Source organism: Anabrus simplex, chromosome 4 (genome assembly GCF_040414725.1).
Source record: "Anabrus simplex isolate iqAnaSimp1 chromosome 4, ASM4041472v1, whole genome shotgun sequence".
NCBI classification, from domain to species: domain Eukaryota; kingdom Metazoa; phylum Arthropoda; class Insecta; order Orthoptera; family Tettigoniidae; genus Anabrus; species Anabrus simplex.
Window position 1 is genome coordinate 352234167 of NC_090268.1, and position 112806 is coordinate 352346972.

A 112806-nucleotide genomic window follows, 5' to 3' on the forward strand; every position below is an offset into this window, starting at 1 on the left:
GGTAAGTACTACTGTACGCAAGGCACGTCACTACGAGACTCAGCGGCCAAATTGACGGCCTCAAAATTTTCACCCTTTGAAATACTTAGATAAGAAATGCCGCCCCTCCATACCCCGGGCCATCATGCCGCACAAGATCATATCCTGGGATTAGAAAATTTGTTTGTTCGGAAAACCATGTTTCCTGTAAGGCAATAACATGTGCATGAGTTTCATTGATTATTAACTGAATATCACTCTTCTTATGAAGGACACTCCTAGCATTCCATTGGACGATATTGATCATATAAAGAAAAAATATCACTTAGCCGGTCACGTAATTGGTAAATAACATGCTGTAAAGAAGGGTGACCGCCTACCGCCTGCAGTAGTAGGATAAGAATTTTATGTATGTCCTGTTGTAAGTCGTCTTTTTGGCGATAAACAGGACGTTGTGGCTGGTCAGAAGATGGAAGGGGGAAATTACATTTGCTGAAGGAGCCGGGAATTGCGGCTGTGAAAGGGGTGGGGGAGGAGTATTAATGTTCATAGGCACAATAAGTGAATTAGGGGTATCCCGAAGGATAGCCATGTGTGCAGCTCGATCATAACCCTGAGCGGGTTGCGGTCTGGGTGATTGAGTAATAATATGAGTAAACTTTCGTTTTCTCAGATTTGAAATAGGAGGAGGGGAGTGTTCAGCAGCAAGATGGGGAAATTGTTGGGGGTGTTGCGCTGGGCAGTAGCTAGGTGGTGAAATCTTGGACTTGGCCCCAAGAAAAGATACATGCTCGGTGCTCATTATTTTCTTAATAAGCTGTTGTTGTTTGTGCTCGGGGCATGACTCATGTCCTGTGGGATGGTATCCATTACATTGAGCACATTTGGTATACTGCTCCATACACTTATCCGTAGCATGCGACAAGGTACATTTGCCGCATCGGAACGTTTGCGAACGACACTGTCGTACTGTATGGCCGTATCGCTGGCATTTTTTGCAAATTATGGGATTAAATATAAATGGTTCCACCTCCAGAAAAACACTATGAAGAGAGACATATCGTGACAACTGCAGGGATCGAAAAACTACTTTTACTGATCCAGTAGGAAGGTATTCGATAGCCTCATTAACAACCGCTTTTCGTTTTAATCTCTGGACAGATTTAACAATGTAGTCAGATTTGAGATGTTGGAGTATAGTTTCCTCAGTCAAATTTTTATCAACCCCTCTTATGATACCAACACGGAATATGCTTGTGCTTGGAATATATGCACGTGCACAAATAGATTCTAATAACGGGTGACTCAAAAATTTATTTGCTTGGGTAGCATGCTCAAATTGCACCTGAAGACGATTTCTGCCCTTACGTATGATGGATTTTACTGGTAAATTTCGATCATAAAATAAACGACCTAAGGTCATAGGATGCAGCTCTCCAACATTTTTGTCCGTTACAGATTCTACTAGAACAATGTAAGGACCAGAATGTTCTCGAGTATATTCGTCCGAACTAATCAAAGATGTCGACTTTTGAGTATTCTGAGTGGTTTGTTTATTAGGTATTGGATCTTGAGAACTTTGATTATTAGATTGACTATTTAGAGAAACATCGTCCATTTCCACCTCAATCTCCTTTTCAACTGGTAACTTGGAGATATCCAGAAAGGACCTCCCATCACTGGCGGCAGCCATCACACGCTAACTTCACAATACACAAAACACGAACAAACTCCTCGCGACCACCAAGTAAATACCGTGCACACTGTACAACCGAACTGATTCGAAGCACAACGTAGACTGGACTTTCAAAGTCAAGAGCAATTTATAAATGGTTGGAGAAGACGATGTTAATTCGAATATATGCAAGTAGGTTTACTTTGTAGGGAAAATATTTATTCAGCTATCCAATGGAAAATTAAAATCCACAGCCAGTTTCCAGCCATTCGGCCGGGTCAGGAATGGAGTGAATGAAGCAAGACCAACGAGTAGCTCGTTGAGCAAGACCGACTACAATATATCAGTGACTGTGAACAAATTTATAGTAAATGAATTATTGAGTTGTTTGGGGCATAAGGTAATCTATATAAAGGGGCCCATAGACGTGCAATATTATTGCGCAAAATGGATTGTACAATATATTGTTAGCTGCCAATAGACGTACAATATTACTGCACAAAAATCGAGTTTGTGCAATAAATAGAATCGTGTGGAGATAATATTGATAGTTGTGCAATATATTGTGCAAAGCGGTCATAGACGTACAATATGCGTTGCAATATATAGTCAGTCCATGCCGGTATTTTATTTGGTGATTATATTGAGTGACACTGGTCTTTGCTGCGTTTTGATCGCCGTGGGCGTAAGTGCCACAAAGAAGCAGAAACGGAAAAGAAGCACAAGGGCCAAACAGTGGTTTTTAGACAGAGAAAAGTACACTCATGAAAATTTACTTAACGAACTGAGAAAATGGGAACCAAATGATTTTCGAAACTTTCTGCGCATGAATGGTGAATTGTATGAGGAACTCCTAGCTTTGCACTTAACGTCCCACACAGCCGGAAGGCCATGGTATACTTCGATAAACTCCAAAATAAACTTTTTCTCCTCCTTTCTGCCTGCCATTACGATACCTTCTTGATATCAACTGGCGGAAGGACGGGATATTGCACAATATTGCCAACACACAGCACAGTATTTTGCGATTTGTGCAATATATTTCAAAATTTCTTGATTTCGTACAATATATTGCACAACCCTTCAGTATTAAATACACACTATCAATTTTATTGTACAAACCCCGATATTGTGCAATAATATTGCACGTCTATGGGCCCCTTAAGATATAGGCAGTAATCATTTTTTGTGAGTGAACTCAACGCCATTGTTATGCGGTGCTAACAAATATTATATTTACATAACAGACAAAGAGAGGGAATCAAAGAAACAATTGTCATGACTGGGAAAAGCAACAACAACGCCCCATGCGGCACATGCGGCAAACAAGTAACAGAAGCTAACTCAAAGATATCAGAAGAGAAATGCAGACATTACAGGAAACAATACTAGCCGGAGTCAGAGAAGAAATGAGGAAATTCGTCGAAAACCTCACGTGCAAAGAGAATCAAATCAACAAAGAGCAGACATCAAAGACATCTCCAGAGGTAGAATCAAATCAAACTCCACAAACCCCACCAGAAGAACAGAAAACGGACTCCTCTAAAGATCGTACAGCTTCAGATATACCGATCCAAAATAAGAACCCAACTACTAGACCTGGAAAAACCTCAAAAAAAGAATCCAACGACGGACATCTTGATTGGACCGGAAGAAAATTACAAAGAAAAGTGCGTGGATGGGACAGCACAATTCCGGAATTATAGACCTCCAGCTTGCTCGTATACTGACTTCGGAGACAAGGAAGAAACGGGTGATCTAAATGAATCCACCCTACCAATACTGACCGAAGACGCAGGATCCGATGAAAAAACAACCAGCCCCCTACCCCCAAGGAGATATATCTTCTCATTTTTCCACTTGATGATCACATCTGTCTTCAAGGGATTTTCTTGTCAAATTGCCACTACCACTAAAGATGTATTGAACAAACAGGTTATAATAGGAGGCATTGAATTGCTGAGAGCCTCCGTGGCTCAGGTGGCAGCGCGCCGTCCTTTCACCGCTGGGTTCCGTGGTTCAAATCCCGGTCACTCCATGTGAGATTTGTGCTGGATAAAGTGAAGGCGGGACAGGTTTTTCTCTTGGTACTCCTGTTTTCCCCGTCATATTTCATTCCAGCAACACTCTCCAATACAGTTTATCTGTCATTCATTAATCATTGTCCCAGAGGAGTGGGACAGGCTTCGGCACCCGGCACATTTCCTATCCTCGCACCGGGCGAGTTGGCCGTGCTGTCAGAGGCGCGCGGCTGTGAGCTTGCATCCGGGAGACAGTGCGTTGAACCGGTTGAACTGGCTCCACTGGCTCTGACCGTTGCCTACGAGATACACAAGGCCGGGAAATACAGCACACTAGACTCGTTCTCGAGATACTTCCGGCAAGTGACACTAGAGTTCTCTTTACTGTTTTGTCTCGCCCGCTCATTACAACACGTTCGAATATGAAAAACTATAAAAAATAATTAAAACTAGTAATTTCAGGAGGCGGCAAACAGATATGAGATCAAAGATAGACCAAGAGCAATTGTTTGACTTATTTTCTACAACGTATTTCTTACAATATGCTTAAACGAAATAAGTAATTCACGAAAGAAGCAGAGAAATCTGATAGCGAGGTTGTCACTTCTTACCGATTCCTTTAATTGTGCCTCAGAGTACCCGATAAGCGGATCGAGATTGTGGTCATAAATAACTTTGGGTTTAATCGCCCTTTATCTAATTATCAGCGATCCAATCTTTTCCTTCGCACATCTGATATTTTGACATTCGTATTGAAGCCGCTGTTTGGTGAGCGATGTTATGCCCGTTACGCAAATATTTAGCGTCGTTTAACCGTATTTCTTTTTTCTTCCCGAAAAATTAAATTTGTGTTCGCCTCTGTGGTGTAGTGCTTAGTGTGATTAGCTGTCACCCGCGGAGGTCCGGGTTCGATTCCCGGCCCTGCCACGAAATTTGAAAAGTGGTACGAGGGCTGGAACGGGGTCCACTCAGCCTCGGGAGGTCAACTGAGAGGTGGGTTCGATTCTCACCTCAGCCAACCTCGAAGTGGTTTTCCGTGATTTCCCACTTCTCCTCCAGGCAAATGCCAGGATAGTACCTAACTTAAGGCCATGGCCGCTTCCTTTCCTCTTCTCTGCATGTCCTTTCCAATCTTCCCATCCCTCCACAAGGCTCCTGTTCAGCATAGCAGGTGAGGCTGCCTGGGTGAGGTACTGGTCATCCTCCCCAGCTGTATCCCCCGACCCAAAGTCTGGTGCTCCAGGACACTACCCTTGAGTGGTAGAGGTGGGATCCCTCGTTGAGTCCGAGGGAAAAACCGACCCTGGAGGGTAAACGGATGAAGAAAGAAGAAGAAAATTAAATTCGTTCTAACAGGAATAAAGCTCCTAAATGACCAATTTTAGCATGCTTTTCAATTTGATTTGCTTTTTGGTCAAGTCCAAATACCGTAAAACTTTTTTCTGATTTTATTACCCGTATCCTACTTCTCAATTTATAGATTATTTTCTGTAATCTGGTATTTAATTTGCTCTTTTTAGATTTAACAGAGATACTGGTAGACTTTCCTTGATATAGAAACGAGACTTGTACTCCTTTTTTGTTTGTGGTTGACGTATGGTATGTTCATCGTTATCTGAATCGGAACTTTTACAAAATTTTGATGGCAATACATCATTTTTGGGAGCTCTACGCTTCCTGCTTTTGACATTTTAGTGTTTGTGAACAGGATACACAATGAAAACACAGGAACATTTGATTGATGTGTTTACACTGAAATCTGTTTTATGAGAAGAATTGCTAGGTACCTACAGAGATCCTACTATATCACTTTGCCTAGAAATAGTTTGCATCCATTTCTCCCTTAAACCGCACTCGGGACGGAAACTATGGAACGTCAATTTTCATGCTTTTTTAGTGTCATCCGAAATAGAGAGGTACACAACAGTGCACCTTCTTCTCAACCTCACAGACACTCACCGACAGAAACCATTTTCACAATAAATGGTACAAAATCAACACAGCATCACAATTACTCCGCATATCACAATGTTAAAGTCCGCCAAGAACAGAACGGAAACCTGACATCTAGCGGCCAAACCGTGAACACGGTCGTGCCGCTTTTCAGCGACAAATAATAAACTATAGTATTGTTGGGAGATCAGAAGAATGCACATGCCCGGAGAGGCCCGGGGCGAAGGGGTTTTCACCAGCAGCGCCAGTGACGCGATGGTTACTATAGCAATTCCGCTACTACCCAGGCGACTTAACATTATCTTCTACTGGAAACTCTTCGCTCTTGTCAGTTGTAATCCAGCAAACTGCAAAGTGTGAGTCAATGTTTTCGTGTAGCAGATAAGAGCCGATCTGTCTGGGCAGAACAGGAAGTTCGTGTTTGCAGCCCACATTCCTCATTCTTGCATTCTTCTCATCTCTACACAGTAGCTATGTCGTGGCCTTGTATATCTCGTAGGCAACGCTCTGACTTGGTCTTGGACCAAGACCAACTACAATTACATCAGACCCTAATCCAGAATAAACATGGCGGACATCGGTGTGCGATATGAGAGGTTGAGGGAAAGGTTATGTATATTTATTTCGAGTCAGCTAAAGAAAATATCACAAGTCGAACGTCATGAAATGCAACTCACTAACTCAAAATATGTATAATTAAAGACCAAAAGTAGCGTTATAACGTATCGTAAGTCTAAATGAAATTTCAGAGGGGAAAATAACGAAGGGAGAATTATTGTATCAACGTCAGGTTGAAACAGACACAGAGTATAAAATTATTTCACATATGAATCTCCGATCAGCAAATACGATATATAGATGTCAACAAAGAACATTATTAACCTTACATGAAATACTATGTAACACCACCATTAACCACAGCCCATTATGTAAAACACACAAACAAATTTCTCCAACAAAACTTCAACCCTCCAAAATCCACCTGTATTTTTGAGTAAGTACAAGCGATATTTGTATGACACACTTGACCATCTAAAGCACTCGTCAGCTTAAAACTCACCAGAATTGATGGTATAATTGTATTTTATATGTTAAAAAAAAACACAATCCTCATGTTCACTCCACGGTAAATGGGGTTAGGGTTAGTTTACGCATATTCATTGTAAAACGCTGAAAATTAATTACATCATTCTTGCACAACCGTTTAAGAATAATTTAGTCTCTAAATAATAAATTTTAGTCATGACTTCTGGGACTGATTTAATGTTCTGTGTAGCAAGGTACGTTGGCTGATAAGGAAAATGCTAGGATAGGCATCATTAGTTTAAACTTCGGAAGTTTGCGCGGCACTCGAATTAGATCACCACCTTCTATGAGTACCTATATAAAGTCTTCCCTGACAATACATTTGATTTCAAAAATGATAAAATGATTAATCCACACAACATTATTAGTCCTATGATTCGGTTCGAATTTTCCTCACGAATGCTCTTAACCCAATTTTGTCTTAATACTAGGTCTTTTGGAAATGAGAACACTAAAGCTCTTACTCATCCAGGCACACAGCACATTAAACTATAAATAGGTAACTAAATATGAAGAAATAAACTTTCAGAGAAGAACACGAGAATCAACATTAACCCTATCACCACCGATATTGTTGGAATAAATAAGCTCTTTGAGAACAAATAGCTTCTTACAGCACTGAAAGATGATCTGTAACCTTCTTAAGACTATAAATAAATATAATGTACGATTAAATATTTTCAAATTTCCGGAAATATTTGGTAACAACACGGCTTACACAAATCAAAACAAACACATGGTAGCACTCCAGCTGCCGCCATTATGGACAGTTTCGATAGGTCGGTTAAGGTCTGAGATATTATTGTAGTTGGTCTTGCTTGGACTTGGTCCTCGATGGCCATGGATGATCGATAGCACTTGTGTCTAGCGCCTGACAATGTGAAGCCACTCGGCTACGCTCGGGTGAGATCTGTCGGCTATACTCGGCCGTGCTCGGGGAGATCTGTCGACTATACTCGGCCGTGCTCGGGTAACATCTGTCGGCTATATTCTATTGGCGCACATTAAGATAGTAATGGAATATCAGTGTCCAAATATTAGGCAATACCCTCGTTACAATTACTAACTAGTATATTTGTTATGGACTTTGCAATATTTAACTTTCCGATAGCAATGGGACACCAGTATTCAAATATTACTACAATATGATAGAAGCTTGAGACATGTTTCGGCATGAGAGATGTCGACAGAGATGAACTGGGCGTTGAAGTCAAGCTGGCTAAGAAACTACTATGTATTCTATTCAAGGGATTGCCAACATTTTATAGAATAGTCTCCCGGTTTCGTTATATTTCACTTATTCGCTAACTGGAAAGCAGGTGGCAAAATTTACATTAGATGCCATTGAAGCAGTCAAAGAACATGGTTTTCAAGTTTTACGAGTTACTTTACTTCGCACCGACACAGATAGGTCTAATGGTGACGATGGGATAGAAAAGGGCTAGAAGTGGGAAGGAAGCGGTCGTGCACTTAATTAAGGTACAACCCCAACATTTGCTTGGTATGAAAATGGGAAAGCACGGAAAACCACCTTCAGGGCTGCCGACAGTGGGGTTCTAACCACTATCTCCCGAATACAAGCTCACTGCTGCGCGCCCTTAACCGCACGGCCAACTCACTCGGTGGTTTTCAAGTTCTTCGAATAGTAACCGATAATTAACAGGTTAATGTTTCAATGTTTGAAACATTATGTGGGGGACGTGGTACTTTTGAAGCATGAAATAACACATCCATCCGATAATGGAAGGTCACTATTTCTTTGTTATGAATCTAGTCATCTTTTGTATCGCTTCTGACAATTGTCTCTGATTTTCTTATTGCAGCTCTGCATTACCTTCCTCGAAATGAATTACTAAACTGCTCCAGTCTCATGAAAGACAAATTCACGAGAGAAATATAATGTGACACTTGTAATGATGGGCTTCCACAGTTCTTTTTAGAAATATTTTTAAAGCCATTTATAATTAACATTGTCACAAATTATTTACAGAAGTGCGAGCGATTTATAAAATTCAATAGAAACCTCTCAACAGGAAGATTTTAAAACTTAAGTGAAATCTATGAAACATACGCAGCGGTAATGTGGTAACTTTTTATTCATTTACCTACTTTCAAAAACCTTCGCATACTGGAGTTGCATGGTTGATTTAAGAAGGTAGTGTAGAAATTAAGATTTGTAAATATCGGTGTGAGCTATGATGGGATTTAAGATTAAATAATTTCTACGAACTGTGCGCATTTGAAAGTTGAGGAAGCAGGGCAATGTAGGGAGCTTAACTGCAAACGTGGTGGGTGATTGTCGAACAATATTAGCTTGTCGACACGGCTGACTTGATGCGTCGCTCTAGGGCGCAGCGAGGGTTCCAGTCGGCCGAGTTTCCGACTACCATCAGCTGCTTATCTGCCGGCCATATTGTATTTCATAGGTCACGGACCGAACTTAGCCGAGTTACTCCGAGTGGCTGCACATTGTCAGGCGCTAGACATAAGTATCGATAGCTATGCAGTGCACTTCAATTATCGATTGCTTCCTGTTTGTTTACTTCGGAATATTTGGGAACTTTAAACGAAGGTACCGAGATATTTTGGTTATAACAAATGTTATAAATCAAAGTGTTGGGTGATAAATGGATGGAGCGGCCAATTGTAAGCTCACTTTCACCAAATCATTCCACAACATCTCGATCTGTATCAGAAGACACTGGTGACAGTTTACGCCTTGAAGAGAGAAGTCATCCAGTTAAGCGTGTAGGTGAAGATAGACCTGTCTCACGGCGTGGAATTGCTTCCCGACTGGTAATTTGTAAATCTAGGTTATGTTAGATTGTGCAAAAATATCTGACAAGCTCATTTATCTCGCAATTGCAAAAAGAAAAAAAATCTAATACCGTTCACAACAGCTTTGATGATTTATTTTCACAAGCAACAAGAAATTTCCAAGTAGACCTACAGATTGAATGCTTGAACATTTTAGTTTTTAAAAATAATGACCTCTGATTTCACTCAAGTGAAGTGATTTCACTAAATGCAGATCAGTATTGATAGAACTCAAGTAAGAATTATCAGTACTGGTACATAAAGTTGTTATTATTGACCTGTACAGATATTATAAAGAAAGGAATAGAATTAAGAAATTTAGAACATATATATGCATTTCCCAGATATAGCTGGGAAGTGATGTGGATGTGGAAATTTTCTCATGGAACTGGAATGTTTATCATAGGAGGGGGAGTATTCATACTGGTGAAAGAAGAATGAACATAAAATTCCTGTTTTTTTTTTTCCTACTATTTGCTTTATGTTGCACCGACACAGATAGGTCTTATGGCGACGATGGAACAGGAAAGGCCTAGGAATGGGGAGTGGCCGTGGTGTTAATTAAGGTACAGCCCCAGCATTTGCCAGGTGTGAAAATGGGAAACCACGGAAAACCATCTTCAGGGCTGCCGACAGTGGGATTCGAACCCACTATCTCCCGGGTGCGTGTTCACAGCTATGCGCCCGTAACCACACAGCCAACTTGCCCGGTGAATTCCAGGTGTAAAGCTCACCTATAAAGGTAATAGGCGGTTTGATGTTTCTCGTAACGGTGGTGCTGACGCTCTTGCGGATTTACTTGATAATATATTAGCTGTGTGCTAAACGATACACAAAGGAGCATTATTGTAGCATGACAGGAAGCATGACCAACAAATGGTAAATAAATTAATCTGAAAAGGATACGGTAACTGAGTCAGAAAGTGATGGAACCAACTAGAAGGAAGAATAATCTGGTAAAACCAGATGAGCTCTATAGAGAAAATGAAGTGATATAGGTGGCATAAGTGATCACAAAACTCTTTTTTGTCATAGTTAACAATAAATGCAATACAAAAGAAGGCTATAAAAGTAGGAGTTTTTTTTTTTTTGCTAGTGGCTTTACGTCGCACCGACACAGGTAGATGTTATGGCGACGATGGGATAGGAAAGGCCTAGGAGTTGGAAGGAAGCGGCCGTGGCCTTAATTAAGGTACAGCCTCAGCATTTGCCTGGTGTGAAAATGGGAAACTAGGGAAAACCATCTTCAGAGCTGCCGACAGTGGGATTCGAACCCACTATCTCTCAGATGCAAACTCACAGCCACGCGCCTCTAACCGCACGGCTAACTCGCCCGGTATAGGACTGTTAGGCAGTACCATAATTGTTGATAGAAAGGCATGAGAGAGTTTTTAAAAAGTAATTACAATTGGTGGGAAATGGTATGTAGCCTAAAAATATAGGCCTAAATAGCTTATGGGATAGTAAGGTGGTAAGGAGTGGTAAAGACCCAATAAGTTATATCCGTCGTCATCATCATCATCATCATCATCACCATCATCACCATCATTTTAATTTCCCCTTTTACAACTGACACCAGGTGGGGACAAATATGGTTCCTCTCCACTGTGTTGTATCTCTCCACCATTCCCCATCCAACACTGTGTTCCAGTCCATGTTCCGTTGTCCTCTGCTGTTCTTCACAGAGTCCATCCATCGTAATCTTGCTCTTCCTCGTCCTCTCTTCCCTGTCATCTGTCTTTCCAGTGCTTGTCTTGAAAGTCTTTTCTCCGTCATCCATGCCACATCTCCAAACCATCTCAATTTGTTCTGTTCCAGTGTGTTATTTAGATTTTGCACATATAGCTCTTTCATGGTAGAAATACTGCTCGTGCTCACACCTTAGTAGCATTATTAGGAAGTAGAATTTAAGCAAATCATAAATGGAATTCCTTTCAGAGGAGAGATGTGTTCATTGCGATGTCCTGGAACTCACCATCCCGCCCCAAAAACCACATTTACTTTTATAACCTAAGAAGAGGAGTACTAACTATTGTCCATTGCTAAACTATAAACTTGCATTCCTATTGGCCAGCATAAAGTTGCATGCGACGTCATTCACGTCAATCATAATAACTAGATTGTATTACCAACCCCGGCAGAATAAAAACACAAAGAAACAGGACATATAAAAGAAACAATGCTGAATACAGGATATGAATGATTTTATATCAAATTTACCTCAATGCAGAGGAGGGTACAATGCTGCAGCGGCGGTAAGGAATTCAAGCACTTTCTGTTCTAAGCAGAAGGAGCTCTTGAACAGGGAACTAGAGGCCTAACACAGCTTTGTGGCAGCTTTGATCTGGGTGCTTACATCCCCAGACCCCTTTTGCTTATTTCCCAATCACTGGTCTTGTCCATTCCTACCCTAACCTATCCGTACCAGTTGTTTTGTATACCCCTACCCTAACCAATCCAGACCAGTGATCTTGTCCAGGCCAATCAGTCAGTCAATACTGATCTGCATTTAGGGCAGTCGCCCAGGTGGCAGATTCCCTATCTGTTGTTTTCATAGCCTTTTCTTAAATGATTTCGGTGACATTGGAAATTTATTGAATATCTCTTTTGGTAAGTTATTCCAATCCCTAACACCCCTTCCTATAAATGAATATTTGCCCCAATTTGTCCTCTTGTATTCCAACTTTATCTTCATATTGTGATCTTTCCTACTTTTAAAGACACCACTCAAACTTATTCGTCTACTAATGTCATTCCACGCCATTTCTGCACTGACAGCTCGGAACATACCACTCAGTCGAGCAACTCGTCTCCTTTCTCCCAGTTCTTCCCAGCCCAATGGTGTTTACAGGAAACTAGAGGCCTAACACCGCTTTGTGGTGGCTCTAGCCTGGGGGTTTATGCTCCCAGACTCCCTTTGTTTTAGTTCTTAACTAGAGATGTTGGCAGCCTTGTCGACTGGCCCGACCATGTCATCCGCGAGAAAGCAGCAAGAAGTAAAGAAAAGACAGTCACTGCGCGCAGAGCCAAGGCACTAATAAGTTATTGGTGAGCACATGCGGTAGTCATATATCTTAATTTTTTCAATCTATCCCTTTTTGTCTTTTGTACCACACTCCTGAGGAATTTTATTTCAGCTGCCTGTACTCCACTCTCATCTGTCTGAGTCATTGCCCAGTTTTTTGCTTCATATGTCATTGAATATAATATTTCCCAGATAATGTAATAGGAGCTGAGTCATGGCTGGGAAGTGATATTATATCTTTATAGTATATCGTTATTCCATATTAGTCTCTATACCTGGGCACTCCCCAGTTGTATCCGTCTACTAATTTCCATATCCAGTCTTCCATTTTCTGTTGGTTCACTTCCCAAGTATTTGAAGTGTTCTACTATTTCCAGCTCCTTGTTTCCAATTTTGATAATTTATTTTCTTTTTGTTTACTTCCTTTTTACTTCCTTCCTTTTAAGAAGGAAGCTGGGATTGTTGTATCATTGTTAGATCGGATCAGCCTGTCCAGACTGAGGTGGTTTGGACATTGAGGATGGAGCCAACAAGGACAGCATATGTTAACTTGGAGCGACATGTGGCAGGGAAATGGATGGTGGGAAGACCAAGAACCCACTGGATGGACATCGTTAAGATGGACATTGCAGATCGGGGAATACTGTACGGAACTGGAGGGTGTATCGTAGAGATAGGATAGGTATGGTTGGAGGGGGAGTATTCATTCTTGTGAAAGAAGAATTTGTAAGCTACGAAAAAGTTAAAGACGACAAGCACGAAATTCTAGGGTTAAGGCTCATTTCTGAAGATAATAGGCAACTAGATGTCTTTGGAGTGATGCTGATTCAGAATTATTTGATAAGATAATCAGCTATGTGGGAAACGATAAGGAAAGGAACGTGATCGTAGCGGGTGATCTCAATTTACCAAATGTCAATTGGGAGGGTAATGCGAATGACAGGAAGCATGACCAACAAATGGCAAATAAGTTAATATGGGAAGGGCACCTGATTCAGAAAGTGATGAAACCAACTAGAGGGAAGAATATTCTGGATGTGGTGCTGGTAAAACCCGATGAGCTCTATAGAGAAACCAAAGTAATAGATAGTATTAGTGATCACGTAGCTGTTTTTGTGGTAATTCAAAATAAATGTGAAAGAAAGGAAGAGATTAATATTAGGACTGTTAGGCAGTACCATATGGTTGATAAAACAGGCATGAGGGAGTTTTTAATAAGTAACTATGATCGGTGGAAAATGCTAAATAAAAATGTAAACAGACTCTGGGACGGGTTTAAAGCAATTGTTGAGGAATGTGAAAATAGGTTTGTACCTACAAAGGTGGTAAGGAATGGTAAAGATCCACTATATTATAACAGGGAAATAAAGAGACTAAGAAGGAGGTGCAGGTTGGAAATAAATAGAGTTAGACATGGCTGTGGAAGTAAGGAGAAATTGAAGGAACTTACTAGAAAATTGAATCTAGCAAAGAAGTCAGCTAAGGATAACATGATGGCAAGCATAATTGGTGGCCACACTAATTTTAGTGAAACATGGAAGAGTATGTATAGGTACTTTAAGGCAGAAACAGGTTCCAAGAAGGACATTCTAGGAATAATTAATGAACAAGGGGAGTGTGTATGCGAGGATCTTCAAAAGGCAGAAGTATTCAGTCAGCAGTATGTAAAGATTGTTGGTTACAAGGATAATGTCCAGATAGAGGAGGTGACTAATACTAAAGAAGTATTAAAATTTACCTATGACAGCAATGACATTTACAGTAAGATACAAAAGTTGAAAACTAGAAAAGCAGCTGGAATTGATAAAGTTTCGGGGGATATACTAAAGGCAATGGGTTGGGATATAGTACCATATCTGAAGTACTGTCCGCACACTTTATCTTGATGCATTTGTGTACGGGGTGAGGAGTAAGGAGCGAGCTGTCCCGGTGTCGATAGTGCTGCCTGGTGCTGCCAACTGAATGAAAATGAAATCTGAATTGAATCGAGAATATGATCTATCGATATGAAATTTCTAAACCGTTATCATCTTAAGCCAACAACTATGTCACATACACATTATATAACATTATAAAACATATCTCTCGATGCGAATCTTGTTCCTAGCATGAATTCTATACTTTGACTTTGATGTGTAAACAACAACAGTACTAGTACGTAAAGTTTACGCCAGATGTCGCACAATGATGCTTAAGCGATTCATAGTTTGTGTTGCAAAGGTTGCCAGTATGAATCTCGAAGATCGCCGAGGTCGACCGATTCAGCACTAGGATGTAAATGCACCAAGATAAAGTGTGCGCACAGTACTTGTTTGATTTTTGTTTGCATGAAGGAACTTTACCAAATGAATGGAGAGTTGCAATAGTAGCCCCTGTATATAAAGGAAAGGGTGATAGACATAAAGCTGAAAATTACAGGCCAGTCAGTGTGACATGTGTTGTATGTAAGCTTTGGGAAAGCATTCTTTCTGATTATATAAGACATGTTTGCAAAATTAATAAATGGTTTGATAGAAGGCAGTTTGGATTTAGGAAAGGTTATTCCACTGAAGCCCAACTTGTAGGATTCCAGCAAGATATAGCAGATATCCTGGATTCAGGAGGTCAATTGGACTGTATTGCGATTGACTTATCTAAGGCATTTGATAGGGTAGATCATGGGAGACTACTGGCAACAATGAGTGCAATTGGACTTGACAAAAGAGTGACTGAATGTTGGCTCTGTTTCTAGAAAGTAGAACTCAGAGAATTAGAGTTGGTGAGGCTTTATCTGTCCCTGTAAAAATTAAGAGGAGAATTCCTCAAGGCAGTATTATTGGACCTTTATGTTTTCTTATATATATCAATGATATGTGTAAATTATTTTTTTTTTTGCTAGTTGCTTTTACGTCGCACCGACACAGATAGGTCTTATGGCGACGGTGGTACAGGCAAGGGCTGGGAGTGGGAAGGAAGCGGCCGTGGCCTTAATTAAGGTACAGCCCCAGCATTTGCCTGGTGTGAAAATGGGAAACCACGGAAAACCATCTTCAGGGCTGCCGACAGTAGGGTTCGAACCTACTATCTCTCGAATACTGGATACTGGCCGCACTTAAGCGACTGCAGCTATCAAGCTCGGTGATATGTGTAAAGAAGTGGAATCAGAGATAAGGCTTTTCGCAGATGATGTTATTCTGTACAGAGTAATAAATAAATTACAAGATTGTGAGCAACTGCAAAGTGACCTCGATAATGTTGTGAGATGAACCATAGACAATGGTATGATGATAAATGGGGATAAAAGTCAGGTTGTGAGTTTCACAAATAGGAAAAGTCCTCTGTTTTAATTACTGCGTTGATGGGGTGAAAGTTCCCTTTGGGGATCATTGTAAATACCTAGGTATTAATATAAGGAAAGATCTTCATTGGGGTAATCACATAAATGGGATTGTAAATAAAGGGTACAGATCTCTGCACATGGTTATGAGTAGGGCCCGGATGTTGATGACATGTCATCTTTTTACTGAGCTGTCTAAAACAATGCTGAAGCAGATACAAACTCCGGCCGGGTTACCCCGTCTTCAAATATGCCATTTTTATTTTGCATCTTTTTGCATTTTTTTGCTATTTTTCCATTTTAAGAGCATTTTTTAAAGTTTGGTAGATTTTTTGGCACATATTTTAGAGAAATCAGCCTTTTAAGGTCATTTTTTCCCGATTTAGTCATGTCACAGCTTTATATGAGGCAGTTACGTCTCTCAGAGTTAAGAACAAGCTAGTAGTTGATACAGGATAATTTAAAATATTGAAATAAAATATTTCAGTATTGCTATTAGTAGTAAAATATATATCTTGGATGCAGAAGGTTATGGGGGGTAGGTATGCAGATACTCTTGTTTTCGTCGCAAACCAGTTATTAGCGGAATGGAATGTTACCTGTTCTGTTGACCAAGGACAGCAGTGGCGGGGTAGAAAGGGGAAGGGTTTGTTAAATTCTTGTCTCAGTTCGGCATAATTCACGACGACGGCTTTCAAAATGCCTAAAATAAAACCGAGTGTGTCAGTGCATTTAAAACAACTAGTAACTGAATTTGGTGACAATGTGTTTTCCACCGATGGAAGCATATTGTTTTGCAAATTGTGTGGAACTAAAGTAGCTGCTGAAAGAAGATTTACTGTAACGCAACATATTGGTCGCGATAAACACATTCGTGCTCTTCAGCGTGTTTCAAATAAACCTGCAACTCAGCGCTTACTGCCTTCAGTTGCTTCAAATTCCAGCAAGTCCTCACAGTTCAGTAAAGAATTGTGTGATGTATTTGTATCTGCAAACATTCCGCTGTATAAACTCAACAGCCCGAAATTACGTGGATTTTTGGAAAAACATACGAATCAAGAAATACCAGACGAATCAACTTTACGTAAGAATTATTTGCCGCAGTGTTACGAAGACACATTAAACAAAATAAGATGTGAAACTCGCGGGAAGAAAATATGGGTGTCAATCGACGAAACTTCAGATGCTATGGGGCGTTATATAGGCAACGTTGTGATCGGAACTTTAGAAGTGCATACACCAGGTGAAATATTTTTATTGACTACCGAAGTGTTAGAAAAGACCAATTATTCTACCATATCAAAACTGTTTGACAGTGCTATGTTTCTCCTGTGGACTGAGGGCATCAAACATGACGATGTACTTTTATTTTTAACTGATGCTGCACTGTATATGGTACGAGCAGCTAATTCATTGATGACACTCTATTCTAAAATGGTCCATGTTACGTGCCTTGCCCATGGACTGCACAGAGTTTGTGAAGAAGTAAGGGCTCTTTACCCCAGTGTAGACAGGCTTATAGCGAACGTTAAGAAGGTTTTCTTAAAAGCACCCTCGCGAGTCGCACGTTTCAGAGCTGAAGCTCCAGACATTGCATTACCTCCACAACCTATAATAACACGCTGGGGCATGTGGTTAAATGTGTGTATGTATTAATGTGAAAACTTCAAGTTAGTAAAGGAAATAGTGCAGAGTTTTGACAGTGAAGAAGCTGCAGCATTAAAAATTGCCCAGGACATGCTGTCTGAACCAAACATTGAAGGTAGTTTGGCATTCATAAAATCAAATTTCGCCTTATTGACAGCAACAATCACATCATTGGAGAAAACGGGCGAAGAAATGGTTGATTCCATTTCCTTAATCAACCAGGTGGAAACTAGTCTTAGCAACAATCGTGGCGAAATTGCTGCGGGTATTGCATCAAAACTGAAAAAAGTGCTGGACAAAAACACCGGGTATAAAACATTATGAAAAATCTCAGGCATTCTTTCTGGTGAAAACTACTGCATGGATGGGATTGAGGAGGATTTAGCAGCAAACGACCTTCCTCACTTCAAGTACGCTCCGATCACATCAGTTGATGTTGAACGCAGCTTTTCGAGATATAAAAACTTGTTGGCTGATAACCGCAGATCATTTACATTTGACAACATCAGAATGACATTCGTAGTGCAGTGCAACTCAGACTAAAGTGAACATAAACCTTTTGTTAAGTGCTAGAAATCTATTTTGATTTACTTTTCAGTTTGAGCTTAAAGATGTCATTTTTTAAATATTGGTGAGTTTATTATTATAGTGCATTTTTCGAATTTTTAGATCATTTATTAAAGTCATTTTTAAACATTTTAAGGCCATTTTAAAAACTTTTTTACGGCATCAACATCCGGGCCCTAGTTATGAGAGTATTTAGGGGTTGTAGTAAGGATGTAAAGGAGAAAGCATATTTGTCTCTGGTGAGACCCCAACTAGAGTATGGTTCCAGTGTATGGGACCCTTACCAGGATTACTTGATTCAGGAACTGGAAAAAATCCAAAGAAAAGCAGCTCGATTTGTTCTGGGCGATTTCCGACAAAAGAGTAGCGTTACAAAAATGTTGCAAAGTTTGGGCTGGGAAGACTAAGTGGTATGTTCCGAGCTGTCAGTGGAGAGATGGCGTGGGAGGACATCAGTAGACGAATAAGTTTGGATGGTGTCTTTAAAAGTAGGAAAGATCACAAAATGAAGATAAAGTTGGAATTCAAGAGGACAAATTGGGGCAAATATTCGTTTATAGGAAGGGGAGTTAGGGATTGGAATAACTTACCAAGGGAGATGTTCAATAAATTTCCAATTTCTTTGCAATCATTTAAGAAAAGGCTAGGAAAACAACAGATAGGGAATGTGCCACCTGGGCGACTGCCCTAAATGCAGATCAGTAGTGATTGATGGATTTGATTGATTGACACTGGAGGACATTGTTGACAATAGAACGTATCTCAATAAGACAGAATGGAAGGGGCTCGCCAACAGTACCCGGGAAACTGGAACTGTAAAATGATGATGATGATGATTACTCATCACCATTGTCTTCCTCTTCATGTTGATCCTCAATCCCCATTGTTCAATCCTGCTATTCTGTACATTCAGCTGTTGTTGTACCTCCTCCTCATCTTCTCCCCAGATCAAATCATCATCTGCGATGTTATAATCTTCCTTTGCTGCCTTTACAATGTCATCCATCATCATCATGAACAGTAAAGGTGACAGCACACTCCCATCATACAGCCGCAACAGTTATCATCTTATCATATATTGCTTTTATCATTGTTATTAATTCCTTGTCATTGCTCCTGTATGTCAGGCTTTTCAAAACTTTTGTTCTAGGGATGCTGTTGCATGCGTTTTCTCGTTATTATAAGCTATAAATTTAATTTTTGTCCCGTATTTAGGTGCAGTTATCTTATGTAATATTATTTACTTAATATATTGTATTGTATTGACCCTCTTGTCAGTTTATTTCTTATAGGTAGGCCTATGCCTTTTCTCAGTCTGTAAAAGTCATTACTATATCCCTTCCATGTTCCCAGCTCTTTTCCATGATCTGTCTCAGAATGAAAATGGGTTCCACTAGGCCTATGCCTTTTCTCAGTTTGTAAAAGTCTTTACTTTATCCTTTCCATGTTCCCAGCTCTTTTCCATGATCTGTCTCAGAATGGAAAAGGGTTCCACTCTTGACCTACTTCTGAATCAAAATTGTTCCTCTTGTAATTGACTTTCCACCTTTTCTCTAATTCTTCTTTCCAGTATTGTTTCCATTATATTGGCAACATGAGAAATGATAGTGATTCTTCTTCTTATCTCTTCTCCCAATCCTCAGGCACTTTTTTTCCCTCTCTCTCCACCGGGCGAGTTGGCCGAGTGGTTAGAGGCACGCAGCTGTGAGCTTGCATCCAGGAGTTAGTGTGTTTGAATCCCACTGTTGGCAGCCCTGAAGATGGTTTTCCGTGGTTTCTCATTTTCACACCAGGCAAATGCTGGGGCTGTACCTTAATTAAGGACACGGCTGCTTCCTTCCAACTCCTAGGCCTTTCCCATCCCATCGTCACCATAAGACCTATCTGTGTCGGTGCAACGTCAAGCCACTAGCAAAAAAAAAATGTTCTCTCTCCATACACACTTGAGTATTTTTTAAGTTTACTGGAGCCTCACTGGTCCTGCAGCCTTGATCATTTCTATGGCTGCTTCACCTGTTCCCATAGCTTTTCCCATCCTCATATAATAAATCTAGCTGTTACCTGTGGTCCATCTCCGTGGCTAAATGGTTATCAATCAGGTTTACATCCTTTTCTATAAGTGTGTTGAACTGTAAAATTACTGTACTTGTAAAAATTACAAAACTTACCTAACATCTATCTAATGTATGAGGGATTGAGATACAACAAAAAGTTATAGGACCAGAGTTGTAGAACTCTCCAAATTGTTTTGTGATATGACTTACCATTTAGCCGCCAAATACCTCAAAACGAAGGTCTGCATCGTCATTAAAATTGTAACCCCTATAAGTGAAAATAAAAGTATTGAATAGGTGGATTAAATTAAAACACCTTTATTGTTGCTGAACTGTAAAATTTCAATACGGACCAAAAATGAGATTTATAACATGTAATAATTAAAATTGCCTCCATATTTTAATATTTTTCAGGGGTAAGAAGTGAAAAATTTGAAAATCTGGGAATTTTTCCGTCGGTTACAGGCTAAAAGCTATAATTTTGCCCAATTTCAATTTTCTAGCACGTCTGGCAGATTGTGCTGGCATCTTGATGTGGAGGGAGGGGGATAAAAATTAAGACTTTCAGGAAACTTTTAAGCCCATGAATCATGTAGGTCATCATCGCTTTGGAAAAATATACCCCAGAGAGTGAAAGAAATGCCTACACATGCATTCTCATGCTGAGCCCCAAATTTGTAAACTCCCCAGCCTGGCTCCCTCGGGGACATTTTGGAATTTTCAATTTTGCTATGGATTCTGAGGTCAGCTACTCTGGTAACGAGTTTTAAGTTTCTAAGATGCCTCCAAGTGCCTCATTAATTTATGTTTATTTTCAATATGGATGACAAATAAGCTTGGGCACGTTTATAAGTGCAGACCTTCATTTTGAGATTTACTGCTTCTAAATGGTACGTGATATCGACAAATGGATTATGCCATAAGATGCCTTTTTTATTGTTCTACATGGTTGTTCCTATGACATCTCATATCTCCCATATTTATTTGTTAGATCGAGTTATAAAGTTTGAATAGGGTGAAATTTGGGTACATTTTGAACATTTTACATTATTTTTCACATACTTATGTGAAAGATAGAATTATGAAATTTAGCTTGCACATTGTCATCAGTCATGTCACTGTGCATGCTGAATTTGATGACTCTATTTTTCCTATAAGGGTGCATGATATGACTTGCCATTTAGCCACCAAATACCCGAAACAAAGGTCTGTACCGTCATTAAAATTGCCTCCATATTTCAATATATTTTGGGAATAAAATGTGAAAAATTTAAACATCTTTGAATTTTTCCATTGGTTACAGGCTAAAAGCTATAATTTTGCCAAATTTCAATTTTCTAGCTTGTTTGGCAGATTGTGTCGCCATCTTGATTTGGTGGAGAGGGGTAAAAACTAGGACTTTTAGCAAAATTTTAAGCTCATGAAACCTACAGGTCATTTCCTTAGAAAAATATTCTCCAGAGGGTAAAAATACACATGCGTTCTTATGCTGAACTACAAATTTGGAAACTAGAATTTTTTATTTTTCTAGGGATTCTGAGATCATCAGCTTCTCTGGAAGAGAGTTTTAAGTTTCTAAGATGCCTCGAAGTGCCTCATTAATTCACAGCTATTTTCAAAACCAACTTCCATTTATATGTGTAGATTAACGTAACATCGCCATGCTTGACTGCTGGGCTAAGGCTGCAGATTACTCAACTACTGCAGCTGCATGTTTTGAGGTCACCATAGATTAACATAACAACGCCCTGCTTGACTGCTGGGCTAAGGCTGCAGAGAACTCAACTACTGTGGCTGCATGTTTTGAGGTCACCATACAATTAGCATTGTGCCTACCTCACACAACTTCAAGATAGACTTCCTAGAAAAAAATACTTGTGAATTTAGAAATTGAGGAGTATCTGACACATCTGTACTTTTGTCTGTTCTGTAGTAGTAGAAAAAGTACATTTACTCACAGTTTCAGAGCACTGATCATTTACACAACTTTCTAAATATTACCGTAAGTCAATGACTGATCACACACTGGGACAAAAGATCCCAGGCGTATTAGATAATTGTGTGCATAAATGATCTTTTTTACAAGTTACTTTACGTTGCACCAACACAGATGGGTCTTATGGCAATGATGGGGCAGGAAAGGGCTAGGAATGGGTAAAAAGCAGCCGTGGCCTTAATTAAGGTACAGTCCGAGCATTTGCCTGGTTTGAAAATGGGAAACCATGGAAAACCATCTTCAGGACTGCCGACAGTGGGGTTCGAACCCGCTATCTCCCAAATACTGGATACTATCTGCACTTAAGCGACTGCAGCTATCGAGCTCGGTGCATAAATTATCTATGGTTGCTTTTCTTGTTTCACTAAACACTCTCTTATTTTATTATTGTCTCTTAGTTTCTTTGTTGTTCTAGCAGTGTAACTTATGGTTACAGCTTCCTTAGAAAGCAGGGTAATTTTGTAAAGCTTGATTGTTGTCTGAGCAAGATTCTTATTGCTTTTTTATCTCTACATTCATCTCTCTCATGCTCTGAATAGTTTATTGCCCCTGAGAGCATTTCAGAATTTTGTAGTTTTTCTTCAAGTGTACAGAATATTCTACTGGTATTAACACTATGCACCCAGCCTATTTAAAACAGCATCACTCCCCTGGGCTAGCATGATTTGAACTCTTAGGAAAATAAACAATGTTCTGCCAGCTTTTGCCATGTAATTATAAAATTTTATATACGTATTCTAGAAAATTCTGTCTATCACATGAAATATGTCAACAGTCACGTCAGAACTAGCTGAGCACACTTGTTTATGAAACATTATCCCTCGGAACCACCACCAGTTGTTAATGAAAGATAATGAAATCTATTGATGAAAATAAGAAACCAACAGTGCTCTAAGGCCTGTTAAATTTAGAATTTCACTGTAGTAGTATTACTACTAACAGTGGCGCACTGGCACGCTAAAGTTTGGTAGTATTGTTAACGGTGCCCACTATTTTGTTGTAAGACCTTGAGGAGGAACAAGATTGGTCAGCTCTGCTCTGAGAATCACCAGTGTAACTATACAGATGTGATTGCTGCTCAGCGAACCAATGAGGAACAAGCCAGCCGGTTAAGGCCAGTCCCTCTCTGTCTTCTCACAGGAGGCCTCCCGGCAGTGCATGAAAGACCTAGAAATTGAAACCGAATCATTTCAAATTGAGACGACTAGAGAATTCTTTCAGGAATTATCTCAAGTGGCTGGCCTCCCTCTACCCCCCTCCCCGCCTGGTATTTGTCAACTATTGTAAATTGTGTTAGCACTACTCCCTTCCATGGGCTCATTTGATATTTGATTGTTTATCATTCATCAAGATCTTGCTCCTATGGCTTTTAATGGAAGATACCCAACTATTTTCATAAAATGGTTGTAATTAGACAGAGCATCACATTGTGTCACATCATTCTTAGTGTAAATTTTTGTGCTTTTGTCATGTTTCTTATTGAATACGTGGCTGAGGATGTCCCGGAGAAAGGGACGAAACATGTCCCACTATATTTTAATTGTATTTTAACAAGCAAATACATGATTTATAGTATTGTAAAGGTGGAATTTCTTTCAAATATTTGAAAAACAAAATGAGTTGAGACGGTTCATGCAGCTGAGTACAGTGAGTGTTATGTCTGTGGAATTGAAGCTATCGTTCTTTCTGTCTCTCATGTCCAACTGCTGTGAATGAACGTTTGTGTCTCTAGAGCAGTGGAGAGTTTGTCTGGTGATCGACAAGGGACAATGAACGAAGAGTGTTGTGAGTGTATGGACAGTGTAGTACATACAGAATTGAGAGACTGTGTTATGTGCAAGCTGTGAACTAAGTGGCTGTGTTTGTGCACAGTGAGTATAGTTGTGGAACTGCCGTAGACCATAAGTGACAGTAGCAGAACAGTATGAATGTATATTCGGTAGTTAGCGTGATTGTGTTAGTTTGTAAGTGTGCCAGTGTGAATGAGTTAGTGAGAGTAGAGAGAGCGCAAACTGGTATACTTGTGTGTCTGTGTAGTGTGCAAGAATTCGTTAGTCAACATATTGAACATGATGCTCGGGTATCCCTTATTTACTGCCATATACAGTATCCAAGCAGCGTTCAGGCTGGTTTCCTTAACAAATTATCACATGTTGGAAATATGTCCTTGTCTCATCTTGTAAACATGAATGACAGCGTTACAGTTCTTATACTGCTGCTAGATCGGACCACTGTACCTTGCCAAATACAAAACAAACGCTTGTTTCGAAGAGTAGCAAGCATGTGTTCCACACATTTTATTTTCCCATTTTTTCTTATAAAGGCATCATGATGTCTTGATTCTCTGAGCAATAGTGCGATACAGTCTCCGATAAACTGGAATTCAGGTTCCAAACTAGATGGGATGATAGGAAAACTTAAAACGGTCCACCATTTCAATACAAAAATGTTATAGTTTATTTATAACATGTATTTGTACTTGGAACTAGTTTCAACGCTGGTTTGCGTCATCATCAGCCAAAAAGTGGGAATAGACAAACATGTAGGCATTTATATTACACAAGGCGTTACATTAAACAATACACATCTTACAAGGAGATAAAAACAGGGACGAGTATAGAAACAAATGAATCGTTGAGAAAACAAAAGTTATACATATTAAAGATAACCTTAACCACACATCTTGCAGTGCGAAAGTGTTCTTCTTGAATGATTCCTGAATATAAAACACACGTGCACACATTTCTGAAGAGCCAGCAGGCAGGACAAAGTAAAGTGAAACCTTAAGAGTTTTCATTTTCTGTGTTCTGACTAACTAATGAAGCCTCCCTTGAGTTCCTGATAAACATACAAAACAGGAAATTCTCCTTCACTCTCAACAATAGCTATAAAGACCAACTGTAAAATTTCATTTTAAATATTGTGCAGAGACGTGAAAGCATGATTTTGAACATGATATAACTCCTTCATATAACCCAGTTTTTTACACAAGGTGTTACATTAAATAATACACATCTTACGAGGAGATAAAAACAGGGACGAATGTAGAAACACATGCATCGTTGAGAAAGCAAAGTTATACATATTAAAAATAAGCTTAACCACACAACTTGCAGTGCGAAAATATTTGCCTTGAATGATTCCTGAATACAAAACGCATACGCACACACTTCTAAAGAGCCAGCAGGCGGAGAAAAAGTAAGGTGAAACCTTAAGAGTTCTTCTGAGAAGAGTTCATCATTCTTTCTATGATCTGACTAACTAATGAAGTCTCCCTTGAGTTCCTGATAAACGTACACAACAGGAAATTAAACAATACACATCTTACAAGGAGATGAAAACAGGGAAAGTTATACATATTAAAAACAACCTTAACCACACATCTTGTAGTGCGAAAATATTCGTCTTGAATGATTCCTGAATACAAAACACACGCGCACACATTTCTGAAGAGCCAGCAGGCAGGAAAAAGTAAGGTTTATCAGGTTTCACTTTACTTTTCCCTGCCTGCTGGCTCTTCAGAAATGTGTGCGCGTGTGTTTTGTATTCAGGAATCATTCAAGACGAATATTTTCGCACTACAAGATGTGTGGTTAAGGTTATTTTTAATATGTATAACTTTCCCTGTTTTCATCTCCTTGTAAGATGTGTATTGTTTAATTTCCTGTTGTGTACGTTTATCAGGAACTCAAGGGAGACTTCATTAGTTAGTCAGATCATAGAAAGAATGATGAACTCTTCTCAGAAGAACTCTTAAGGTTTCACCTTACTTTTTCTCTGCCTGCTGGCTCTTTAGAAGTGTGTGCGTGTGCGTTTTGTATTCAGGAATCATTCAAGGCAAATATTTTCGCACTGCAAGTTGTGTGGTTAAGCTTATTTTTAATATGTATAACTTTGCTTTCTCGACGATGCATGTGTTTCTACATTCGTCCCTGTTTTTATCTCCTCGTAAGATGTGTATTATTTAATGTAACACCTTGTGTAAAAAACTGGGTTATATGAAGGAGTTATATCATGTTCAAAGTCATGCTTTCACGTCTCTGCACAATATTTAAAATGAAATTTTACAGTTGGTCTTTATAGCTATTGTTGAGAGTGAAGGAGAATTTCCTGTTTTGTATGTTTATCAGGAACTCAAGGGAGGCTTCATTAGTTAGTCAGAACATAGAAAATGAGAACTCTTAAGGTTTCACTTTACTTTGTCCTGCCTGCTGGCTCTTCAGAAATGTGTGCACGTGTGTTTTATATTCAGGAATCATTCAAGAAGAACACTTTCGCACTGCAAGATGTGTGGTTAAGGTTATCTTTAATATGTATAACTTTTGTTTTCTCAACGATTCATTTGTTTCTATACTCGTCCCTGTTTTTATCTCCTTGTAAGATGTGTATTGTTTAATGTAACGCCTTGTGTAATATAAATGCCTACATGTTTGCCTATTCCCACTTTTTGGCTGATGATGACGCAAACCAGCGTTGAAACTAGTTCCAAGTACAAATACATGTTATAAATAAACTATAACATTTTTGTATTGAAAAGGTGGACCGTTTTAAGTTTTCCTATCATTCTTTCTCAGTTGAATACGGACAAAAATGAAATTCCTATGTTTAAATCCAAACTAGATGACAACGATGATGATGAATGATCTATACCTTCTGTCAGTAATTCAAATAAAATACTTTACCATACAAAGTCAAAATTTTCTTAACTGGGACTCTAGAAAAAGAATTACCTTTACCAATCATATTTCTTTTGTTTAGATAGCATATTCTTCTTCTTTCAATTTTATGGCCACATAGGATCATTTTAGTCAGTCCATTGTCCAAGTTTCTTTGAAGGGACGGTTTAGACTTTGTGGACCTCCCAGTACTTTTGCATGTATTCCGATCTTCATGCCCTTTCTTGTGTTAAAAATATTTGTATTGTGAGTTTCTTTCTTGTGAGTGTGAGCAGATGTTTATGCCCTGGATTTTTTGTTTAATTTTATCTTGTCTCCTAGTGCAAGGCCAATATACTTCAGATCCTCTCTCATTTCTCCACTCCATTTGCATCCTGTTGTAGTGTTTTTTGAGTCAAGATTATATTGTATACCAGTTGTTTCAGAAGTCTCAAATCGTGCATCGTCATTATGTTTCCAAAGAATCTCAGTCTCCTCTTACATATATTATCACTAATGGGTTCCGACTTTTTGTTCATAACTTTGTTGGGTACTCTCCGCCTCTGTCTTTCTTTTGAGGTAGGTTCTTCCAATTCTTTCGATCTTCTGGAGTCTGTCAGTCTTTAATTGTTCGTTCAGGTGAAAGAGGGTCTCTGCTGCATACTGTATTTTGTTTCCGGTTTTATAAATGTGTTGTAGTGTTTTAGTTTTGTGTGTATGTCCCAGGTTAAGTTTTGTGCTTTAGCTAGCTTGTTTGTTCTTATTGGATCAAGAGTTTTTTGTTGTTATTTCTCCTAGATATTTGAATAGGGTGATAATTTTGACTTAATTATCCATACCTCATGATAACATTGTACAAATAAAAACAGTAAAATAATAAACAAGCAAAGGAAAGATGAGCAAAATACACAAACAAGGATGACTAATATGAATAATTGGACAACAGGTGTTGTAGAAGATGCTGGACGACTCTGCTGGGAATGTAATTAGGTGGTGCTTACATTCTTGAGTAAGACTGTCAGGTTCCTTAAAATATCGTTTATTTAACACCACTTTTTAGGTTCATTTATGACGATCTTGACCCTAAAAGTTATTTTAGAAAACACATAGTTTAACCATGTTAAGAGACATTTACGCAGTGCTCATCGACACTCGCAAAATGATATGTGTCTTCCTCACTGAGCCTTCGGGTCTAGGGCTATAAAACAATAAAACAAACAATTGAAGGCAACCAAATTGACAGACATGCTTACAGGTACGGGAGATTTTCTGAATTGCATTGACAAGGCAGAACCTGGACACAATTAACTGTAATAATTAAGTCAATAGATATTGTCTTTCTGGTGTTGGCGAGACATGAGAATGACATAGCCGGGCTTGACATAGGCTGTTCCAACAGTTGTCACCATTTTATAGCATAGAACCAAGATTCCATTTTCTTTGTAACAACAACAACAACAACAACAACAACGACGACGACGACGACAACAACAACAACAACAATAACAATAATAATAATAATAATAGTCTGCAGAACAAAGATTCTCCCCCTTTACACATGCAACCTTGGGCCGATTACCTTAGATGTTAGGCCCCTTTAAACAACAAGCATCATGATCATCAACAAATGGAACTCCAAAGATAAAATTATATGCATATTATAAACTGGTACATTACCATTTATGCTTATTTCTTTTAGTGATGTTTGTTTCAGGAACATAATTTCTGTCTTTCCAAATTAGATTTGTTTTGTTTTTTGCTATTTGCTTTACGTCGCACCGACACAGATAGGTCTTGTGTCGACGATGCGACAAGAAAATCCTAAGAATGGGAAGGAAGCGGCCGTGGCCTTAATTAAGGCACAGCCCCAGCATTTGCCTGGTGTGAAAATGGGAAACCATGGAAAACCATCTTCAGGGCTGCTGACAGTGGGGTTGGAACCCACTATCTCTTGGATGCGAGCTCACAGCTGCGTGCCCCTAACTGCACGGCCAACTCGCCTGGTAAAATGATATTTTAAGACCAATTTTGGTTGGAATGTTTTGAAGTTCTGATATCTATGTTTTAACTTTGTCTGAATCAGTTGCTAGTAATGCCAAGTCATCAGCGAAACCAAGGCACTTTGTTTTGATTTTCCTGCCTATTTTTATTTTTGGTGGACATATCTTAAACCATTCCCTCATTACCATTTCTGGAGCACAGTTGAACAATAGGGGTGAGAGTCCGTCACCCTGGCGTAGACCTGTTTTGATCTCAAATGGTGCCGATAATTTAGCTCTTAAGTTCACTTTTGACTTGGTGTTTGTGAGGGTCAATTTTTTTCATAATTATTCATTTCGGGTGTAGTCTCAGAATTTTTGTTATAGATTCCCTGTGGATGCAATCGTCTATAAATGTTATCACTAGGGCCTGGATTGTTATGTAATTAGTAATTACATATTCTATTCCTTTACTTGCAGACAACTGAAAATGAAAAATGTTATTGAATTGTGGTTCTGAAATGGTTATACCTATTTCCTGTATGTGAAGCAAGAGCCTCATGCATCACGCCTTAGGGCTGAAAGTGCTTGCTGATAACCATAACAATGCAATATATAAACATTTTCTTCTTCTTTTTCTTCTTTATAAATTTTAGGCACTTAATAACTGTTATGATAAGCAATTTGTTGACAAAATAATTCATAAGCTAAAAAAATAAATTCTCCAGTTCCCTTACCAAGGCCTCCCATAAGTCCAACCCCTCGTCCACATTGTGGGAGGTGGGCAACAATATGAAGTAAGGGATTGCCTGCAGGGGTGATGTACAGCGGGGACTGTGTGTGCCCCATGACCGCTACGGTACCTGTGAAGGCCCTACAGGAACCCTGAAAAGTGATGGCTAACGGGGCTCTGGTGAAGTCCTCATCACCATAAGTAGAAAGTAGAAAGTTTAGAAGATCAATGACTAATGTTAGAAATAAAAGAGGGACAGATATTGGAAGTTGCAGAGTTTAGAATGCAAATTGTGGCAAGTGGAAGGAAATTTGAAAGGCAAAACACGAAATTTGATTTAGGTGAATTGCAAGATGAAAGTAAAAGGAAAGAATTCCAGATAGAATTAAGAAACCACTTTGAAGCTCTTGCTGTTGAACCAGAACTTATGATGGACATTAAATTATCATGGAAGAAAGTCAAGGACATGTATTTAGAAGCTAGAGAGAAGGTGCTTGGATTTCACAATTATCTCAAGAAGGAATGTATGTCTGATGATACGTGGAAAAAAATAGAGGTTAGGAAGCTAGTTAAGGCAAAGATTAATATGTGTAAAACAAGACAACAGAAAGCTGCAGCACAAAAGGAATATGTGGAAACTGAAAAGAGTGTAAAGAAAAGCCTAAGAAAAGATCATATACAGTGGGTAGATGAACAAGCACGAATGGCAGAAGAGGCATCAGCAAGGGAAGATGCTAAGGAATTGTATAGTATCACAAATAAACTGTCAAGGAGAGGATTTATCAGGAATAAATCCGCTAAAAACAAGAGAGGTGAACTACTGACCACCCGGGAAGAACAGTTACAGAGATGGAAGGAACATTTCTCAGAGTTGCTCAATAGAGATATAGAACAGAACGGTAACCAACAAACGGTACCAGTAGATAGTGACCCAAGAATAAATTTACATCCTCTAACCTGTTCAAAAATAGAGAAGGCCTTGAAACATAAGAACTGGAAAAGCACCAGGTATGGATAATTTCGCGCCAGAAATACTTAAAGCAGATATTGAGACCTCAGCAAAATTATTGCACCCCCTGTTGGAAAGGATCTGGAATGAAGAAAAGCTACCAGCTGAATGGAAGAAAGGCCTGATTGTTTAGATACCAAAGAAAGGAGATATTACTTTGATAATTGGAGGGGAATTACATTGTTGTCAGTACCAAGTAAGGTGCATTCAAGGATCATTTTAGAGCGGGTGAAGGATGTTGTGGAATTGCGCCTTAGAAGGAACAGGCTGGTTTTTGTAAATACTATAGCTGTGTTGATCTCATAAACACTCTGAGAATCATCTTGGAACAAAGTGCAGAATGGCAAAACACCCTCTACTTGACTTTCATTGATCTTGGGACGGCCTTTGACTCTGTAAATAGAAGAGTTATGTGGTAAACACTTGAAGAATATGGTATACCACAAAAGATTCTGAATATTGTAAAGGATATGTACGAGGGTTATAAATGTAGGGTTCTGCATGTGGGAGATCTTACTGAACCAATAGACATATTCGTTATAATATTACATATTTTTACATATCTTGGTGGTTGTTAAAAAAAAAATTGTCAGCTCATTTAATTTTCAGGCTATAGTAAAATAATTGATAAATTTCACCTCATATAGAAATACGCCTGTTGCCATTTCTTGCTGGATGCAGTACTTTTGCATCTGTCTCTTGGCACAGGCCAGAACAAAATGTAGCTGCCAGCGAAGTCTCAGTCTCATTCATGGCTGTGACAATATGGAAGCTGCTGGGGTATGAGTATTGATTAGTAATGAAATTCAGAGCACGATCAGTACCTGTGATTGTTATGAAAGGTGTTACACATAGGGTCCGTCATGCTGCAATAACACTTTCTGGCCCATTGAGGAAAGCAATGGCAAACTACCTCACTCCTCATCTTGCCTAATACACCTCATTTTGGTGCTGTCATTGGTTGTTGTGGTTGTGTTTTCAGTTCTTTATTTATACAGCTGAAGAGGACCACTAAGTGGTCGAAACATGTCCTGTAAGTTTTAATTTTATTCAATTTTGCCTGAGGCATTAATAAAGTATCGATTAGGTGGTTATTTATACTTACTTCTTGATTAAACATCGATACGGTCATGAAATGGACAACTTGTAATATTCAACCAGCCTCAGAGCTGATGACCTAACAGACACACAGACATGGAATATATTTTAATTGCTAAAGTTAGCTTTCAAATTGCTTTAAAGTTGGGATTTCTAACCCTTTGTCTGTGAAATATAGTAGGTCCGACTGCCTCAACTGCATACAACAGCACTAATGCTTTCTTCGAATCTGGGATGGCTAGGTGCCTTTCATTGGTCAGAGTTTTTTATAAACTCCATGCAGTGTTGAAATAAAATGTAGGTTATTCAAGCTATCTGTTTGCAAGATCATTGTTGGTGAACAAGAAGATATTTCACCCAGCTTGTTTTATCTTTTATTTCCTGCTATGATGAACGATGAACAGTCCTTCTCAGCCTACAAGAGAATTTTATTGGATCAGCACCAAAACATTACAAAGGAGAATTACTTGGTGACACACTGTGGATCACGATAAGTGCATTACTGTACTATTTGTGTTACTTAATAGGGGTTTAAATACACATTCTGTATTCACTTGAGTAACATTTATTTGTTTCATTTTTAGGGCATGAGGGTAACACGAAATTAGCTATAAAATACATTGTATAACTCTGCGATTTACAGTGCATAGCATTATTTTTAAATATTTGAAGTATTTTGAATATTGCCTTTAATTTGATTATTTAATACATCAAAATTAGAAAGCAGTAGACTGTACAAATTGTCTAAAGCAACAACGGTAACTTTGTCATAAAATATAGAGGTATTTAAAAACAATTTTATGGTCTCATATCATAACCATAAGTCATAATAAAAGGAATATACGAACTCTTTTTAAAATTTAGTGCATTGATACTATTACATACTTTATGAATATTACATATTTCATTAATATTTGCATTTTTATGTGCATATTTTGCACGTTGTTATTACATAAAAATCTGGGCCCTAGTTATCACCATATCTCTGTTTCTTCTCCTGTTGTAATCCATTACTTTAGCTTGAGACTCATGATCTGGTCAGGACAGCTCCTCCAGGGTCTGACACCCCCCACCCCCCTGCCTGGTATTCTCTTAATTCCTTCTCGAGTTGACCTGATTCTGTTCAGGATAATTCTTGAAGGGATTTTGTATGCAATATCTAGAAGTGAAATTCCTCTGTAGTAGTTAGGATCTGTTCTGTCAGCTTTTATGTGTAGTGGGTTGATGAGGCTGACGACAGTGTTGTGGTAGTTTTTCTTTAATCCACACGTTGGCAAGTTGTTGACGAAGGACAATTTTTGTTGATCTTCCTGCTTATTTTCAGATTTTTACGAAGTTCTGATCTTCTTCTGGCACTTAGTATTTTTTCATCTTATCCAGTGCTTGGTAAACTTCTTTTATTGTGGTGGGGTGGGTGGTTGATATTTTCTGCTGGTGTTATTATTGGAGTATTGGTGTCCAAGTTAATGAGTTCCGTCAGTTCCTTGCAATTTAGGAAATAAGTGAACTATTTTTGCATTGTCTTTATTGCTATGGGCCAGCTTATAATTTTCCTCGTTCATTAGTAGGGTTGGAGATTCATATTTTTGGAATTGCTTTCTTGAAGGTTTTGTAGTTATCTCTCGATTGTGTTTTATTGAATTCTTCTTCAGTTAATTGCAGTGCGTTCATGTGGTGTTTGCTCTTAATTCTCCTTAAGGTTTGGGTGGTTTCATTTCTTTGTTGTACTAGATTTTGGAAGGATAGTCCTGATTTTTATAATTGATGTAATAGCCATGCTTGTTGTCTTTTCTCCACTATTTTGTCACATTCGCTGTTCAACCATTGATGCTTTTTATCGGTTTCGTTGGGACCAGTTCTTCTGCCATTTGTTTAAGGCTGTTGACTAGGATTTCAAGATTATCCGTGATTTTATTTTTATAGCATATTACCTAATATTCATGTAACTATTTTAGATGTGAAAATGAAAAACATTTACTGCATGATTTCAAATTAATAAAAAAAGAAAAAGCTGAAAAATGTGGTAAATATATTATCCCTCTTTCATATTTCATTGTTGAAAATAAAATAACCAAATGAGGTCAGTGATGGGACAGATAATTGTCGTTTAGAATACAAAGAGAATTCATTTAGCAGAAAAAGTGTTGGAAGTTATAAAGCCTCAAAATATGGCTAAAATGCTCAGTATACAGCAGTTAAAACATTACAAATATGCCAGTGTTCAGTGTGTTGATAAATCTTAGCCTTAGAATTTTAATGCTACCAGTGTTTTATTTACCACCCCCTGCCGTGTTAAAATATTATTACCACTGTGTGCATAGTGTTAAGGCATTCTTATTGCCATTGTAGTCTGGCTCCGTAGCTAAATGGTTAGCATGCTGGCCTTTTATCCAGAGCGTCCCGGGTTCAATTCCCGGCCGGGTCGGAAATTTTAACCTTAAACGGTTAATTCCCTTGGCTGTCCCCAACATCCCTGCAACTCACACACAACACATAACACTATCCTCCACCACAATAACACGCAGTTATCTACACATGGCAGATGCCGCCCACCCTCATCGGAGTGTCTGCCTTACAACGGCTGCACCCAGCTAGAAATAGCCACACGGAATTGTTATTATTATTGTTACGGAGTTTTCCGTGGTAGTTAGAGGTGAAAGAAGGTGCGGGGGGTGAACAGGTCTCAGGCTACGAAATTAAAGTGAATTTAAAATTTAATAAGGTTATATTTTCTTAGCAAAAAACAAGAAATAACAATAATGGCAGGTACAGAGTAGCAAAACCACTAATCGAGAATGTACAATTACAGGATTTGGGCTCCGAGAGCCAGACACACAATTCTGAGCAATTAGCCCAACTTTACGATATACAGAATTCAACAAAGGGGCAGAAGACCCCAATCAAGCCCAGGAGCACTTGCTCCAAAATACACAGTAAAGCCTCCTCGAGGCATACAACACTCAATTTTCGAAAAAGAGCCACTCGCTCTCAACTTTAAGCCTATCAAAGGCCACACCAAACTCCACCTTCAAGTTGTCCTCTAAGGACATATACACAGGGGTAACATACCCAACCTACTGAGGTCTATTAAGTGAGAAAAAAGGTTAATTACCTGACCTCTAAAATAACAATTTGAGAGGAGGCGATTTGCACTCCTAATACATTTGTTTAAAACCTACTTGGCACTAGGCCGTTAATGCAAGGGCTAATCCCATACTAAAGAGGTGACTTTTAGAAGGAAACAATTTACGTTACATTAGAAGGGAAGAACGGTTGTGAAAATAAGTTCACCTCAAAGCAATATGAGTGGGAGATCGAGAGGGGTAAGCACTCTCTATCCCAATATGTAGTTTTGAAAGAGAATAGAGGCTAAGAGTCTTTACATTTTAGGGAAAGTTACATAGTAGAAACGCTTCGGACCCGCCCCGAGAGTTAAACTGCTGAGCTAGCAAGAAAAGAAGTTATTAAAAGGCCATTACCTTGGTGTTGAACTGCTCCCCGAAGAAAGAGGCTCTTCCCGCCCCCTGCTATGTACTTTACACACTGAAAGATGGTACTGAAGTGGCACCGAGACCCGAAAATCAGCAGTTTATATACTCTCGCGGAAAGTTCGAGGCGTTTTTGGAATGAGAACACCCTCCCACAAGGATTTTATTGGTTCACCAAGAAACCCCCTACACAATACAAAGAAGAAACATATTATTGGTGGAAAATTAATTCGAGAAATTCGGGATTGGCTAAATTCAAAACAAGGGGAAGAAAGGGTTAATATTGCCAACTTAAACAATGACTGAAAGAAATTTAGCAAAGAACAAACTTTTGAAATTAAATTTTCTCAAAAAAAACAGTTCTTTCACTTCGCACTAGGGTGCACCGTTGTAGCTCTTCAGTAGTGTCCTCTAGAAGAGAATGTTCACACTTCTTACTACAAGCAAAACAAAATACATCGAAAACAACACAGTTCAGAAACTTCAAAATTTCCAAGTAGTGGCATCTTCAGGGTAACTTGAAAATTAACACATAGGACAAAGTTCAGGCTTCTTCCAGTAGGGGAGTTTCAACTGGCGCAAGGTTTAAATAAGCGGCGTGGAGGTGTACCGCCCGGTACAATTATTATTGCCATAGTGTATATAAATACTGCCTTGCAATTTCTTTTTGTTAAATCAGTAAATAATCCTCATTTGTTCTTATTGTAACTTATGTACTTCTATATTTTTATTTAGAGAGAGGCAACTTACCATGCAAGCACACGTAGATAGAGTTGGTTACACATGAAGGAAACACATTGGTCCAAACGTTTTAGCTACAGCTTTCATCACTGGAGGATAGAATAAGAATGGTGATAATCATTTTTGAAAAGTAAATGCTTCTATGAGCTAAAGGAGGGTTTATAGGCAAGACAAGTGAAAGGAAAAAAAAAAAGGAGGAGAGAGTTATCTTGTGTTAAGGCCGGGTGCTTCCCTCTCCTTAAAACTAGTTGATAACTTTTTAGTTTCTAGGAGCAAGAGGTGGTGAGTGGGAGAAGATGAGGGTTAATGTTTAAGGACTTTAACTGTGAAACAATCATCAAGATGCTGTTTGATGGAGACAAGTGCGAATAGGGGTAGGAAGATGTTAATTGGGTTTTGGAGAAATTACACCGGTTTCACCTGTGACAGGTGAACCCTAAATATCCTCTCGGTGGCTGGATTACTTAATAACAACGTAACCGGCGTAAGGAAATCGAGAATGATACACGGCCCATGAAATCTGGGGGCAAGCTTGCCCGCGGGAACAAAGTTCTTGACCATCACCTGGTCACCTACCTTCAAATTGGTGGGTCTCCGTCCACGATCATATCTTTCCCTAACCTTTTCATGAGACACTTTAAGATTGGCTTTAGCCTTCTTCCAAAGATCTTTAATATTGTCCGGGTCTATTGTCTCGGGTAGAATGTCACTCAGAGACCAGAGGTTAGAGAGCGGCGTGTTGGGAACAAACTTGAACATCAAAGACGCTGGAGTAAATTTATGTGATTCATGAACCGCCGAATTCAAAGCAAAAGCTAACCAATGCAGGGACGTGTCCCATCTAGAATGATCTTCATGATGATAGGCAATAAGCGCGGACCTGAGATTACGATTAACCCGTTCAGCCAGAGATGGTTGAGGGTAATAAGCAGAAGTTGTCACATGAGATATGGACAGGTCAAAGCAGAATTTACGAAATAAATTAGATGTGAAAGCCTTAGCATTATCAGATACAATATATTGACACGGACCAAAAGAAGCAAAGATAGAATTTAGACAAGTAATGGTGGACTGAGCGGTAGCCAGCTTAGTCGGAAATAACCAGGAAAATCTTGTAAAACCATCTACGCATACAAAGATGAACTTGTTGGCATTTCCCTTCGACTGGGGGAAGGGTCCTACATAATCAATATACAGGCGTTCCATGGGGCGCGACGCTTGATGAGAAGACAAAAGGCCTACCTTGGTGGACATGGTTGGTTTACTAAGCAAACAGGATTTACAAGCCTTTACTAGTTCACGGATTTCACTGTCCATACCCTTCCAGATGAACATTTCACGAATCTTCTCACGAGTTTTAAAGATGCCTAGATGCCCTCCTAATGGGGTCTCATGATAATACTTGAAGATCATAGGTACAAGAACAGCTGGAACGACAACTTTCATCATCTTATCATGCCTCGATGGGCAACATAAAACACCATTCCTCAAAACATAAGGGACGACATGTTCCCCAGAAGAAAGGGTTTCCATTATCGGAGCCAGCGTCGGATCTTCACGTTGGTATTTCTCGATATCCCTAAAGAGCATGGGAGCATCTGTTAAGATGGCATTAACATCAGATAGCATGGACTCGAGAGGAGATGAACTATCGACCGGTTCATAGGTCTCAACGTCGTTGGAAAACATACGGCTGAGTCCATCAGCAACAACATTTTCGGTCCCTCTGATATGCCTGACATCGAATTGGAAGGCAGAAATTCGGATGGCCCAACGGGCTATACGACCAGTACGACGCGGCCTACCTAAGACCCAGCTTAAGGCTTGATTATCTGTCTCCAGGTCGAATTTGACATGTTCCAAGGCAAATAAGACTGCCAAACCTTCGAGCTCATATATGGAATACTTTGCTTCTTGAGCCGATAGAGTCCTAGATGCATAGGCGATGGGTCGCCTCCCTAGTTCAGTCTCTTGAAGAAGGACTGCAGCTACTGCTGACGACGACGCGTCAGTTTGGACGATGAATTTCTTTGAGAAATCAGGCATAGCAAGGACAGGGGCATTACAGAGAGCTAATTTAAGATCTTCAAAAGCGGCTTGTTGAGAAGGTCCCCACTCGAATTTGATGCCTTTCCTACGAAGAAGGTTTAAGGGCGCCGCTCTATTAGCGAAGTTAGGAATAAACTTCCTGAAGAAATTCACCATACCAATGAACCTGGCGATACCTTTAATGTCCTTGAGAGGTTTAAAATCACGGATGGCCTGTGTTCTAGAATGATCGACGGCAACACCATCAGGTGACACAATATGCCCTAGGAATGACATAGAGGGCTTAGCAAAGGCAACCTTGGACAACTTGACAGTTAACCCAGCTTTACGAAGGCAATTGAGAACTTCTCGCAGATGATCTAGATGTTCTTCAAAGGTCTCCGAAAATACGACGACATCCAAGTAGTGATACAAGTACTCAAATTTGATGTCGGAGAAGACCCTATCTAGCAGCCTAGTGAGTACAGCTGCTCCCGTGGGGAGCCCGAAAGGCACACGGTTGTATTCATACAAATTCCAATCCGTGGCAAATGCTGTAAGATGTTTAGACTCTTCCCCTAGGGGAATTTGATTATAGGCCTGATTCAAGTCCAAGATAGTAAAGAACTTGGCCTTACGAAACCATGAAAAACAAGAATGAAGGTCAGGAAGGGGCACAGATTGTAACACCACCTTCCGATTGAGAGCCCTATAATCAATGACAGGCCTGAAGCCCCCTTGGGGTTTCGGGACTAGAAAAATAGGCGAAGAATACGCCGACTTAGAGGGCCTAATAATACCATCCTTCAACATCTGATCGATGATTTCTTTCAGAGCCTTCATTTTAGGTGGAGATAGCCTATAAGGTGGAAAACGGACAGGAATCGAATCCGTGACCTCAATTTTGTATTCAATAAGGTCAGTAACACCAAGAGTATCAGAGAACACCTCTGGAAACGACTGACACAACTTACGAATACTATCAGCCTGCTCCTCAGGTAGATGTCTAAGGTCTAACAACATCTCATCCTGGGTAGGCGAATTAGATGAACATGAGGCAGAATTACATTTTAACAAGGGGATTTTACAATTGGAAGCAAATTTGAATGTGCACGACTTACTCTGAAGATCGAGCACAAGACCAGTGTGAGAAATGAAGTCCGCTCCCAATATGATGGGGCAAGACAAGTGCTTAGCCACAGACAGTTTAATTTTCCATGTAAATTTAAAAATACGAATTTTGACCTGTAAAGAACCTAGAATTTCTAAGGGAGATGAATTAGCCGAAACATATTGGATCGAAGAGGAACAATAGTCAGGAAGTTTACAAACAGATTTCAATTTTGCATACCATTCAGCCGAAATAATAGAACAAACACTGCCTGAATCTAATAGGGCTGTTATAGGCTCATTATTTAACTCAATTTTGAGAAAGGGGACCGGTGCGGGGGTATCCGCCGCAATCCTAAGACACTCTTTGGGGCATTCCAAAGATGGATTTGCAGATTGAACGTTCCCTGAATTTTCGATCTGTTTACCAGGGGCTGAGCCTCGGAAAGATGGATTAGTCGACTCAGCCGAAACCACTAGTCATTCTTTATTATTGGCATTGGTGGAATTTGCACCAGAAGTTGAGCAGGAGGGGATGCTATTTGAATTTGGGCAATTCTTGGCGATATGTGAGAAAGCCCCACATTTAAAACAGCCTTGTGATGAACCAGCTCCATTCCTTGTCCCACTAGACTTGATCAGTGGACACTTATTGCGAAGATGGTCAGGCGACCCGCAAGCATAACATTTACGGGGTGTGACAGGTCGGCGAGGTGGAGGCCGAAGATTACTAAAAGAAGGAGGGGGTTCTTTCGCGACACGCAAAGAATCGGCGTATCTAACTCCTTCCGCTGAGACGGCCAATGCTTCGAGTTCAGAGAAAGTTTGCGGGCACGCCGCGAAACACAAATATGACCTATACGATGGTGAAATACCTTCCACTATAGCTTGTACAATCTGATCCTCAGGGAAGTGAAGAGCAAACACCCTAGTATAGAATTTAATGTCTTGTATGAAATCAGCCAGATTTTCATCCAATCTCTGTACTCGATAATAGTACTTCTGAATCAGAGATGACCTCGCGCGAGCAGGAATAAAATTTGCAAGCAGATGAGCATGAAAATCTTCAATAGATGACTGTTCGGCAATGGCTCTTACTATTTTATCTGAGAGAATACCAATTGCATAAGGATAAATTATCTGTAAAATTTGACACGGAGAAAGAGAAAAAACAAGGGCATGATCTTGAAACTCAACTAAAAACCTTAAGAATGAAATAACGTCACTGGTGGTATTAACAGAAAACTTAGAGATACCTCTGAGCAACATAGCTAATGGATGAGGCAAGCTGCTGAACCCAGGTGACATAGTAGGTAAAGGTTTCAGTGGCAAAGAAGTTAGTTCAGAATGTACATTATTCAACGACATACGGCGTTCAGACTTGTTGTCCAATGGGGCAGAGATAGTTTGAGCTCCAACGGTTTTCCTATTGACTTCTCCCTTAGGAGGCTCTTCCTCGCTACCTACATTCACCGTAGCGGGTAGATCAGTTTTGGGAGGAACTTCCCCAGTTAACAATTGAGTGACCTTACTAGATAATTCAGAAATATTTTCAAGCACCGTACTAGCTTCCTTCCTCTGAACGTCATTCAACTTTAGAGACAACAGATCGTTAACTCTATTTGAAAAATGAAATAGCCTGGGTTGCACACGCTTAATTTGATTAGGAGAAGGATCATTTTCGTCAAAAAACTAACTACAGATGCTAGCCCAGTAATATTCTCGATGATCGTGGAAAGAGAGTCGTCAATTTCTTTCTCTCCCAAAGTGGGGATGGAAATGGGCAAATCAAGGGACTCTATAAGCTTGTTTGTGTCTACCGCAACCGTGCCTCCAGATTGCACAGTTCTGATAGTCAATTCATAGATCAACTCCTCCTTGCGCAAATAGTTAAGATAGAGAACATCGCGAGGGCCGGGCATGATGACAAAACAATTTTGAAAAAGGAAAATTTAAAAATTCCAGCAACTGAGAAAATTGTTAGAGTTCGAATCAAAACAATGTTTAGCCGTCCAAAGGGGCTAAATTGAGACCCATTCAACCACGCTCTGCTACCACTTGTTACGGAGTTTTCCGTGGTAGTTAGAGGTGAAAGAAGGTGCGGGGGGTGAACAGGTCTCAGGCTACGAAATTAAAGTGAATTTAAAATTTAACAAGGTTATATTTTCTTAGCAAAAAACAAGAAATAACAATAATGGCAGGTACAGAGTAGCAAAACCACTAATCGAGAATGTACAATTACAGGATTTGGGCTCCGAGAGCCAGACACACAATTCTGAGCAATTAGCCCAACTTTACGATATACAGAATTCAACAAAGGGGCAGAAGACCCCAATCAAGCCCAGGAGCACTTGCTCCAAAATACACAGTAAAGCCTCCTCGAGGCATACAACACTCAATTTTCGAAAAAGAGCCACTCGCTCTCAACTTTAAGCCTATCAAAGGCCACACCAAACTCCACCTTCAAGTTGTCCTCTAAGGACATATACACAGGGGTAACATACCCAACCTACTGAGGTCTATTAAGTGAGAAAAAAGGTTAATTACCTGACCTCTAAAATAACAATTTGAGAGGAGGCGATTTGCACTCCTAATACATTTGTTTAAAACCTACTTGGCACTAGGCCGTTAATGCAAGGGCTAATCCCATACTAAAGAGGTGACTTTTAGAAGGAAACAATTTACGTTACATTAGAAGGGAAGAACGGTTGTGAAAATAAGTTCACCTCAAAGCAATATGAGTGGGAGATCGAGAGGGGTAAGCACTCTCTATCCCAATATGTAGTTTTGAAAGAAAATAGAGGCTAAGAGTCTTTACATTTTAGGGAAAGTTACATAGTAGAAACGCTTCGGACCCGCCCCGAGAGTTAAACTGCTGAGCTAGCAAGAAAAGAAGTTATTAAAAGGCCATTACCTTGGTGTTGAACTGCTCCCCGAAGAAAGAGGCGCTTCCCGCCCCCTGCTATGTACTTTACACACTGAAAGATGGTACTGAAATGGCACCGAGACCCGAAAATCAGCAGTTTATATACTCTCGCGGAAAGTTCGAGGCGTTTTTGGAATGAGAACACCCTCCCACAAGGATTTTATTGGTTCACCAAGAAACCCCCTACACAATACGAAGAAGAAACATATTATTGGTGGAAAATTAATTCGAGAAATTCGGGATTGGCTAAATTCAAAACAAGGGGAAGAAAGGGTTAATATTGCCAACTTAAACAATGACTGAAAGAAATTTAGCAAAGAACAAACTTTTGAAATTAAATTTTCTCAAAAAAAAACAGTTCTTTCACTTCGCACTAGGGTGCACCGTTGTAGCTCTTCAGTAGTGTCCTCTAGAAGAAAATGTTCACACTTCTTACTACAAGCAAAACAAAATACATCGAAAACAACACAGTTCAGAAACTTCAAAATTTCCAAGTAGTGGCATCTTCAGGGTAACTTGAAAATTAACACATAGGACAAAGTTCAGGCTTCTTCCAGTAGGGGAGTTTCAACTGGCGCAAGGTTTAAATAAGCGGCGTGGAGGTGTACCGCCCGGTACAATTATTATTGCCATAGTGTATATAAATACTGCCTTGCAATTTCTTTTTGTTAAATCAGTAAATAATCCTCATTTGTTCTTATTGTAACTTATGTACTTCTATATTTTTATTTAGAGAGAGGCAACTTACCATGTAAGCACACGTAGATAGAGTTGGTTACACATGAAGGAAACACATTGGTCCAAACGTTTTAGCTACAGCTTTCATCACTGGAGGATAGAATAAGAATGGTGATAATCATTTTTGAAAAGTAAATGCTTCTATGAGCTAAAGGAGGGTTTATAGGCAAGACAAGTGAAAGGAAAAAAAAAAGGAGGAGAGAGTTATCTTGTGTTAAGGCCGGGTGCTTCCCTCTCCTTAAAACTAGTTGATAACTTTTTAGTTTCTAGGAGCAAGAGGTGGTGAGTGGGAGAAGATGAGGGTTAATGTTTAAGGACTTTAACTGTGAAACAATCATCAAGATGCTGTTTGATGGAGACAAGTGCGAATAGGGGTAGGAAGATGTTAATTGGGTTTTGGAGTTACTGCAGTGGCCATTTATTTGTTTGATATTGGTAGTTAGACCAATGTAAAGTGCTGGGCAGAGTCTACAGTGAAGTGTAGTCTGAAATTAGTTTTTTCTTAAATTTTTCTGTTCAAGGTGTCATGGTACTCTTGTCATAAGCCTTTTCTAAACAGTCGAACCTGCCCTAACGGACACCCTTATTCAGCGGACACCTCCCTATACAGACAATTTTCCTTGGAACCGATTTTATTTTACATAAGACAAGTGTTAAATTGGCCTCATTTAAGCGGACACCTCGAACTCCGGACAGCGGACATCGGCATTTGTCCCGTCCACTTGACTTAAGCGGACACTTTATACGTTGCAGGACAATTTATTACGCTGGACCACATGTCATCCTTTCTTTCAAAACCATTCTTCAGACATAAGGAAATTCCTTTTGAATCTTTGTACTATTTCAAGTGCAAGGGGAGAGAAGGTACATCGGAATGGAGTTCTACCTAGTGGTGTGTAGGCCTATTCCGAGAATTCTAATTGCCGAGAAATGCTGTCAGAGACTGTTGACTCACAAGTTACCTGGGGATTTTCTTCCCTTCTTGCATCATTGTCGCTGATAAGGTCAAGCTCAGGTAGTCAACTTGAGAAGGAGAAGACAGTACAGGCGCTAATTAGTGAGACAGAAACGCCGTAGCATGAGTAACAAGGGGCGATCGTGTTTAGATCTCGAGGCAAGAGGAAATGTGATTATAGAAAGCTTGCCGAAAAATTCAACTGCGGGAAAACTCAAATAAACACTATTGTGAAGAATAGAACTGAAATTTTAAAGAAGTGGGAGGAAAATAGGAATTGAGGAGTGAAAAGAAAGCAGGACACAGTTTTTTCAGAAGTGAACGTTGCGGTATATGAGTGGTTCAGGTGTGCTTGAGTGAAGAAACTGTGTGTGAGTGGACCAATGTTACCAGAAAAAGCTTGAGAAATCGCAAATAAGCTGCAAGTTGAGAATTTTGTAGCTAGCAATGGTTGGGTAGATTGTTTTAGAAAACGTCATAATGTTAGTTTCAAAACAGTCTGTGGAGAAGGTGGTGATGTGTCTGCGACTGAAGTAGCGGTTTGGAAAGATAGGTTACCAGACATTTTGAATAGTTATGAACTGAAAGACACCTTGAATGTTGATGAAACTGGTCTGTTCTTTAGGGCAATCTCAAAGAAGTCACTAACTTTGCCGAATGAAAGTTGCTAGGGTGGGAAAATGTCAAAAGAAAGAATCACCATCATGTTTTGTTGTAACGCACTTGGTGAAAAGGAAATTCCTCTAATAATCGGTAAATCCTTGAGAACACAGGTGCTTTAAAAACATGGACTTAAATTGTCTTGGTGTCAAATGGCATGCGGATAAAAAGGCACGGATGACGTCGGCAATAATTGAGAATTGGCTCCTAACTTTGGATTCCAAGTTGAAGGCCAGAAACCGTAACATGATCTTATTGCTAGATAATGCTACGTGTCATCCAGTAATACGGCTTTCAGATGTAAAACTCTTGTCCCCTCCACCCAATACCACTTCTCATCTTCAGCCATGGGATCAAGGAATCATTCAAGCATTCAAATTAGACCATCGTAAGAGGGTTTTTACGGTCGTTAGTGGCACACATGAATGAAGCAGACTCAGCTTTTGATATGATGAAGAAGTTCAATGTTGGCGATGCAGTTTCGTGGACAAAGGCAGCCTGGAATGCAGTCGGCGAAACCACAATCACAAAATGCTTTGCAAAATGCGACATTGCTAATTCTACAGTTGAAGAACAAGCAGAGGTAAAGGTTCAAAATGAATATGATGAACTCCAGACTTTAGCAATGACAGCTGGATTGACGTATGATATTAAAGCCCAAGAAGAGAATATTCCTTACTTTGACGATCTCGAGGACGACTGGCCGCCCTGACTCCAGGATGCACTTTATGGTAAGCTTTCTGTGTTATCAAGTTATACAGTAATTAATGGTTGCACGTATCGTAAGGCCCATGTTTGTTTGCACCTCAACTCCTCATTCATTTTCTTCTTGTGATAGACAGCTTTTTATTCTTTTAAGCTAAATTTTCAGCTTTAATTTAATTCACTGCAATTCGTAAATATTTCTAGCTATCCATAGTAGCCTTCATTAGTCGTACAAAAGGATCATTTTGAATAAAACTTGTTATCGTTTTACAGAGCCCGAATCAGGAACGAAAAGTGACGAATGACGGTGAGGCGGAAGAAGAACAAGAAGTTCTGTCAGTGAAACAGGGAGTAAATATGCTTAAGCAGATAAAGAATCTGTGTGTCACGCTGGACCACGAGTACGGCGAAACACTATGGAACCATTTAACAGACTTTATTCCGTTTTCTAGAATATCGCAGTTAAGAAAACATGTGCTAAATTTACACGGACCGAAGCTTCATGATTACTTCACGAAGATGTAATGTTTGTAAATGATGTTAAATCACTTATAATTATAAAATTCTAACACAGAAATGACTTAGAATAATAAAAATAAAGATATGTATGCTTATAATTAAGGTGGATGTTCTTTGCTGTTAAAAAGTTTGATTATTTTTACAAACTTGTTTTAGCGGACACCTCTTGTAACGGACATTTTTTCTCGGAACCTATTATGGTGTCCTGAGAAGGGAGGTTCGACTGTATCTAGAAATATCATTACCTTGTCTTTCTGTATTCCCTGTGTTTTTCCATCAGAAGGTGAATATTGGATCAAATGTGGATCTGTCTTTCCTATAACCATACTGTTGTTCTGTGATTTCCTCTTCATCCCTTCTCTCATCTTTGTATATAAAATTGTTTCTAGGATCTTAGTTGTGTGAGAAATGAGTGAAATTCCTCTGTAGTTCTTGTCTTTTTTACCATCTCCCTTCTTGAAAACTCGTATAATGACACCTTTTGTCCAGTACTTTGGTACAGTTGTGTTCTTCCATATCACTCTGAAGGTTCTGTAAAGCTGCTGTGTATACGGTTATCATTGCAGTGAAAAAAAGCTGCGTCCATGAAAGCCTTTTTCAAAATTGTTATCTGAATGGGGAGTATACATAGTTTGGAAATGGAGAAATCACCTCTTCTTTAGCAGGTTAGCAATCCCTATTTCCTAACATGGCAGGATCACACAGTTGGTCTGCCACTGCTAAGCAGAGTCTTGGAGGGGCATGTCAATCCACTTGCTGAGCCTAAATATGGCACGCCTGGGTGAAAATCTGGAAACATACATGGCCCACCCATCTGCGGCCGTGAAAGCCTATTTTGGAATTGTATCTTCAAGGAGAGCATACATAGTTTGGAAATGGAGAATTCACTTCTCCTTTAGCAGGTTAGCAATTCATATTTGCTAACACGGCGGGACCACGCAGTTGGTCTGCTACTGCTATGCGTAGTCTTGGAGGGCCCATGCCAATCCAAGTGATGAGCCCAAATGGCACATCTGGGTGAAACCATGCAAACGCACACCGCCTAACCACCCAAAAGCTGGTTCTGTTCCTGTGATTTCAAAGGTAACTTTGTTTATTTTAATGATTTAATTATTACGTTGGCTGAGTCCGAATTAGCAGTTGATAGGTTGCCTACAGACATTCAAGATGAGGTTAGATATGAAGTTAAATGAAAGTTATTTTCTTTTTTCAACCAGAAACATACTGGTAAACCCAATAAAGAACAGGTCACCAATATACGCAATCTCAAAATGAAAATTAAAGATAACGATTTGATGTTAACCAAGGCAGATAAAGGCAATGCCACTGTAGTTATGAAAAAAGTGACTACGTAAAACACACCCCTTTTTTACTAACAATAATTTTAATGTAGTCAAGAAAGATCCCACTAATAGAATACAAAGAGAACTGAAAGCTTTAATTAAGAACCTTTTATTCTTGTTTAATGACCTAGAGAAACCAAAATTGGTTATCATGAATCCCAAGTTACCTATGGCGAAAACGTTACCGAAGATTCACAAGGCTGATGTCCCCATAAGGCCCATTATTAACTTCAGAAGTAGTCCGACGTACAAAATATCTCAGTATATTAACAATTTTCTTAAAACACATTATTTTTTCCAAGCTAACACATCAATTAAAAATTCCCTAATATTCTGCAATAGAATTAAAGATCTTACTTTACCAAAACATTGCACCCTTCACTTGTTTGACATAGTCAATATGTACGAGAATGTACCTATCAATAAAACCATGAAAATAGTAAGAAACAGTCTTTCCAAATTCAGTAAATTGACTGTAGGTGAGATAGATGAGTTTGTTCAGATCCTCAAGTTTACATTAAATAATAGTTTCTTCACTTTTAATAACACCGTGTACTAACAGAAGGGTCTTCCTATGGGGTCACCGGCCTCGGGAATCCTTGCTGATATTTACATAGATTTCCTTGAATACACTCATATTATAGGCAAAATTAATGGTATCAAACATCGGACATGCTACGTTGATGACACTTTTATTATCCTAGATTCCCATACTACTGATAGCAATACAGTTCTTGAATTACTTAATAACCTTGATCCGCATATAAAGTTTACGATAGAATCCGAGAACAACAATTCCCTTGATTATCTCGATTTAACTATCACTCGCAGTCAGAATAATACCCTTTCTTTTAATATTTACAGGAAGCCCACTCACACAGTAAATGCAATTCACCAGACTTCTCTACACGCAGGAATGCAGAAGAAGACCGCTTTTAATAGTATGATTTTCAGAGCTCTTAATGTTCCTCTATCCCGTAAGAATTTCAAATAGGGGCCGATGACCTGGGATGTTAGGCCCCTTAAAACAACAAGCATCACCATCAAGAATTTCAAAAAGGAAATCAACACCATTTATACAATAGCCAAAGGTAATGGTTTCAGTAAAGCTTTCGTTGACAAAATATTTAATTTTAAAAGTAAGCACAAGACCACCTTAGAAAAAGAATCTTCCTCTAAACAGAAGTTCACCACATTTACCTTTAATAATAACAACATATTGTGACCGTATCGGCACAATTAATATTTATTTCAAATGATATGCTTGGTAAGGAAGCAGGCAGCAAGCTTTCTTTGTGTGGATGTTGGAAGAAGCATCAGATTGTGCAATAGGACGCCCGCCCGAGCGGCGTCTCACACACCCACTGGGTGGCTTAAAGAATCCCCGAACTAGGCACACGTCATAGAAGAAGCAGCAGAAGAACACTATTTTAGCGACTCCATATTGGAAACAAATGCCAGCGTACAGCGATGCCAAAGTGATCAGGCCAATTTTAATGTATTTTCGGCGTTAATAAGGCTTGGTTAACAAAAATGCATCCGTCAGAGCGGTAGAAATAATATTGGCAAAAATTTAAGATCAGGAGTTATAGTAGAAGAGATTCTCCAAGGTAAAGGCACTTGAGAACAGCTTATGTAACTGACTTAGCATGGACGAAGCCAAATGTCTTTGGGGATTCACCATTTCCCCTTCAATCTTATTAATTAATTACGGCAGATCCGCCAAACATAATCAACTCCGCATGGCATAGCGCACTTGTGCGTAACATAGTCACACAATCTAGCGTATTGCTGATGTCAACAGGCTGGTTTATCCAGGAGAGGTCAAAATAAGGGAGGGGGCAAGGCCTGCTAGCTACCCCTATTCCCGGCTTTGCTATAAGTTGTTGCAGTTCCTTGGGGGAGTCATCAGTCGAGAACGAGCTTCAGAGGTGGAACTACGGTCGGTTCGCGAGCGATATCTACCTCTTCTTTGTCTGAATAACTGACACAAAGAAACGGGAGTCTAGTTCTAAAAATGTTTTCCAGTGTGCAGTGATAGTAGGAAATGTAACTATATGACAAAGATATTTGTGCGACATCCGATCGCGAAGTAAACTTTGAATAGTTGTAATTGTGTGGGCGTGACTGTGTAAAGTTGAGTACGCCGTGGGGATCAAACACCGGACGGAGAACGCTCATCGCGAGGTTAATATCTGTAGCAGTGAGGGAACTCACTTTTCGAGGAGTATAACTGTGGAATTTGGGAAACTCTGTTTCAAAAGAAAAGCATTCGTCGTGTGAAGAAATACTAGAAATAAATCCATGTAAAATTGAGAACAGGATTTCAGGATCAAATTATCACACTAAGTATCGGGGAGTGATAAGTGCAGGATCTGAACAATCTAGACAGAAAATTAGGAGAAGGACGGTTGATTTATATCACGGAAGTAGGAGGCGATAGACTTGGGAATGAGGAGATCATGAATGTTCAACTCGCCTAATTTAAATAAAATAGACTTGCTGAGGTATCCATAATAATTAGCATCACGTAACTTGCATCGGTCATAGAACGATAGAGGGGAAGTTTGATGGTGTCGAGTGATCAACCAGTGTGCAAGATTGTGTAAATATAATTTCAGTGATCTGTTTACCAGGAAGATGGATTACGCCAGCAATGTCATCAAACTCCTAGAACTCAGGACTGCTCGAGCCAGCGACATGGAGTGAGCACCGATGGCAGGCCCCCGGAAACTCCGGATGGGGCCAGAAAACACCAAAATTGTTGAGTACCGAGCTGTTTTTCTTCCAATGTTAGTATTTCTCCTTGTAAATAGAGTCAATGTAAAGATAGGGTTAATGATGATGTAATTGAGAAGTTAATTAACCCGGAGTGGTCGGATGACCTTTGTTTAATTTGATTTATTTAAGTAGATATGGGAAGGAAGTGAACCAGGAAGGATGTATAGAGTTTGGGACCCTTTTTAGAGCCTGCATGTGCAGGCTATACTATATATATTTTTGTTATGAGTGCTGAGAAAGATTTGAGGGGGAAAATAAGTAGAAAATTGAGCAGGTTAGTGTGGTAGATCCCATCTGCGCGACTGCAAGGACGAGCAGGAATAAGCAGGTGACAGGATCATTAACATGTGCCTATACAGAAATTAATGTGGAATAGTGACAGCACTAAATTCATAAAAGTAGAGGCAGTAGTTTGTTTTGCATGCTAGCGTATAAGTTTGACTGTAACTGAAGATGTTCGAGAAGAGATGTGTGGAGGTTCGAACACGGCCCCCCCTACACATTAGTTAGGCTAATAAAGTAGAGATTTATTAGTTGAGTCTAATCATGTCTGAATATTATTATTATTATTATTATTATTATTATTATTATTATTATTATTATTATTATTATTATTTTAAAGTAATTTGATCGGTGTTGTTATACCGATACATTTCGAGCAACAGGTTAGAGGATTATTATTATTATTGTTATTTTCTTAAAGTAATTTGATTGGTGATTTTATACCGATATATCTCGAGCAATAGGGTAGCGTATGACAGGTACACAATCTCGCCTTAGAAGGCAGAGAACTGGGAACATTGCTGTGGTCAGTGGTTGACGCGTGGTGAATATTAGGAAGGAGAGGAGATATGAGTTGAACTCCAGACCTCCAGAGATACGAGAGAATGTGATGTGAGTTAACGGTTGAATTTGAGAAATGATTCTCGTGTATTAAAAGTATGTGGGCTGGCTTGAGCAATGAATAGATTGCGCCAGTTTCTAATGAATTAAATTGTATAGACACAACGTCCTAGCGTAGGCAGGTTGGTTGGTGTCTTGAGCTTCCAGACAGTGGAAGGAATGACCGCTGTAATTTACGAGCGAGGAGGAGGGGAGCGACTTGTGAGGGTAGGTCCCGGCACAAGCGAAGAAGTGAGTCGTGCTAACAGTCTGCCTTTCCTTTGAGAAATACTGACAGTAGAGTTCTGTAATTACCACATATGCCGTAAGCCATGAACCATGAAGCAATGTTGATGTTCCTGTTGTATGACAGTGTTCACATGATTAGGGTAAATTAGGGTTTGATTGCAGGATCTTTGATGGAGACGAACATAGTCTCCAGTTCAAACCTCAACTGCACATAGACAGGATGGCTGCTCGCACAAGTAGCGGGTTCTACGAGATGAAATACAGCCATTTATATTTTGTGTTGGTGTATAAATATATTTCTTTTCAGGGTGTAATCTTGTTTTGTGTTAAGTACTGTTCTGCGCGAATTTAGACTTCGTGAAATTTCACTGATAGTTGTTGTAAGTGACGAGTTCGTTGTCAAGCCTGTGTTTGTTTGATTTTTATTTCATTTTATCTTCGAATTCATGGAGACGCGTAACCTTGTTTTATTTTCCATTGTTTAAGTAAAGCATATGATTATTTCTCCGGTATACTTTTATTCATGTATAGATATTTGGTGGCGGTAGATGTAAGATAAATGACCACTCTGGGATGTAGCTGAGTTAGTGTAAGTAAATTTTAACTTAGTGATGTGGGATTCGGTCCCAGGGGATACTGGTATTTGGAGGAAAATGGTTCGTAATTGTAACTGTAAATAGGTAATATTTGTTATTTTTGTTTTTGTGTAACACTCAACAGTTTTAATGTTAAACGGGTGATAGACAAACAAAACCTGAGGTAGAAACTTGTATGTCTACGAGTATGGTCATCCCTCGGGGATGTATATTTTTGTGTATGTCAAATCAGGTATCCATCAGATTGTTGGTTCGGATGGAAGTTTTTCTGATGGATGGTAGCACGGATTTTACCATTGCTAAGTAATTGTATTCAACTTGTCAGTTTATATTAGTTTACCAAGGATGTCATAGTGTTTGTATAGATTTCAACGAGCGCCTTAGTAAATTTGGAAAACTTATTTGTGCTTATCTTTACCGAAAAACAAACATCCAAAAACCTCTTCCGTTCATTGTAGGCCTTTAAGATAGTTTAAGTTTGATAGCCTCTACATGCCGCGAATGGTCTTCGACCCTGAGGAGTCCGTGTTCAGACCTCAGGAACGGGACAGTAGCTTTGACCTGGCTGTGCTGTATGGCCGATAACTCCTCATGTGAGTGGATTCACGATACAATCCCAATGAGGGGAAATCGGCACAGGCCGAATAGGTCACTTGACTATCGACTTCCGTGGAGCATGGTCCCATGTGTTCATGACCCGAAAGGGTTGGTTTGTTGTCACATCGTCCCATGAGTCATGGGGGACAGTGGGAAAGGTCCCAATATATCCTATTTCAAACATCTTTAAAGAACACAAGTTAAAAATAGCTTTCAAGACCGTTCACACCAATGCAAAAACATTTTTTTAATTCTCATACTGTCAATGGCAACAAAAAAATTTACAAACTCTGGGATATAAAAATTAAAATGCCAAATGTCTTTTTCAATGTACGTAGGACAAACAGGCCGTAGCTTCAATATAAGATACTCCGAACACCTTAATGCCCTGAAGTTCAACCGCTACTCAGGCCATGAGTGAACATTGTAGGGAGAAAAATCACAAATACACAACAATTGACCAAGATTTAAAGATCTTGCACTATGAACAGAAATATCCCTTACTCAATATACTGGAGAATATTTATATAGATATTGACCAATATAACAATCCCGTGCACAACCTAAATGAAATCAACAAGAAGAAAAATGTATTATTGGAAACCTTTGTCCCGTTCATCTGTGAACAATTTATTAATAAAAGCGAGTTTGAGTACCGACATTCTAGAACAAGACCTGCCCTCCCCTCAACATCTCCCTCCCGTGACTCACCTTATCCCTCCCCCTTCGCCCCTATCTCTCCTCTTCCCCACCCAACCGCATCAGCACAGACAAGCTTAGTTGTCAATGTGACTTGAGACTGACAAGATGGTTCCACTCGAGACAACAACTTTTATTACAAGTAAGTCAATTGAGTTTTCTTTTTGCATAATATTTTGACTTGTTTTTCTTCCACTCATAGTTCTTTTTCTCATTACAGATGCTACACACTTTTTAATCCACGTTACTGACAGGCTCACTACACTGCCCAGCACAGTGTTTCATTTTAACAGTCAGCAAGTTTTTATTTTGTCAATCAAGAATGACCTATCAGACGAGAGGACTTTGTACCTCAATATGTTTTTTAATTCATCAATCATGATCATTGTCATTTTACTTCATCAAGATTTTTAATTTGTTTTTGTGCTATGTAATAATTGTTCTGCTACTGAAGATGGCCTTGAGAAGAGGCTGAAACATGTATAGACTTTGTTCCATCTAACAGATAATTTGATTTGTATTGATAAGGAGGATTTTATAAATACTTTTATTTGTAAAGTGAAACAATCCAAGCATCCCAGCCTGCTGCTTAGTAAGATTCAAGGCATTCAGTCTAACAGAAGGGGTTTCTTTTTAGGCTTTGGGCTATAGTTTGGTCAGAGGAAGTGGATGGTCTGGGTAATTCATGTACCTGTTTCTTGTAACTGTGAAGGTGGATAAAGGATTTTGTGCTAAACTCCCTGCATGAGACAGAAATTATTTGTGGATTTTATGCAGGAAGAGAAACTTACATATAACAAAAATCACATATACCATTTCTTAGATGCAAAGCCACATTTAAACAACCTAAAATGTGCACACCAAGCTTGATAGCTGCAGACGCTTAAGTGCGGCCAGTATTCAGTAATCGGGAGATAGTGGGTTCAAACCCCACTGTCGGCAGCCCTGAGGATGGTTTTTTTGTGGTTTCCCATTTTCATACCAGGCAAATGCCGGGGCTGTGCCTTAATTAATGCCACGGCCACTTCCTTTTCGCTCCTAGTCCTTTCCTATCCCATTGTCACAGTCAGACCTCTCTGTATCAGTGCGACGTAAAGCAACTTGTAAAATGTGCGCTGTTCACAGAGATCCCTGTCTCATAGCCATTTCCTTCTGGCCTAGTGCTTAGAGAATAAAACACTAAAATTCACTAATCCTTTACCCCTTAGCAAACTCATGCACACTGCTGAACTTGGTATGCACTTTGCTATAGATCCTTCATCATCAACATCATTACCATCATCATCATCATCATCATCATTTCCACTTATGTCTATGCAAGTACACTTCTTCTTCCTCAACTATGGATCCTTTTGAGGAAAAAAAGAAGATTGTGAAAACTGAAACTGGTATCTGGGAACTGCTGAAGCATTTTAAAAGGTCCTTGATTCTCTGGCCAAGATTTTAACTTTTTTTGTGCACATTTTTCAACATACTTTATTGATTTTATTAAAAACCTATAGGGTGATGTAATATTTTCATGCTCATATTCATGAATAACTGGGAGCCTCTGTGGCTCAGACGGCAGCGCATCGGCCTCTCACCGCTGGATACTGTGGTTCAAATCCCGGTCACTCCATGTGAGATTTGTGCAGGACAAAGCGGAGGCGGGACAGGTTTTTCTCTGGTTTTCCCTGTCATCTTTCATTCCAGCAACACTCTCCATTATCATTTCATATTATTTATCAGTCATTAATAATCACCTTGGGAGTGGTGATTCCATTGTAATAATAGCCTATATCTGGTTCATTCATTACATCCCCGAGCTGGTCAAGGACTGGAAAACAGGTTGTAGGTTTTCCTTCATTCATTAATAACTCATAAAGCTTGATTTAATAAGCTTATCTTTATCTTATGTTAACAAGTGTAAATTTTCAGAATAATCTGTAAACTTTTTGTAATGGATATTAACGTTTGTTATGTGAATTTCAGGATCAACAAATGGAGGAGAGGCCTTATACTCAACATCGGCCTCAGACTTCTGGCCGTGCCTCAGTAGCTCGTCCTCCCTCTGCATTCTCTACCAGGAATCCTGCCATGCCTGGAACAGCATCTCGTTTAACATCAGCTATGATGCAGCCACCAGGGTCAAGAGCAGGCACAGCAATGAATTTGCCTGGAGCTCAGGTCAGTATATGGACCACTTTTAATAAAATGAAACTTGCTCTCAAGTAATTTCCTGTCTGTTTTAAGTTCACATTAATGCTATTTTTAAAAATCTTTCTATTCACTGAGCTATAGGAAACATTAAAATCAATATAAAATAAATTTCTTATTTTGTTTGTATACTGCAAATATTTGTCTCATTGTTTTTTCTCAGATTAGGTGTACAGTGCTAAAGATGAAAGGAGGTTTTCTATTGTAGTCTCTTATCAGAACTTCTCAAAATTCAGTGTTTGAGTGCACTATGCTGTGTATTACAGGTATATGCAAATTTTGGTATTTTAAGTTCAGGAATGGTCATCTCTACTCTGAACTATGTATTATATTTAATAATGTGTGGCCAGACAAACCACCCTGTATTGAAGAATGCAGCAAAGCAAGTCCTGACATAATAAAAGAGGAACTATTGTATGCAGTTAAGCTTCAGAAGAAAGGTAAAGCTGTGGGTCCAGACAAGATACGTGCAGAAACTATAATCTATTAGTTTCATTGTCCGTATTGATAGTTCAAGTGCAAGTATGAAGGATGAGTTCTCCACCTAATCAATACTTTATTTTACATAGTGTCAATATTATTTACATAAAAAACAGTACTAGTTTCGACCTGTAAATAGGTCATCTTCAGCTGCTAGAGAACCTACTTAATAGCGACTGTACAGAATAAATACTACTAAAATTAAAATTAAACAAGGATGTCATTAAATAAACATGAATGCCACTTTTCTAAAATTACTTAATGTTAAGATATATACATATGGTACAGTTTTGGGGTTAAGGGGCTATTTTCAAAAGTTACATTTACTGAGGTTGGAATTGGATACCGTTCTTAGATTTTATCAAGAATCACTGACATTCAGGTGTCAAGTTGTCTGTGTTAAATGCCACTATTATGTCCAACAGTTTGAGATGTTTAAAGTGCATTGTTGTGCCGAAAATATGCGGGGGCCTCGTGTTCCTTAGAATAAGAGGTTCAGCAACCAGTTCATGGACACATAGCTTATACTCAGTCTATATCACTACTGAAAAATATGTTAGTGAGTGCCACTATTCTAAAAAAATATTTAACATTAAGATATATGTATGGTACAGTTTTGGGGTTGAAGGGTTTTACACTGGCCCCATGATTACTACAACTACTAAAAGCAAGGCTTTCCCATGGGTTCACCAGCCTCAGGAATACTAGCTGAGATATACATAGACCACTTAGAACACTCAGAAATTAGCAAAATTAACAATAGGGCCTATATAATTCTGGTGCAGATTTGTAGACGACATCTTCGTTGTTATAGACCGCAGGTCCACAAACGAAAACAACATACTTGAACAGCTAAACAAAATAGATCCCCATATAAAATTTACTATGGAAACAGAGAAAGATCATACTTTGAACTATCTTGACTTATCTGTCACTAAAACTGAAGACCACTTAACGTACAAAATCTACAGGAAACCTACACAAACCTCCAACACAATAAAAATTGATTCCACTCATCCGAACGCACACAAAATAGCGGCATACTACAGCATGATTTACAGAGCTTTCAACATACCTCTCTCTCAAGAAGAATTGAAAAAAGAACTGTACATAATTCACTAAAACTGTTCGACATAATAGTGGCATTTAACACAGACAACTTGACACCTGAATGTCAGTGATTCTTGATAAATTCTAAGAACTGTATCCAATTCCAACCTCAGTAAATGTAACTTTTGAAAATAGCCCCTTAACCCCAAAACTGTACCATATGTATATATCTTAACATTAATTTTAGAATAGTGGCATTCATGTTTATTTAATGACATTAACCTGTAATTATTTACAAAAAGTAGTAATAGCTGTGAACTTTTAAAAGATAAGGTTGGAAAAATGAGCACAGCCCAATTAATTCTTGACAACTCCAACAACAGTCATGGATTATAACCCATGAAAATACAAATAACATAGGCACAGCCTCATAAATTCTGAATTCTTTCAAATAATGACATTAGTTAAGAAATAAATAGGCCAAGCCTACAAAATTCTGAAAGAATGGCAAAGGCCACAAAAAGGAATCGCTAGCGATCTATAGCCATTGATTTAACCCCTAATGAGTATGAATTTATCTTCAGGAGATTTCTTGAATAGTAGATACAAATGCTTGATCAAACCCTTCTTGCAGCAGGTGAGCCTGGACCCATTGTTACAAATCAACATGGCTTTATAGAAAATGTAAATAAGGCAAGCAACATCTCGTAATTCATGTTAAGTTCTTGCTTCTTCAGAGTTGAAGAATCTGTCAAGGTAGAGTTGTCGGTTGGGCCACTTGCCTAATTAGCAAGCCCGTAGAATAGATGCAGAGTGAAGGTTAAATCCGGCCAACGCCGGGAAGCAGAATTGATTATTTTCACCATGTTGGTTATTCCTGTCCGTATTGACTTATATTCAAATTTCTATAAAATACTTTCCCGCCTTGTCAATACTTGACATATTTTATTATACCTAATTACTGTACATGTTTCGAGAGCCAATTACTCTCTTCCTCAGCGGTGCCAAAACATCAATAATCTTTGGACTTGGTACATTGTAATAGATATACTTATCAACACAACAGTTATATATAAAAATCTTGAAATTGTTAAAATATTTCTTTGTGTTTCAACTTACTTACTATGTCAATTTATTACAGACTTTAAATATAAATTTTCAAATCATAAAATGGATATCTATTAAATTAATCAATTATATGCTAAAATTTTAAATCTGCTCTCTGCCCTTTGAACTTATGTCCTTATTTACATCTAAAAAGAACTAAAGAACTAATGGCATAACACTGGTCTGAACCAAACAGTATGTATGACATTTGAATTTGTGGAAAATTTAGTTGAAACTGAAGTAATAAGTAAAATAAATTCCCCAGTCATATGAGTTGTCTTTTTCGCAAAAATGTCTCTAAAGTTGGTTTGTTGGTGGTTTATATTAAAAGAATTGGACGGTTAAGATGGCTGACATGGTTGGACATGATTAAGAGGAGGAATTTCTGAATTATATGAGAAGTCTCAGAAATATAGCAGTAAGTTAAGGAACAATTATTGGAATAAATAAGGTAATGAAATTACAGATTAGAAATTTAAATCTAATATTTTCTTTTTTAGGACTTAAGGAAAAGAAAAAAGTTTCAAGAAGAGAGCAGAAATATTTTAAGTTCAACATAGTGACTGACTTAATAGGTGTTATTTATTTATAATTAAAAAAATCTAATTCAAGTGTTTTTATTAAATGACAAAGTAAATGTAAACTTAGACAAAAAAGAAACATTTTAGTTCTTTTTAGATATAAATAAGGACGTAAGTCCAAAGGGCAGAGCAGATTTAAAATTTTAGCATATAATTGACTAATTTAATAGATATCCATTTTATGATTTCAAAATTTCTATTTAAAGTCTGTAATAAATTGACATAGTAAGTAAGTAAGTAAGTAAGTAAGCTGAAACACAAAGAAATATTTTAACAATTTCAAGATTTTTATATGTAACTGTTGTGTTGATAAGTATATCTGTTACAATGTACCAAGTCCAAAGATTATTGATGTTTTGGCACCGCTGAGGAAGAGAGTAATTGACTCTCGAAACATGTACGGGAATTAGGTATAATAAAATATGCAAAGTATTGACAAGGTGGGAAAGTATTTTATAGAAATTTGGGAAGCAGAATAGCGAGCAGTTTGATGGGTAAGACCAAGAGGCAGGTCAGGCAAGCTCCTTATATTTGGTGAATTGCTCAATGGAGAACACACAAAAGATAGTACAGAAAGAGACTAAACTAAACTTACTAAATAGCATATAAATAAATAAAGTTCAAAGTCTTGTGTAAGTCTTAAAATAATATACAAATCAATCATAAGTAATGAAAGAGAACCTGATTAATACAGGCAAACGAGAAATAATAACTGCGGCAGAATGTGTCACTGTCACCCAACCGAAAGGGAAGTTGCTGTAGCCGTCATGATAATGTAAAGAGAAAGACCTCGAAAATAGAGTGTAGACATATTGAACAAGCAGCAAAAGGCTGCAGTACAAAGTGAATCGCTAAATGAGCCAAGTCGACCAGGGCAACCTCAATAATGGATGATTAAAGATGGAACATCAATAAGGAACATGCGAGTAGAAATTTGAATTTATAAATAAGTGATGCAAGGTAATCACAATAAATCATCATAACTTAGATTTAAAGAAATAATTTAAATACAACACTCCAATACCTTTGTGAAAACACAAACACTGGTGATCTACGTATCATCACTCAGCTCTACTGGAATCAAACAAGCACACGTCAAAATAGAGGGAAACACAACTGAGGACATAGTTGTACATAGAGGTGGGCGATAGGGCCTTGTCCTGTCACCTTTCCGTTTTTTAAATACCTACTCTTGAGGCTGTGTTCAAAGAAGCTGTTGAGGATTTTAACCTAGGGATCAGGATAAATGGCAATATCATTAATAACATCCACTTTGCTGATGATGCCATTTTGTTAGCCAATAACCTTGTTGATCTTCAAATTATTATGAATAACATTGGAAGGATCAGTGCAGCATCTGGTCTGTTCATGAATATTGTCAAGGCCAAGCTGATTGTATTTTTGAAAACACCTAAACAGGCCACCCTGCACATCAACAACACAACTGTTCATCAAGTGTCATCCTTCAAATATCTTGGGAGTATAGTGACTGAGCATTGCGATCTCAAAAATGAAATCTTATTCAGGATTGGGCAAGCCAAAAATGGTTAAACCTTATGAGGACCCTATTCACCGGTAGAGATCTCAGCCTGCAGCTCCGAGTTCGGATGTTGCTGTACTATGTTTTCTTTATCCTTCTGTATGGTTTTGAAGGCTGGATACTCAGCCCCTTCCCACAGAGGCGGATTGAAGCTTTTGAAATGTACTTGTCCAGAAGAATGCTTTGAATATCTTCAGTAGAAAGGAAGACCAATAAGGAAGTCCTCAACTCATTAAATAAGAAAAAAGAACTTCGAACGACCGTTAAGGAATGAAAGCTCAGGTACATCGGGCACAGCATGAGAGGTGAATGATGTGAACTTCTCCAACACAAAGAATTATTGAGAGGAAAATTGAAGGAAAATGATCTGTGGGGAGATGGAGAAATTCCCGACTTAAAAACCTGCGCTACTGGTATGGACAAACTTTCATTGGAAACTTTTGAGGTGCTGTTTCACGAGTTACCATAATCAGTTGGATTGCCAACCTTTGTATGGATATGACATCCTAAGATGTATTATGTGATTTATATGTTTGTCCAAACCTTGTCCCGTTTCCCTACGGGGTCAGGTATGAGGTGAGATGAATCTGTCGTGGTGGGTTTTTACAACCGGATGCCCTTCCTGACATCAACCTCATCAGAGCTGTTAATAAAATGAAATGAATGACGTGATATATGATAGTAGGGAGAGGGTGAAACCCAGTGCCGGCACATAGCCTACTCCTGTCAAATAGCACCAAGGGGTCTGCTCAAGGCTTAACGCCCCCATCCGATGGACGAATCACCATCAACAGCGTCATATGTCCTCACTCCATATGAACACTGCGGAGAGGTTTGGAATTTAATCCAGGCTTTTGGCACGCAATTTAGTGATTAGAAATTGTATACCATCACCTCCTCTACCCTGCCGGCCAACATTCTGATGGTGAATTTTTTTTTTGACCAACGGGACTCGAACCGGCCAACCTCGGTGTCAGACCGTTTACACTTGAGTGCCTTAACGATCATGGTCACCAGGCGGGCTTATTATGTGATTTGTATATAGTGACATATATATATATATATATATATATATATATATTAAGGGAGGCAAACCAAGCGAGTTGGCCATGCGGTTAGCTTGCATTTGGGAGATAGTGGGTTCAAACTCTACTGTGGGCAGTCTTGAAGATGGTCTTCCATGGTTTCCCATTTTCACACCAGGCAAATACTGAGGCTGTACCTCAACTAAGACCATGCCTGCTTCCTTCCCATTCCTAGCCCTTTCCTATCCCATTGTCACCATAAAACCTATCTGTGTCAGTGTGACGTAAAGCAACGTGTAAGGAAGGCAAATTAGGAAAATACAAATTTCTGCATAAATATTAGCTGCATTGAAAAACTTTATATAGGAAGTGAGCTTAATATTTTTTTAATGTTTTGTTTTCCATTATATATTTACTGTATGAGGGATAATAATGGAGATATTTGCACTTATTACATTTTTCACAAAGTTCAAATATCTTCAGAAATAGTTTAACCCCAAAAGTATATACAGTATAACAAAAACGTAGAAAATCGAATTTTAAATATATTATATCTGATACATTTTTACTATATGAGGCTTGATAATGGAGGTAGTCAAGTGCTGATTATCCAGACTATAAGCTGCCTCTGTGGATCACTGGTAGAGTGTCGGCCTCCGGATCCCAAGATAGTGGGTTCAAACCCAGCAGAGATAGTCGGATTTTTGAAGTGTGAAAGAAAAGTCCATTGGACACTCCATGCCGTACGATGTTGGCATGTAAAAGATCTCTGGTGACACGTTTGGTGTTTACCGGACAAAATTAATTAAATCTCAGCCATAGACGCCCAAGAGAGTTTCGGTTTACTCCGTCTGCCATCTAGTGGGCCTAGAGTAAAATGGAACGTTGAAATTGACAAGTAGACAGCCAGATGGCGTCAAATTGAAATGTCTGTACAGGGTAGCTGAAGCCATACGATTATTATTATTATTATTATTATTATTATTATTAATTATTATTATTATTATTATTATTATTATTATTATTATTATTATTATTATTATTATTATATTATAACAACAAATACTTTTAAATTAACTATTTAGCATTTGTCTTATTATTATTATTATTATTATTATTATTATTATTATTATTATTATTATTATTATTATTATTATTATTTATCCAGACTATACAGGCAAGTTCAAGACAAATGCTAAATAGTTAATTTAAAAGTATTTGTTATAATTTGTGTTTTGTTCTTTACATTATGGATGAAATGTTGTAAGTAAGTCTATAGAGAGCATTCTCCAATGCCAGCAACCAAGCTGCTCTATTGACAATGTTCTAGCAGAGTTGCAGCTGTAAACATTAGAGTGGTGAGTGCTATTGAACAACTTTACAGTGTCCATTTAGTCCTCTTCCAAGAATAAACCTCCTCTGTAGAAAATGGTAGACCTACACACTGATCCCGGATCCCAAGATAGTCTGAAAGTCATAGAGATCAAAATATTCCATGGCTATTAGAATGTTGTCTGTTAAATAAAAAGTTTTTCTACTGACTGTATCTTCTATTCTAACTTGAAAAGACTTTCAATCAATGAATATTTAAACAAGTTCATAAAACTCAAAAGGGATGGGATGCCAAAATAATAGAAGGATTTGACTCCTCAGTAAAAATATATCTAAAGGGGCCAATGTTGTTTTTATTTAGTATAATGTGTAACCACGTACTATTCTATTAGTTTGTTATATATGAAACTATAGCAAGATTTTTTTCCTTTTTTATAACATATCTTCCCAGACTTTCGATCTATTGGGAACTGGTCAATATGATATTTTATATCAACATTGATTTCACTTCATCAGAGTGTGTTAATAGTTTATGTTCTCCTCAAATATCACACCTGCCCAGTTGGAAATTACTGGAAGAGTTAATTTACTACTTTAACTTTTTTTACCATACTTCTTGTATGTTATGTTACCAATTTCAGTCATGATAGAAATTTGTGTTTGTTTTTTAGTTGAATGTTGTTGATCGACCAATAACTCAGCAGGGCTTGAGTGGTTTAAAGACTGGGATTCGAGGTCCACAGATGAGGCAAGTTCAAGACAAACGCTATTTTGAAGGTTTACTTCAAACAAAAATCCGTGAACTAGGTGGAGAAATAGGACGTTTGAGCAAGGATATTGAAAACTTAACCCGAGAGCAGTCTACGTACTTGGTTTATGACAAAAGAGTTAAAGAAATGGCAGCAGAACTCACTGGTATTTATTCCTCTCAAAATTAACGTATATGGTTTTCCCATTGTACTGTTATGCTTATTCTTCTTTTAACACATCTTAATCTGATATTTATAGAAACTCAAGGACAGCTTGCTGACTATAATCTTGTTGTGGATAAACTGAACACTGATACTGAGAAAGCTGAAATTGATGCTGAATGTCAAGAGCTAAAAAATCGCAATAATGAAGAAGCTAGCCAGATAGATCAACTTTTTGCACAGAGACAGCAAAAAGAAGAAATTATTAAACAATTAGAGATGGAAATAGAACAGGTAAAAGCAAATGATTATTCTTGGAGAGATGTAATCCTGTGTTGATGTTCAGTCTAATAAATGTTTTATTCTTGTAGGAACGTCATATGGCTCAAAATCTTCTGGAAGCAATGAGTCCTCCTCTAAAAGAACGTTATAGTGATCTACAACATACCAGCACTCAACTGCAACAGCAGATGGAAGTGCTCCAACAACAGTTAGACTCCCTGACAGCTCGCAAGAATTCTCTTGAAGATCAGATTTCAGTATCTCAGGTAATCCACATATTAGTGATTATGAGCTTACACTGTAATATGTTTTCAGAACTGAAATAGTAATGTAATTTTATATTGTTATAGATTAAACAGGAAGCCGTGCGGCTTCATCACAAATTGCTTGATGCGGAAGACAAGAGGGCTGCATTAATTGCAGAAGAAAAGACTCGTGCAACACCTGCCCAAGAGAGAGAGCAATTATTTCAAAGGGTGAAGGAAGATAATGCTGAAATGGCAACTATGGACAGACAGATAGCAGAATTAAAGGAGTCGATACGCAAAAAACAAGAAGAACTTGAACAAACTGAACAGGTATTTATTCTCATATTCTCATCATGAGAATTTTATATTTCTTGCGCGTATTTACATTTGTACTTCCTTTAGGAAAGATCTCTTTCTCTGAGAGATTTGAACATGATACATTGTTTCAGCTGTGTACTAATTTCTCTTTGTTCATCCTGTACTTCTTCCTCACTAATTCTGTATCCATCTTCCTGGTAGTGTGTGTAATTTGAGAACAGAGCTGCAACTGATTTCTCTCCTTTTATGTGATGAAGAGAAGACAGTGCCCACTAAATGTGGAATTGCAAGATAATAGAGATAAAGAATTGAATGGATGAAAAAACTAACCAATAAATAGCGTGTTTACTTGCGTATTTACGTCCATTGCATGTTTCCCCCGCTCCTTTTTTTCCCTTTATCCGAGACTGGAAACCAAATTTCATTTCTTCACATGTAATTTCCCCACCCCATGTTTAGCTGAACTACCCTAACCCTCCTGCCAACGTTCGTAAATAAAAGAAATAGGAATATTATTAAATAATAATAGATTTCATCTTATATTTTACCATGGTACAGGTGAAAGAGGGAAAGAGAAAAGGCATGTATGTTTCTATTTTTTGGGTGTGAATTGAGATCGAAACACAAGTATATTTTGAGGATAGCAACTATTTTCAGCAATTTTGGATTCTTTCTTGAAACGTGACACAAAGACAGGATATACCGGTAGCTTATGGTACTACCTACATCATTGCTACCATCAGTGACAGGGTGTTTCAAAAAGAATATACGTATTACAAAGTATTATTTTGTCCAAACTATCGATCGCTGTGCCTCGGCTCGGCTATTGGAGAAACGAATGCACAGTCTAGTTTATATTAATAGCCGCTAGATGTCAGTTGTCTTCTGTTTTGCTTGGAAACCGTCATATGTTCAAAGTGGCTACTCCATAGCAGAAATCATTTTATGTTCTCGAGTTTGCAAAGTGCAATTCTGTGATAACAGTGCAAAGACGTTTCAGGTTGAGGTACTAAATTGATCCTCTGAACGGATGGAACATTTGCAGATGGTATTGACAGTTTGTAGATACAGGATGTGTATGTAAAGGAAAGAGTCCTGGCTGCCCCTGTGTTCCTGAAAAAAAAATGTTGCACGAATTGAAACTGCTTTCCAACGTAGTCCTTCAAAATCAACTCGTCGTGCCAGTCGGGAATTACAACTGCCTACAACAACAATTTGGCGTGTTTTGAGACGTCGGTTGGTTATGAAGCCGTACAAGTTACAGCTGTTACAAGCTCTGCGTCCTGATGACAAACGCAAATGTGTGGCATTTTGTAACGAGATTCTTGATGCTATTGACAATGGTGACACTTTCGCACAACGCATCGTGTTCAGTGAAGGAGCGACTTTCCATGTTAGTGGTCAGGTGAACAAACACAGTGTTCAAATTTGGGGTCTACAGAACCCATATGCAGTCATTGAACAAGTACGAGATTCACCCGAAGTCAATGTGTTTTGTGCGATATCCCGATCATCTGTTTACGGCCCATTCTTCTTTGATGGAAACACGGTTAACCGTCAGCAGTATCTCGCTATGTTACAAAACTGGTTGTTTCCAAGGCTGCACGAAGACAACTTCATTTTTCAAGATCGTATCGACTCCCTCACTGGATTACATAAAATCAGCTTCATGGTCCGTATCGCACTTCAATAGATTCACAATTAAGTATTTAATTTATTTTCCACCTAGTCGATACAATGATTGCTTAAGGCAATTTTTAATGGTCAAAAGTGGTACATGTTTCGTATATTATCAACATCTTCAGCCACATAACACTGTTTAGATGAAAAATATATAAAATTGACAATTTTATATATTTTTCATAAAATTGACAATTTTATATATTTTTCATCTAAACAGTGTTATGTGGCTGAAGATGTTGATAATATACGAAACATGTACCACTTTTGACCATTAAAAATTGCCTTAAGCAATCATTGTATCGACTAGGTGGAAAATAAATTAAATACTTAATTGTGAATCCCTCACTGGAGTCGCCAAGTGCATGAATATCTGAATGAAACTTTACCGAACCATTGGGTTGGTCATCAAGGGTGTCAAATCCTGTGACTTCTTCCTGTGGGGTTTCGTTCAAGACAATGTTTATGTACTTCCACTCCCACATAACCTGGAAAAGTTGAAGAACCGGATCCGTACTGCCATAACATCAGTGACGAAGGACATGCTTGCCCGAGTATGGGAGGAATTTGAGTATCGATGTGATATTGTTCGTGTCGCTGATGGAGGACATATTCAACATCTGTAATCTGAACTTCAGAGGTTCGTAAATCATTTTACAGTTTAATAAATATATGCATTTGAAATACTTTTTTTGCAAGTGGCTTCTTTACGTCGCACCGACACAGATATGTCTTATGGCGACAATGAGACAGGAAAGGGCTAGGAGTGGGAAGGAAGCATCCATGGTCTTAATTAAGGTACAGCCCCAGCATTTGTCTGGTGTGAAAATAGGAAACCACGGGAAACCATCTTCAGGGCTGCCGACAGTGGGGTTTGAACCCACTATCTCCCGAATACTGGATACTGGCCGCACTTAAGTGACTGCAGCTATCGAGCTCGGTCGTTTATTCTTTTTGAAACACCTTGTATTGCAAAAGATTTATTCCTTAAAATCTAAATCATTTTAGAATCTACATCATGGGCCATCTCATTAACAATGGTGGATGTTTTTGTCCTGGCACATGAAAACTTCTTCGCAATGTCCAAATCTAGGAACATTGTTCTAAACAGCTGTCCCGCATGATCAGAACAGTATAATGAGAGGTTATGTTCTACGATGAATGCCGCGAACAAATATTCTGCTTAGATGGCAGCATTGTCTTCTTTCTCGTCAACAAAAGTATTTTTTGTTCTTCCCGAAACATCTATCAGAGTCTTTGTTTTTGTGTGATTCCTTGAGTTACAGCGCTAGTCTTTCAACCATGAGAAATATTTATAACATAATGACACACGGAGAAAAAGCAAAGTAGTTTCCTCTACTAGACTGTAACCTGAATGGAAATTAAGTTTTATAGGTATCTTTTATAACTTGGAGATAAGGCTTCTTAGGTGATGAGTGAAATTTAGAAGACATGACACAAAAATCATTGAAATACTGATGCACTGACACCCGCTTTAACATCAGGTTTGCAGTGCACTTAACGTGACACCTGAGTATAAACACATAGACTCAAATGGAGCCAGTTACAGTCGCCGCACATGGCAGTGACAATTCCCGTTCTGCATTGTCACTTGTAACAAGATTGCCTTTGTTGTTATTGTTTGAGTAATCAGTCCATAGACTGGTTTGATGCAGATCTCCATGCCACCCTATCCTGTGCTAATCTTTTCATTTCTACGTAACTATTGCATTCTATATCTGCTCTAATCTGCTTGTCATATACCTTGGTCTACCCCTACCGTTCTTGCTGCCTGCACTTCCTTCAAAAACAAACTGAATAAGTCCTGACTGTCTTAAGATGTGTCGTATCATTCTATCTCTTCTTCTCGAAAAATTTAGCCAAATCAATCTCCTCTCACCAATTCGATTCAGTATCCCTTCGTTCGTGATTCGATCTATCCATTTCGACTTCAGCATTCTTCTGTAACGCCACATTTCAGAAGTTTCTATTCTTTTTACTTCTGAGCTGGGTATCATCCATGTTTCACTTCCATACAAAGCCACACTCATTATAAAAGTCTTCAGAACCATCTTTCTAATTCCCATATCAATGTTTGAAGTGAGCAAATTCCTTTTCTTAAGAAAGCTCTTCCTTGCTTGTGCTAGTCTGCATTTTATATCCTCCTTACTTCTGCCATAGTTCGCTATTTTACTACCCAAGAGTGGTGGTGGTGGTGGTGATTATTGTTTTAAGAGGAAGTACAACTAGGCAACCATCCTCTATACAACACTAATCAGAGGGAAAATAGAAGGGATCCGACACTTCGAAAAATGAAGATATTCGTCAAAGAAAGACAAGGGCCACGAAGGGCATGAAAATGAAAGACTCCCTAGGCCTACTGTCGGGGTCGGAAAAGAACAAGAGTTGACCAAGAGAGGTCGGATAGGATAGATGAAAGTGAGGAGCCTGGCAGAAGTAAGTGGAAGCAATGCCAGGACTCAGCTAAGGGCCCCGTAGTCGCCTACCCATGTTCCACCAAAGCCCCTGGGCCCCTTTTTAGTCGCCTCTTACGACAGGCAGAGGATACCGTGGGTGTTATTCTACCGCCCCCACCCACAGGGGGATTACTACCCAAGAAACAATATTCATCTACTTCCTTTAAAACTTCATTTCCTAATCTAATATTTCCTGCATCACCTGCTTTCATTCGACTGCACTCCATTACTTTTGTTTTGGAATTATTTTATTTTCATCTTGTATTCCTTACCCAAGACTTCGTCCATACCGTTCAGAAACTTTACATTACATGTAATAAATATCATTTTTGGTCCGTATTAATGATATTTGATTGAAATAATAATAATAATAATAAAATAACAATATCATCCAAGACGATTTTGTATTGATTAGGTGGTCTAATAAATAACTTAATGTTATTATTTCAGTTCAGAAACTTCTCGAGATCTTCTGCAGTCTCAGATAAAATAACAATATCATTAGCAAATCTCAAGGTTTTGATTTCCTCTCCTTGGATTGTGATTCCCTTTCCAAAGTCCTCTTTGATTTCTTTTACTGCCTGTTCTGTGTAAATATTGAAAAGGAGGGGGGGACACAGACTGCAGCCTTTCCTCATTCCTTTCTGGATTGCTGCTTCTTTTTCAGAGTCCTTGATTCTTATTACTGCAGACTGATTTATATACAAATTGTAGATAATTCTTTGTTCTCTGTATCTGATCCCAATCACCTTCAGAATCCCAAATAGCCTTGGCCAACCAACATTATCGAATGCCTTTTCTAGATCTACGAATGCCATGTATGTGGCCTTGTCCTTAATTCAATCCTCTCAGGTGTAAAGTCAGGATTGCTTCATGTGTTCCTACATTTCTTCTGAAGCCAAATTGATCTTCTTCCAACTCAGCTTCAACTTGTCTTTCCATTCTTCTGTAAATAATACATGTTAAAATTTTGTAGGCATGAGATACTAAACTAATGGTGCGGTAGTTTTCATACATGTTAGCACCGGATTTCTTGGGAATAGGTACACTTAAGAATATGGAAATTGCAACACCATGAAGGCATTGGTCGTTTGTGTTGATTTCCAAGATATGGAACAATGCCATGTAGGTATGTAAACGATCAAAGTTTCAGACCCATTGGATTGTTGCTACAGGTCTCCCCAAGTGATTGGTCATGGAGGAATCAACTCCAGTATAGGGACTCTGGTATAGTGTAGTGTAGTGTAGTTGACTTGCAGTCTGTGCAGTTAAGTGTTCCCTGTCAAACATGCCTCGATGACAGAGAAGATTACAAGCTCGCACGTCAAACACAACTCGGCTACACCAACAACAATAAACATAACATCATTGCACAGCTACAAATGGGAAAGGAGCCACTACTTTGAACCCAATGTCATCCAAATTTACGGACGCCACAGGACAACATGATTTGGTTCCACACAGCAACACACACAGCAGAGCTGAACATATTTTAGTTGAATTTCATCCATACATTTGGCACTTTTTTTAAAATTGGAAAGTGTTTTATCCCACATATACACATGAAGACAAAATCTTTTACCCATGCAATTTTATAAACTCCAAGAATAGGAGCTGAAGTGTACAACTGTAAATAAGACTTAAATACGGAAGTTAGTCGATGTATTGACCAACAAGCAAGACCGAATGTTCGTATGCATGAAGTGCTTTTATATATTGTATTTATCTTGTACATATATATATATATAAGTTAGTTTAAGTAATGTTTTATACACTAATTTTAAGACCTTCAACATAATATTTTAGACATACAGTTGCAATACTGTACACAATGACATATACGCCAGTTCACGCTAAGACATGCCCCATTTGTATGTGACTAAATGTACATCGTCATCATATAGCATTCCTTTAATAACACAATCTTAATCAAAGCTTCATTATATAAATATGTACGTATGGTTCAGCTGAAGATGACCTTGTATATGAGGTCGAAACCGGTCCTGTAGCTTAATATATGCAATAAATAAGTATTGATTGGTGGAAATCCTCTCCTATTTTTAATTGGACACGGAAGAGCACGCTATCAACAACTGTCGCCGTTTGAGAGGGCTCGGATAATTGGGCTGTGTGTGGCTGGATTATCGCTAAGGACAGTCGCTGCACTTTTGGCCGACAGGCATCTACGGTACAACGTGTATGGCAGCAGTGGTCAAATGAAGGTACCCACACTCGTAGACGTGGCACAGGCCTAGCGCGACAGACAACTGTGAGAGAGGATCGCCGCTTCATTCGGATGGCCTGGATGGAACCCCATGCAACAGCAGCGCAAATTCGAGCAGCTGTGGCACCCCCACGTTACACAACAAACAGTTGGTAATCGCCTGAGTGCAGCTGGCTTACGAGCCCATGTCCCTGCAGAAGGTGTTCCATTGACCCCACAACAGTGACGTGTACGGCTGGCCTGGTGTCAAGAAAGATCGACGTGGGTCGACGAACGGCATAGGGTTGTCTTTAGTGATGAATCGTGCTTCTGTCTTGCTCGCAGTGATCGCCGGAATCGTGTGCGCCGACGTACTGGGGAGAGGGGCTACCCAGATCTTATTGTTGAGAGGCACACAGGGCCAACACCAAGCATTATGGTCTGGGGAGCTATTGGCTTTAATGTGAAATCACAATTAGTGCTTGTTGAGGGCACTATGACTGCTCGACAGTACGTCGATAGGGTACTCAATCCACTGGTTGTCCCTATGATGGCGAACATTGCTAATGAGATGTTTCAGCAGGACAGTGCCTGGGTTCACACTGCACGCATCTCCAGAGAAGCTCTTCACGACATCACAACCTTAGAATGGCCTGCCAGATCCCCGGACCTCTGTCTTATTGAGCATGTGTGGGACATGATGGGTCGACAACTGGCCAACCGCCCTCAGCTACCCACAACTCTGGAACAACTGACCCGTGCAGTGCGGCAAGCATGGGCCACAATTTCTCAGGAAGCGATCCAGGGCCTTATTGACTCCATGCCTCGACGAATTCATCAATGTATTGCAGCTCGTGGTGGGCACATCCTGTATTGATTGTTGTCCAAACTTGCGTTCAGAGGGACCTGAAAGTTTAATCATGAAAGCACAACCGAACACTCGTCCTGCATGTTAAATTGCAGCAATGTAGCATCACTCCTTCTGGGTGTTGCAATTTCCATTTTCTTTAGTGTATAACAACATTCTGCTGAAAATCGGATGGCACTTCTCCTGCCTCATACATCTTACACACTAAATGGAATAACCTTGTTATGCTGGTTTCTCCTAAGGCAGTTAGTAATTCAGAGGGAATGTCATCAGTTCCAGGTGCCTTGTTCTTTTTTAGGTCTTTCACAGCTGTGTCAAACTCTAACCTCAAAATTGGTTCTCCCATTCCATCTGCATCAACAGCCTCTTCTTGTTCCAGAACCAATTCTTCTGCATCTTTACCTTGATACAACTGTTGGATATATTCTTGCCATCTTTCTGTTTTGTCTTCTTTCCCTAGAAGTGGCTTTCCATCTGAGCTCTTAACATTCATACACCTAGATTTCCTTTCTCCAAAGGTTTCCCCTATTTTCCTGTATGCAGCATCTACCTATCCTAGGACCATGCAACCTTCAATATCCTTGCACTTCTCTTTCAGCCATTCTTCCTTAGCTACCTTGCACTTTCTATCCACTTCATTATTTAATCGCCTACATTCTTTTCTGCCCTCTTCATTTCTAGCATTCTTGTATTTTCATCATTCATGAATCAGGCCATGACTATATCATTACATATACGAGGATCTCTGTATTAGTACTATTATAATTCTGTTTTTTTCTGAATTGATATAGATTTGATGCTGTTGTTATGAAACTTAAAAGTCATCTTTGAAATATACACTGACTGGTGTCCTGAATTTTATAGTAGTTTTTTTGGAAAATATTTAAATTATGGTGCTGTGAAAGATTAGTGACAGTTGCTATGGTTATTATAAACAAGTCATTTATATTCTTTGAAGATTTAAGTTTCCTTATACAATGAATATTTTTAAATTATGAAATTTTATACACTTTATATGTATTTTATCTATACCGTGAAGAACTTGGCATATTAACCTTTTTATTATTGTTCTGTATAACATCCAACATTAACTTTATGTGGAATACATAACCTCTCCTGGCAAAGAAAAGGACAGTGAAATGGACAAAGATTGGAAGAATTAAAATTCTTTTAGATGTGCTACCTAGAATGTACAAGGTATCTCACACAAAGATGACCAGCTGGACGACATTCTTGCAAGAAAAGACATTTTAATTGCAGCAATTTCAGAAAAAAAAAAAAAAAAAGCTTCAGGGATCAAAAGAGACAGTAAATTATTTACAGTTTTACAGTGGGGTTGACAGAGATACTAGAGCAAGGCGGGTGTACTGCTCATGGTACACAAAAGATTAAGATCAACAACTGATAGCTACACTTTTTGGGATGAAAGGATCATCCAATTAAGACTAAAACTATCCAGGGGTTATCTTACAGTTGTAGGGGTATATGCTCCAGTGGAGGGCAATTCAAAAGAAAGTGATGGGTTCTATAATGGTCTGCAAAACATAGTCAATAAAATTAACAAACAAGATATTCTACTATTACTGGGAGACTTCAATGCCAGAGTTGGTAATGAGAAAACTCAGAATCACATCGGAATCCATGGAGAAACAACCCATAATAGCAATGGAACAAAATTAATAGATTTCACTCTCTTCAATCAGTTAAAGATCATGAACACAATGTTCCCACAGCCACAAGTATACGTGGTCTGCACAAAATCAGAAATCGATTATAGATTATATAATTTGTAATGGTAAATTGGCAGATTTATTCTTAGATACAAGAGTCTGTCGAGGCCCTGAATTGGAAACTGATCACTATCTATTAGTAGCACCTATTCGTCTGAGGCCTAGATGGTATAAAATAAACCAAAAAACAACACAAGAAATTAAAACTTCTTACAAGGTTAACCTATTAAGAGACCCCAGTATAAAATGGCTATACCAGAACAGACTTAACCCATTGAGCGCTGCATATATTTTGGTTTGAAAATGCATTGGGACTGGGATTATTTTGATGGAAGTACAGTGATGCTTCACTCAGTGAGAAATTTATTATTTACGAGAACATTAAGGAGTTAATTATACAAGAATACAACATATTATGAGTTAATAAACCCTATATCACACCTAACATTTTAATCACCGGGCGAGTTGGCCGTGCGCGTAGAGGCGCGCGGCTGTGAGCTTGCATCCGGGAGATAGTAGGTTCGAATCCCACTATCGGCAGCCCTGAAAATGGTTTTCCGTGGTTTCCCATTTTCACACCAGGCAAATGCTGGGGCTGTACCTTAATTAAGGCCACGGCCGCTTCCTTCCAACTCCTAGGCCTTTCCTATCCCATCGTCGCCATAAGACCTATCTGTGTCGGCGCGACGTAAAGCCCCTAGCAAAAAAAAAAAAAAAACATTTTAATCAGTACTTCAAAAGTGTGTAGTAAGCCTGAAAACATGCCTCCAAATGTAGTGGAACCTGGCATTTTTGGCACAACCACTTAACTTCAGCTCTCTTCTTGTGTTTGGTGCAAACTTTACAGGCTCTGGAGGGGAACTGCTTTGTTGCAGTGGGTGGAATAGGAATAGGAATAGGGAAATGAGCCCAGTTCCTAGATTGCAACCTAACGGGGTCATCAGCCAGTGAGGGTCTTCCTGAAATTCTCCGCTCTGGAAGACTGATACTGCTGATAATTCCTTCAGCTACATCTACTCTAAAATCAGTGTAGTGCATCTTTTTCACAACAATATTTTGGTACACAATATATGAGTTGAATAAGGTCATGTCCAAAATATAGAAGAATAGTTTCCTGTAACCCTTTACTGTATGACGCATTACAGGAAAGCTAGCAAGTACTTGATCTTGCCTGTCCACTCCAGGCATTCCCTTGTTGTAGTCTATGATTGGAAGAGGTTTCTGAATAATCTGCTCACCACCATCCCTACGTTTCCTCCTCTTCCTTGTCTGTTGCATAGAAATGTCGGTATGCATTGTAGACAGCACACATACATCCCTACGGTCCTTCCATTTCACTGCCAGTATGTTCCTACAACTCTGAGCTACTGCCTCCCCTGTTTGTAGTTGAACTGTCTTGACATCTGGTGGCATGTTCTTTCTGTTTATCCTAACAGTGCCAACAGCATGTAAACCTACTTCTAGTAGCTTATGAAACAGCTGGGGTGATGAGTACCAGTTATCCAAGTACACTACATGACCTGCATTCATAATGGGCTGTACTAAGTCCAATACAACAGATTCACTAACTGGAAGATCAGGGCTCAGGGCCTTGTCATCCCCTGTATAAATCCTAAATGCATAGCAGTAGCCTGTCCCACTCTCGCAAAGTTTGTACATTTTTATCCCAAATCTCGCCCGTTTGGAAGGGTTGAATTGAACATAACTCAGACGACCACGGAACTTGATAAGGCTCTCATCAACAGCTACGTCACGTCCCATGTTGTAAATTCGCATGAATTTGGTTTCTAAATAATTTATGACAGGCCTTATCTTTTGGAGCTTATCAGTTACAACAGTGAAACTGTCATCAGAAAAATGAAGAAACCTGCTCATCAGCATAAACCGTTCGTAGCTCATTATGGTGCTATATATAGGAGTTTCAATCACCTTCCTTTTACTCCAGTATGACTTTATTTTTGACTTTTTCATTTGGCCCATAAGAATGTACAAGGCAATGTAGGATTTCATTTCATCCACAGTACATTCTCGCCATGCCAAGTCGGACTGTAGTGTCTTTCGATTCGGATCACTCAACAAACGTTTAGCATAGTCATTAGTTTCTACAGTTACCATGTAATAGAATTCGTCACCAAGAAACTCAGAAACTACTTGTAAAACTGAAGCATTATTGCCTAGCCTTCTCGATACAACGGCATTCACACCACGAACAGCGGAACAGGGAATATTTTTTATTTTGTTACCATCACGGGTCCATACCCAGTCCGCCTGCTGAGCATGGTCATCTGTTTCCGCTTCCTCTTCGATTTCCACGTCACTTTGTTCATCAGAACTGTTATTAGCATTACTCACACTACTACTAATATCACTGAAAGAGCTGCATTCTTGATCATCATCACTTTCTAAAAGTGATTGTATGTCAGTAACTTTGAGTCGTTTGCTCACAGCCATGTTGTTTACATGTGTTTGAGTCATCAGTCCATAGACTGGTTTGATGCAGCCCTCCATGCCACCCTATCCTGTGCTAACCTTTTCATTTCTACGTAACTATTGCATCCTACATCTGCTCTAATCTGCTTGTCATATTCATACCTTGGTCTACCCCTACCGTTCTTACCACCTACACTTCCTTCAAAAACCAACTGAACAAGTCCTGGGTGTCTTAAGATGTGTCCTATCATTCTATCTCTTCTTCTCGTCAAATTTAGCCAAATCGATCTCCTCTCACCAATTCGATTCAGTATCTCTTCATTCGTGATTCGATCTATCAATCTCACCTTCAGCATTCTTCTGTAACACCACATTTCAAAAGCTTCTATTCTTTTTCTTTCTGAGCTAGTTATCGTCCATGTTTCACTTCCATACAATGCCATGCTCCACACGAAAGTCTTCAAAAACATCTTTCTAATTCCAATATCAGTGTTTGAAGTGAGCAAATTTCTTTTCTTAAGAAAGCTCTTCCTTGTTTGTGCTAGTCTGCATTTTATGTCCTCCTTACTTCTGCCATCGTTAGTTATTTTACTACCCAAGTAACAATATTCATCTACTTCCTTTAAGACTTCATTTCCTAATCTAATATTTCCTACATCACCTGCCTTCGTTCGACTGCACTCCATTACTTTTGTTTTGGACTTATTTATTTTCATCTTGTACTCCTTACCCAAGACTTCATCCATACCATTCAGCAACTTCTCGAGATCTTCTGCAGTCTCAGATAAAATAACAATATCATCGGCAAATCTCAAGGTTTTGATTTCTTCTCCGTGGACTGTGATTCCCTTTCCAAATTTCTCTTTGATTTCCTTTACTGCCTGTTCTATGTAAACATTGAAAAGGAGAGGGGACAAACTGCAGCCTTGCCTCACTCCTTTCTGGATTGCTGCTTCTTTTTCAAAGCCCTCGATTCTTATCACTGCAGACTGATTTTCATACAGATTGTAGATAATTCTTCTTTCTCGGTATCTGATCCCTATCATCTTCAGAATCATAAATAGCTTGGTCCAATCAACATTATCAAATGCCTTTTCTATATCTACAAATGCCATATACGTGGGCTTGTCCTTCTTGATTCTATCCTCTAAGATCAGTCGTAAAGTCAGGATTGCTTCACGTGTTCCTACATTTCTTCTGAAGCCAAATTGATCTTCTCCCAACTCAGCTTCAACTTGTTTTTCCATTCTTCTGTAAATAATACGTGTTAAAATTTTGCAGGCATGAGATACTAAACTAATGGTGCGGTAGTTTTCACACCTGTCAGCACCGGCTTTCTTGGGAATAGGTATAACAACATTGTGCCGAAAATCGGATGGGACTTCTCCTGTCTCATACATCTTGCACACTAAATGAAATAACCTTGCCATGCTGGTTTCTCCTAAGGCAGTCAGTAATTCAGAGGGAATGTCATCAATTCCAGGTGCCTTGTTCCTATTTAGGTCACTCACAGCTCTGTCAAACTCTGACCTCAAAATTGGGTCTCCCATTTCATCAGCATCAACAGCCTCTTCATGTTCCAGAACCAAATTATCTACATCTTTACCTTGATACAACTGTTGGATATGCTCCTGCCATCTTTCTGCTTTGTCTTCTTTCCCTAGAAGTGGCTTTCCATCTGAGCTCTTAATATTCATGCACCTAGATTTCCTTTCTCCAAAGGTTTCCTTGATTTTCCTGTATGCAGCATCTACCTTTCCCAGGACCATACAGCCTTCGACATCCTTGCACTTCTCCTTCAGCCATTCTTCCTTAGCTACCTTGCACTTTCTATCCACTTTACATATGAAGCTCAAAGTTGAAAGATAGCCCACTTCAATTTAATATTACCAAGCACACTATAGATATATGTTATCAAAGAACATATAACATTGAAGGCTAAGATATTCTGCACACATTGCAAATGCGACCTAATCTGCCATATCTTGAGGGAAAGTAGAATTGCATAGTAAAGTCAGACAACGGAACAGTTCCGTGGTCCGGCATTCAGTCCACCAAGCCAAAGCACGGAACGGTTCTGTGGCTCGGGCCCAATGAGTTAATAATCTTACACAGATGACACCAGTTAGTGACAACATGGAAATGGAGTGGTCTAATTTGTGTTCAATTTTAAAGTAGTCTGCTTCTGAGAGTTTGGGAGTTAAGAAAAATGGCAGAGGTAAAAAGGGTTTAAGAATCTGAGATGAAGAAATTGAAAAAGTTATTTCAGACAAAAGAAATGCTTATAAAATTTTTTGTCAACTAGTAAATTAGAAGATAAAATAGAGTATCACCACAAGAGAGCAATAGCAAGAAGGAAAGTGCGGAAAAAGCACAGAAAGTGTTGGGAAAATGTTGTTTCACACCTGGAGACTGATATAACAAGACCACAACCACGGACCTATAAAATACTCAAGAAACTGAATAATGATGTAAAAGAAGACATACACCTCTAACGGAGTGGCTCATTTTTTTCGGAACCTTTGGAGAGGTTCAAATATTGAGCCATTTCTTCTGCCAACATCTCTGAACAAGTCTTCGGAAACCATTACACTCGAAGAACTGGAGCTAGTACTCAGAAAACTTAGAAATGGAAAAGCATCTGAAGAAGACTCAATAAATGCAGAACTATTCAAGTACTTCAGTGACATCTTCAAGCAAAGATTTCTCAAATTCATCAATTTAATTTGGAATGGCAAGAGACCACCAGAGAATTGGCAAAAAGTTATAGTTATTCCTCTTCACAAGGAGGGCAGTGTGAAAGATTGTGGAAATTACAAAGGGATAAGTATACTCAACTCAGGTTACAAAATTTACTCTAATATTGTCAAAGAAAAATTATTCAGGTATTATGAAAATGTGATTGGAAATGAACAACATGGATTTCGAAAGGGATGGTTATGCGCTGACGCTTACTTTACCTTGAAAATCTTGGTAGAAAAACGCAGAGAATTTAACTTGGAAAGACACATAGCATTTGTTGATTTTAAGAAAGCCTTTGACCTAGTTAATGAGAACAGACTTCTTACTATCTTAGCAGAAGATAATGTCCCACAACAGTTAATAAATAATATATACAACATGTACAGTGACAACCTTATTGCAATAAAGTTAGGCAATCATCAGACTGAATGGGGACCGATCAGCAGAGGTGTGAGACAAGGTTGTAGACTTTCTCCTTTGTTGTTCATAATCTATATGAACAACATAATACAGGAATGGAGGTATGAAAGGCATGGATCAATCTCAGTCAGCAGATATCTGCTGATGATGTTGCATTGGTAGCATCATCAGAAGATGATCTTCAGTGGTCAGTATTTAATCTCCAGAAAGTCTTTTCAAAATTCAACATGATCATTTCACCACAAAAGAGCAGTAAAATCTGTTTAGATAATAACATTTTTGAAAGAGTCAACAAATTCAATTATCTGGGATACAATTTATCTTACCAAGGGGAAATTGATATCTCTGCAAAAATAACCAAATTTACCAGAACAACAGGAATCATAAATCATATCATGAAGCCATCTCTTGTCCAAAAACACACTCGCTTACGTCTTTATAACACTTTAGCCAGACAAACCCTTTGCTACTGCAGTGAGGCATGGACAATAAGAACTCAAGACATTTCCAGAATTACAGCACGTGAAATGATGTTCATGCGCAGAACAGCAGGCTATACAAAATGGGATTGTATAAGAAATGAAGATGCGCTTAAGGGACTGAATGTGAAACCAATAATCAATTACATCTATGATTACCAAGAAAACTGGAAACGTCACGTTTAAAGGATGGAATCTGGAAGAGTACCAAAGGAGATCCTATGCTATCATCCAAGAGGACAGAGATTTTTAGGACATCCAATGAAGCGATGGAAAGAAAATGTAAGACCGTAACGGGCCACATGGCCCAATACTTGGAAGGATGATGATGATGATGATGATGATGACGAAGATGATGACGACATAACTTCTCCTGCCCAAATGCCAACCTCACCTTCCCAGGATGAACAAACCTGTTCCCACAGACGAGGTTCTGTTGACCGAGTCACGATGGTATAACCGTTACATCAATTATGGAGGAAATGCTGTAATTTCAGCTAGTCCATTAGCTAAGAGGTGGCAGGCCCATCAATGGTCTTACTTCCTTCAGGCTAGCAACCCGTCGGAAGGACGTTTGATTGCTTTCAAGTCTTGCAAAAAGAAAAGTGCAAGACCGTAACGGGACACATGGCCCAATACTTGGAAGGAAGATGATGATGATGATGAATCAGGTCTAGTGTCTCCTGAGTTATCTACTGATTCTAAGTTGATCTTTTCTTTTTTTGTAACATTTCTTCAGCAGCCCTACTGACTTCATTTTTCATAACTATCCACTCTTCGTCTATTGTGTTTCCTTCAGCCTTTTCATTTAGTTCTTGTGCAACATATTCCTTGAAACAATCCCTCACACACTGTTCTTTCAACTTGTCTAGATCCCATCTCCTTGCATTCCTTCCTTTCTTCAATTTTTTTCAACTTCAGATGGTATTTCATGACCAACAAGTTGTGGTCAGAGTCCACATCTGCTCCTGGGTAAGTTCTGCAATCCAACTGCTGGTTTCTGAATCTCTGTCTAATCATAATGAAGTCTATTTGATACCTTCCAGTGTCTCCAGGTCTCTTCCACATATACAGCTATCATTTGTGGTGTTTGAACCAAGTATTAGCAAGGACTAAATTATAATCGGTGCAGAATTCAACCATCTGACTACCTCTTTCATTTCTTTGTCCCAATCCAAATTCTTCTACTGTATTACCTTCTCCTCCTTGGCCTACCACTGCATTCCAGTCTCCCATCACAGTTAGATTCTTGGTAAAAGATAGAAATATACTGAAAAGAAAATTAGACCTCGAAAAACAGAAAACAGATAATAGACAAAATGAATTAGAAATTGAACATCTAGCACAGGAATACCAGAAAAAGAAACTGGCTGTAAAAAGGAAGAAGAAGAAAAGTGTTGGGATGACTTTACTACAAGGATAGAGGAAGACTGTCAAGGAAGTAGGAAACTACTATACAAAATAGTAAACAGTAAAAGAAATGAATATATAAACATCCTTGCACTGGAAACAGATGATGGTAGCTTAATACAAACAGAGGACGGGATCAGGGATGAAATGAAGAAGTACTTCAACATGCTGTTAAATGGAGATGGGGGCAACATCACCACCAATGATTGTAGTGTAGATGAAGTCAAAAACAACAAATACCCATTAACATAGCTTGACGTAGAAACAGCACTAAAGGGCATGCGAAATGAGAAGTCCCCAGGCTTTGATGATCTCGCTCAGACATGATACAGGCAGCTGGAATACCAGGCTTGAATGGGTTATATAGAGTGTTATCAGTGATTTGGGAAAGTAACAAAATTCCAGGAGATTGGAGTAAAGGAGTCATCATCCCACTGTTCAAAAAGGGCAACCGACGGAAATGTGGAAATTTCAGAGGCATCACGCTGTTGTCAAACTCACTGAAGCTGCTGGAAAAGATCATAGAAATGGGACTTAGGAAGATAGTGGAACTTTTGCTTGAGGAAGAACACGGGTTCAGGAAAGGTCGAAATACTGTGGATCGTATCTTTGCAGTAAAGATGGTGACAGAAAAGTACTGGGAATACGGAAGAAATCTTGTGATTGCATTTGTGGACATTGAAAAAGCATATGATAGTGTTCCTCGAAACAAGATATGGTAATGTCTGGAAGACCCAAAGGTGCCAAAATACTTAATTGACAAAGTCAAGATGCTATACCAGAAGTGCTACAGCTGTGTTCAGATAGCAACGGATGATCAAAATGGTTTGAAACAGAGAGAGATGTCCAACAAGGAAGTGCTCTGTCTCCACTCCTGTTCGGAATAGTAATGGACAAGGTCATCAAATCTATCAAGAAAATGGACAGTAAACCAAACGCCCTGGTATTTGCTGATGATGTGCTTTCATGGGGAGAGACAGAAGCTGAAGTTCAGAAGAAACTTAATGAATGGAACAACACATTCAAAAATTTTGGAATGAAGATGAGCAAAACAAAGACAGTGGAAATGACCATCAACAGGGAAGGAACAAGCTCAGATATATTTCTGGAAGGAGCAAAAATCATATCAGCTTCCCACTTCAATTACCTCGGAAGCACAATCTCGAAAGACAACACTGTTAGGCAGGAAATACTCAGTAGGACACAGAAAGCATCAAACTTCTACAGTCAAGTCAGAAATCTTCTCGGGGACTGCAAAATACCACAAAAAAGCGAAAACATGTATGACACTTACTTCGTACCAATCCTCACATACGGTTTAGAGACATGTACACTACTAAACAAAGACTTCAGTAGAATCCAAGCAACTAAAATGAGATTCATTAGAACCACGAACCAAACTATCAGAAAGGACAAGATCAGAAATAAAGGGAATAGGAAAGTAGCTGGTATTGAGGTTCCTATTACCAGTGTCATAAAGAAATGCAGACTTCAGTGATATGGACACATAAAGAGAATGAACAGGGAAAGACCTGCTAGAAAATATTTTGACCTTAATCTCATAGGAAGAAGACCACAGGGAAGACCAAGAAAATATTGGATAGAAACTGTAAGATCAGATGTGGAGGAGAGAGTATTCAAATGGGAGGATGTACTGGAACAGAAGATGTATGAAGACAGAAGGAGATGGCGAACGCTTGTACACCACACCTGGGAAACTGGAGTTGGGAAATGATGATGATGATGATGATGATGATGATTAAATCTTCTCTCTCTTCATATATTCTTTTGATTTGAACTAGTAGGCATGTAGACCTGCACAATTGCGGTGGGCATTGGTTTGGTGTCTATCTGGACGACAATAATTCTTTCAGTATGCTGGTCGTAGTAGCTTATCCGCTGCCCTATTTTCTTATTCATTATTAAACCAACTCCTGCATTTCCCCTGTTTGATTTTGTGTGTATAATTCTAGTCACTTGACCAAAAATTCTGTTCTTCCTGCGAATGTACTTCCCTTATGCCAATTACATCTAACTTTAGTCTATCCATCTCCCTTTTCAGATTCTCTAACCTACCACAACGATTCAAACTTCTGACATTCAACGCTCTGACTCACAGAATGCCAGTATCCATCCTCCTGATGATCGCCCCCTCTCGTGTAGTTCGCACCCGGAGATCCGAATGGAGGACTAGTTTACCTGCGGAATATTTTATCCGGATGAAGCCATCATCAGTACATCATTCATACAGAGAGAGCTGCATGTTCTCGGGAGTTAGTTACGGCTGTAGTTTCCCGTTGCTTTCAGCCGTGTAGCAGTTTTGACAAAGCTAAGCCATGTTGAGTATTATTACAAGGCCATATCAGTCAATCATCTAGACTGCCGCCCTTGCAACTTCTGAAAGGCTGCTACCCCCCTTTCAATGCCTCTAGCTTGTATTATACAGCATACAGTATCAGCTGACCAGCCGTCTGAAGTTGCTGGCGGGCTTGCGAGTTGAATATTGTTCTGAGTTTGCAGTTCCCAGCTGTAGAGCCGACTGCCAAGCGAGAAATGACGGCAAAAATTAAACTTGCCAGATAAAGTATACACTCGAAACTACAGTAAGGTTGTGCAAATCACCAAAGTAATTATGATATTTTCCTAGGGAGCAGGATTTATTTGCAGTGTTTTACAACAAATATATCACTGGAGGTCAAATTGATCAAAAATTCTGAAGAAACAATAGTGATTAAGAAGATCGGAAGAAGAGGTGAAAATTCTGAAAGTTTTTTAATGAATAAGAAGGGTTGGTAGATTGCCCTAACCTACAACACGTGCTTTCCAGATGGTCAAGGTTGCACTCCTTCTCATGTGCTCCTTTTAAAAATAACTTGCAGGAAGTACAGCTGTGTCACAACTTCTGCATTCTGCAGTCTCTTGTCTACAAGTCCGCATTTCTGATATTTTTCTTTAGAATGTCCCCCACAATTTTTGCTTGAACTCTGAAATTCATGCATAATTTCTCCTCCCCTTCATTACTTGCCTCAAAATTGTGGAAAAATTGGGACAAATACGAGAGTAAATTTAATTCCTTTTCTAAATAATATATGGAGAAGGTGAGGACTAGATAGAGAATCAGTCACGGGATTCGGACTAGATGGAGAAATTGAAAGAAGATGACAGGTGTGCTGAGTGATCGGCAGATTTGGAAAATGGTTGAAGGGAAGGGTATTCTAATCAGTTGTGAAGCTATCCATGATATACAGTAGTGATAATAATAATAATTGTACTGGGAGGTACACCTCAACTCTGATCAATCAAAATAAGCGCCTTAATGAACTCCTCTATTGACCAAAATGTGAAATTGCTACTACATAAAGTTGAGACTTTAAACAGAAGATGTCACTACTGAAACATTAAGTAATTGTGTTATCGTGAAGTTTCCTAAACTGACCGGATTTATTTGCTTTGTGTTTGTTTACTTCAAGAATTTTAACTTTCCTCCATAGATGTCATTTCTAAAACTCGGATCATGCACTCTGGTGCAAGGTGGAAGAACTTATAACTTAAAGAAGTTTCGTATTTCTAGATTTTCATAACTGAATCTATGTTCATTTATTTTTGGGTTGGCAACACTTATTTTTTTTCCCGCCAGTTTTGAATCTCGCCAATCATGAATTTTTGTAATTGATTTTTCAACCAATCCTGCATTTCTTGTTCACTTTGAATTAGCCAATAAAAATTGAGAGGGTGTGTCCGGATTAGTCCTGAATTCTCTCTAATCCTCCCTGTGGGTATATAAGTTGCAGCTTTTCGAGTTTCCTTGTCTGTTGATCGTCGTCTTTCTGGCTTTCGGCAGGCAGAACATCAGCCAGGTAATGGCCACATAAATTCAATCTTTCTTGCCGTTTCCACATACTTATCCCAGGGGAAGGTCTAAATTTCTAACTATGTAACCGATTTAATGTAAACTTCTTCCTTTTCATGTAAAATTTCATGAAGTCTTTAACTGTAAATCGGGGATAGAGAGTGAGTTACCCTCTCAAGCTTCCCTTCATCTTGGTTTGAGGTGAATACGATTTTGTAACCGTTTTCTTTCCTGTAATATATTAAAGTTATTTTCATGAGAGCCACCTCAGTAGCTTGGGACTAGCCCCAGTTTCATTGGCCGAGAGCCCTGTAGGTTTTTAATATTTCATTATCTGGGAGTGCAGTGTATGCCTCCATTCAGTTTGTGTTCGGGCCATTTATTTAACCTATTCTTTTTCCGCAAAGGCCCAGTATGTTGGGTACTAGATACCCCTGTGTAAAACTATTTCCATTTGTAATATTTGTGCCTTATTATTCCAGAGAGTGTAAGATTGTGATGTGATGTTGCCTTGAGTGGGCTGTAAGAAATCGAGAGCATGTAAGCTCTTTTCAGAGTTTTGTAGTAGTGAAGGGTGCCTCTGGAAGGCTAGATATTGTAATTTTGGGAGCAAGTGCTCTTGAATTAGGGGATTTCTGCTCTTGCCTAAATTATTCCTCATTTGTGAATTTCATAAACTTGAGCTTGTAGCTCAGAAATTGTAAATCGAGGGCTTTAAGCCCAAAATTGTTAAATTCCCTATTCTGGGGTGTTCCATCCTTGTTTGACATTGTACCTGAGATATCATTGTTATTGTCACCCAGTGAAAATTTGTTAAGTTTGTTGTTTTGAAGAAATACAACCTTCATTTCAAGTTTTAAATTCATTTTGATATTGTAGTGAGACCCATTCACCCCAGCACCTACTTTCACCTCTCTGCGATCCACCAAACATTGGTAATAATAATAATAATAATAATAATAATAATAATAATAATAATAATAATAATACATTGTATGGTCTCAACTACCATGTGGAGCCATTTAAATTTGATGCCATTTGGCTGCTTGCTTGTCAGTGTCTATGTTCTGTTTTACTCTAGTTGACTTAGGACCTCAGGCAAAGAAGTAAATCTGGAAATGATAGCCAGAATTAGGAATTAATAGACTTAAAGACATCATATTATGACAAGAAGATCATAACCATAATTTTTGTTATTATATGTATTTTATTGTTATAATTATTTGTGCAAGATTGTCTTTGTCTAGTATACTATGTTTTAGTTATCACATAATCTGTTTAATTTTTTTTTTTTGGCTGAAGATGGCCACTAAGTGGCTGAAACTAGTCCCAAGACTGATGTAATATTATTTACTTGAATTATTGTATTGTCATTTTATTTCTTATAATTGCACTTCAGTACAGAACAAAAATGAAATTTATAGCTTATAATGATGGAGGATATAATAAAACATTTCTCTCATCATGAATTATCTGATTCACTGAGCAATAGAAATAAAATTAATAATCCTAGAAGCCATTATCAGTTTATTTCAATGATATCATTTATATTGTATTTAGTTTTATGATCCAATGAGAGCTACATTGTGTAGCATAAGTAGTGAGTCAGTCAAAAAAAGAATCTATTCTACCACTTCAAATAGTTTTTTTTCTCTATAAAAAGAATAATTATATTTACAGTAATTCCTAAATTCAGTGCAAAATGTTATGTCTGTATGTGGCTCACTTAGACTACAACTGTATATGTCTAATCACTCTTTCTCATCAATATACTACCTGTGTTTCTCATTGTGCAACCTTTGTAATTGTGCTATGAACCAGTTATGATGGACAAATTAAAGAATATAAAATGCTTAGACTGTAAAATTATGACCATAAACGTTTGTTGAATTAAGAAATTGCCAATTAATCTACATATTGGTTTTTATTACGATTTACTCATTTATTATGTTTTGTGCTTAGGATTTGGAAGAGAGCCAGAGTGAGCGTCACCAAAAATACCGTGAGTTGAGACGGAGGGAGGAAACCATGGAACAGTTCCTTGCATCCTTTGAGGAAAATAAAGTACAAGAATTAGCTCGCCTTGAACAGCTGGAAACAAATGTTGTGGCTACTTTGCAGCAGATAAGCAAGAATTTAGCACGCACAGGGAATTTACCTAATGTAGAAGATTTCAGTATAATGAAAGATAACTTGGAGTTTAAGGAGGGAGAGCTGGAGAAATCTAAGAGGACTGTTGATAGTTTATCAAGAGAGCATCAGCATCTTCAAGCAAATTTACAGAAGGTAAGTGAACTTCATTATTAAAACATAATTTGTAAAGTTGTGTTATAAGCAAACTAGGCTACAGTAGTGTGGAGAGAGACCATACCTTATTTCTTTTACCTTGTGAGTAGGGTAAGTGATGGTAGTTGTGGTGATTATTGTTTTAAGAGGAAGTACAACTAGGCAACCATCCTCTATATAACACTAATCAGAGAGAAAAAATGGAAGGGGTCCGACACTTCGAAAAATGAAGGTATCGGCCAAAGGGAGACAAGGGCCACGAAGGGCGTGAAAATGAAAGACTCCCGAGCCCTCGTAAACCTAATAGCGTTGGGGTCGGAAAAGAACAAGAGTTGACCAAGAGAGGTCGGATAGGATAGATGAAAGTGAGGAGCCTAGCACAAGTAAGTGGAGGCAATGCCAGGACTCAGCTGAGGGCCCTGTGGTCGCCAACCCACACTCCAAAGTTCAGAGCCCCTGAGGCCCCTTTTAATCGCCTCTTACGACAGGCAGGGGACACCGTGGGTGTTATTCTACTGCCCCCACCCATGGGGAGTAGGCTAAGTGATAGGTGATATGTTTAGATTATCAACTTACCCTGTTAGATTTAGAACAACTTCTTGGTAAGACACAAGAAGCTGTTACTTGGGAATGCAAGATTTTGAATTCTAACATTGACGGGTGTTTCCCTACTGCTTACTGCATGCAACAGTTTCAAGTTTTCAAGGGACCTGTCCCAATTAAACACTCTCAGCCCCTTTAATTGGCTGTTAGGGCAATGAATCCATGCACATCAGACAGTTCAGGTCTTCTTTACCTCACCAATTGGAAAACTGAAGAGAGTTGGTAAGAGTGGACTTTCTTAGGACAAACCATTTTCTATATTTTTTTCTACCTGAACAGGTTTGGTTTTATTTGTCACAGCTTTCCTTTAGACATCGCTGTATATCATTAAGTTTGTGCCTGTGGGTATCAAAGCCCTTGCTAACAGTGAGAAAGGTTGCAAAATAGTCTGGTTCCTGGATTGAACTGTCTTAACACATTGCTGACCGGATGCTTGAGCTTGTCACATACCCTGTGGACCGGACAACTTTCTACTAAGCATACTAGGGTGCACTTGATTATAAAAATGTACGTAAATATTAAACCAGTCAAGATTTTATCTTTAAAGTTGGTATGAGTACTCAACCAATGCCCCTAGTAGTACTTCAAAATATCTAAGATAAGCAAGCAAATGCGTGTTAATTCAACAACATATCATTAATATTTACATCGTTGTCGTCGTCAGAGTCGCTTGAATAAATAAGCACACTAGGTAAATTACGGCTTGTAGAGGCTTGAATATCACTTCCACTATCACTCTCACATTCAGTTTCCACTAATTCAGTATCACTATATTCATTTGAACGATCATCGGCATATAATTCTTATCGTCGTCAGCTAACACCATATTCCGTGGGCGCTCCATCTTGTCATTGACTGAACTGGCAGAAAGAAAGTCGACGTTTAGAAACAAAATCAAAGAATAAAAGAGGCCGTGAATTAAAGAAAAGTGGCAGATATACATCTACGATTTATTCTACTCAATGTGCAAGTTCAAAATAGTTCAATATATGCTCAAGAGATGTCACAGGAAGACCAAAAACAATGTCGTGAACAAAACCGAGATTTCTCGGGGCCCGTCACCTACCGCTGGCGAGCGTACTACGAGATTTCTCGGGGTCCGTCACAAATGTGTTAAGATATCCATTGGTTTTTTTTTTTTAATCCCCCTGTTTGTTTTACGTCAGACTGCCTCAGACAGATCTTATGGTAATGATGGGATAGAGCAGGGTTTAGATTGGGAAGAAAGTGACTGTGGCCTTAATTAAGGTACAGCTGCAGCACAGGGTTGGTGTGAAAATGGGAAACAACAAAAACCATCTTCAGGGTTGCCGACAGTAGGGTTCAGACCCACTATCTCCCGACTGCAAGCCCACAGCTATGTGACCTGAACCTCTGAGCCAACTCGCCCAGTCCATTGATGAATGATGTATTGACATGCGTTCATGGTGCTGAGACAAATCTTCTATGATAATATGGAAAGGTGTAATTTTACTACCATATCTAGTCAAGGACATGCTCAGTCATTTTTGTTATGATCAAATACGCAATAATCAGTCTCCAGTTAGTCAGATCATAATGATCACTACCTTTCTGAATTAAGATTGATTGATTTATTTATCCAGTTCATTTCTTACAACTAATATGTAAGTACTGAATGAGTTGGCCGTGCGGTTAGGAGTGCGCAGCTGTGAGCTCGCATCCGGGAGATAGTGGGTTCGAATCCCACTGCCGGCAGCCCTGGAGATGGTTTACCGTGGTTTCCCATTTTCACACCAGGCAAATGCTGGGGCTGTACCTTAATTAAGGCCACGGCAGCTTCCTTCCCACTCCTAGGCTTTTCCCGTCCCATCGTCCCCATAGGACCTATCTGTGTTGGTGCGACGTAAAGCAAAATATTTTTAAAAAAAAAAGTACGTAAGTAGAACAAAATCCAATAATATGATGCATGAAAGGAAGTAGTACTAATAAGTTTACTTGCTTAGTCAATCCTTTTCTACCTGAAAGTATAGATGTTTTGCAGAGAGCTTTCCACCCTGTTCTGTCTGAAGGCCGACTCCAGACACTGTGCCAGTCTATATCCCTTTCTTTTGGACTACTTTTGATGTTATCTTCCCAGGTCACTTGTGGTCATCTGCGGGATCTTTTATCAGGAGCTTTGGCTTCCCATACTCTGTGTGGAAGTTAAGTTTCCTCCACCCACGTTACCAAAGTTGGGTTTCATCCATTTTTTACTCTAGGCACACTGAACATAGTCCTGATTTTCAGGGTGCATAATTTATCTTTGTCTTTCCCTCAATTCTTTGGAGATAGTGCATGTCTGTGGGATGCATTCGACTCTTATGCTGTGTATTTAGGTCCCATTGACACAGCTATACTAAGTGTTGGCACATATGTTGAGTTGTAAACAACCAACTTAGTCTTCTTGCTGATTTCTTTCTTGCCTATGGCACCTCCAGTTGATGGCACAGTGAAGGTGATGCATTGGAGCAGTCCTAGCATCCATTCATGTTGGACAGGCTTCCTTGATATCTAATGACTTTGTCTTCTCTGTGTTAATGACCATCCTTCTCTTTATTGTTTCCTCAGATTGTGTTAAGGCTGTTCTGTGACTTAGCCTCGGAAAATATGACTGGCCTCATCATCCATTACCTCAATGTAAAGAGTTGGGTGTGCATTTTACTTTAAAGATGTTATCCATAATAATGATGAACAAGTTGGGAGACAAAATATCTCCTTGCTGAACATCCAGTGTCATGAGGAACTCTTTAGACTCCTTGTTTCCAGTTCTTACATCGTTTCTGCAGTTCTTGTAGAAACTCTAGATGGCTTGGATTAAATTCTAGCTGACTTGTTTCTTTTCCAGTACCTTCCATATCTCACACCATGGAACCTTATCAAAGGCTTTTTCCAGATCAGTATAGTACACATGTACCTCAGAATCCCAATAAATGGTCTTCTCAGTTAACCGAGTGTGAAAATCAGTTCTGAGGTACTTCTTCCCTGTCAGAAACCACATTCTTCTTCTTCCAGCCTGTCAGCTTCTCTTCCAAGTCTCATCTCTAATATCACTGATAATCAGAACAGGCTCCTTAGATATGATCTCTGTAAGGCTCATGAAAAATGAAAAATGGTGAAGGAAAAGGAAAGCTGGCAATATCAGATAAGGGAAATATGACAAGAACGCAACCAGGTAATGAATCAATGTTACGGAAGTGAAACAGGCAAACAAGTAGGGAACACAAAAAATTAATCAAAGATTAATCAAGCACTCAGTGCAATCAAACCCTCCCCACTAACCATCCAGAATCACAGCTGCAACCAAAACATAAGACAGGATAAAGGTAAGCAAAAGAGAATAAGATTTGACACATGAACCAGCAGGAAGCTATGACCCTCAGAACATGCACACAACTCTCAACGTATCACCTCAAGTACTTCATAGTGCCTGCATGAAGAATTTCACTGGATTAGCAGAGCACAAACAACCAGATAACTTACATTACTTTATTACAGTACAAGAAATGAATGTACCTCATACAGAGAATTAAATTAAAAAGTACAAAATAAAAAGACATGTTGAACATTGAAAATATGAAAAAGAACATCTTTAACATATTTAATACCCTGAACGTAAGCCTACGGCCAATACCAGAAGATTTACATATCTTATATAATTAGTTACGAAGTAGGCTATCAGCCCCCGTTTAAAATGTTCAAGTAACATTTGTACAACATAATGAAGTTCAGAATTACATGAGTAGCTTTAGAAACCCTGTTTATATTTTTTAATAACCTAGGTATCTTGTCGTTATTAAGTATAAGGCACTACGGAATTCACACGTAATGTGACCGTGAAATAGAAGTTGATGTAGGAAGCTGTTCCACAAATCCCGATTTATAGATATGTAGTAAACAGTTTGACATGTTGCCTGAAGACTTCTCCATTTAATTGTAGGTGAGTAGATAATTTCGAAGTTCGATGACTGAAGAATGAACTTTTGTACTACTTACTGGTGCATTGTTGATATTGGAGAAGTAGGTGTCACGTATTGGAGAGGTGAAGCCGGTTCAGAAGATATTAATCACATTTGAGACAAATAATAAAACAGATATATTAAATAATACTCAGAACTAAATGCTGTAAATAAATTTAAATATCTTGGTGAAATTGTCATTTGGAATGCTAATGAAAAAGCATCCATAGATAATAGACTCTAAAGTTGAGACGAGCACAACAAATTACATGGCCGAGTTACAAAAGACAGTCTCTTTCAATTAATGCTAAATTTTGCCATTATAGCTCCGTCATCAAACCAGAAGCAACGTATGCAAGTGAAACATTATTCAAACTTAATACCCAAGCAACAACAGACAAACTGCAGTGGATAGAAGAATTCTCCAGACAATTATTAATAAAAAACATCAGGTGGGTAGCCAGTGGAGACTTTTACACAATTTAGTAATTTACAAGGAAAGTGAATCAATTATTGACATGATGAGAAAACAGAGGATTGCATTTTTTGGACACACATACCGTTTGCTAAAGTTTCTTTTGGAATAGTAAAATGAAAAATACTTGGTTTAAAGAAATACAAATGGATTTGGACAAATTGATAATTACTACAGAGCAAATTGAAAATAGAGAAGAACATTCTAAACAACAAATATACAAAACTATCACTTAAAACATCAAAACATAAGCATTATGTTATATCAGCAGAAGAACGGGCTGCACGATTGTCTAGAATGGAGAAGTTTTGAGAAAAGAAGAAGTTATCAGGTTTGAAAAAATGAACTTATTTTTTTATGTACTTATTTTTTGAAGATTTTATTGTATAAGGTTGATTTTGGTGCTCCAGTGTGGGCTTAAACAGTGTAAATAAATAACACTAGTGTAGACCTAGTTTTAGTCAGGTCGTGTTAGCCCACAAATGCATGATGCTTCCCAGCATCGATAATGTTGTTTCTCCATATGGGAGAATCAAGGTTCATCTTGGCCGACATCTTGGATCAGATCACACACAGTGGCTGTCCTTCTTCTTCATCCAACTGTACAGACTCGCAGGGTGCATGCGCCGACCACAGTGAATCTTGAAATTTAAGCCATTGCAGCAGCAGTTACAAGTATTTCAGTAATGGATATATGCGACAATGTGAAAACAGTTCAACTGGTAAGATAACGGTGTGCAGTATGGAATATAACTTCAAACTAGGCCATGGAATATGAAATAAAGTTATACTTGACACAGTTTGAATACCCTAGGGGTGTATTGTCCAAAACAAGGAATTATCCCTCTAATTTACGTATCATATATGTTTGTAAAGAAATAACTTGGTTCCTTTCTAAATCAACTAATTCAGCATTCATTCTTTTTAGGGTCAGCACTTTTGAACTTCTCCTTGTATGCTTACTGCCAAAATTCCTAAATTTAGTCTACTTTCCCTCCATCCATAGATCATTAATCAATGAGAAAATCTTTGATTCTCGAGAATAGGAATTCCTACTATCTTATTTTCCTTTTGATATAACTTTGTATTTATATGTCAAGTTTACCCACATAGCAGCTTTGTTTTTGATTCCTATAAAAATCTCTCTTTTTTTTTTTTTTTCAGGTATAAGTTGTTAAGTTAAATGAACTTTCCTTACCTTCTCTATTGGAGTTGTTATTAAGCAGGCTGAAATCTAGGATTGACTCGCTTTTCTCAAGTTCGTGACAATAATTATCTCTCTCTGTGTGTGCGCGCGCGCGCGCGCGTGTGTGTTTTTTTCTTCTGTACCCAACTAGCCAGTCTGTCTAGTGTTGGTGTTGCACACTAGTTCATAAGGCACCTAAAGATGTATCTCATACATTTTCTTTATATTGTTTCATTTTTCTTTACTTTTCTAAACATTCACTTTATATGGAATAATTTGAAAGATGTCCGACTCGTTGGCTGAATGGTCAGCGTACTGGCCTTCGGTCCAGAGGGTCCCGGGTTCGATTCCCGGCCGGGTCGGGGATTTTAACCTTAATTGGTTTATTCCAGTGGCCCGGGGGCTGGGTGTTTGTGATGTCCCCAACATTCCTGCATCTCACGCACCACACATAACACTATCCTCCACCGCAATAACACGCAGTTACCTACACATGGCAGATGCCGCCCACCCTCATCGGAGGGTCTGCCTTACAAGGGCTGCACTCGGCTAGAAATAGCCACACGAAATTAAAATTTATTATTTGAAAGATCACTCCACACCAGATCGGAAGGCTACAGATTCATACTGTAAATGTCCCTCTAAATACTGCAAAAATGGCAGTTTACATACTCTTAGCAATAGATAAATCTGAAGACCAAAGACATCCATCATATATAGACCATCTTTTTAACTCCAACAATAATGCAAGATAAAAACTACACCAGAAGGACATTATAATAATGTACTGTTTTATATTAAGACTACAATTTTCTGAAGAGAAAAACTGACACACAAGTGTTGGACTTAGGTGCAAGAGACATCAATTTTAATGGACTCGTGTGCAACCACTAAATATTTTATCAATGTTTCAGGACATGCCAATAGTGTTGTATCAGGTGTTGGTGTTTGCAAGTGTTATGTAATGTTCTTTTCCATTTATAATTTAAGGCTGAAGATGACCCAATACAAGAGTCAAAACAAGTCCTGATGTATTAAATAATATTAACATATTGTGTACAGTATTGAATTGATGGACCTTCTCATCCTTGTACTCTCTTGTAGGTAGAAGCTTTGGAAGAAAAGATCAAAGCGGAGATGGAAGCCCTAAGACAACGTATGGCAGTTATGACCAGTGAAATGGGAACTCTGTCAGATTTAGATAAACTTAGGGATGAAGCACAACAGAAAAGGAATCTCCTGGATAAGAAGAGAATGATGTTAGAGGCTAAACGAGGTCCATCTGTTATTGCATTACGTGAAGAACAAACTAAGTTTGAAATGCTGAAGGTAAATATATCATCAATACAGTATTTAATTTGAAATGTATTAATGTAAAATCATATACGTTGGTATAAGAATAAAACATATTTAGAATTGAGGAGTTTTGGTCAGGCAACTGCAGAATCAGTTTACAAAGTTTTAACTCTACCATTGCAGTAAACTTACTAACCACCACAAATTCCTTTTACTGTATTGCTATCAGTGAGAATTTTTTTGTTCGTGGATAAATAAGTTCTACACATTCTATACTAGATATTATACTGGGCAGTGTATATTGGGAAGACATGGAACAAAAACTTTAGAATAAGGCATAAATTTCTAAGATCTACATAATATATTAGTACACAGTATAAATTTGTGATTCAAAGGCCTCATATTGACAGTTAGCTTGCAACCTCTTATCTACCTTTCTTTTCTGGCATTGGAACAAATTTTTCAATTTATAAACACATATTTATATAGTACTTGAATATGTTTCTAAGGTGATTTGTATGGTTATTTGATGTGAGTTGAGAAATCTGATGATGTCAACTTGGCTGAACAAAACATGTTATTCTATGTTTAATAACAGGTTTTGTTTGAGCTTTTATGTATTATCTTTTTATTTCCTTTCATGAACCACATGAGCTTGCCACGATGGGAAGGCTTGTGCGACCCAATGAAGCAGGTAGCTTAGCCGTAGGTGCAACCATATCGGATAGATGCCTGTCAAGACACCAGACTAACGAATGGTTCATTGAAAAGGGGGTAGCAGCCTTTCAGAAGTTGCAAGGGCAGCAGTCTAGATGATTGACTGATATGGACTTCTAATAATATTTAACATGGCTTAGCAATGGTTGTTTTTTTCTAGTGGCTTTACGTCGCACCGACACAGATAGGTATTATGGGGGTGATGGGATAGGAAAAGCCTAGGAATTGGAAGGAAGCGGCTGTGGCCTTACAGCCCCAGCATTTGCCTGGTGTGAAAATGGGAAACCATGGAAAACCATCTTCAGGGCTGCCGACAGCGGGATTCGAACCCACTATCTCCCGGATGCAAGCTCACAGCTGCGCGCCCCTAATCGCACGGCCAACTCGCCCGGTAGTGCAGGTCTATGTACCTACTACTAGTTCAGTAGAGGATGAAAAAAGAAAGCATATATGAAGAGATTGAAGGTTTAATCTATATATATATATAAAATAAGAGTTTTGTCTGTACACTGCTCAGAATTTGAAAAGAATGGTATTTCTGTATTGGTCATGTCCACAGTAACAAGGAAATGCATTTTTTACTTTTCCATAATTTCTGTCTGTCTGTCTGTCTGTATGTATGTATGTATGTCCACACATTACGAGAAAACGGCTGAAGGGAATTTAATGAAAATCGGAATGTAAAGTTGGGTGATGAACCACTATAATCTAGGCTATAAATTATTTTATTCACACTGAGTGAAATGGTAGTTTAGGGGAAGGCCTGAAATTTAATTCTCAAATAATTATGTTATTAGTGGTCGTGTCTTAATGAAAATCGGTATGCAAAGTCGGGGTAATAAGTCGATATAATCTAGGCCATAAATAATTGTATTCACGCTGAGTGAACTGGCAGTTTAGGGGAATGCCTAAAATTTAATTTTAAAATATTTATGTTATTAGTGGTCGTATCTTAATGGAAATTGGTAGACAAAGAGGGTTAATAAGTCACTACAATATAGGCTATACATAATTGCATTTTCATGCTGAGAAAAATGGTAGTTTAGGGGAAGGCCTAAAATTTAATTCTCAAATATTTATTATATTAGTGGTCGTATCTTCATGAAAATTGGTATGCAAAGTCGGGGAACAAATCGCTATAATCTAGACCATCAGTAATTTTATTCACACTGAGTGAAATGGTAGCTTAGGGGAAGGCCTGAAATGTAATCTATATATACAAGTTTTTTCTGTACATTGCTCAGAATTTGAAAAGAATGGTATTTCTGTATCAGTCATGTCCACAGTAACAAGGAAGTGCATTTTTTACTTTTCTTTAATTTCTGTCTGTCTGTATGTATGTATGTATGTATGTATGTATGTATGTATGTATGTATGTACACGCATCACGAGAAAATGACTGAAGAGAATTTAATGAAAATTAGTATGTAAAGACGGGTGATGAACCACTACAATCTAGGCTACAAATTATTTTATTCAAGCTGAGTGAAATGGTAGTTTAGAGGAAGGCCTGAAATGTAATTCTCAAATAAGATATTTATGTTATTAGTGGTCGTATCGATAAATACTACATAACTAACATAACTTTAGTTATGTCGTAAGTTAGTAGTAGTTATGTAAGAAGTTATTAAATTTCCGATCACTTATGTCTTATACATTGTTTCCGTACCGCATATAATCACAGAGATATTCATGAATTTGGATTTTTGTTACTAAGTTCACATCAGTGCCGAGTCACGAGAAAATGGGTAAACAGAATTTAGTGAAAATAGGTATGTAAAGTCTGAGAATAAGGAACAACAGTCGATGATATAAATAATTTTGTAAGACGCCCTAATATCACAGAGTCAAAAGAAAACTAATGTGAAGGCCTGCAATATAGAAAGCTCATAAACTTTATCAACAATAACATTACATGGACCATTGTTTGTTGTGATGTGCTTTTTGTCTTCTGTTTCCACTCATCCCCAATAGATATGATTACTGCAGTGTACCGAGGGTTTTTAAAATTTGCTTTACGTCGCACCGACACAGGTAGGTCTTATGGCGACGATGGGATAGGAAAGGAATAGGTGTGTGAAGGAAGCAGCCCCCAGGCTTTAATTAAGGTACAGTCTGGTGTGACTGGTGTGAAAATGGGAAACCATGGAATACCATCTTCAGGGATGCCAGCAGTGGGGTTCGAATCCACTATCTCCCGGATGCAAGCTCACAGCTGCGCACCTCTAAGCACACGGCCAACTCGCCTGGTCGTATCGAGTGTAACAGCCTGCCTGTATATTGGCGGGAAGTAGCTGGGGAGATAGATAAATTTCTTCTTTAGCATGCCATTCCTCTGGTTCATACATTTTCTGATATTACTGGTACGTAACACACTAGTTCATCATAGCATTCGAGCTATTCAATCCCTACTCTGAGGCACTGATTGGAATGAGTAGTGTGCATATTTAACGGAATCATGACTCAGGAGTGTTCATGGTAGTCTGCGACCTGGTTATTCCAGCTCTGGAACTTTGGACTGTTAGATTGGCACCGTAGTACGGTTCGTTGAAAGTGAGAAAGTGTGCGGTTTTTCATTTGATCGAGTATTTTATATGATAACATTGCTTTCAATCGCTACATTCCTACTGACGTTTTTGTAATGACCTATGTTGAATTCAGATAGGCAAACCATCCAGTCAGTCTTTCTGAGAAACCCATAGCGAAGCACGGGTACATCAGCCAGTACAATATATAAAAAGGAGATGAGAATTTAATTATGATGGGAAACTGGAATGCAGTGGTAGGCCAAGGAAAAGAAGGTAATGTAGTAGGAGAGTTCAGACTAGTTTTTTAAAAATCTATTAATTTCATTGTGCATATTGATGATTAAAGTATTTGCACATATAAAGATAGGAACTTTCCACCTAAGCAATACAATTGTTCTTTATATAGTACATTCTATTACAGTATTGGTTTCGACCCTTCTAATGGCTCATCTTAAGCTGCTGAAGAACCTATCATCTTAATAATAACTTGTAATGCTAAAACACAGCTTGTCCTAAATATGAATGATTAATGCTAACATTGAGGTGATGTATGAAGGATGAAGGGGGGAACTTTTGCACAATAATTAACAGAACTTCAAAGCCCAACACACCCCTGTGGATGGGGGACGCAGACGAAGAATACACCCACGGTATCCCCTGCCTGTCGTAAGAGGCGACTAAAAGGGGCGACCAAGGGATGATTGGATTAGAACCATGAAACTACTTGTGATTAGTACCACCACGCGGGGAACACCATGGATCGCTATTACTTGCGCGTAGTACCACTATGTTAGGTACCAAATAGGTTTGTGATTAGTAGCGATCAGGAGCACCATGCGGTCAGGCTTTTACAGTACCTGTGATTAGTAGCACTATATGAGCGACGAGGTCTGTAATTACATGTGCGAATTTCATTACCTGTGAGTAGTACCATAATGTGTGGAATACCGCGAGTCTACGATATGGTACTATGGTGTTTCACACATAGCGGTGCCATTTACAGGCAACGCAAACCTATGGTTTTCATCACATAAGTGTACTAACCACAGGTACTCGTACTATTCTGTGGTGTTCCTTATATAGTGGGTACTAATCATAGGCAAGCCAGAACCCTAGTGTCGCTCATATAGTTGAATATTGTTACTTGGGGAGTAAAATAACTTACGATGGCAGAAGTAAGGAGGACACAAAATGCAGAATAGTACAAGCAAGGAAGGCTTATTTTTATTAAAGTTTTATTACAGCCAATGGCCATATACATAAAAGGAAGGCTTATAGGTGTTATGTGTGAAGAATACCAGGCCCCTTTTTAAGAAATAACAAATTTCCAATAAATTCATTATAACTTCCTTATTGTTGAAGATATGCCTCCAAGATGTTTACTGATCATAAAAAAGGGCTTGTTTTACATGTTTACTAATTCACATACTATGTTACACTAATACTGTAGCATATAACATTGTTTTTTTGTGAATACATTGAAACTTTGTTAGTGTGTTCCCCTTTGGGAAGCAAGCCGTTAGCCTCAGGAATGTTCAGTTTTGCTTGCCGGTTAGCAGCGAGATTGCTGAATAACACAGTGAGTCTATTTGTGCGTATATTTTGCATTCCGTTCAGAAGTTAGAAATTATTTTTTGTGTTGAGTGGTACAGTGAAGTGTAGTGAATATTTGTCGCATGATATAGTAAGCCTATATTTGGATTAGGAACATATAAACATACCTATCGCATCATGAATTTTCACTATTATCGCTTAGTACGAGTACAGTCAGATTTTTACTAGCCCTCAAAATGTTATTTGTCATCCCTTGTGAAAGGAAAATGATTTCCAACTCGCCACAGTTGCGTGAATATGGAAAAAAGCCTTGAATTCCTGAACTTCACAGAATAAGTTGCACCTTCAGGGAGCAAGCCGTTATCCTCAGGAATGTTCCGTTTTGCTTGCTGATTAGCAGCAAGATTGCTGAATAACACAGTGAGCCTATTTGTGCTTGTAGGCCTATTTCACATTCCATTCAGAAGTTATTCTATTTTATGTTGAATGGTACAGTGAAGTGTAATAAATATTTGTTGCATGACATGGTAGCCTATGTCTGGATTAGGAACATAATCATGTAAAATTGACAAGCATGGTGCATATTTGTATTGAGATAGCCTAGTTATGGATATGGAAAATGTTGTGAAATTCCTTTCTAATGAAGACAAAATTAAAATATGTCAGAAAGTGGACTGGCATCCGCGTCGTACAGTGCACAGAGGTCGCGAATGTTGAACTTGGACCTTTGAGTTTTGACTCGATCACACAAGTTAGTCTAAGTTTATTCAAAATGGCAGCCGAAGTCACTCCTCCCGGTCGCACGAGTGTAACCTCCAATTCATTGTCTAAGAGTGTGACCAGAGTGTTTTAATAACCCACTGCTCCAAAATAAAAGGCTTCCACTAACATTTGTTTTAGAAAGAGTGTGATCTGCAATCATACTTTGATGTTTTTATTGACTCCTGTGCACATGTTTTCATATTTGTTGTTTAGTGCTTTCCACACCCTTCAGTGCATTTGTTATTTTATAATCCCCAGCTGAAAAGGTTTTCATATTTGTTCTCTCGTATTTTTCACACATTTTAATGCTTTCCTCTCATCTTCAGAAGTGGTAGATACAGTTTTCACTGTACTTGTGGATAGGCTACACGACGTAAAATGCCCTCATGTTGGAAGAAATCTTATCTAGTGTTTCCATATCCCTGTTGGATAGTTTTTATTTGTATATTCAGTAGTATGTTTTCTTGTTTAACACATTCTGTTTTGTTGTCCACTGCAGAAATGTCTTAACAAGGTTTTACTGTATCAAAATAAAAAGTGAAAATTCAGAACTGAGAGAAAGAAACATAGGTAATTCAGAATTAGAATTACATACTAATGAATATCATTGTCTGCAGTTACATGCTGTTAGCTTACTCTTTGGAAAGTTTTGATATTTTAGTCACTATAGTTCCTAATCTAAAAACAAAATATTTTATTTCACCATACATTATATTCAGGGGCTGCTTGGCCGAGGCGGTAAAGGCGTGCTTGGTTCGCCCGGAAGGACGTGGGCTCGAATCCCCGTCAGGAAGTCATAAAATTTAAGAAATGAGATTTCCACTTCCGGAGGTGCATATGGCCCTGAGGTTCACTCACCCTACACCAAAAATGAGTTTTTCGAGGGACCATGAAAATAAAACGTACAACACGGGAAAATCCGGGAATGAATGAAAACCATTAACAATTTGGCTAAACATAAAAAAATGAAATATGTATAATTATAATCTTACAAAAACTCCTAAACCAAACCAAACTACAGCTCCAGTGGGACTTTGCCTGCCAAGCAACCGCTGCTCAGCCCAAAGGCCTGCAGATTACAAGGTGACGCATGGTCAGTATGACGAATCCTCTCGGCCTATATTCCTGGCTCTCTAGATCGGGGTCGCCAACTCACCATTAGATAGCTTCTCATTTAAAGGTAGTCACGAAGGCTGAGTGGACCTGGAACCACACTTACATCCAGGTAAAACTGCCTGACCTGGTCGGAATCGAACCCGGGCCCTCTGGATGAGAGGCAGGCATGTTAGACCACGAAACCGCATTAACTACTGGTACGTGAGTTCAAAATGTCGATACTTTATATTCAATTTTACAGGGGAATCTTCGTCAGTTTCCTGTGAAAACTTCTTTCAGTTCAGCAACTTTAATTAGCCAAACTCTTTGAAATATCTAATAACGCCAAGTCAAATGACAATCGACCACAAGTAGTTTCTAATTCTCTCAACTAATAAAATAAAGCACATTAGATACAAAAGCGCCCAACATGATGGAGAAATCCCTTCTTTTCTTAAACTTTAATTGTAATTTGGTCTCCGGTATACTGTTCGTAGGCAGTTTCTGGACATCTTGTACCGTTACTGCGTAAATTAGGCCTACATCAACTTTTAAAGGTTATGTTGAACTCAAAAACATGGTTTCGAATGTATCGATTCTCAAAAGTTCTCGAATGCAGTATATTCAATTCTGCCTGTCACTAATCCAATCAAATTGGAAAGATAAAAGAAATATCATCAAAACTTCAGAAATTACGGTTATTCTTGACCTTGAGGTCATCTGGAAAGCGCGCTCGCTGCACATGTCAGCACGAGTTGGAAATGATACAAACCATTTAAATGTAACGTGCGCAAATAAAACAACTGCATTTTTTTGTCTTTTAACACGAAAACATAAAATTCGCAGTCTTACATTAGGACCTAAACAGTAATAGGCAATCCCAAGACCTCCCATGGCTTTCATTTTTAATGTAAGGTGCAACATCTGTTCTGGTCTCACTAACATAATCGCGTACGATAATATTAAAATACTAAATTTGTGTTAAGAAGGAACAGTTTCGATTCCTGCCTGCTCGGTAGTACAATAGAAAAAATGTAAAAATATAAACATCCAACCCTGGACATAATGTGGACGTTTTATAAGTGCGAACATTTGACGAAACTCGTTCTGTCTTCAAGCAGAGCTGTCGAAATGCGCCGTGTCTCCTTACAGTTGTCGTGGCCACTTTCTTCTTTATGATTTTTCGAGATTCTCTAAACCATACCACCCGAATGCAATGCTAAGATGGTCCCTTATGCAAGTTCACCGCCGATCGCTTTTCCAGTACCGATACAGTACTTGCTCTAATTATCGCAATGACGGGGCGTAAACGCCGAGATCCATATGTATGTCATAGCCATCCTTTCGTGAGATACAGTTTATTAAAAAACGATTGATCGAGGATTTAGCGTTGATGGGACTGGAATTTCTGGACGCTTGATCCGGGAAATCGTTTATTCGAAGAACGGATAATGCAAGATTTTTACAGCGTGATTTAAATACGATGCTCGTGGGACCACATAATTTGAACGCGTATCCCGGGGAAACAGGAAGCAGGAAAGACCATATGTGATGTCAGAGTTATACCAAGTAAAAGCCTAGACAGTGACCACAGACTTCTCCTCGCAACAATAAAGCACATTGAAATTTATAGACCTCAGAAATACAGGAAACCAAAAATCAAGACATGGGAGCTAAAGAAGGCAGAGAAACTAGTTGAATACACAAAGAAAGTGACCAATAAATTACCATCAGATGCATTACAAGAAGGCAACTTCGAGTGGACTAGATTCAAAGAAAGCATTGTCGGAGCTGCAGTAGAAGTTTGTGGTAAAACTAATAGCAAAATGAAGGCAAAAGAAACTCCTTGGTGGAACGATCGGGTGAAGATTGCTGTGAAAGCGAAAAATGAAACCAGGAAAGCCAGAGACAAACAAATGCAAAAAGGAAGTCAAAGGAATGAATCTAGAGTAAACGAATTGCAGCAGAAATATCAGAAGCTACGAGTAAAGAAAATTGTGGCCGAAGAAAAACAGAAGGCTTGGACTGATTTCACTGACAAACTAGAGCAAGACAGCAAAGCTAATTCTAAACTACTTTACTGAACAATACTAAATATAAGAAGAGACAATGAATACATAACAGCAATAGAGGAACCAGATGGTAACATAGTTAGGGAAGAGACAGAAATAAGGAAGATCATGAAATCCTATTTTGATAATTTATACAACAGTACTGGGAAAGACTCCAATGATGTAACCACGCAGGTCAGTTTAAGCTGCAATGATGAGCCTGACCAAGAGAGCCCGCCAACATGGAAGGAAGTAGAGACGGCCCTTAATAGTATGCCCAAAGAAAGATCAACAGGATTTGATGAAGTCAGTGCAAATATGATCAGAGCAACTGGTGCAATAGGAATACAGTGGCTTCATAGAGTAATTAATGCAATATGGAAGGATAGGAAAGTCCTAGATGATTGGAAAAAGGGAATAATAATACCTCTCTTCAAAAAAGGAAGCCAGAAGAAATGTAGCAATTATAGAGGGATCACTTTATTGTCTCATGGTTTGAAAATATTTGAGAAAATACTTGAAAAAAGGCTAAGGAAAATAATAGAACCACAACTACAGGAAGAACAATATGGATTCAGATCTCATATTTGCACTTAGAATACTGTTAGAAAAGCATTGGGAGAAGGGCAAAGACTTTAGTGTTTTTGGATCTCGAAAAAGCATTTGATAGTGTTCCAAGGAAGACTATATGGGAATGCTTAAGAAAGAAAAATGTACCCAGAGGGCTTATCCAGAAAATTAAAATGCTTTACGAAGACTGCTGCAGTTGCGTACAGATAGAAAACGGTAATTGTGATTGGTTCCAAACCACTAAAGGAGTGCAACAAGGCAGTACCCTTTCACCCTTACTTTGTATCACTGTCATGGATGAAGTCATGAAATAAATTAAGCAGAAGAACAATATGGACATCAATGCATTTGCATATGATGTAGTAATTTGGGGAAATACAGAGAAGGAAGTCCAAGAGAGGCTGAACACCTGGAATGGACATTTGAAAGCACACGGATTAACAATAAATAAATCGAAAACTGTTACTATGTCTGTCAACAGGCAGAAGAAGAAAGGAAAAATAATGCTGGAAGGTACACAGCTGGAAACAGTAGACCAATATAAATATCTTGGGTGCATCATTTCAAGTGATAACAGAATACAGCATGAGATTAACAACCGCATTCAAAAATCAGCTCAGTTTTACCATCAAGTTCGGAACCTCCTCTGGAACGAACAAGTTCCCTTAAGATCAAAGCAGATTCTATTCCATACTTCACCTCCATAATAACATATGGCCTAGAAACCTGCACAACAACCCAACAAGTGGATAGCAAACTACAAGCTGCAGAAATGAAGTTCCTACGAACTATGGTACAGAAGACAAAAAGGGACAGGGTAAGGTATGAAAGAATAAGGGAGGAAGCGGGTGTGTACCCATCCCTGAATGAAAAAGTGACAAGGGCCCATTTGAAATGGTTTGGTCATGTCAAACGAATGGACAATAGAAGGACAGCAAAACAATGGCTACACACAGTCGTGGCCTGAAAACGACCGGTAGGAAGACCCAGGAAGAGATGGCTGGACCAAGTGAAAGAGGACATAGGAACAAGAGGAGTCAGCTGGGATGTTGTCTTGAGAGAAGAGTGGTACATGGACAGACAGAAGTGGAGAGTGCTCGTAAACCACACCCGGGCAACTGGAGTGGAAAACTGATGATGATGATGATTCCGGGGAAATTAGTTTCCGGGAACGGATAATCGAGGTTCCACTGTATCTTGTTTCTTAGTAATCTTTAATCTGAAGATTACCTCTAGTAAGGTTGAAACATGTCCTTTTATACATGTTTTAGACAAACCATTTGAAATGGTAACAACTTTGTATTGAATAAGTGGAAAATTTTATTTCTAATTCATTTTAAGAATTATCTTCAGACTTGAAGTCTGCAAGAAAGTTCGTTGCATACCAGATGGTGGTAGCAGTCATCATATAGACATAATCGCCATTAACCACAGAAAAAGTTTAGCTGAAATAATAAATCTCACTTCAATTTAAATACTCTATTTTGCAGCCTGAGGAGGTTGACTGAGAAAAGAAAACTATATATGAGCCAGTATTTTTTTTTTCAAAGACCATATAATGTGGACAGAATCACTGTTAAAGGCCTATTCTTTGGAGCCAGAGGAACAATTCCCAAAGGATTTGTAAAGTGGAGGTAAACATGTGAATTGGAAAAACATATTATCCACCGTGAGCTCAATTTCCTCCAAGAGTGTAGATTACTGGGTTTGCTATTAGATCATGTTTTAATAGCCATTGTAAAATTTCCAGTAGCAGTCATCAGATACCACTCCACTTGAAATTCTGCCATGGCTCGAAATTTATCATAAATGCATGTAAATCACTTGTGTATCATTCTGTGTTTCATGGCAAGTATATTTTAGTGTCAGATTAAATTATTATCTTCTTCTATGAAAAGCAAAATGTCCCTTCACTATGCTTGAGTTATCTTATATAATTCAGGATGACAATCTAATGATGTTAAATCTTCAAGGACATTATTGTCTGTGGACTGCTGCTTTTAATAACGTTCAATTTTTGTGGTGTGTCCAACATTTTTAATAGGAATTTTATAAGAGTTATGTGTTTTGAAGATTCATAATAGAGGTTTTGTGCAGGATATAAACTTGTTAATTGTTAATGTCTCATTTTATGGAATACACTTAAAGTATATCCTAATGCATTGACTTGTTAACTGGCAGTAATATGTTGGTGATAAATTGTTTATTTTTAACATGTTTGATTTAGCTGTTAACTTTGTCTAAATTGTTCAGCTGAAGAAGACCCACTTAGGGGTTGAAACATGTACTGATCATGAATGTCATACATACTGTATTGAATAGGTGGATGAGTTTTTTGGGATTTCTTTATAAGAAATTTTACTTAATTATGCAAACATGGAAGCTCTGTCAAGCTGAGCCCCATCCTTTCCCAGCTGTTCCACATGATTTGTATAGACATGTTTTATGCCAAGCTTGGGCTACTAAGTCATATGAAACATTCACAAAGCATTGCAAATGTGAAAATGTAAACTGCTGAAGAATATGTATACTCAAATATGAGTTGCAGCCGATGACTACGATCAGGGTATAAGATACTGAATGGGTCATGAGAAGTTCTATAGAATGAACACTCAGAACCATTATCTGTGTCTAATCTTTGTCTCCCTTCTCACTTTTTTTTTTTTTCCAATTCATCTAGGTTTGAAAATAATAATTTTCTTGCTTCTCCATAGTTCACAGGAGGGGTCGAATAGCAAACCTGGCAATCTCCACTCTTGTAATTTTTAAATATAAGCCAAAAAAGTTTCAGGTACAGTGCATGCTCATTTTCATCAAATAATATGTACCTCTATCCAGAAATATATTCTAAGTCTTAGGAGATAATTAGAGGATAATGTATTGCTCAGTAGTCTGGAAAATATTGCAATTAAAACTTGGAGATTGCTGGGTATGCTGGTAAATGATGGAGATTGCCATGTTTGATGTGGTTACAAAAACATAAATGGCTCACCGTTATATATTGGTTTAGCAATATATTATTTTAATATATTTTACATACTTCTATAATTGAAATCTTTCCTCGTACATTATTTAATCATTTAGTTCTTCAGTTTAGCCATAAGAGTCTCGTTAATTCTTAAAACAAATTTCAGCCACTCATAGCATTTAAATCTGAGTCCCCACATGCCTAAGTCATCTAATTCTTCAATTCTGTCACACAATGGTTCTTCATTGCAAGGTCCAGCTTCATTCGCTTCATCCCTTGCAAACAGATCACTGTAGTATCTTAGGCCATTGACATGCCAGTCTTCTCCATAACGTTTAATTAGTAAACTTTGGATGTCATGCTTTCTAGTTTCCTTATACCATTCCCTTCCTGAATTACCTGAGGTACAAGTGCATTCACACCTTTGTACGAGGGGCATTCAATACATAATACAACACATTTTATTTCTTGGCCAGTTTTGGTTTTAAAGAATTGGAATTTTGTTTGGGACATCTATGAATACTCCCGTTTCGTCTCGTATAATTTCATTAATTTCTGACAAGTGGCAGCGCCATAACTAGCCTTCAAAATAGTGTCTGTAACTGAGGTACATACCAATCAGAGAGCACATATTGACTTTCTTTTGGCTGAAAAACAAGGCATCACAGATATTCATAGGCACTTGCAGAATGTCTACGGAGACCTGGCAGTGGACAAAAGCCGAGTGAGTTGTTGGGCGAGGCGTGTTTCATCATCACAACCAGGTCGAGCAAACCTGCCTGATCTCCTGTGCTGGCCGGCTGCACAGTACTGTGATGCCTGCAAAGTTGGAACGCGCTGACACCCTTATTCGAGGTGATTGAGAGATCACAGTCAGAACACCTCGCTGCTGAACTTGACATCTCTGTTGGTAGTGCTGACACACTTATCCACCAGTTGGAGTATTCAAAGCTTTGTTCCCACCAGGTTCCTCGACACCATAAAGGCCATAAAGAGCAAATAAGAAACATCTGTGCGGAATTGTTTGTTCGTTATGAGGCTAAAGGTGACAATTTCTTGTCAAACATTGTCATAGGCAATGAAACATGGATTCATCACTTCAAACTGGAAACAAACCAGCAATCCATGGAGTTGCGCCACACCAACTCTCCCACAAAGAAAACGTTGAAAACCGTACCCTCAGCTGGTAAAGTCATGACTACGGTTTTCTGGGACTCTAATTATAATTTCGTGTGGCTATTTCTAGCCGAGTGCAGCCCTTGTAAGGCAGACCCTCCAATGAGGGTGGACGGCATCTGCCATATGTAGGTAACTGCGTGTTATTGTGGTGGAGGATAGTGTTATGTGTGGTGTGTGTGTTGCAGGAATGTTGAGGACAGCACAAACACCCAGCCCCTGGGCAATTGGAATTAACCAATTAAGGTTAAAATCCCCGACCCGGCCGGGAATCGAACCCGGGACCCTCTGAACCGAAGGCCAGTACGCTGACCATTCAGCTAACGAGTCGGACTCTGGGACTCTGAAGGGGTTATTCTATTCGATTTCCCCCCTTGTAGTGAAACGATCAACTCTGAAGTGTATTGTGCTACTCTAAGGAAATTGAAGAAATGACTTGAGCATGTTCATAGCCACAAAAATGCAAACACACTTCCCCTTCGCCGTGACAACGCAAGACCTTGCACAAGTCTGTACATCCGACAGGAGCTCACAAAACTTCAGTGGACTGTTCTTCTTCATCCACCCTACAGCCCAGATCTCGTGCCTTCTGACTTTCATCTGTTTAGCCCAATGGGGAAGTTATCGATGCAGCACGACAGTGGCTCTGACCTCGACCAGCCAAGTGGTACCACACAGGTGTACAGATCCTCACATTACGGTGGCTTAAGGCTGTAGCATTGGATGGAGATTATGTTGAAAAATAGGGTAGGGGATTGGGGAAAACAGGGTGTATTTGAATCCTCAGTAATGCTTTTAGGGGAAAAAAAAAAGTGTTGCATCATATACTGAATTCCCTTCATACTTCTTAGTAACTGAGCCATAGGTACCTATATCCAATTTATAGTGAGGTTCTCCTCTTATGTTGTCACTAATTCCTGTTCTAGTTCTCTTTATGCAGAATCTCTTGCATTTTGAAATTTGGAAGTGCCATTATGAAGTTACTTTAAAATGATCTCAAACAGCATTTTTTTCCTAGATTTGCAATCACTTCATTCTTGTGGATGTCTTTTCTTGAATATTTCTGAAAAGTCTCTATGGTAGAATGAAGCTGTGTTCCACAACAGGAAAAATTACTTCCATTATCTTCAAGTTGTGTGGCTTTTGTGTTTTGGCCACACTTAGGATATTCTGGCAATGATTTAGATCCTTACCCTCAAAGAAGTGAAATAATGTAATATTATTAACAGAAATGATAAAATCATACACATAACTTGCAATACCTTTTGTTTGTAATTTTGGAGAATATAATGCAAAATAGAAAATAAAATGACCTCAAACACTTCGCTACATTTCTTTTCCACGTCTTTGGTCATGACGGTGTTCTCCTTGCATTCCTTACCGATACTGGAGACATTGATAATTCCATTCTTGAATGTTCTTGTATTCACATTAACATGCTACAATTGTGGCACAATCACTGAAGAGCATACATTAAAAAACACACAAGGACATCAAAATGTGTTCTCCCACTCTCTGCGAGTACAGCAGCTGACTGTATCACATGATACCGGTGCTGTTCCACGATTGGCTCTGATGGAAAATGCTGTCTTTGCAGTGTAACATTGTCTGGAGATTGCCATGTTTGCTATTAATCCATAATTTCCTGCCTTCATAAAACAGGGAGAAAGTCAAGTATGCTATGGAACATTTGAGGACATGGAAGATAGCACTCTGAACTATTATTATCCACCGTGAGCTCAATTTCCTCCAAGAGTGTAGATTACTGGGTTTGCTATTAGACCCCTTATATGAAACTTGTAAAAAGTATTCATCTTGAGTAATAAATTGTATAAAATTATACTTAGAAAAAAGCAAAGCAAGCAACAAGCTTGTAAGTTTTATCTTACTGTTCATATCATGATCATAGCTATGGGATCTCCAGTTTTGCTTGGAATCGAAACCACAGTGATGACTTTTCATTTTTTTTAAATCAGACATGGATTGGCCAATATTCAAACTGCAGTTGTCTGGTGAGAAGCTCCAATAATAATAATAATAATAATAATAATAATAATAATAATAATAATAATAATAATAATAATAATAATTTCGTGTGGCTATTTCTAGCCGAGTGCAGCCCTTGCAAGGCAGACCCTCCGATGTGGGTGGGCGGTATCTGCCATGTGTAGGTAACTGCGTGTCATTGTGGTGGAGGATAGTGTTATGTGTGGTGTGTGAATTGCAGGGATGTTGGGGACAGCACAAACACCCAGCCCCCTGGCCATTGGAATTAACCAATGAAGGTTAAAATCCCCGACCCGGCCGGGAATCGAACCCGGGACCCTCTGAACCGAAGGCCAGTACGCAGACCATTCAGCCAACGAGTCGGACAATAATAATAATAATAATAATAATAATAATAATAATAATAATAATAATACCGAGCTCGATAGCTGCAGTCGCTTAAGTGCGGCCAGTATTCGGGAGATAGTGGGTTCGAACCCCACTGTCGGCAGCCCTGAAGATGGTTTTCCGTGGTTTCCCATTTTCACACCAGGCTAATGCTGGGGCTGTACCTTAATTAAGGCCACGGCTGCTTCCTTCCCATTCCTAGCCCTTTCCTGTCCCATCGTCGCCATAAGACCTATCTGTGTCAGTGCGACGTAAAGCAACTAGCAAAAAAAAAATAAAAATAATAATAATAATATCAGCATTAGCGTCTGGCTCTGTGGCTAAATGGTTAGCTTGCTGGCCTTTGATCCATGAGGCCCTGGGTTCGATTCCCACCTGGGTTGGAGATTTTAACCTTCATTGGTTAATACCAATAGTTTGAGGGCTGGGTGTGTTTGTGTGTGTGTGTGTGTGTGTGTGTGTGTGTGTGTGTGTGTGTGTGTGTGTGCGCGCGCGTGCCGTCTGCATCATTAGAATTCATTATAGAAAGGGTCCCATCCTCACAGATATGCAGGTTGCCTATCAGGCATCAACTCAAAAGACTTGCACCAGGTCTCTCCAGAGGCGATATACCATTATTCTCACCATTAGTGAAACAACAGAGTAATACAACCATGGCATCATGGCTATGGCCAGTTTAGAAAATATCCCTGGAGATTTTTTGAGTTTACAATGGAATATGACCCTCTATATAAGCAAATCATTTATAACAGAGAAAATCAGACTTATTTAACAGCAAAATATTCTTTACCATATGCCTGCCCCTAAATACATTTAGAAGTACAGGATAGGGCAATCTTTATCTATTATCTCAGATTTATGGTATTCATATATACAGTAAATAGTTGCTTGCGTGAATTTTTAACTGTATTTGCTATTGATCATTTTTGTGTTTTTCAGAATAAATAGCAGAACTATATTCATGGTCTTAGTAAAGTGAAAATGGTAGTTTTCAGTATGCAGATGCTAGTTGAATCTGTACAATTAGTATATATTATCTTTCCTTGCTCAACTTCTCCATAGTATGAAGGAAAATTTGAAAAAGGTCAAGAAAGAATTACATAATGTGTTGACAGCTCTAAAAAAAAAAAAAAAAAAAAAAAAAAAAAAAAAAAAAAAAAAAAAAAAATTGAAATGACATACAACTTCTGACAATAGTACTAATTTCTTGTGGTTATTAAGATAGAGCTCACAAATACAAAAAATTATGTGGATTTTAAGCTCTTACCTAATGAATTGTTTTATGCATTTCAGGATCAACTAAATGATAATGAAACTTACGCCCAGCTGTCTAACCTGGAACGTAAATTGGCTCAGTTGGAGCAGAATAATTTTGCAATGAAAGAATTTATTGAATCAAAGAAATCTGAAACAGACTATGAGCCTCTTAAAAGTAAAGTGTATCAAATGAGTCAAGATTATAATTCAATGTTAAAGATCCACATGAAGAGAGGTGGAGTTACTCCATAAAATGTTTTTAAATATAGGGAGAGTGAAAATAATGATCTAGTCAAACAGAGAAGTTGCTTTTCTTAGTTAAAAACTGAGTTTGTTACAAAAACCTGTACAACAAGAGAATATCTCTCATTAATTTTCAAAGAAATGTTAACCAGTTCCATTGATAATTAATACAATATTCTGCACATAAAAATTTAGAGAGAATCATATCTCTCAATGTGTAACAGCACAGTATATGCATCCTCTCAGTATTTTGTATGGAAAAGATTTGGATGTGTGTGTAGGCTGATTTCTAGTCTGTTATTTTGCACCTCTGAAAGAGGTATTCTTGCTGAACTCGCACACATCATGTCTGATGACAAATGCCTATGATCCGTCCATGCTCGACTCTCAATTAACATATGTAGTCTTCAGAAATTTTTTATTATAATTATGCATAATTGTGTCTTGAATGCTTGTCACTATTTTAAGTAGTAACAAAGAATGTAAATTCTTGACTTTGCTATACTGTATTGGACAATAAAAACACTGTGTTAAAGTAATACAATATTTAAATGTTTATTTTTTTTAGAAGTGTTAGACCTTGTATCCCTATCCCCTGCATTAGGCATTTAGAAACTGTCCACTGAAACCAAAGATTTTTTCTCTGTGGAGCTAGAGCAACACCAAAACATACACTAATTTTATAACAGAAACTTGTACGGCTCAGATTTTAAACTTCATGCAGTATTCCAAGAACGGTTATGAGCAACAGTGTAGAAGTTCCTGACTCGGTTACATACTTGAAAACATACTAAACTGCATTTATCTTGAAAAATTTGGAATTCTGTAAATTAATATTTATTAAATAAAATACACAATCATTGGACCTTGTACTCACACTTACTTCTTACCTGCTTACTTACACATACGTTATTTGAAGGGCGCCAGCTACCACTCAGTGCAGCAATAATAGAATGAGAATCTTGACTATCTCTAGGGTGTGGGGTAATAAGCTTACTTTTGACAACATACCATATAAGTTCTGGGAAAAGGAGATTGGCATTCGGTTTCCCCATTAATTTTGAGGTTAAGATATTTTACTGTCATTGAAATAATACTATGAATTCATTTGATAAAACAAAATATATTCTTTAAATAATATATAAAAAATAGTGTGTCTTGTTGCGATAAAACAGATGAGAATATGAAATTATGACATTGCAACTGAAAGAAACTAGGCATGAATTTGAATTCTTCTTGACCGGACATTTAACAATTTATACAAAATATATCCCTCACTGTTTCACTTGACTGTACCTTCAACACTTTGAGTGTAATTACGACGTATTCCTTAAATCTGGTGTTTACTGTAGATGTGTCACGCCTAATTTTGTGATGTATCCATATGACTGCTTTTTCTCCATATCATATGATTTCTTGGTAAATCTGTATGGTATCACTTCTATGCAAGTGTGTCCCTCTGTGACTCCATGGTAAGCCTTTGTGTCCGTATCTTCAACTAGGTGACCGACCAACTTTGGCCTCACTCTCTCAATGACCAACAACTAATGGCTCATTGACTCTTCTTCATCTCGTTCACACAATGGCCAACTGTGACCTCTGCTTTCAGTAGAATAATGACTGTCCACTTATCTATTTGACTTCTTCACTGTTCAGCTTCCATTTAACTAATGACTGATGCTACAATATGCAGCCACCTTTTA

The 112806-nt window shown here is 38.6% G+C and overlaps 1 protein-coding gene across 2 annotated transcripts; it reads left to right on the forward strand.

Moving 5' to 3' along the window:
• The first annotated feature begins 9211 nt into the window (after positions 1-9211).
• Positions 9212-111633, forward strand: LOC136872721 (intraflagellar transport protein 74 homolog). 2 transcript variants are annotated; one of them, XM_067146548.2, is made up of 9 exons: positions 9212-9510; positions 54599-54793; positions 62610-62853; positions 62947-63143; positions 63221-63397; positions 63482-63709; positions 85949-86272; positions 93597-93821; positions 110897-111633. In XM_067146548.2, the coding sequence occupies exons 1-9, from the start codon at positions 9346-9348 to the stop codon at positions 111110-111112; spliced, it is 1971 nt and encodes a 656-aa protein (XP_067002649.1). In that variant the 5' UTR covers positions 9212-9345; the 3' UTR covers positions 111113-111633. The 2 variants fall into 2 exon arrangements, with proteins under 2 accessions (XP_067002649.1, XP_067002650.1); XM_067146549.2 differs by having other exon boundaries at positions 9212-9462.
• Positions 111634-112806: the final 1173 nt, after the last annotated feature.

Coding starts and splice junctions, on each gene's coding strand:
- LOC136872721 (XM_067146548.2), top strand. CDS start 9,346: ATGGAGCGGCCAATTGTAAGCTCACTTTCACCAAATCATTCCACAACA. Junction 62,854..62,946: donor AATGGCAGCAGAACTCACTG/GTATTTATTCCT, acceptor TGATATTTATAG/AAACTCAAGGACAGCTTGCT. Junction 63,144..63,220: donor TAGAGATGGAAATAGAACAG/GTAAAAGCAAAT, acceptor TTATTCTTGTAG/GAACGTCATATGGCTCAAAA.